The sequence below is a fragment of the Leptopilina boulardi genome, unplaced genomic scaffold (genome assembly GCF_019393585.1).
Source record: "Leptopilina boulardi isolate dan_hultmark-lab unplaced genomic scaffold, ZJU_Lbou_2.1 LbouV2_198, whole genome shotgun sequence".
Taxonomy (NCBI): Eukaryota; Metazoa; Arthropoda; class Insecta; order Hymenoptera; family Figitidae; genus Leptopilina; species Leptopilina boulardi.
The window spans coordinates 23,737-167,915 of record NW_026137749.1 but is presented as its reverse complement, the minus strand read 5'-3'; the positions used below and the strand labels follow the sequence as shown (position 1 = coordinate 167,915).

At 30.2% G+C, this 144,179-nt stretch overlaps 3 protein-coding genes across 4 annotated transcripts; 1 reads left to right on the top strand and 2 right to left on the bottom strand.

The window, feature by feature from the left end:
• Nucleotides 1–70,418: 70,418 nt before the first annotated feature.
• Nucleotides 70,419–97,734, bottom strand: LOC127278178 (uncharacterized). 2 transcript variants are annotated; one of them, XM_051299754.1, is made up of 5 exons: nt 97,474–97,734; nt 71,678–71,905; nt 71,347–71,501; nt 71,160–71,289; nt 70,419–70,810 (listed from the first exon to the last, which is right to left on the bottom strand). In XM_051299754.1, exons 1-5 carry the CDS (start codon nt 97,712–97,714, stop codon nt 70,584–70,586), a joined length of 981 nt encoding a protein of 326 aa, XP_051155711.1. In that variant the 5' UTR covers nt 97,715–97,734; the 3' UTR covers nt 70,419–70,583. The 2 variants fall into 2 exon arrangements, with proteins under 2 accessions (XP_051155711.1, XP_051155712.1); XM_051299755.1 differs by having other exon boundaries at nt 71,160–71,286.
• A 12,717-nt stretch (nt 97,735–110,451) lies between these two features.
• On the top strand, nt 110,452–124,056 carry LOC127278180 (uncharacterized). The gene is made up of 4 exons (XM_051299757.1): nt 110,452–110,797; nt 111,047–111,175; nt 119,820–121,603; nt 123,562–124,056. Exons 2-4 carry the CDS (start codon nt 111,055–111,057, stop codon nt 124,054–124,056), a joined length of 2,400 nt encoding a protein of 799 aa, XP_051155714.1. The 5' UTR covers nt 110,452–110,797; nt 111,047–111,054.
• A 5,501-nt stretch (nt 124,057–129,557) lies between these two features.
• LOC127278179 (uncharacterized) lies at nt 129,558–130,784 on the bottom strand. Its single transcript, XM_051299756.1, has one exon. It carries the CDS (start codon nt 130,782–130,784, stop codon nt 129,558–129,560), a length of 1,227 nt encoding a protein of 408 aa, XP_051155713.1.
• Nucleotides 130,785–144,179: the final 13,395 nt, after the last annotated feature.

Here is a 144,179-nt window from a genome sequence, read left to right as displayed (position 1 = left end):
GCAGACAAATTAAAAAAAATTATTATTTTTTCTTAAATATCAGTATCTAGGAGTTTTTGGGGTCGCTGATTACGAATCTGATGTCAGATTTTTTAAATTCAAAATGGCAAATGAAGTATGTCGGGCAAATTTTTAACTGAAACAGCTTTTAAGCTTTATTTTTGCTGATGATTCGACAAACTTTCAAAACGTCTGTATAAAATTGATGACTCCATTAATATCTTTTTAATAAACGAAAAAATCTTATTAAAAAAAGAAATTTCAGTAAGACTAGTCTTTATAAAAAAATTTTTCTTTACAATTTCTCTATCTTATATTATAAATTTATTTTGCATATTGCTTCGTACAAAATTTTTATGAATTTGATATTTTTATAATCGAGACTTTATTTTCAATTTATGAAAGAATTGAAAACTTATAGATAACAAAAATTTCTGAAAATCTAATAATTTTTTAAAAAATTTGTCCGACATATCGCATTCGCCATTTTGAATTTTAAAAATCTGACATTGGATTCGTAATCAGCGACCCCAAAAACCCCTAGAACCCAAGCCCTAAAAAATGTTGAATTTCTTGTGTGATTAGATGTCTTTTAAGGTTAGAAAAAAATCTTGACGTGATAGAGCAAATCGGACTTCTGATTCGTGTACAGCGCATCAAAATAAGTCAGAAAATCGTATTCCCGTTTGCCTTGGAAAAAGTTCAATTTTTTTTGGTCCCGTGTAACTTTTTAGGAAATTTTCAACTTAAAATTTGTATCAAGATCCGTAAAATTGCCGGGTTAAGTTTACGATAACAAAAAATAATGCATGCAGTACAGTTCACGCTCCCAATCTGTATGGCTCCCAATCTGGACGGTTTTTAGCTCGCCCACAAGCTCCCTAACTGTACGGTCGTTTCTCCCTACTCTTTGCGCGCGCAACAGAAAGCAGGGTCGTGTACCCAAAAATATGAGGAAAACTGGAAATTAATTATTTGGTTCAAAGAATCAAAAAAAAACAAATACTTATTATTCCAAATGATAATCAATTTTAATTTTTGTCGATGAAAACATTTACTGATAGAAATTTTAATCCACAATCTATAAATTTAATGAATCAAAATTGTAAACGATAAAAATTCAAATATTTAAAATTTTAAATAATTCAAAATACAATGTTTTCAACTTTGAATAAATAAAATTTTTTTTAAATAACTAAGTTTTAATAGAATTTTAACAAACATTACAATTTGCTGACAGTATAAAACTATTATAGCATTTTTAGGTTATGTTTCTTAAAAGTTTTCTACAGTCAGAAAATTTTATTTTTTGTTAAAATTCAACATTTAATGTCTCAAAATGTTGAAAACTAAATTATCTATGCTTCCACTGAAATAATTTTTATTATAAATGATTGTTTATTTCAAAACACGAAAACCTCAGGTTGGACTAACTTTTGATCAGATTGTTTGTTCTATTTCTCCTTAAGTGCTGAAGATTTTTTTCTTACATATTTCAAACAAAAATTGAATTTTAGAGAATTTGGAATTAGAAATTTCGTAAAGAACTGAATTTTCGAAGAACTTATCGTAATTATTGAAAGTAATTATTATTATTATGGCAACCATGAGACGCTGGGCCCTTTTTGAGCCCAAGACGTTACTGGAATTTCTCCCTCCACTAGCGATGGGCGGGCGAAAGCGTCCAGATTGGGAGCGCGCCGAAAATCGCACCGCACAGATTGGGAGCGTGGACTGTATATTTAATGCATGAGCATAACCTTATTAAATACAATATCAGATTTTGATACAAATATACAAAAAAAATTATTCTAAAAAAATTGCCAAAGTTAAAAAAAATTGTAACAAATTACAATTTAAAGTATGTTTTTGTTATTACTAAACTCATTTTATATTTTATAAAAACAGAAATATGTGCAAAATACAAAACCGCTGCCAAGTAAGTACAAAAGGTTTTTAGTAAGGCGTTGTCCGCAGTGGCGAGACAGCCGGTGTCGCGAGACATTAGGATATTTCAGACAGCTGAACTGACTGTGCTGGCACTTCTGGTCTGAAAGTCAAGTTTTATTGTGCTTTAACTTTTCAATATGATACATACGTTTTTGATGTACGAAATATCGCTATACTGTTAATAACAGTTTCAAGATATTTTAAAAGTTTTATTTCCCATCGGTATAAGTGATAATATATAAAAATTTCCGGAATTTTCTGAAGGGTTAAATGTTTTGAGTCTTTAGTATTTAAGTTTCCTTCAAAATTTCCAGAGCACTATGAATTATTGTTCGATGCATAGGATTGTACATCGTCATTACCGAAAAATGCTGTTTCCGCATTGGCGAGACACTTGTTGTCGGCAGTGGCTTTTTTAATCTAATAATATTGTACATGTCCTAATGAATTTGATATAATTTTTGTACGTTTTGTCGACAATATTTTTCATAACTATAGTTTAAATTGAAAAAGATGAACAGGAAGAAAAGCTTATATGTTTTTAATAACTGTGACATGGATTAGCGGCTCACAATGAGAAAAATATTTGCCTGTATTTTTATGATTGAATGAAACAATATTATGATTTAAAGGCATCAATTATTATACTCTTTCTCTTTGATTCCTTTGTTTTTGTGACGTTTGAACGATGAAGACTCTGATTTTAAGATAGTGTCTCGCCACTACGGACGATTTTTTATGTCGGTAGTCGCGAGACATTATCGTAAATCGGCAATAACTTTTTTTCCAATATCTGTTCTGTAACTGTATAACTTAAATTTGCAGTATAGAGTCACACCTATCCATGGATATATATACAGACTTGATGATCTTGAAAATGTGAGTGCTATAACAAAAAAACAAAACGTGTCTCGCCACTACCGACTCTCCCTTACGTATTGCTTCCTCATTGATATATATTTTTTTGTGCTCATTTTATGAATAAATGGAGGACACTACAAATTGTTTTCCACCATTAAAAAAAATCGAAAATTTGAAACAATTTTAGAAAATAGCGATTATCTCCTAAAATAAAACCGACAAAGTGGCATTTTCCCGGGTTTTTCCAGACCAAACTAAATCCCAGTTTTCCTGGATTTCCAAGGTCGCTAGACACCCTAATTAAATAAATCTTTTAATGCAATTAATTAAAGAGTTGGAGAAAAGATTAAAAATTTAAAAGGATAAATTAAAACTCTTAAAATAAAATTTTTATTATTTTATTTTTATAAATATAAAACATATTTTTAGTTTCTTTTAATTTTTGTTTTAAATTTATTTATTATGATTAGGTATTATTAAATTATCAATTATATACATTAAACTAGAAGGTATTATTTGATTTAAAATTACTTGTAGTAAGAAACACTGTAATATCGTTAAACGGGAATTTGAAGACCGAAAAATAGTAGACATCCTGATATATATTTTTTTATTCCAGAACTTTACAAAGATTATCTCAAAAAGAATGGAGTTACAGGACCAGATACACTTAAAGAAAAAGCGAAGGAAGTAAGAAGAAAATTATCACAAGCAATAAACGATTCGAATAAAAAATCAAAATCAACAGAATCGCAAGAAAAGAAGCCTTCATTGTCAGATTCTTCATCATCAGATTCGGAATAAAATTTCGTTTGAATTTCGTTTGTAATTTTTAATTTTAATGTAATCCGCACATAGTCGAAATATTGCTTGTATTTATTGCAATAAATATTCACAATTTGATTATTAGTTGGAATGTGGGCCAAAATTTGTTTGATTTATAGTGTTTTTTCTAATGTTTTTCTTAAAATAGTCTTCTGTCAATACTAAGATAATTAGTTTAAAATATTATATATTTGTTCATATTAGTTTGATATCTTCGACTGAAATCAGGTATTTGAATAAAGGTATTATCATCAGTATTAAGAAACAGAATAAAAGTAATATAAACTTCGCTTTGTGTACAAAGTACTTGTTTCCTTAAAAAGAAGTTAATTATTTTAAATATAAGATGTATGCTATTTGCCACTGAGAAATTATATTCTTAATGACTCGTTCTTTCATTTCTCAGATATTGATATAGAATTTTTTGAATAGTGTTACTCTTATGTACTTGAGTTTAGTTTCTCTTAAAGTAGTCGTTATGTCAGTGTCAACTGATTACTTTATATTATTAAATATTTGTTTTTAATAGTTTAATATCTTCGACTGAAAATCAGAAATTCGCATATTATTATAATCAGTATTAAAAAATGTAATAAAAATAATATAAACCTCGCTTCGTGTACAAAGTATTTGTTCAAAAAATATTTATGTAATAACAAAAATTTGTTTTCTTGAGATGGAGAAACCAACAAGAAATGTTTATTAAATTCTAAGAATTAACACCATTTTGGTTTTTAATAATTATTCATTAATAAATTATTAGTTCCTATTGCAAATCCTTATATGGGATCCCACATGGGATCCTACATTCAAGAATTTTTTATTCCATAAAGGATCCTGTATGAGATATCACATGGCGACACATGGGTTATGACTTACGTGTCGTTCAATTGAATCCCATGAAGGATCCTATATGAAATCCCGCATGGAAATTTGTAGCAGCCCTACTGTAAATTCTCATATGGGAGACATAATAAAAAAACCCATATTGGATCAAAATAGTTAAAACTTTTGAAGAATAAAACTTTTTGGACATATCAAAAAACGTAAAACATAAATAAATAAATAAATAAGATTTGTCTCATAAGACGTCTATACATATATTATCCTATGTAGGATATCGTATAGGAAATAATATGTAAATCTGTATAGGATCTCATATGGAAATTAAATTTTGATATTAAAACTTTTTTAATTATTCTTCCTGCAGAAAATAAAATTTAAAAATTAAAATTTAGTCAATAATTTTAAATAAAAATAAAAAAAACTTCTAATTACTAGAGAGATATTTTATGTGGAATTCCACATGAGACATCATATAGAAAAATTTCATTCGGAAACCCAAAGAAGATTATGAATATCAAATTTCAGGTAAGTAATATAGAATAAAAAATCCATAAATAATAAATTTTAAGAAACGAATTTTTATAACAAGAATTTAAATAGGGTTTCATGTAAGATTCGATGTAAGTTTTTACGTAGGATATTTTTTTCAATATAGTAGGATTTTAAGTAGGAATTTTTATAAGATTTCATGTAGAAAATGATAAAGGAAATTGGATGCAAGTTTTCATGTAGGAAAATTTTGAATTTGGTAGGTTTTCGTGTAGGAATTTTTGTAAGATTTCATATAGGAAATTACAAAGGAAATTGACATGGGGGATTGGATGTAAGTTTTTATGTAAGAAATTTTTTAATTAGGTAGGATTTCAACTAGGAATTTTTGTGAGATTTTATGTAGGGAATTATGAAGGAAATTGACATAAAAATTGGACAAAAACATGTAAGATATTACATAAAAATCCACGTGGATTCCTATGTACCAACACAAAAACAACTTCCTACATCAATTCCCAATCCAAATCTTGTCTCAATTTCATATATGGAATCTTAAGGAATTTCACGTGGATTCCTACAATCAACCTAGGTTTTAAGATGGGATTTTACGTAGGAATTTATGTGGGATCCCATGTAGGATCCCATAAGGACATTTTCAGTAGGGCCAAATTTAATTCTAAACAGTTTAAATATAGCAGTATAAAAACAAAACTTTTTATAGGTTAGGTTATTAATTTTGACATATTATAAACAAGTTGTACATTCAGATGTTCATTACATGAACATTTTGCTTCCTCTTTACGATCAGCAAAAAAATTTGCTTCCTCTTGGAGAAAGCAAAATTTTATTGCTAAAATGTGAATTTTTGATTTTCTAACTTCCACTAATTCTTTAAATTTACCTCAAATGTATACTTTATATATATCGATCGATTCGTCTTGACGTACAGAATACGATTTTATTATATATAACCTTAAATTTTTCTATTTAAAAATTTTTTCGATTAAAAAAAAATTTTTGGAAAAAAGACGATAAAATTTTTTTTTTTGGGGTATTTTTCAAAATCCTTTTGGTCAGATTTGAGATATTAATATGATAAATGAGCCTACCAAATTTTATCTAAATCCATTAAAACCTGTTAAAGTTATCTTCTAAACAAAAAAGGGATCCACACGCACACAAACACACGCACACACACATACATACATCCGGACAATTGATCAGGATCTCATATAACATGTTTCTATAAAGAAAAAAATTTGTTTCCGCCACTTTGAAATGTTTTATAAACGAAAGGACTACAAAGCTTCCTCCACGAGGAAGCAAAATTATCAATAGTATGTCGATTATTAATAAAATAATATTAATTAAAATAATAATAATTTGCATTTAAAGTATTTCATACTTTAATGTTTCTTCTTAAATTTTTAATTCTCGCAATTTGTAAATTCAATTTGAAAATATGATTGGACGTAATTAATGAAATTTGCAAATTAAATTTTTCAAAATAGTTAATGCCTAAAACTGGTGTAATAAATAATAAAAAAATCTAATACTTTTATTTTCATTATTTTTAATAAATAAGTAAGTTTTACCATTTATATTTCTCAAAAGACATAACCTTTAAATTACTTTATACTTTATATTCATATTTCAATCTCATCATTATTGGGTCTAACCACTGAATATCATCAGAGAGTGGTTGCTGGCTTTTTTTTTAAATGTAGTTTTAATATTATATGAAACTAGATAAATTTCTAAGTCTATTTGTCATAATATTATCGTGTAAATTTTATTTCCTTTGAAGTTATTAATAATTTTAAAAAAATTTAGTGCTTCTCACATACTTTAATATTGATATAATTTACCTGCTATGAAAATTTGGTGAGCGTATTTTGCTTCGTTTGGAAATTAATAAATTTTGAAAGTTTGTCAATTAAAAGAGTGAATTCTAGGACTTGAAGTTGACAAAAAATATTACATTTCTCTCTTTTTTATGAGAATAGAAAGAGATGTTATAATTTAAACTCATAGAATTAACGTTTTTAAGTAAAAATTGTTCAAATTTATTATTTCCGAAATGAAGTAAAATAGCCTAACCAAATTTTCTTATCCATATCAATATTAAAATATGTGCGAAGCCCCAAATTTTTTGAAACAACGAGAAAAAAGTTATAAGCTTTGAAAAATTGTGAAATTTTTTTACTCAATAAACTTTCAAATTCTAATTAATGTCTTAAAATAAAGTAAATAATAATTCCATCATTTTTTGATGTTGAATAATAATTTCAAAAGAAATAAAATTTACACGATAATATTATGACCAATAAACTCAGAAATTCATCTAGTTCCACATAATATTAAAACTGAATACTTTAAGAATAAGCGAGCAACCACTCTCAGATGATTTTCAGTGGTTTGACCATATTATAATTTGTCATAATTTTGCGAACATGTAATTTAATTGTAAATGTAACATGTAATATTAAAATGTCCGCCTCATGGTAATATTACTGTAATGTTACACGTTAAAAAATTTTTTTTTTAAATTTTAATGAAATTGATATCTAATGGTAAAGTAACAGAAATTAATAATTAATCAGTTAATTATTTTTTAGTGGGTATTGAAAATTTTTTATTTCATTTATTTTTTGACATTTTTTCTTATAAATAATTTACATTTTCAATCAAATATACTTTCGTTTAAAATACAAATAATATTATTAAAAAAAATTGAGGTATTAGGTTACAAAATTGAAAGAAATACACTACCTTCCAAAAGTATTAGGAGGATTACGCGCAACTCTATGAAAAAACATGCCACCACTTTTTCAATCGTATCTTGGCAATAAAAAGAGTTACAAAAAAAACTTAAAAACGGTTAAAATGCTTATTAAATTTTGCGTAAAATAAACCATATTTGAAGTCATTTCGTTAATTATTTTCCAACCTGTAGATTGAGAAAGAAGAAAAAAATATCAAATTTTCATATTTTTTTTTCTTGACTTCAACTTTTTCATAAATATAGAAACATTTAGGTAAAATTTAATAAGTTTTATAACCGTTTTTAATTTTTTCTGTATCTTTGTTAATGCCGAGATACGAATGAAAAAGTGATGGCATGTTTTTTCATGGAGTCGCGCGTAATCGTCCTGATACTTTTGGAAGGTAGTGTATGAACATTGTATAAAAAGACAATACAAATAATAATGAACATGAATAATAACGTAATTTGAATTAAAGCCGCTTTAATCCATAATAATCCTACTTGGATGGAACAGTATAAAAAGTTTGAAAATCCTGAAACATAAGAAAGTAAAAATAAATGAGTTTTTGTAAAAATTTTTAAAATTCAACACTGTTATTTTTAATTTGATAGAAGAATCAAAAAGAAGAGTAATTTACTGAATCTAAATTATTAGAAATATTATTTTTATTAATTATATATTACCTTAATAAAATTTTTCATATATTAACTATAATAATTTGCGTATTCATTCATTCATTCCGTCTGTGCACACTTGAAGTTAGTCGTATTTTGTTCCTTTTGTTTTTCTAAAATTTTGACAATTCTTGATTTCGTAATATTTCATGGTTAACGCGACGGATATTTTTATTCATCGTCATTAATTAAGTCATATACTAAGTGACAGTTTAAAGTAAAAAACAAATATTGTTCATTGTGTGCAGCACCAGTATATTTCATAAATTTATTATTATTAATTATTAAATTGTTATATTTTTTTATCAGTAAACAATATAAAAAAAGTTTGCTTTTTTAAAAAATTTTCAATTTGATTTTAATTTTTAATTTAAGATTAAAGTTTAAAACATTACAAAGTTTTATTTTTTAGGTTTTATTTTTTCAAAATTTCTAAATATTTTTTAATTGCTTAATACTTTTTAAAATATAATTAATAATTTTCAGTTAATTTAATTTTCTTTTTGATTACATAATTTTTTAATATTTATTAATTATCAATGAATTAAATTTTTTGAAAAAAACATAAATTAAAAATTTTCATTTGCTACGAAATATTTATAGAAAATACAAAAAAATATTTAGCAAAACTAATTTTTTGTAATTTTGAAGATTATAAAAAATCATCGAACATTGACTTTATTAAAAATATTTATTTCTAAAATTTTAATATTTATATTTTAAAATTGTTACTTAAAAATCTTATTTTTTTACTATCAATTCACAAAAAAATGATCTTACTCATTATATACATTCTGTCAATAAGAAAATCCATTTGTCAGTAATATCTTTTATCCCAAAAATCTCTGCCTTTTCATAAACAGTAGACATAAGTGACAAAGAATATTTTAATCATAATTGACCCAACATAATTAATTTTTCTCGGCATTTCAAGTGGCGGCGATTATGTTGGCGATACTAGAATTATTGATTTATCAACATTTACACCGCCAATTGTAACTATTGATTTTAATTTATGTTTTTCTTATCATCACTTTTTCGATAGGTTTTTTCTTGGGTTTTCATTGTTGTTAACGTCAACAATCGAACTAATAGTTTTACAAGTTAATTAAATTTAAAAATTAACTTATCTAAATTATTTTTGCTGTATTAACTAATTATGAGCTGGCTTAACTAAAAAATCACTATTTATATAACATCAAACTCATTTTTTTCTGTGTATAAATAAATGATAACGTGAAAATTAGAAATATACCTATTATTAATTTATTACTCCACTGATGCAGAATTATTATTAATATTATTATTATTTTAAAACAACCATTGCAGCTAAAGTTGGACGCGCGCTTGCGCGCGTGTAATTTTGCTAGTTACCTTAATAAAATTTTTCATATACTAGACTCGGTTATTCTGCGTCTTTATTTTTATCGTCGTCGTCTTTGTCGCCCATGTCCGCCAGTTTTTATTTGTTTTTTTCCTGTTGTAAAAAAAATAAATAATGCAAAGCATAAATTTCAGATTTATTAATAATAAATTTTTTTCGTAAATTGTGTAAAAAAAGATATATTAATTGTTGAGTTTTTTGATTTCATAATTACTGAAATAAATTCAACAAAACATATAATTTCATAATTACTGAAAGACAATTTTTTTAAATAAACTATAAATGTTATAAATAAATTGTGCTATATTCCTATAATGAATACAATTTGTAAAAATTAAATTATGGTAATAATTTTTAATAACTATGGAAATTACTTAAAATTAATTCTGCCGTACGAAGTAAAAACTTACAATTAGTTAACTCATACTTTAAGATAACTAAGTTTTTACATTGTACGGCAAAATTAAATGCATATAATTTTCAATATTTTTGTAAACTTTACAAATCATATAAATGTTAAGTAAAGTATTACAAATTACTATAATTATTATAATAATATTATAAATTAAAAGTACTTAATATTCATTTAAAAAATTTTAAAAATACTTATACTTTTTTCATGTAAATATTATTAAGATTTGTTAAATTTTATTTGTTACAGGTGAATTTAAGAATCAATTTTAACAAGAGATTCTAACCTTTTTAGACAGTAATTAATCATTAATATAAATTATCGTAATCTAACAATAAATGTCAATTGATCCGAAATTTTCCAGCTTTCAAAATAACTAATTATTTTCTCTTACAATCAATTATAAAATAAATACTTAAAGATAAATGTAGAATATTTTAAAAATAACTTGTTAAAAATGTATTGTATATAATATTAAATTACCGAAATAATCTATTAATAGGCTGCAACAACTTTGGTTAATATATAAGTAAAATATTTGAATGTACAGAAATACTAACTGTGCTTGACGTCCGAATCTCGTTTTACGATTGACTAACCAGGATACTACATTGCTTTCCACTAAAGCCACTGTCACTTGAGCACCGAAAAGTTTATCAGCAGCTTCTAAACAATAAAAATATTAAATGAATGACAATGTAAATAAATAATTTATGTTTATAAAGAAAACAATGCTTACGATACACTGCTGAATATAATTGAGTGTCCTTAAAAGATTTTTTCATAAGTGGACCTCGACCCTTAAACGAAAATTTTAATCCCAATTCAAATGTTATGACACTTTGCATCATCTGAGAAATTGTAATGCTAATGTTGCAAAATTTTCCATTCTTCATTAAATCATTTACCTAAAAGTTATAAAAAATTATTTTCAATAAACATACTTTCGCTCGGAAACAATATTGAATGCTATTGTGAATAGGTGGTGGAGATATGGTTTGTTTCATAGACATTTTTAATCTTGTTTACGTTTTATTCGAGTTGTTATAATTTTAACTTTAAAAAAGCATTTGTCGATTGCGAAATAACACTTTTTAAATTTAAAAACTAACTAACTAACAAAACTAACAGTTTTAACCGCTTATTCAAAACGGCTTATCTCTCATCGTAAAAGACGATAAAATTTAACAATTTTTTAAAATAAAAATGAACTTTTTAAATTTAGTTTTGTTTATTAATCGTATAAACAATATTATATATCATTGTAATTTAAAATTTTTTAAAATATAGTCACAACTTTGGCTTTGAAGCGTTCTTGAAGGAGTTTCTGTTCGTTCTGTTTAAAAACATTCATAGTTTGCATAGGAAAATGTTTCATTTCTGGATCTTTGCATAAGAAAGAAACATTCATTTCATAAGGAATATTTTCATTGCTTCTGCGCTGTGTCTCCATCATATGTTCCATCCTTTTGAAGCTTCTCATTATCTGATCCTTATCAGCTAAATGAAAAAAAGTGGAATTATTCATGCAAATAGTATAAGTACAATATTTAAAATCAATCAAATTAATAATACAAAAATTCCATTCTGTTAAAAAATTATTTTTAATTTTTGAATTCTGTTTACCTCTGACAAAAAGGGTGTAATTAACAAAAAAGTTGCATTTTTTATAACGGCGATTTCTTATACTTCATGGTTTAAAAAATAGGGTTCGACAAACTTCAAGAAAAAAAATTTTCTGTCAAAAATAAATGACTGTATAATTTTATAGAATTAATAAAATATAAAAAGAATTTTTTTGCAGCTTTGTAAAATTTTGATTATTTTAAAACTAGTTATTCTTTCCTAAGAAGACGAAATAATACAAATTTCGTTTTAATATTTAAGAAAGATTTTAACCTTCATATAAAGTTTTGGCGTTAGAAGCAAACCTTTTGTTTTTATAAAGTTATAAAAATTTATTTGTAAAATTAATAAATATTATTTAAATTAAAGTATCATAATTTAAGGAAAAGTGGCAACGACGTTAAGTGAAATAATAATTTACATACATACCTTTAGAGATCTGATCAGAAGTAGCGTCAGAAGTTGTTGAATTTCTGGATCCTGATGGCGTCGGGTTCCCTCCATTTGCGGAATCGTTTTAATATTTATTAATTAATTAAATTATTAATCGTTTTAATATTTTAGTAATAGATTTTATTTCACTTTATATAAAGTTTTGGCGTTAGAAGCAAACCTTTTATTTTTATAAAGTTATAAAAATTTATTTGTAAAATCTATATTAATAAGATCAGACTTTTGTCTGTACATTGCCTAGAACTGGAAAGTTCATGTTAATTTTTCGTTTTAAGTAGTAACAATTCGAAAAATGCTGCAAAAAAAAATTATGTATGTATGTCTGTGCGCAATATTTTGTCCGGGCATCACTTGAAAGCGGCTGAATGGATTGAAGTCAAATTTGGTAGTCTGTTAGGTATCAGTGTAACTTAAATTTCTAGCCTTACTGGGTTAAAAAATATAAATTTGAACAAAAGTTATAACAGTTTTACTAAAAAGTCGAAAAATTCAAAACTTTAAAATTTTTAATTTTTATGTAAATCACTATAAAACTTTTTTTATTTGGGGGTTTTAAGTCGAGAAATAATATTTCAATAATATTATAAAATTACAAATTAATAAAAAAATTTAATGTTGTCAAAAAATTTTAAAAATCAAAAATTTTCATTTTAAAAATTTTTTTTCCTACTTTGGTAATTTTTTTTAGCTTGATTTTCGAGGTCATCAAATCACATTTTAACATTACAATTTGAAGTATAATTAAAAAAATAAATAAAAATTTTTTTAAATTGGAAATATAAATTTTCTAATGTTTTATAGTTAAAATATTTGTAATAAGTTCAGCTAAAATTTAGTGTAGTGGTGTTTTTTGAGTCTGCGATTAAGATTTTTATATCTGAATAGCAGAACTGTGAATCAGTAATTTTAAATGGAGAATTAACCCTGTGGGCAAAAAACCATGTACGTTCTAAAAACGTTTAAAGAACGTTTTTAGAACGTTTCATATCCACCAAATAATGTTCTGGAACATTATTTGAACATCCATGTTCTTAAAATGTTCCAGAACATTATTTGGTGGACATGAAACGTTCTAAGAACGTCCTTTAAACGTTTTTAGAACGAACATGGTTTTTTGCCCACAGGGAAATTATTTGTACGTAAAAAAAATCTAAAAATATATATTTTTCATCTACATAATTTTAATTTAATGATTTTAACTCCTCTCGTGTTATTTAAGTTATTTTTTGTTGTTTATGATACTTTTTAACGTGCATGTAAATAAATTAAATGTAAATTTAAATGTAAATAGTTTTAGGCAATGTAAGGACAAAATTTTAAATTAATTTGTAGGTTTCAAAAACCCGTCGAAGACGGGTATCCACAGCTAGTTAATAAATATTATTTAAATTAAAGTAATATAATTTAAAGAAAAGAGGCAACGACGTTGAGTGAAATAATTTATACATACATACCTTTAGAGATCTGATCAGAAGTAGCACCAGGAATTGATGAATTTCTGGATCCTGATGGCGTCGGGTTCCCTCCATTTGCTGAATCGTGTTAATATTTATTAATTAATTAAATTATTAATCGTTTTAATATTTTAATAATATATTTTATTTTCTTTCATATAAATTTTTAGCGTTAAAAGCAAACCTTTTATTTTTATAAAGTTATAAAAATTTATTTGATAGAATTGAAATAATATAATTTAAGGAAAAGAGGCAACGACGTTGAGTGAAATATTAGTTTGCATACATACTTTTAGAGATTTGATCAGAATTAGGCCCAGGAGTTGTTGAGTCGTTGTTTTCTGATGGCATAGGGATGACAGATTTATCTACATTATTTTATTATGAAAATTTTTCAATTGTTAAAATAAACTTTTGTTTTTGATACTTATTTATTTCTATTAAAAATTTAAATTCCAAAGTAATTGTAAAAAATTGTATAAAAATATTAAAATATGTTTTGAAATTATATAAAAAATTACAAGTACAGTCGGAACTCTTCGCACTCATATGTTTCTATGGGAACATACAAGTGCGAGACGTTGCAACTGGGAAGGCATATTTGGAATCTTCAGTACAGATTAATAGATATTTGAAGACAGTGAACACGATTTTACTTAAATATTAATTTACATACATGCCTGCAGACATCTGTTCATGATGGTCACTTTTGCTCGAGTGCGTTTGTTCTCCTGAAACTATTTTACTATTTGATTTATCTCTATCCTCGTAATTGGTACTGATAGTATCTCTGTTTCTATCTAAAATTTTAAGATTTATGGCAGTGTTTTCTTTTTCCTGCTTGATATTAACTTTACTGTTTTGTAAAGGAGATGCGGTATTGTTACTTGCAAATAAATGATTATTATCAGCTGGTTTAAAAATCTTTTCAGGATTAAAAACTTCTCGATCCTCCTCTGTTTCGGATTCGGATTCTGTTAATCTTTTGTAGAATCTTCGATGCCTAGTTTTTTTCATTCTTTCCCGATTAACTGAATCGTTTGAGTCGGGATCCGTTAAATTTAGAACAAAGTCTAATTTTTCAAGTGAATCCTCATAAGTGTCTACAATTAATTAATCAAACATTATTCGATTTATTGTAAACTTCACATTTTTAGAACAAAAAAATGTATACCAAATGGATTTTAAAAAATAAAATGATTTATGAAAAAAGGGAAAATTATTAATTTTAAACTGTCGCAGATAAGTGAATTATTTAAAAAATTTGATAAAAATGATTGAAAAAAATTTGTCCACTGAGACATAAGAAAAAAGTTCCTTATTCTTTCCTGACACTTCGCTGAATTTTCTTTGACCTTTCATTTTCTATTTCTGACTTAGAACTTTGTCACCTTTTATTTAAACATCTATGTACATTTTAATGTTTAAAAAAATGAATAAAGTCCAGGCTATTAAGCAATTTGACAATTTACAAACATATTTAAATTTAATTTTTTAAAATTAAAAATATTTTTGACTTTTTTTCAAAATTGGCAATTTTTTTTTAAAAAATTTATTTTTAATAAAAAATAAAAGTAATTAAAATTTGAAAATAAATAAATCTGACGCTCTACGAGAAAAAGGACCTATTCCCGAAATAACATAAAATTTAGTTTCTCATGCGCAGTGCATGAAAACTGAGCCTAATGAAATTTCAAGAATAGGTCCTTTTTCTCGTAGAGCATCAAAAATATTTAAAAACAAGAAGGGGGTCCTTCTTTATAAAAGAAGTAAATTGCTTCCTCATGAAGGAAAAATTGTGTTCATACCATGAACACTTTGCTTCCTCATGGAAATGTTTAAAAGAATAATGCAAAAAGTCAAGTTTTTCAAAATTTCAAAATTTAAAAATGTCAATAATTTTGAATAAAATGAATGCAAAATGTTCGCCAATAGCTCAAAAGATGCGTCTTGAAAAAGTCAACAAAACAAAATTGAAGAACATTTTATAGGTGTCAATACATTTTTTGAAAGTAATGGGCAAGAAACAATTTTTCATGATATTTAAAATTTCAATAACTCTGGATAGAAAGCCTGTAGAATACTCGCCAAGGGCTTAAAAAACGCGTCTTAAAAAACTCTACTCTACTCAGTTATGTGCAAAAAACAATTTTTTGAAATTTTTAAAATGCAAAAAAAAAATTTAATCTTCATTAATTTGGGTCAAACTACTCTCATTATTTGTCTGCCAATGAGACCTGCATTAAAAAAAATTAGCCCTTTTAGCTGTTATTGTATTCGAGATAATGACGTAAATGTGATGTTTATACACACACACACACACGGAATGACATTTTTTAAAAATGTGATTTTTGGACTCCTAAGGTCGCAAAACATAAAAATACATCAAAAAATCAAAATCCAAAAATTTCACGAAAACAAAGCTTCCTCCAGGAGGAAGCAATAAACCAGGATTTATTTATTGGTTCATTTTCTGTTTTCAGATAACTTTGTAATTCTCGTCTTGAAAATTTAAAAATGACCAAGACGTCCTAATCATATCCACTCTTTTATCAGCGAATTGAACAATTGCATATGGGGCTATGCAATTGTCTTTGGCAATGATTTTAGCCATTTTTCTAGGAAGAATGGAATATACCATATTACTTTTAAATGGTCAGTGTTTTTCGGGTCGATATCATTTTCACACAAAACTATTGCCTTAGAGATTGCTGTATAATTTTCATTGTTCAACAAAAGATTTTATTTTTGTTCACCTTCGAAAACGACAAAAATTAATGTGTATTGTTGCTACTTTTTAATTTAAATAATGAAAAGACTTTTAATTAATAATTACAATTTAAAAAACAACAGGAAGGGAGAGTTCCTCATTTTGCTTCCTCATGGAGATGTGATAAAAAAATATATAGAATATTAAATTTCTCAATTTCATAAAAATGTAAAAAAGTGAAGTTTCTCAAAATTTTGATATTTAAAATATACCAATAACTCTGGATAGAGTTAATGTAGATTGTTCGTCAATAGCTAAAAAGGTGCGTCTTTGAAAACTCTACAAAAAAAAGTTAATTTCACATTTTAATTGTTTATATTGTTGTATAGTTATTCACAAAATTTGACTGTATCACGTGGAAGTTGTAACGTATTCCAATACCGATGAACACTAGCACTGTTTTGCGATTATACTGTACTAACTATACTATTATAATTATAAAAAAGGAAATATGATTTCAATTGATTTTCCATTGCACATAAACTGATAAAAAATATCTATTATCATGATAATTACAATTCTCCATTCGTACCGTCAGGACGATCAACAATGTGATCACATGGACAAAAATGAAGAGTGCATTCCCATGTGAACCGATAGCGACAGTAAAGTAAAGCCGTGTTAAAATAAAATCTGATGAGAGTACGAAGGATAGAGATAACGCTTGCTTTTTCCAATGTCATGAATTTTCAGTTGATGTTTTACTTATTTTTTCATCATGTGATTTCCTGGATTTCTTCCTCACTTGCTTTCAAACTCAGAGTTTTCTGTGATTTGCTGATCGAACAGAATGTCTTTTCTGATTGGTTAATCTTGAAAACGATGTATATATATTATATATAAAAACGTACATATTTGTAAGTGTAAGGTCTGTGAGAAGGCTGGTGTTTCTCAAAACATGTTATGAATCTAGCTCTTCCATTGTATTGTTGATCGTCTGGATAATGTGACTGATTAATTGAAAGTTTTAGAGATATTTTTAATCAGTTGATGTGTAATAGAAACACAGTGAAAATCATATTCGCTTTTTTATAAACATAGTAAAGTGTAGTAGTCGTAATTATTAATTAATAGCATTCACCGATATTGGAATACGTTAAAGCTTACACGTGATGCAGTACAACTTTATGAATAGCTATACAACAATATAAACAATAAAAGTAAAATGTGATATTTGTTTTCATAATACGGAGACAAAAAAAGTCCAAATTTTTATTTTCCTTCTGCAAACATGATATTGTGTCAGAAAATGGAACAGTACAGAAAAGTTAGAACAAAGTTAAGTAAACCTCGTAGAGAAATGGCAAGAATGGTTATTTTAATTTTTTGCAAGACACTTACACTAGTAATGATTTTGCAATTCGTTTGCAACATGCTTCTTCTAGAAAACAAAAATGCAAGTTCAGAAGAAAAATTACAAGTTATCTTGAGGTAAGATATAAGAAACTTATTTATATGAAAACAATTAATGGTTTAAACAATATTTAAAATATTAAAAATCGAGTAATATAATTGTTTTTATTAAAAATTCCCTACAAATAAAACGGCGAGGTGTCATTTTTTGAAATATCCAAAACTAAAATTCTCATGAATTCTTTATTTATTTATAAATTTAATTAATGAATAATTTATTTATTTGTAATAGTTTTTTATTTATTTTTAAGAAGTGTATTATTTTAAACTATGAGGACATTAAAAAACATAAAATTTAATCTATATACATGGTGGATTCAGTGGCGACTTCAAAATGTCATTTAACTTTGAAATATTATTGGGCTGTAAAATAATTTTTTAATAATAAAATAGTGAATGAAAATTTTAAAAGGAAACTAGATAATATATCAGTATAAAGTTTTTAAGTATTATTAAATTATTAAAAGCAAGAACGAATTTTTTTAGGATTTCTCGATGAGACAAATTATTTCAATCTACTTTATTACAGTTTTAATATATTTTATCTGTTAAATTATTTTTATACTATTATGTACTTTTGCAAGTTTTATTAAAATTTTTAAATTTTATGTTGCTGATAAAATTATTTTAAGATTTATTTTGTAAATAATCTGCAAATATATATATGTATACACATTTAAATATTTTGAATGTGTTTGATGGCAAAAAAAAACAAATGAAAAATATTTAACACATATATGGATTGCAAGCGTTTCGTTAATGATAGTCCAGAATTTTCTTCTTTAAAAGATAAATAAGTGTAAGTTTATTATAACTCTATAAGTAATCTGTAAATATACAAATGGCTTCCTTTTATAATTGCTAAATATTATGTTAAATAAAAAAAAAGTTAAAATAGTTGTCATAAATAAGTTTGAGGTGGAGAAAATAAATATAACGATTTTCAGAATGGAGCCTTTTTCGAAAATTATGTGATAAATTTAATATTTTTATTGATAAAAAATTAAAAAGGCGTAATTAAAATATTTCACTACGTGAAAATACATTGTCTATATTTTTCGTGCTGCTTCATCTCATTCTATAAAATTATTTTACAATCGTAGAATGTATAATAATTTTGTAGGTTAAAATTCAATATTAAAATAAAAAGACAATTACATGTCAATTATTCCTTATAGTTGAGCTTCACGAATTTCATTTCATATTTTCATAATTCTTTTCCGATAAATATACTAAAAAGGGAGATTTTCTTTTATTTATTAAATATTTATTCTTCGTATACCTCGAATTGGACGATTTTTTCCGACATTTTTATAAAACTTTGACAATATATATTTTTTTAAATTCAAGTAAATTAATCATTTCCAATATCTGTAATCAAATTTTTTAAATATTCAATTACTTACAGCATTTTACAATTATAAATTATCTATTGTTCAATTCTATATTTCTTGAAATTTGTAAGTAATTTTATGTCATTGAAGTCCACAATGTTTATTAACGAAAAAAATTTTTAAAACTAATGTATTATCGTTCAAAAAGCATTCCTAAATAATAAAATACATTCAGAAAATGTTAAATTACCTAATAAAAGTATACAGAAAATAAAATCATCCCTTAATAATACATTATTCTTAGAGAAGAAAAAATATTTTTCGTTGATAAACGTTTTGGGCTTCAGCGATATGTAATTTTCAATAAAAGAAATCAACTAAAATTTCAATTTAAAATCTTAGGAATATTACTTACATTGGAAACTATTACCATTTTAAATTGAAAATTTTAATATTTGAATTCATATAATTACAAAAATCTGTCTTGTCATTTTAAGAAAATAGAATATAATATTTTTTATAAATAATATGTAATTTTTTAAATCGATTTTGTTTTATATTATATTAGATTCTTGGAAAATATATCAAATAAGTCACTATTAACTATAATAATTTCCGTATTCATTCATTCATTCATTCCGTCTGTCCACACTTGAAGTTAGTCGTATTTTGTTCCTTTGGTTCTTCTAAAATTTGGACAATTCTTGATTTCGTAATATTTTATGGTTAACGCGGCGGATATTTTTATTCATCGTCATAAATTAAGTCATATACTAAGTGACAGTTTAAAGTAAAAAAAAATTGTTGATTGTGTGCAGCACCAGTATATTTCCTACTTGGTATTTATAGAAAAATTGAAAAAACAAAATTTCGAGAAATAGAAACTTAGAAAACCAACTTTTAGAAAAATCCCACTTCAGATTTGTTCGAGGATTTGTTAAAACTCTAATTGAGAAAAGTCAAAATTTAGCAAAATTAAGAACCTGACAAAAAAAATGTTGATAAATAAGAAAATAAAAGGAACAATTTTTCAAATAGCAGAGATTCAGAAAACTAAACTTTGAAAAATATAAACTTGGAAAATCAATTTTAAAAAAGTGTAGTTTAGATTTGCTACAATTCAAATTTAGAAGAGTAAAAAATTAAAAAAAATTTTTTTTAAATACCGGAAATTGAATAAAATTGAAATCCTCAAACAATTGAAATTTAAAGAATTAAATTTGGATAAATTATAAAATGGAGAAATAAATTTCAAAAAAATTTCACTTAAGATTCGGCAAAATATAAATTCAGAAAACTTGGAGTGTAAATGAAAATAAAAAGAATGGAGATTTAGAAAAATGGGAAACGGAAACTACCTAAAAAGATATTGTAAAAATCAACAAATTAAAAATAGAATTTTGTAAATACAAAAAACATAGAATAAAGTCAGTCTTCGATGCAAATTCGTTAAAACTTTGCTATTTTCCAGGTTTTAAAAATTAATTCCCTGACTTGCAGGTTTTCTCAAGTTTCAAAAAAATTCCCTGACAATTCCAGCTTCTCCAGGTAGCGTGGCGACGTTGAAGGAACATTGAGCAATAAAACTTGTTTTTTGTATAGTTAATAACCTCTTTTTTTGACTGAAAAAAATAAATAAAATAAAATATAATAATAATAATAATAATTGTAGAATAATAATCTTTGTATTCATTCCTTCATTCATTCACATTTTCTTAGTACTTGAATTTTCTCATTATTATTAGATTATAAATACATATATATCTTTACTTTGATAATTAGGGTTCTCGAAGGTTTCTACCTGAAATTTGTTTTGTCCAATCAGCTTTCGGTTGAGGGTTCGTAAGATGGTCGATGACCTTTATGACTGTCCTAAAAGGTGAAGTTGTGTCCCCCACTTTACCAGCCCGGTTCGAACAATCACCATGTGATTACATGTACTGGAGAATAAAAAGCAAGAAGAAAATTTTTGGTGCCATTTACAACACATCATGTTGGTTTATTGAATTGAACTAAAATTATAAAACTTTTGAATTTTAACATTTATTATTATTGGAGCAATATATGCTCGTAATCGTGAACTTCTGAGGTAAACGAATATGTCAAAATAAATTAAACAATGTTTATATTTAAAAATTTTATAATTTTTTTGAAAAACTCATTAAGCGGCATAAAATAATATTGTCATCAAGCCCGAGAACGCCACACAGGCCCACCGCTGTAATTGACTTACTCGAGCCTTGGGTTGAGGGAAAATTTTTTTATTATTGTATATGTGATATAGATGATAACCGTTTAATTCTCGTGAGTGAAAGTGGTGTATCCATACTTAACTTACTTACACGTATTCCCGAGGACGCCACTGAGGCCTACCGTAATATCTGCCTCACACGAGAACTTAACATAGGCCCGGGTTGGAAGAATGGGGGTATAACAGTTCTCCTCAATGGAGTGAAACGGCTACTGCTGATGTAAGATAAACATAGAGCAACCGTCTACCGTTGCAACAACATTGTAGTAGTGTCGCTAAACAAAAGCTTCTAATAGTCTTAGGTAACTTAACTTGATTATTATATAGTTTATATTTTTCTGCAATTTGTCGATCAATAACTTACTGCATGTGTTGAATCTTCTTATATTATATTTGTTTTTTTCATTTTTGTATTGGGCCCAAAAAATAAATTCCTATTTTTGTATAATATTAATAATTGTATATGTATTTTGAGGATAAAACATTGATTATTGAATAATTTTTTTATGCATAAAATATGAATATTGCATAATATTGGTATAGAAGATATTTGTTTCTTTTGGTAGTCTTAAATGTTTCATATAAAAAATACTTCAATCCATTTAGTTTTTTGGTATTGGATAACATTGGCATTAAAGATATTACGATTTTGAGAATAAGGAAAGATATTGGATAACATTGGTATTGAATATATTTCGATATTGAAAAAAATTGACTGTTTGATAATAGTGGATGCTGGCTTTTGGAAAAGTATTTAAATAGAAAGAAAGAGGGTTGAATATTGTTTTAAGGTTTGAAGTTGTTTTTATGGGTTAAATAATAGTTTGTGAGTTGAATATTGATTTGAATATTAATAAAAAGTGCAGAGGAAAATATGTTAAATAATAATCATTATCGAAAATGATGTAATGTGGAAAAAGATTAAACAACGCTAATTCACGTTCATAAAAGACTTTCATTGTTGCATTAGTTAGCTGAATTATAGTTAAGGAAATATTTTATAGGTGAAACACATGTAAGTAAATTTTTTTAAAGCAAGAAACTAAAATAAACGAATAGTTTTGAAAATAGGCTTTATCGGCAGTTTAAAAGTTGAAGAAGGATACCATGTCAACCATAAAAGAGTATTTTATTTTAAGTAATAAAGATTTTAAAAATATTGAAAATGTCAATGAAATGTTAAATGATATGCATATGTATAAATTTCAAGAATTATTAAAAAATGATTCAAATTCTGTTTTCATTATGCAAGGTACTTTGTATTTACAAATGCTTGATTTAATTGTTCCAATTGGAGAAAGATATAAACTTATTCAAATAGTTTTTAGCGGTAATAACAATACTGGTCATTGGATTTGTGTTTATTACGATGGAGTAAGACTTTATATTTTTAATAGCCTTAATGCAGGGTGTTTGAATATTCATCAAATAGAATATTTAATTAGATTTTTCCCTTTTAAACTAACAGAATCTTTTACAGGTGTTGATCAACAGCCGATTGGTACAGTTAAGTGTGAAGTATATGAAATAGCATTTGCAACATCTGTATTGGTTAACAGTGTAAATTAAAAGATTAATTTATGAAACTGATAATAATATAATGAGCAAGCATTTGATATCATTTTTTGAAAACAATTAATTAAATCATTTTCCTGCAGTTAGAATGTCTAATATTAGGACTTCGATTTGTAGAGAATCATTGCAATTGTCTTTTCATAAATCGAGCTAAAGAACTTCAAAATGATGAACTAAACCTTTCATATTTATTAAAGACTTTTCCCAGTAAAAATTACAACAGAGTTCAGTCTACTGAAACTGAGAATGAAAAGAAAATACCCAAAGAAAAAAATTTGTCATGAAAGATAAAGAAAGATTTTGTACCAGAAAGATACTTGTGCAAGAAAATGTACATGATCTTGTACAATTTCATGTATAAGTACTTGTACATGAACACGTTCATGTTTTTGCACATGTATAGTTGTAAAAATTTTTTAAAATAAAATTTGAGATTTTGATAATTTTTAACCACTAAGATTCGTAACTCATGCATGCTAAAAACTATTGCGCAGCTGTAAAAGTTAAAGTAAACTATTACGCAGCCTTTGAAGTTTTTAATTTTTAGTAAAGAAAAATAAAATTAACATGTGCAAGAACATGGACGTGTTCATGTCAAGTACTTATACATGAAATTGTACAAGATCATGTACATTTTCTTCTACAAGTATCTTTCTTGTACAAAATCTTGCACCAGATCTTGTACAAGATCTCACACATGAACTAGTTCCAAATTCGTATGCATTTTCCTGTACAGGAACCATGTGCGTTTAACTATATGTTTACGTACACAAATTTGCGATTCAGAAACTTTAAATAAAATGATATGTGCTGAAATCACAGACCAAATAAAGAATCCAGAACTTTTTAACATTGTAAAACGATTATAAGTTCATGGGCCTTATGGTAAACCAAATAGGAATTCACCCTGCATGGATCCTGAGATGGGTCAATTAAATGTATTGCTGACAATTCGATGATCGTAGCATATAATCTTTATTTGAGTACAAAATTTAAAGGTCATATTGACTGTGCAATAATAGGTATTATATTATTATAACACCATAATGTTGAAATAGTAATACAGTAACGATTACAAAAATAATATTATTATTATACACATCGCCGCTAGGTGGCTACTTTATGCACATGCTTGTGTTTAATTCCGCAATAAATAGTTCAGTTTAATCAATTTAGTTATCTTTTATTTATATATTAAGTGTTTTATCGTTTATGTGATTTTTTGGAATTGGTATAAACAATCATTCTTGTTGTTTATCATTTACGTACACTTGTTTTTTGAGTTTATCCATTTCTAACCTCACTTCCATTACAACGGTTTTGCCCTTCCTAGTGAGTGCAAAATTTGAAATTTTTTTGAGTTTTGATATTTTTTGGCATTTGTTTTGGAGTATTCCTCTTATTTGTGTGTGAGCAAAATGGACCAATCAGTGAAATGTGCAAAGTGCAACAAAGATATTGCACGTGCAACTCCCACCCTTTGTGTTGGATGCAACCTGCCTTACCATCCAAGTTGTGCAATGCAGTTGCCTACCATACCTGATGGTTCGTTCGCTAGATGTTGTCGACCTAGGTCAACGTCTCCATCAGCAAATTCTCAGAGTTCTCAATCTTCAACTAGTTTAGATACTATCATGAGTGCAGTCAATAAATTAACAAAAACAGTCTCAGATAATTTCAGCACTTTGACTAAAAATTTCGAAGACATCAATGTCAAACTTGACGATACGCTCTCAAGGCTGACAGGCATGGAAGGTAGGGTAACTGATCTATCTAATCGTATGTTGGATGTGAAGGGGAGACTGGTTAAGTGTGAGACTAACCTTCCCGAAAACATTGACCACAAAACTAACACCAATGTATGCATCAATGAAATCATTGATAGAAGTGAAAGAAAGAAAAACCTCGTGTTGTTTGGTCTTCCTGAGAATGACTTGATCAATAATGCTCCCTCAACCTCCAATGTACCTATTGATAATTTAAAATCACTAGTGATCAGTAAATTACAAGATTTTTCTAAAACTTCCGATCTTGAGGAATGTAGAGTATACAGAATAGGTTCTAATGCGCAGGTCTCACAGAAGCCTCGACCTGTGAAGTTAGTGTGTGTGTCGGAGGAGAAGGCACAGGTGATACTGAAGTCCTTCATAACAGCAAAAAGGGACCCGACCCTAAATTTGAAATTGAAAAACCTGTCCTTATCAACCGACAAGACGCCAATGCAGAGAGGGGAAATTCGAGATGTTCAGGAGCAGCTTATGATACGTCGACAGGAGGGAGAGACGAATATTACAATGGTTTATCGTCGTGGAGTCCCCACTATCATCAAGATCCCCCCCCGGAGACGTACGACCACTGTCACTTTGCAAGTGGGCGGGTCGACTTCCAATCCTATGTGACTCCTCCCAACTGTGTCATAAGTGCGTCCCCTTCTTTTAAGTCTCATTCATTCATGGAAATCTATTACCAGAACGTCAGGGGCGTACGAACTAAAACTCACCAACTCCGTGAATGTATCTCTCTTAATAGTTATAGTTTATATATTCTAACAGAAACTTGGTTAAATACAAATATAAATACTCAAGAATTAGGTTTTAAAAAATATGATGTTTATCGTTTTGACAGAAATAATAATTCTAGTTGAAAATCAAGAGGTGGTGGTGTACTTATAGCCGCTCGTAGAAGTTTGCGAAGTTCATTTGTTGAAACAAATATTTTTTCTATTGAACATGTGTTCATAAAACTCAGGAAAAATAATGTACTGTATATAATAGGATGTTTCTACATACCACCTAATTCCTCATTCAGTATTTTTTCTGAAGTGTGTAATATCATTGAAGATATACATGTTAGATATAATAGTGCAACTCTTTTAATTGTTGGTGACTTTAATTTGCCGTTTTTAACGCAGTTTTTTGTTGGATCAGTCTCACAATTAGAATTAAATGTATCTTTAACTAATCAACAAGAACAAATTGCTTCCCTACTGTTGGACACAACAAACTTTGCCGGTTTATCACAATTAAATAAAATAGTTAATACTCATGGTTCAATTTTGGATTTAATTTTTTGTAATAGTGTAAACTTTGCTGTTGAGGTACTTAATGACTCTATTTTACCGCTAGATAATTATCATCCATGTTTATTGATAAATGTTTTTTCTAATGTTCATGAAAATATTTTTTATAATAGTGCGCAAAACCTCAATGCAGCTTATGATTTCAAAAAAGCTAATATAGCTGGTATTGTTACCTTATTAAATTCAACTAATTGGAACCTGTTACTGAGTGATGAGAACGTTGATAACATTGTGACTATTTTTTATGAACATTTATATAACATTTTTGATATTCATACACCATTGAAACATATGGACTCTTCGAATTTCCCAGCTTGGTTTTCAATTGAATTAAAAAATTTGGTTTATGATAAGAAGACTGCTCATTTAAGTTATACTAGAAATAAAAGTGACATAAATTATTTGAAATTTTCCAAATTGAGGTCAGAATGTAAAAAACTTTCTAAAATTTGTTACAACAATTATATATCAAATGTTGAAAAATCTATTTTGGAAGATCCAAAACAATTCTGGAATTATGTTAAATCTAATCGTCAAGATCATAACATTCCTACACATATGTTTTATAAGGATGAATCTGGTGATACATATTTAGAAATTTCTAATCTTTTTGCGAAACACTTTAAGTCAGTGTACACATTACCTTCTGCTAATATCCCAGATTTAACCTTCAATCATAAATTTGATGTGAACCTAAATTCAATAACAATCATTAGAAATGATATTTTCAAGAAAATTAAAGACTTAGATGTCAGTAAAGGGCCAGGTCCCGATAGAATTACTCCATTCATTGTAAAATCATGTGGATACTCGTTAATTGAACCTTTGTTTATAATTTTTAATAAATCGTTAAAATATTGTGTTTTTCCATATGAATGGAAAAAGGGAATGATAACTCCAGTTTATAAGTCTGATAATAAAAATAACACCCAGAACTATAGGCCTATAACAATTTTAAGTGTTTTTGCAAAAATTTTTGAAAGTATAATTTATGATAATTTTTACACATCGGTCTCTGAAACTATAATCGAGGAACAGCATGGTTTCGTCAGGGGTAGATCCACTGTAACAAATTTGGGTATTTTTACAACCTTTTTAACAGAAAAGTTAGAAAAGGGATTGCAAGTCGATGCTGTTTATGCTGATATATCGAAGGCGTTTGATAAGGTGGACCATAATATACTTATAAATAAATTGAAATCACTAGGCATTTCTGACAACATTGTTCTTTTTTTCAAAAATTATCTTTCTGACAGGTATCAGGTGGTAAGGGTTGGTGGTGAATTCAGCGATCCTTTTTTAGCAACCTCTGGGGTATCACAGGGATCACGTCTAGGTCCCTTAATGTTCATTTTATATATGAATGATATTAAGCAGATATTCAAGCACTCCTCGTTTTTACTCTATGCTGATGACCTCAAATGTTATAAAGTGATTCATACGACTACCTTTCAAAAAGATATTTTGAAATTACAAAGTGATTTAAAAAGACCTCAAAATTGGTGTGTTAAAAATCATTTAAGTATAAACATTAAAAAGAGTTTTGTTGTAACCTTTTCGAAGGGTAGTGCAAATTTATATCTAAACAATTATACTATTGATGATCATATTTTGAAGAGAGTGGAGAGGGTGCGTGATTTGGGTGTTGTATTTAGTAGTAACTTAATATTTAATGATCATATTACTGAGACTGTTTCAAAAGCCTCTAAAGTCTTGGGTTTTATAATGAGATGTGCCTCTGTTTTTCATAACATGTTAACCATCAGGACTCTATACCTGACGCTTGTCAGAACAATTATAGAATATGCATGTATCATTTGGGCACCTTTCTACGTCTTCCATATAATCAGAATTGAACGTGTTCAGAACAAATTTCTTAGATTTGCCGCGAGATTACTTAATATCCCCTTTGACGTGCAAACACATGATTACAGGGAACTTAGATCGGTATTAAATATACCACTGTTAAATTCACGTTTCTACTTTGCTGATATGGCTTTTTTGTATAGACTTATGAATGGAGCTATCTTTTGTCCGTCACTTCTCTCTATGATAAATTTATCAGTGCCTAGAATGTTTTCTAGGCGATATACATTGTTTTCGGTGGCATTTCATAGAACTAATTATGGTAATAATTCATTGATTGCTAGACTTAGCAGAGAGGCAAATATGATTTCTGACAACATTAATTTTTTTGATAACAATGCCACACGGTTCACATCATCATTGCGTAATATTTTGCTAAACGAAAACTATAACAACTTTTCTTAAGTGGCTACCTAGATTTAGTAAAATTTATTATTGTAATTTTTAGATTTAGGAGTACTTTTGTACGAAAGGGCATGTCCCGTTATGTTTCAAATAAATAAATAAATAAATTATTTTTGTGAGATCAAAATTCCAATAACTGTCCGTCAAATAAAAATAATTCTTTAATTTTTTATAAAAAACTATAGATACCACGCGCGTTTCTTTTAGCTAGTAATAATAATAATAAATTAACTAAAAAAATAAATTACAAATTTAATTCGAAAAATTAAATTCATTAAATAAGTTAATAACAAATAGATTAAAAGTTTCCAATAATTTTTCGATTAAAAATAATAAATTCTACTCTTTATTTATTATTCAATGCACAAAAAAATAATTGGAGATTGTTTTCTACTATTTTTAATTTGAGGTTAGACAAAATGATTAAAAATACTGTTACAAATTTTCAAAATAACAATAACAATATTTACAATACAAATTATTAAAAGGGAAATTGTTTTTACTTACCTTAATTTCTTTATTCATTAAAACTGTCTCAAAGTCTTCCATTTAGCAATTTCTTTGTTTACATTCTGTCAAAAATTATTTGTTTTGACATTTCAATAACCACTAATAACACTAATTGCTCCATCTCTTGCTCAACCTCTTTCATCATTTACTATTATATTTACCGACATTTCCATTTTTCCGAGGGCGCATGGCGTTCTATATATTTTGTTTACGTTGCCATAAGTCGAGCACTCTGAAGTTTAATAACAGTGGACAAAACCAACTTTGGACAAAAAGAACTTGGGCAAAACGTCATACTATCAAAAGAAAACCCAATGAAAATGTGTTTTAATTTTTAAAAAATGAAGAAGAATTTTCTGAATTAAAATACATTTTAGGACCAATCGATAACGAAATCATAAAACCATGCAAAAAAGTATTCAAGTTAGATTATTCAGCATCATATTACCATTCAAGACAGGTGTGCAAAAGAAACAAAAAAATTTAACCTATTATTTCTTTCTTGAAGAACTTTTAGACACATGAAAATAGTAAAATAAGAAAGTGTCAGGATTCGGGGATCAGAGTATCCAATTCCTGTATATTTTGGATCAGTACTGAACATAAACCTGAATCAGATTTTACTTCATAACGTCAAGATTTTTTCTTAACTTAAAAAAATATATCACATTTGTAGGTGTATATGAAATTTTTTTTAAATTTAAAATAGCGGTTCTAATATGGATTGTTTTCTTTTTGAAGAATGTGTCAATTTTTAGACATTTTTTTAAAGATTTGATTAAAATTTGTTAATTGATCTTTTAGCTCACTAATTACGAATCTTCAGTACAATATTGAATTTTTTTAATGTAACACAAAAATTTTTAAGTAACGAATTTCATGCAACTCTATCAATTTGTACAAACATTTTCTAAAGTTGATCAATATTGAACACTTTGACCTGAACATTGGATTCGCAATTTTGAATTTTGAAAATCTAACTTTAAATTCGTCATAAGCGAGCCCAAATTACCTCAGATGCCAAGTTTTATTTAAATACACTAATATTTTAATAATTTTCTATATCTCCCCAGTGGGAAAAAAACCATGTTCGTTCTAAAAACGTTTTTAGAACGTTTCATCATGGGGATGGCACTCCAGGATTTGATATTAACACGAGAGCGCGCTGAGTGATAAGCGCATGCTCCGTTAAAAGTTTTTCGAAATTTGTTTTGAACTGTCAAACTGTATTATTATTGAGATTGTGACAATAATTAAATTATACATAATTTTATTTTGGATTTATGAGTTTAATTTATATTTAATAATATTTAATAATTTAAAAATTAATAACATCTTAATTCTTAAGCAATTCAATTTAATTTAACAATTTCTGAATTAACAGAAAAGAGGAGAATAATAGAATGTGAAATATAATTAATTGAAAAGCTTTTTACATATTTAATCATTTATTCAACATTTTCGTAACATTTGATCACTTAAACGATTTACAAATAAGAAATTTATAATAAAATTGAAACAATACATTCAGCACATTTAAAAAATGTTCTTTAAAATTAAAAATTATTTTTCTTATATGTTGATTTTGTGTTATTTTCATACGGGCCGAAATAAAATTTTCCATTTTTTCTGTTCTTATTACAGAATTCAATAACATATTAAACTGATAATTGAAGAGAACATCTAAAAATCCAATTGAAATTTTCTTCTATGTTTTTTAAATTTTGAAATGTCGTATGACAATAAACAGATGTAACCGGTAAATGCGAAATAGAATCATGCTACATATCCCTTTCTAAAAACATAATTTTTTAATTTTATTATTAATATTTTTTAAAAAATACAATTTTAATAATTATTTTTTTTCAACTCACTGTTTATCAACGCCTTGATTTTGTTTCCTTATCTTTAAGTACACCTGCCTAGCATTTTGCTCAACGATGCTTCCTCCATGAAGCATTATACTTCCACTTAGAATTTTATTCAAATGTGAGCACCATTGATTGATGGTAAATACAACAATTGACCGCAAAAACTTTTCTGATAGAAACCTTCTGTGTTCGGTACACGTCATCCACTCGAAATCTATTCTTCTCTTTACAAATTAGACAAGAGTTTCTCGAACGTTTCTTCTGAAACACATCAAAGGCAATTTTCGCATGATCACGTTTGTGGCTTGCATGAATCCGCGTTCAAAGTAATCCATTGCAGAAGTTTTCATGGAATTCAATGGATGTTCCAGGTCTGTTTTTTCTGGTAATGTAAAAAAGACAGATTGACAGTTTTTACATTTTTTCATGCAATCGTCAAGAAGCAAGTTTCTCGCAAAAATAGCCGCTGTACGTCGATTCGTCCGGAAACTTAAACTTGATTTTTTTAACTGAAATGTGGAAGGATGCTCAGGTTCATCGTCGACACAAACAGTTTTTGCTCTCGTAATTTCTTCAGATCCATTTTCATCATCAATTAACGACAGAAGTGAAAATAGTGATGATCCAGCATCTTTTTTACAATTTGACCCTATGGCATGTGAAGAAGTCTCATTGTTGATAAGAAATGTTTTAAAGATTCCGTCAACCTAGTTTAATTATTAAATAAATATAGGATATACAGGATTATATGATCAATAGAATTAAAAGGAAAGTTATGTATTAATATTTAAATCGAGATAATATAGAATTTATGAGGAAAATATCCTGACAGCAACGGATATTCCTGCGGACATCCAACGGGCTTCTTAGAGATATCAGGAAATTGGTATGTTCCTAGGATGTTTTCATGACATCCACAGATATCCAAATTTTTAAAATCTCTCAGATATCTGAAGGGTGTCCTTAGAATTCCTGAATATCCGGATACTGTGAAATTTATTATGTAGAACCACTGACTTGAGTACAATTGAGTTTCGTAAATCGGTGACTGTGACTACGGAAGCATCCAAACAAATTTTCCAAGGAGTCTTGATTTATAAGACCTAATTTCAAGAAAGGGAATTTGAGACTTTTGCATTGCTCCCAAACTATCTTAAAGCACTCAAACACGTCTGGCCAAGCTTTTAAACATGGAGGATCAGGAAGTGCAATTTTTGTTTTTTTATCCACAAATCTCATCGATTTGAAATTTAGGCGGGCTGTTTTCCAAAATTCGATGTGTGGACTCTTATCGTGAAGCACTCCACGCAATGGTTTGTCAGGATTAATACTCTGCCCATTCACAGAGTCAAATACCTGATCCATGAAGAGTGCATATCGGGCAGTATTTTTCGCTTCATGCGGCAAAGAAAGTTTTCCTGTCTCCGTTTGAATGGTTTCTATAATAAAATTTTTTTCACTTATATAAAAAAAAGTTTAAAGTGAATAACTATTTTTAGATTTAATATAATACCCCCAAGGTTTACAACATGATTAATAAACGTTGCCATTGTTTCACTGAGAGTTTGAGTGCAAACGGAAACTTTCATTTTTTTCAATTTGTTGGGACGAACATGTTCTTCCTTAATTTTAGGCATAAAATTGCTAGGTAGTTGGTTCTCATAAACGGTAATCTGAACAGTGTAGGGTTGCGTGGTTTTTTAATTGGTACTAAGAAATTTAATTGTGACAATAATTGTGAACAATTTATAATACCGTTGATGATTTTAAAAATGAAAAGAAGATCAGCGTAGATAAATCGTTGTGACAAAGCAGGAATATTTAACAAATTGCGCAATTCAGTATAATCATGACTGAGATAATCAAATGCAATACAAAAACGACGTGCAAGAAAACGTAGAAATTTGTTTTGGACACGTTCTATTTCCAGAATAAGGTAGTCTTGATGAGGTGACCAAACGATTGAGGCAAATTCAATGATCGGTCTAACCAAGGAGAAAAATAAAACCTTAATAGCATTTATATTTTTAAAACGTGAAACATTTCTCAAAGTGAAGCCCAAAACTTTAGTTGCCTTATCTATAGTAAGAATGATGTGATCAACAAACGTGAGCGATTGGTCCAACTGAACCCCCAGATCCCGCACCGAGGTCACTCTAGTAAGTTGTGAAACACCGATTTTATAATTGAAATTTAAGTTGACTTTCCGTCTTGAAAAAGTAATAACACTACACTTCCTCACGTTAAGCAGCAACCGATTCTCCACAGACCACTCATGCAATCTATCTAGGTCAGTTTGAAAATCCAACTGGTCCTGGATGCTACAAACTGTTTTATATAACTTTAAGTCGTCTGCGAAGAAAAGGAAACGGCTATGTCTGAATAGTTGTGTAGTGTCATTCAGGAATAAAGTAAAAAAAAGTGGACCCAAGTGCGAGCCCTGGGGGACTCCAGAAGTGGCCAAGAACACATCAGAATAATCACAATCAATTCTCACAGACAAATACCTGTCCAAGAGGTAACTTTTTATCCAATTAAGCATATCCTGAGCAAAACCAAAAGCTTCGAGCTTTGCAAGCAAAATCGCGTGGTCAACCTTATCAAACGCCTTAGAAAAGTCAGTATAAACAGCGTCTACTTGCTCTCCCCCCACTATTGTGTTAGTCACTGAATTCGTAAAAAGGGTCAAGTTTGTGAGAACCGATCTACGTCTCATAAAACCATGCTGCTCGTCAATTATCAAATTCTCAATTTGATTAAACAATGTATCATGAACTATGCTTTCAAAAATCTTTGGTATAGCGCTGAGAATAGTTATTGGGCGATAGTTTTTTACGTCGTTTTTATTACCATCTTTGTAAATAGGTACAATAATACCTCTCTTCCATTGAAGTGGAAAATGACCAGTAGATAAAGACCAATTAAAAAGAATTTTAAGCGGTTCTACAAAAGCCGAGCAGCAAGACTTCAAAAGGGTAGGTGGTATTCCATCAGGTCCCGCTCCCTTTTTGATATCTAGTTTTTTTAGTTTAGAAAAAATGGAATCTCTGGTAATACTAAAAGTGTTTACATGACAAGTATTCAAAAATTCAAAATCAGAAGCTGAGGCACCTGTGGAAGGAGAGCAATAAACAGAACTAAAAAAAGATCGAAAACAATTTGCAATATCGGTGTTATTATTTGCAGTAACATTGTCAAATTTCATCTCCTTGGGGATGCGTGAGTAACCACGAAGCGAGTTAACATAGTTCCAAAAGTATTTTGTATTGCTAAATATTGAATTCTCTACTTTTTTTATATAATATATAATATAATATTGTTCTTAATAGACTTCTCTTTATACTGGTCCTTCAACTCATTGATGGTAACTTTCCAAATGCGCCACTGGACAAATGAGCCACCGGCCAATTGAACCACTTTTGCTATAGTTTGTGGTGAATGAAATTTCTGTTGTTAAAAATTCCGCAAGATGGAGCTACAGTTACTTTAGTGGATCTATTTGTAGCTTTGAAAATATAATACTGTCCTGTTTGAAATTAGTAAATAATGTGATCTGATAATTGTCTAACTATAAATTAATTAATAAATGACAATAATTAATAATAATAAATTGATTTTAATCAATAATAATAAATTAATTTTAATTAATAATAATAAATTAGTTAAAATTAATTAATAATAATAAATTAGTTAAAATTAATTAATAATAATAAATTAATTATAAATAATTAATGAAGTGATGTGTAAATTAATCAATAAATAATATAGTGATTAACGTGGTGTTATAATTGTTTAAATGATTCGTTAATTATTTTATTATTCATAAGTCATTAAAATGTACTTGTTTAAGCCGGTACTTGGAATATATTTAAAGTTTTATTAAAGTTGAAAATTAGTTCTATAAAAAACTAAAATATAAAGTAATTAAATAATTAATTAGTGAAACAAAATAAATCTAACCTATAAAGTGTCTTGAAATATTTAAAAATAAAAAAACTATCAATTGGTACAAAAGTTTGAGGTTATGACTATCAAAACAAAGTATGTGTTTATTTCTCGGTAGAGTTTTAAATTAAAAATTAATTTAATTAATTTAATTAATTAATTAAAATTTTTAAATTAACAGTGTCAATTGTTTATATAGTGTTTCCGTCTTATTCTTGTGTGTGTAAAATGTCAAAGTTAATTTTTATTCGGTGTTCTTTAAATTGAAAAATTGTACAAATTTATATTTTGGCAAACAATTTTAGTGTTAAAAATATTTGTGATGTATTGACAGCGTATTCCTGTGTGTAAAGTTAATTTTTATTCTGTTTTTTAGAATGAACTGTTTTGTTCGATAGTTAGCAATTTCATTTAAAATGTTTTACTTTATTTTTGTTGAAAATTTTTAAATTTATTGTTTAAAATGTTTACGTTTTGGTTTTTAAGTTTTCAGTTTGTTTAAAAAGGAGTCATTGGTAAAATGCAAATAAAACAACTGAAAAAAATGGTTCATTTATGAAAAAAATTATTCACAGCATAATTATTATTACTATAATAGGTTCATCGACCAGCAGCTCAGAACTATAAGGGTATTTTTTCAAAGGTAAGTAGTAATAGTATTATTAATTGAGAATACAACAGTCAATTGTTTTTGCAGATAATTTTTAAAAGATCTTTTGTACCATGATGGATCAATGGGGTATTGGGATAAGTGCAACGATGGAGAAAATTGGGACTGATAATATACTTCTGAAGTTAGACAAATCCATAAAGGAGCAAGTATAATCCATGGATTAAACTGCAGAAATTTCTCAATTCTATCAAGGTATCAATTAATTAGATAAAAACCAGTATAAAAATAATAAATTTTAAATGCTTGTGAAAAAAGTAAATTTATCTATTAACCAATTAATTCTTTATAAATTGTAGGTAACCTGTCACATAAAAAAAATGATACGAAAAAAAAGCAACTCGTAAGGAGAACCACAAAATAATTGAAATAGCCACAGCTCGCAAAGAAAGGAAATGGAGTGCAAAGGACAAGATGCAGAGAAAATTTTCAGGATATGAAATACAAGAAAGAAAAATAGTGAAAAGTGATTTTCTCAAATTTGTTTGATAAGATGTTTTTAAACTGGAAACAATCTTAAATTTATCATTTCACATAAAGAATAATTTTTCGATCATGTATTTCTAATTTTAGCCTCAATTTTACCTTTTCGTTTTGAAAAATAATACAAATCGTTCAAATTCTGTTCGGTTTTTAGGTTTCATAAGAAGCGTATGAATCGGAGACAATATAAAATTAATAATTTTAAATAAGTAGTAATTTTTCGGTCTTATGTTTCGATTTTTAAACTCGATTTTCTGTTTCCGCTTCGAAATATTTTTCAATTCGAGAAAATTCTGTTCGTTTTTCTTTTAAAACGTTAGATAGGAAGTGTGTGAAATGGAGAACAACTAAAATTGATTATTTGATGGAATGAATAATTTTACTATGCTGTATTTCATATTTTAATCTCGATTTTTCTTTTTCCTTACAAAAAATATTACATTTTGTGAGAATTCTGTTTGGTTTGTGGATTCCTGCTTAGATAGTAAAGGCATAAATTGGAGAACATTTGAAATTGAATATTTTATAAAAAAAAGAATTCTGAGATTAATTATTTATTGTAAGGAATAATTTTTTGATCTTATATTTTGAATAATGAGTAATATAATGTTGTTTTTTTTTAAATTCGTGCAAAAATTAACTTTTAGATATTCTTATAAAATATGTATAAAATATAGAGAAATATAATAACTGATAACTTACACAAAGTAAAATATGAAAATATTTTTTTGTAATAATAGTCTGCTTTTCTAAGAATGTATAACCTTATTTAATGCATTCTTTGAAACCTTGTTTGTATTATTATTATTATCTTCTTTTTGCTTTTGCACAATTACAACTGGAAAGAGAAAGTAAGTTATTTCAGTCTCTTTAATGAATTAAATATTCAATTAATTTTACAGGCACACTCAAAAATAAGTTGTCTGTTTCTTAAACTACGCTACTAAAATCCTTGTACAGGAAAATGCATACGAATTTGAAACAAGTACGTGTGTGAGATCTTGTACAAGAAAGATACTTGTACAAGAAAATGTACATGATCTTGTTCATGTTCTTGCACATGTTAATTTATGTTTTTCTTTACTAAAAAATAAAAACTTCAAAGGCTGCGCAATAGTTTACTTTAACCTTTACAGCTGCGGAATAGTTTTTAGCATGCATAAGTTACGAATCGTAGTGGTAAAAGATTATCAAAATCTCAAATTTTATTTAATATAAAAAAATACAAAAAATATACAAAAAATACATACAAAAAATTGTAAAAAAATGTACAAGTATATGTACAAGATCATGTACATTTTCTTGTACAAGTATCTTTCTTGGACAGGAAATTGTACAAGATCTTGTACAGGGATTTTTAGTAGGGTAGACATACCTGTCCTATAGTATTTTGTCCCAATGAAAACGAATATGAAGTCAGAATTGCTTCGTCATCCTACAAAAAATTGTAAAAAAATGTACAAGTATATGTACAAGATCATGTACATTTTCTTGTACAAGTATCTTTCTTGGACAGGAAATTGTACAAGATCTTGTACAGGGATTTTTAGTAGGGTAGACATACCTGTCCTATAGTATTTTGTCCCAATGAAAACGAATATGAAGTCAGAATTGCTTCGTCATCCTCTTTTTTTTAATCGAAAAAACCATCCTTAATCGGACAAATTTAAACTTAAGAGGTAAAAAGTTAAATAACAGTTTTTTAAAAAAAAGAACTTTACACCTAATCTTTTTGCTCTAGTAACTAAAAAATAAAGAGTGAAACTATCCTACAAACTATTTTTTCCTAATGAATGACCTTTTATTATTACAATTGCTTTCTCAAAAGTTTGATTCTGTTCGATTAAGGATAGTTTTTTAAATTTCAAAAAAATTCAGAATGTGCTGGATCAGTTCTGGGTTTGTTTTTGAGTTAGTGGAGCAAAAATACATAGATGTGAGTTTCTGTTTTTCAAAAAATCTGTTGTCTAATATTTTTACCTCCTATGTTTGAATTTGTCCGATTAATGGAGATTTTTTTTGATTTAAAAGAAACGAGGGAAATGGAGTAGTTCTGACCTCATTTGTTTTTCTCCATTTTTCTATCCGTTTCGCGGCTTTTTTGGCTAAAGCGGTAGGTGCTTTCTTCATTACCTCTAAAAAATAATTGACAAATAGTATTTTTATTTTAGGGCACGTTCTTCAATAGTCACGTGCCCCATAACTTTTACTTTGGACATACGTCACACTGAATAACATGACTTTAAGTGACATGAAAATAATATATAGAATTTCTTCTTACTTGTTCTTCCTACTGCAGGATACTTGTTCATGAGTGCTGTTGAGTTATCGGGAATGAAAACATGTAATTATTTATATTTAATAATACGCCTGTTGCATTTATTTATAAAAATCAGATTAGTATTAGGAAATTAATATTGATTAAAACAGATCAAAGCTATCGAGGGATGTTTCAAATATAAATTATTATAATTGTGTATTTTTACCTTTTCGATCATTTTTACTTGTTTTTGAATGCGATGCCAAATCTGATGTCACATTCACAAATCTTGGTTGATTCAAATCTTCACTAGGTATCCTTAATGTAGCCACTAAAAATGTTTGAAAATTGTTAATTTAATTATGTAAGTTTCCTGACAGCAACCAAATATTCAGGATATCCTTTGGACGTACTAAGAGTCTCCGAAAATTATGATATGTGCAGGATGTCCCAGGGACATCTTGAAATATCTTTAGAACATCTAAGAGATATCTTAATTTTCGGATATGATTAAGACTTTCTAAGGATATCCTATAATATCCATTGCTGTTAAGGTTATTTTTAATTCATATTTTTCATCTATGTCCATCTATATCTTTTGGAAATTCTGAAAAAGAGTTAAGACTACTTTCGAACAAACAATGAGATTTTAATAATGTCGTGAAGGTATTCTCCTCACATATAAGGATATTCAAGATATCCTTGGGACGTCCTGGGGGTTTCGATTTTTTCGGCGGTTTGGTTATCCTTAGGATGTCTTAGAGATATCTGAACCGCCGAAAGCAAATGGATATCCCTAGAACGTACCAAGGATATCCTGAATATTCTTGCGTTTTGTGGATCTATTATATCTAATGAATATACTTACGACATTCAGTATGTTGCCGCTTTTCATTAAATAGATCCCCACATTCATCACATTTTTTTAATGCGTGCTCTGTCTGCACATGTGAAAAATAATTCTCTTTGTTATTAAAAATAACGAAACAAAATGGGCATTTAAATCTCCCGCATTCGTCTGTTTCCTCCCATGGCATGCCTTGGATGACAGAATAAGTGTCCTTTATGGAAACAGGTTCTAGTTCGTCTTCTACAAATAATAATTTTATTAAAATATTTAAATTAATTATATTAAAAATACATTTTTCTCTGACGAGGCAGGATGTAATATCACGTCGCACTTCGGTAAGAACAGCGGATTTTTCAAGTTAACTACATTTCCACGAAATAGTACTTGTCTCAATAAAATCCTTGGGATATTCCGAATATCCGTAAACTGCATGTTATAATTTCCTACATTGATATTTAGAATATATAATTCCTAAAATAAAAAAGGGTACAAACGATTTATAATCAAGACGTTTTTATTAGATTAATTATTAATTGAAGTACGACAGAAAACAAAAAACAAATTTAAAATATATTATCTACGTCTTAAGGATATCTGAAAATCAGACCTTCCTAGAATATCATAGTGTTATCCAGGATCATCTTAAGAACATCCTAGAAATATCCGAATTTGCACAAGCGACTAGGAAGTCAGGTAAAACCACTCAGCACACTGCAAAAACAAGTGAGTTACAGAAATACACTTAAAGTGCATACATGTGTCCCTCTTCTGAATGCACTTTGATGTAAATTACTCTCATGCACTTTAACGTTGAAGTGTTTAATTCCGAAGAAGATTAGAAGTGCATGATATTAGAATTGCATTACAATAACGCACTTCAATTTTAAAGTGCATTAGACTAATTTATTTTAAAGTGCATTAAAATCAGGCACACTATTTTAACGCACTTCTTTTTGTAGTGCAGCGCCACTTTTAAAATATTTCATAATCCATTTTACAATATTTTTTGGCTATCCAATGAGATATGATCGATTTTCAAAATGCAGCCTTTCAACAAAAATCAACCTTTAAAAAAATTTTTTTTATAAAAATTGATTTTTATATACACTACCGTCCGAAATTGTGCGAACTCTGCTTTTTCAACAACTATAAAATTGTTCAAATCTTCAAAAATATTAAAATTAAAATTTTTTTCTCTTTATTTTATTAAAGTTAATAAAATTCTGAAAGAAATGACACCTTGACAAAGAGAATATGTTAATTTTTCAATTAGATATCTAAGAAAAACCCAATTTTCAATGTTTTTACTATTTTTTTTATTTCTCTGGCAAAAATTAATATTTTTAAACGTTCTTAGGCTCATTGAAATCGTATTTTGTTATGCAATTGAAATTATATAAAACAATTCATGTACACATTCTTCCCTAGCATATGCAAACCGTGAAAGTTGGCTCATAAAATGTCAAAAAATTGTGATTAATATTTATATGACAAAAAATGATCAGTAAAATGTATAAATCTTAAATTTACTTACATAAATCAGAGAAGTTTAGAATGATATATTTACTTGATTTTTAAACATTATATTTTATTGTAGAATTAAATTTAAATTTTTTGACATTTTATGAGTTAACTTTCACGGTTTGCATACGCTAGGGGAGAATGTGTACATGAATTGTTTTATATAATTTGAATTGCATAACAAAATACGATTTCAATGAGCCTAAGAACGTTTAAAAATATTAATTTTTGCCAGAGAAATAAAAAAAATAGTAAAAACATTGAAAATTGGGTTTTTCTTAGATATCTAATTGAAAAATTAACATATTCTCTTTGTCAAGGTGTCATTTCTTTCAGAATTTTATTAACTTTAATAAAATAAAGAGAAAAAAATTTTAGTTTTAATATTTTTGAAGATTTGAACAGTTTTATAGTTGTTGAAAAAGCAGAGTTCGCACAATTTCGGACGGTAGTGTAACAAAAAATAAATACTATATTTTTTTATTCTTTTCCCTATGACAAGTTAGGGTATTCAAAAAAAATCCTTTAGCAGAAATTAATAATTGAAAATTTTCAAAATATTAAAATTATTACACATTTCGTAACAGGACATATATTGTCATCCTATACAGTTTTGATTTTTTGCTCATCGAATTATTGTTTAACAATACATATATACTATCATCCTATGAAGTTTGGATTGCTTTGCTTATCAAATTATTGTTTAACAAGACATTTTCTGTGAACCTATGAAGTTTTGATTTTTTTGATCACCGAATTATTGTTTAACAAGACATACATTCTCAACCAATGAGGTATAGATTTTTTTGCTTATTGAGTTATGTTAGCTACAACAAAATTATTAACCCAACGCTGATAATGAACACAATATAATGAAAGGGCCCTAGTAAAAAAATACACTATAATAATACGTATAAAAATCCATATAATTATATGTATAATCATACGAATAATAATACATATTATACGTACAATAATACATATAATTATTATACGTATATTCATGTACGAATTTGAAACAAAAATTATACGTATAATTATACGTATTATCATACGATTTTGCTTAAATTTATGAAAGAAAGTATTCATAAACCTTCAAAAAAGTAAGTAACAACTTATGTTTATTAGTACAATACTTTTGAAACATATGTATATCGACATGTTGTTAAGACATTTAAACTATTTAAATTAAATATAAAAACTTTTTGCTTTTTTTTGCAAAATCAAAATGTCTCGTTAAATAATAATTTTATGAACAAAAAAATGGAAACTTCAATGGGTGAGAGTATTTGTCTTGTTAAACAATAATTCGGAGAGCGAAACTTCAGAGGGTAATAGCATATGTATTGTTAAACAATAATTCGATGAGTAAAAAAATACATGGTTCATAGGGTGACTAAAAATGTCTTGTTAAAGAGTAATTCGATGTGCAAAAAAATCTAGGCTCTGTTGGGTGGCAGTATATGTCTTGTTAAACAGTAATTTGAAAAGCAAAAAATTCATACTTCATAGTGTGACTAAAAATGCCTTGTTAAACAGTAGATCGGTGAACAAAAAAATCCAAACTTTATAGGGTGACTGAAAATGTTTTTTTAAGCAGTATTTCGAAGAGCAATAAATCTAAACTTCATGAAGTGACTAAAAGTTTCTTGTTAAATAATATTTCAATGAGCAAAAAAATTCAATTTCCATAAGATGATAATATATGTCTTGTTAACCAATAATTCAATAAGCAAAAAATCCAAACTTCATAGGATGACATTTTTTTTTTGTTACAAAATGCATAATAATTTTAATATTTTGAAAATTTTCAATTATTAAGTTCTACTAAACTGTTGTTCTTGAGATTACCCTCATTTGTTATTTGAAAGCAAATACGAAGAAAATAATTATGGTACAATTATTTTTGTTGAAAACTAATTAAAAACAATTTTAAGTTCTTGTTATCCAGTGGTCACATGCCCCATATACTTTACTATGGAAATACGTCACACTGAATAACATGACCTTAAGTGTTGTTTTTCCTGAAAGGGTTGCGTTTGGAAAATCGATTCATATCACATCTGATAGCAAAAAAAGAGCAAAAAAATATGGCAATATAAATTTTCGAATTTGCGAAAGTTGAGCCCTGAGTGATCTTACCTTAGGATTTAAAGAATATCCCGGGAAAATCCATTGTTATTGGGTTAAATTTTAAAAATGTGTGTAATACCTCCATTAATTAGTGATTTGTGTACTTCCGCTCTTAAATACACAATATTGCGGCAACTTTCTAAGAACTCCATTAATAGAGCCTGGTACTCTCGGGGGGTGCAGAATTCGACATTTTTAATTCGACGCCAATAATTTCGAATGATATTCTCCCTCAACATCTCTTCTTCGGAAAGTTTTCTTTCAGAGTGGCTATTTATCCGTCTGTCGTCGTAGTCGTGATGTGTGATTTAAATGTAAACTTTTATTTTGTCTAAAAAGAGGAAACTATTAAATATATCTGTTCTTCCAAGTGTTCGATATTGATAAACAATGTTTGGGTATCTTAAGAGCAACGGATATTCTAAGATATTCTGTGAACTTCTTAGCTTATCTGGAACGTAGAAAATTTTTTAAATGATCATAGATTATCAATGTTTATGTTCCTATCAATCTATCTATTTAATCTATGTTCAATAAATCCTATGGATATTTTAACATAGAATCTATTTAGAACGTCTACAGACCCTCATAGCACACGGATATTCAGGATATCCTAGCGGCGTTCAGAGGATATGGATTTGTTCGCGGCGGTTTGGATATCTATACAATATCCTAGGGATGTCCATGGACATTTGGAGGGTACCCTAAGGATATCCGAACCGCCGAAAATCAATGGGATATCCTGATGTTATGAGGGGAAAATCTACAAATATTCTTGTAAAATCTTATAGATATTTTAATTTACGTTACCGCCCGGATGTCCCTTCAATATCTTTAATATTTGGATGCTATAATATTTATAACTTACGATTCACCAAATTGACTACAACTGTATGAATTGATATTTATTTACCTATGAAGCTGACAATTGTTGGATGATTGCCAATAACTTCGCTCCAAGCTCGGTTATTTCGCTCAGTGTCGTTATTTGTTCTTTTTGCTTCTGAGAACACTGAAAATTGTGAAGGTGTGACTTGCTTTAGCCAGTACCGTCTAAACTAACCAATGAACTCTCCTAACAAATTAATTGGCAAAAAAGTTTTTCTACTACCGTCGATTAAAGGCAACTCCTCCAAATTAGATAGATTTTCGACAAGCAGATCGAACGTTTTAACAATATCATTCTCTGGTAGTAATGCTAGGTGCTTCACTTTTTCCACAAATGCATGTAAATACTCATAAGCGCTTAAATACATGCGCAACCCATGTTTATTAATGTATTTGTCGATGTTCTGTAAAAAATAACAAATGTAATTTTTCAATGATATACCCTAACAACATCAGAAAATTTGGGGGGTATCAAATAGATATAAATAGATATAAATAGTCAAATAGATATCTTTTTCATTCAACGGTTCGAATATTCCTTCGGATACACTGTCCAACAAAAATGATTTTCTTTTCTGCCCTTCAGATAATTCTGCTTCCTCTCGATAGATTTTTTTCAAACTGATTACGAATTTGTAAAGAAAAATACCCTAGAGTGTCAAGATTTTGAGAAAAATAGTGTTAAAAAGTCGAAAAAACATGTTTTTGACTATCTTTCATTTGGAACAAAAAAAAACAAGTGGTGCTAGGATTTTGTTTTTGGTTTCAAATGAAAGCTTACATCTCAGCCAACAATTTCCTCGAAAAAAAAATTGAGCAGACATTAGAATAAGGCAATTTTATTCAGTATTCTATTTCGTTAACTTTTCCCTATTTTTCATCAAAAATACTGTGACAGGAAGTATTTTTCATATCTTATTTTAAATTTTTGTTGTCTCTGGTTAATTGATTTGGGTGCACGGCCCTGGGTTGAAATGACGTAGTACGACGTCACGTGACAATGTTCACGAGACGCCGGTGGAATCCGGCATGGTCAATCACGTTCCGTGCTCTCAAATGTAAAGTCGTATGTCGACAAATATAAAAATATTATAATTATTGGATATTATTGAGTGTGTCCTGTACAGGAAGAGTGTGTGGCGTCTAAAAGATATTTTAGTCTCAATGGAAAATATGTAAGTAGATTACAATAAATAGCCGCCACAATTATATATATAATTTTATTGTATTTTAATTGGGTTCGCCCAACATCACCCCCCCTGAAATATTTATTGAATATAGAGTCTCGTTTAAATAATTATTATATTAAATTAACGGGATTTTACTGTCGACCTTCAGTTGACTGGCGCCCGCGGTATTGTTAATAAAGTAGATTATTTGGACCCCTGACGGTACATGAACCCGACCGCGTCAGGTGAACACAATTTTCCTGTAAAAGTTTATTAGCAAGAAAATTGTTTGTCTCATTTGGCGCCCAACGTGGGGCCCGTTGGGAATTTTTTTTTATATTTTTTGTATATTAATATTCTGGAATTTTAAAATTTTTAATAAATGCTAAATTTTATTTCAAGTTATTGAAACCTTGTCGTCGTATCATTGTTTATGTTTTGTTTTGGTTATGTGACCTCGAGCGACGACATATTCCTTAAGTAGAATTTAGAGTTAAAATTTCCAGACTTATTCTGAATGTGTTGAAATGAAAATATTATAAAGTGTAAAAATTTTAAATTGAATGATTTTATTATTGAAAAATTAATTAAATGATTTTAAAATTTCTTTTTATTGTTTTGATTTAATTAAAAGTAAAAAAAAGAGCATTAAGGAAAGTGTGACACATTTTATTGTCGACGAAAAATTTTATTTTTTATTGTTTAATAAATTAACATTCAACCTTGTATCTTGTTGCAAGTGTGTGTTTAATTATATTATTTAGTGAAATTTTGCCGTTGACGAACTTGTATAAATTTTGTGTATATGGGGCGGAAAATTTTTATCCGTTCTCATTGATTCTTATTGAATATCGGTTGACAGATCTTGCTCTGACCACCCGGTAAAATTATTGTCGACTTGTTGCGCATTGCGGCCGACAACGAAGGAAATGAAAATATTGTCCTATTTGAAGGAAAAGTAATGACTCGATGATGCGGATCTTGTTCTAAGTCGTCAAGTATATAGTGAAATATTAAAGTGAAATAACGAATTGAAGGTTCGGATTGTTATGATCTTGTTCCAACAACCGAATTTTTATTTTGTTTTATTGAAAAATAATTATTGAAACTTTTATTGAAAATATGATTTTCTGGTTGGTGTTGATCTTGATCTGCCTTCCTGTGTAAATTATATTAATAATTATTGGAAAAATATTTTATTGAATTGATTGTTGCAGTAATAATTGAAATTTTATATTATTTGGTTATTGAAGTTGTTGTGACAATTTATTATTGTGTTATATGTTATTTTATGTGTATTTATATTATTGTGACATTATTTATTGATATATTATTATAAAATTATTATTTAAATTGACTATAATTAATTTGACGTATAATTTTGTCTGACAATTTTAATGATTGAAAATTTTATCATTGATGTTGACACATGTTGGTATCCGGTAAGACAGTTTGCTATAGTGGTCAATTGTTTGGCAGTTATTCGGGTTGCTTAAGAATTGTCGACTAGTTCAGTGATTCATTATTGAATTGAATGATAGAGAATTAAAGAAATATAATTGAGTAATTAAATGAATTAAAATCTTACTTTTCTCTTTTTATATTATTTAAGCAATTATTTTATTATTTAATTAATTTATTTATTATTATTATTATTTATTATTCATTCATTTTATTTATTATTTATTTTATTTTTTTTTATTATTTATTTATTTATTTAATTTTAATTATTATTTATTACGTATGAAAATTTTTTTTTGTTATTAACTGATTTTAATTAAATTAATATTTTTTTTGATTATTTATTTTTACTAATTAATAAATTGATTTTTTTTTCTTTTTTTTTTCTTCTCAATTAAGGATAACAATAGTTGAGTCGAGATTCAATAAAATTTTTGCAACCTGGATTGGGTAATAAACCTCAAGAGAAAGTTATTGTCCTGTGTCGTCTGGTAAAAGAAAAAAAAAAAAAAAAAATTTTATTTTTGACGTATGAAAATTTGACGTCATAAGAAGGGACTATTATCAATACTGGTCGACGCTGGTCAATTTAAGAATTATAGCATTGTGTTTTAATTAAATATTAATAAAATTTAGATTTCGAATTATATTGAATATTAATCTACCTAATTCTGTCGTTGGCAGGACGTTTGATCGCGAGGAATTAACGTTTTCTGAGGGAGTTTTTCTCTTTTCCTTTATTTCTTTTCGGGTGTTTAGATATTTTATAATTTTCTCTTATTTAAAAGAAATTAGAGATGTTTTTTTCGCCCCCAAGGAGAAATTTGAATCGTCTGCAACTCTCGAAGGAAAATCAGGGTGTTAACTCGAATACAGTTGAGAATCCTTCGACTGTTGACGGGGAAGGCGAGAGCGCGAATCAAACAATGGTCCTTACGGGAGAAAACGAACCACAGTGGGGCAAAATAAAAAAACGGGGCTCAAAATAGTCTACAGCCTACAAATCTCAATGGATTTTAGAATTTTTTTTTTTGAAACACTCAGCAATCAATTTTGAAGAGATCTCTCGAGGCCGATTTTAAAATTTTTGTAAATTGTTTAAACTATATTATTTTAAACAATGATAAATAGCTTTATTTTTTAGTTTTTAAAGTATAAAATTTTTTAAATAATCTAAAAATGCTATTAATCGCTTTTAATTAAGAGCACAAAACATTTACAGTAAATATGTAATGTTTAAAGGGAGTTATTCAATTGTTATAAACAAATTATTTAAACAAATGAAAGAAAATTTAATTATTGAATCCAATTAGCTTGAAAATTGTTACTCGGGGGTTTTCGGGGTCGCTGATTACGAATCCGGTGTTAGTTTTTAAAAATTCAAAATGGCGGATCCAATATGGCGGACGACTTATTTAAAAATCGATTCAATTTGCTTGAAAATTGTTACTCGGGGGTTTTCGGGGTCGCTGATTACGAATCCGGTGTTGGTTTTCAAAAATTCAAAATGGCGGATCCAATATGGCGGACAACTTATTTAAAAATCGATTCAATTTGCTTGAAAATTGTTACTCGAGGGTTTTCAGGGTCGCTGATTACGAATCCGGTGTTGGTTTTCAAAAATTCAAAATGGCGGATCCAATATGGCGGACAACTTATTTAAAAATCGATTCAATTTGCTTGAAACTCGTCACTCAGGGGTTTTCGGGGTCGCTGATTACGAATCCGGTGTTGGTTTTCAAAAATTCAAAATGGCGGATCATTTTACAATATATTATATTTATCTAACTATATATTATATATGTATATATGACGTTTCATGAGAACAGGTACCTAACGCGACATTTATTCTTAGGTTATGTTTGTGATTTCTTTAGTGAAAATACACAAAGAGGATCAACTCTTAATATAAGCCATTTATGTTTAAGTCTTCATTGCATCCAAAATATTTAATAACAGTGAACATTGATTTGATTTAATTAAAAAAAACTTTTTTAAAAGAAAAAACTGTCACTAAAAATAACCTAAAAGTGAATGTCGCATTAAGTATTTTTTTTCATGAAGAATCACACACACATATATATTATTAACTACTTTTGGAAGTAATTTAAGTAAACAAATAAAAAAAGTTCTTATCAAAACTTATGCGTGTATTTTTCCTAAAATTATTTTATTTCATCTTATTAAGAAAATGTATAAATTGAATATGACTTTTAAACATTAAATTCTATTTTTATTAACAATTTATGCATAAGTTAAATTATGTACATTCGATTTCTAGATGTTACTTCGAAACAGAAAAATATAATTTCGTTTTATTTACAAACGTTATAAATAAATTATGTAAACAAATGCAGAATTAGTCAAAAACTGGATGTTAAATATGTTAAATATTTGGTCAAGAAAGTCTTTTGTTTTGTCCTTTGTCTTTGTATTTTGTCGTTTGTCGAATATCGTTTGTTCTTTGTCGCTTGTCTTTTGTTTTTTGTCGGGTTTCTTTTGTTCTATATCGTTTGTCTTTTGTTTCTTGGCGATTGTTTTTTGTTTTTTATCTTATGTCTTTTGTTTTTGTGTCGATTATCTTTTGTTTTTTGTCGCTTGTCTTTTATTCTTTGTCGATTGTCTTTTGTTTCTTGTCGTTTGTCTTTTGTTTTTTGACGCTTGTCTTTTGTTTTCTTGTCGTTTGTCTTTTGTCGCTTGTCTTTTGTTTTCTGTCGTTTGGCCACGAAACCCTAATTATGTGCAGTCACGAAAATCTTTAGATTGTTCGTTAATTAATAAATAAAAATAATTAATCATTAATGTTAATAATTATTAAAATTTAATATAATACGATATATATGGCTGTACTGAATTAAACTTTCTTATTAGATTGACTACGATCTGTCTATCTGCTTTTTGAAATTTGAATTTTTCGCGCTTTTTATTAGTTGTAGTACTTCCGACAGATGGCTAGCTTTCTCACAAACGAGAGTAAAGCCAAATGATATATATATACATAGCGGAGAAGTTACTCTTTCTTTTCTGAATACTGATTTCGTATATTTTCGTGATATACTTGCAGGTAAGTGCGTATTATTTATAATTCGATTTTCTTTTCTTTCCTTCTTTTTTTTAGTGATATCTCTCATTTTTTTATTTGATTCTAAAAATATTTTTTTTTGCAAGTTGTGAGTATAAAGCTTTTAAAGTTTTTAGGTTATAAGTAATTTTTCTTATAAAAAGGTAAGTTGTTTTAAGAAAATGAATTCTCTTCGAATTCCAAACAGAGATTTATGTATAATCTTAATTACAAATGACAAAAGCGAATCTAATTTACAGCTTCTGTCAACTTACATTAGTAAAACTTTCAATCTCGATCATGACAAATTTCATCAAGTTGAAGCAAAAATATCTCACTACTTTCTTCCCACTTTTGAGAAGAAGTGGAAGGAATCTTTTTACAGAAAAGACATTTTTGAAATCAAAAATAAAAAATGGCTAGATTCACAAGTTTCTATTGATTTCACTGAAATAAGATCAGGTAGAAAATCTATAGAAAATTATAGTGAATGCTCTAAATCGACGAAAAAGAGGAGAGTACAAAGTATTCAAGAAAAATATTCTGCCATTGAAATTCAAGATGCTTTTCTGACTAATTTGAGAATTAGTGGAAAAATAAAATTAGCGAACGCAATAAGTCAACTTTTATTAGTTGATTTTGAAGAAATGTCAGAAAGTTCACAAACCAAGGAAGTAATTCCATTTACAGATGACGAAACTCTTGCCCTGATTGAAGATGCTAAATTGTCGAAACATCAATACCAACTGATTCGTTCACAGCTCAATGTTAGAAATGCAAAATTGCTTCCTCACTACAAAGATTTATCCGATGCCAAAAAAAGATGTTATCCGCCTAACGTTGAAATCACTGAAAGTCGCGTAACTCTTGTATTACAAGATACATTAAATCATGCACTTCAACGTTTAATACAAATATCTGAGGTAAGAGAAAAAATAGTGCAAGAGAACGCTTCTGTTATGAAGTTAATACTAAAATATGGATGTGATGGTGCATCTGGTTTTAGTGCACATAAACAAGTGCTTCCTCAAGACACAAAATCTGACGAAAGCATTTTCTCAGTGTCAATGGTACCCTTGATTTTAGAGTCGGAATCGTCTGTAATTTGGAAGAATCCTCACCCAGCTTCGGTAAAATTTTGTATTCCATTAACATTCTGCTTTGAAAAAGAGTCTTCAGAAAGAACTCGTTTCGAAATAAACCGAATTGAAGAAGAAATAAATAATTTATTACCGACAATTCTGCATATTGATACATTGCAATGCAAAGTGAACCATGTGATGACTTTAACGATGGTAGATGGAAAAGTGTGTCAAGCCCTTACAGAAACACCATCTGCAGCGACTTGTTATGTCTGTAAGGCAAACCCATCAGAAATGAATAATTTAGAAAAAGTCAATCAAAAAGTAGTTAATAGTGAAAACTTTCAGTTTGGTTTGTCTACTCTTCACGCATGGATGTGCTTCATGAATTGTATTCTACACATAGCGTATCGGTTAGAATTTTGCCAATGGAGAATACCTCTAAACAAAAAGGATACTGCTAAAGAGGCAAAAACGAGAATCCAAAATGAATTTAGAAGAAGAACGGGATTATTAATCGATATCCCTCAGTCTGGAGCAGGAAATTCTAACAGTGGAAATACTGCACGAAGATTTTTTAGAGATCCTCAACTTACATCAGAGATCACGGAAGTAAATGTGGAATTAATAAAACGATTTGGCATTATTTTACAAGTTATGTCTTCGAGTAGAAAAATCAATACAATGCAATTCAAAATTTATACCGAACAAACTGCAAAATTGTACGTTGAACTTTATTCCTGGTTTTATATGCCATCATCTGTGCACAAAATCCTGGTCCATGGTGCTGAAATTATCGAAAGGGCTATCCTTCTAATCGGTCAATTATCAGAAGAGGCCCAAGAAGCCCGCAATAAAGACTATAAGAGATTCAGAGAATATAATACTAGGAAATGTAATCGATTAGCTACAAATCAAGACTTAATTCACAAACTCCTCATCTCATCTGATATGCTTTTAGGGCACTTAAGACATCAGTGGAAGAAAAATGAAATTCCTATCCTTGATTCTGAAGCTTTAAATCTCCTTGATTTGGACTAAAAAGCGCTTGTTTATCCCTTGCCTTAAGTGGCCTGAAAATTATATGCTCCTTTTCAACCTTGCCTTAAATGGCCGGACAGTAGTATATATTGTTTTAACCCTTGCCTTAAATGGCTGGAGAACTTTGTCTATTGTTTTAAACCTTGCTTAAAATGGCCGGACAATACTGTATTTTGTTTCAACCCTTGTCTTAAATGGCCGGACAGTAATATATATTGTTTTAACCCTTGCCTTAAATGGCTGGAGAACTTTTTCTATTGTTTTAAACCTTAAATGTATCTATACTAATGTATTTAAATGTATTTATGCCTTAAATGTATCATATTTAAAACCTTGCTTTAAATGGCCGGTTAATTGTGTATTTTATTTCAACCTTTGCCTTAAATGGCCGGATAAGTGCATGCTTGATTTAACTCTTGCCTTAAATGGATGGAGAACTTTGTGTATTGTTTTAAACCTTGCCTTTAATGGCCGGACAAATGCGTACCTTATCAATAAGATTTTGTTTTTGTATTTTATTTTTACCCTTGCTTTAAATGGCCAGACAATAGTGTATTTTGTTTTAAACCTTCCTTAAATGACCGGAAAATTGCATGCTCGTTTTAAATCTTGCCTTAAATCACAGAGAATTGACTGTCACTTCCTAAACCTTACCGAACATGGACTGACATATATTTATCTTATTATAAAGCTTACCTTTAATGGTACGTCTGACTATTATGTGCATAGTTCTAAATCTTGCCTCAAACGGCTGGACATGTATCTTGCCTTAAGTGGCCGGAAATTAAAAAATTTTTAAAAACCAACACCGGATTCGTAATCAGCGACCCCGAAAACCCCTGAGTGACGAGTTTCAAGCAAATTGAATCGATTTTTAAATAAGTTGTCCGCCATATTGGATCCGCCATTTTGAATTTTTGAAAACCAACACCGGATTCGTAATCAGCGACCCTGAAAACCCTCGAGTAACAATTTTCAAGCAAATTGAATCGATTTTTAAATAAGTTGTCCGCCATATTGGATCCGCCATTTTGAATTTTTGAAAACCAACACCGGATTCGTAATCAGCGACCCCGAAAACCCCCGAGTAACAATTTTCAAGCAAATTGAATCGATTTTTAAATAAGTCGTCCGCCATATTGGATCCGCCATTTTGAATTTTTAAAAACTAACACCGGATTCGTAATCAGCGACCCCGAAAACCCCCGAGTAACAATTTTCAAGCTAATTGGATTCAATAATTAAATTTTCTTTCATTTGTTTAAATAATTTGTTTATAACAATTAAATAACTCCCTTTAAACATTACATATTTACTGTAAATGTTTTGTGCTCTTAATTAAAAGCGATTAATAGCATTTTTAGATTATTTAAAAAATTTTATACTTTAAAAACTAAAAAATAAAGCTATTTATCATTGTTTAAAATAATATAGTTTAAACAATTTACAAAAATTTTAAAATCGGCCTCGAGAGATCTCTTCAAAATTGATTGCTGAGTGTTTCAAAAAAAAAAATTCTAAAATCCATTGAGATTTGTAGGCTGTAGACTATTTTGAGCCCCGTTTTTTTATTTTGCCCCACTGTGCGAACGAACCAGTAATGGGAGGTCAAGAGCAATCCCATTTAACAAATCAAGCCGATAGTTTACTTGGGGATTTAGACGGTAATTCGCAAGATAGGGATAGGTCGTCTTTAGACAACTTAAATGCATTTTTGGAAAAAGAGGGGAGGACCCGGGATATCCCTACCCCTACAATGCTTTATGGCCCTTACGCGGACGTCTCACAGAAAGTAGACGCGTTAAATTCAAATTTTAACAAAATGGCGAAAAAAGTTAATCAGGTCGACACGTTAACTAGTAAGTTGGGTAATGTCGAGGATCTGATTGCGAAGGTAGATATTATTGATGAGTTGACTGAAAAAATTCAGAATTTTGACGCCTTTACCGAACAAATATACGATGTCCTGGAAAATCAGGAAGCCCTGATACAACACTTAAAAGCTAGAAATCTGTCATACGAAAGGGGAGAGATTCGCGAAGTCCCTTTGCAGGAGATGGGGGGAAACAAAAGCGAAGAGCCCTTAAGATCGACTAGTTCAACTAACCTATTGCCGTTTAAAAGAGGATCGAACACAACGCTTTTAGGTAATACAGCGGGGGTGTTCGGGCGGACCGGGGCAGGTCGAAAAGTTCCCCACCACGACTTGCCTGGGCCTAGTGTGACACTGGCTAAAGACTTAGGTGCGAGTGGATCTCGACAACGGTCGACGGGAAATGAAAAGCGACAGGTGAATTTTACAGGCATAGAAGGGGATTCAAATCGCAAGGAAAACGCAACAATCCCTAAATTAGTTCGCATATTGGTATCGAATCCGTTACCGGACGGACAATTGGTGGACGAAGAAATTTTCGTCACAGAAGAATGATACCGCGAGATGACGTCATGTTTTTCGGAAACAGGCCGACGTCAGAATAACCCGTTGAGAAGTAATAATCAGGGCAGACCGGTGGCTTCTCACAGCTTTAATAACTATGAGTTGCCTCCGAGACAACAAACTGGATCGCTGTTTTCTTGACGTGAAAACGAATTTGGAAATTGCGATCAAGGGTCGACTAGAGAATGGGGACAATCTTTTATACCGAATACGGACAGAAACGAAAGATACGAAGGAATCCCTAATGCAATGCAAATAGGAAGAATTTTGTCGTCATGGAAAATTGCGTTTCCTAAAACGACAAAAGATCCAGAACAGTTTCTGTTGCTATTGGAGGACCATCTTTCGTCTAGTGGTATTCAAAAAGATTATTTTGTACCTCATTTATCTCAACTATTCGATGGTCCATATAAATCTTGGTTTTTCGTAAACAAGGAGTTATGGCGAACTTGGCGCGAATTTTCACAGGCCTTCCGATACGAATGGGGGGTAAAGAAAGACGACGCCGATTTGCTCCTTGAAATACGGGACCTCGAATTAGAAAAGAAAGAGTCTCTGTCGGAGTTTGCTTGTCGTGCCCGATTGATTTTCGAGCGCATGCAGTACCCGCCAGAATTTAGAGAACAACTTAAACAGATATTGACAAAGTTCAACCCTAGGTTGACTTTCGAAATCCTGAACTTGTCTCTAAATAATTATCGTGATTTTCTTCACTATGTGAACGAAAGAAATTATTTGTATCACCGTGCACGCGACTCGCAACCGGTTCGGGCAAAATCGTCTAAGGTTAGGTTAAACGCCATACAACCAATATGATTCCCCGGATGAAGAAATAGACGATGAGTCGCAAGTTAGTTTACAAGCCATCGGTGATTTAAGTAAAAAATCGAAAACTCAATCGTTGAATCGCGACAGGTTGGAGAAGAATCTACGGCGTTTCGAAGAGTTAGGGACAAATAAAAACCAAAACCCGAAATCGACTAAATCACAGAACTTTAAAGGCAAGACGTCAAACTCGGAAGGATTTAAACAACCCTTCAATCGCGAAAATATGATTTGCCTTAATTGCGGGCAAACGGGTCATGGAGTGCGATTTTGTAAGAATGAATCTCAAATAGTTTGTTGTATTTGCCGGAAAATAGGACATTACAATAAGGACTGTGACAGCCGACAGGGAAACGGGGAGTGCCCGGACTTAGCGTTTTACAAGCGTTATCGTGCGACGAAACGGAAAGACTGAAAGAATTTTTAGATAAAGAATTCGATAAAATCGAAAGAGATTCGACAGGCGAAAATGATTTAATAAAACACGTAATAGAATAGTAGCTCCTAAAGCTAACGGAGGCCTTAGATTCTGTATAAATTATCAGCCGTTGAATAAAAAGACGCGAAAGTTAGCTTATCCGTTACATAACATGCGTTCGATTCTCTCGAAACTACATCAAGCCAAAATTATTTCGACATTAGATATGAGTGAGGCATTTCATCAAATACCGATGGATGAAGCAAACAGAAAATATACCGCTTTCGCCGTTGAGGGCAAAGGACTTTTTGAATGGCTTAGAATGCCATATGGTCTAACAGGTGCACCGTCGACGTTTCAGCGTCTGATGGACTTGTTAAAAAGACGTTTACAAGGTCTAATTGCGGAAAGAAACTTGCCGAGTCGTTGGCGTGATAATGTTTTCACTTATTTAGACGACTGGATCGTCGTTAGTCAGGATTTTGAAGAACATCTTCAAATTTTGGCACTAGTATTTGAGGTTTTTCGGGAGGCAAAACTGGTCGTCAATCGAGAAAAAAGTAGCTTCGCGTGTAGGGAAGTAAAGTATCTCGGTTATATAGTCAATGAATTTGGTATGAGGCCAAATCCAGAAAAAATCCAACAGATTATAGATTTTCCTGTTCCAAAGGACAGGACGCAGCTTAGACAGTTTAATGGATTAGTGAACTGGTATCATAGGCACCTTAAGAACATAGCACGCATTCAGGGCCCATTAAATAAATTAACAAGCGTGAAAGTTCCGTGGAGGTGGACAGAGGTCGAGCAAAAGTCCTTTGATGACGTCAGAAAGGCTTTGGTCGAAGCACCTCGGTTGTATGTACCTATACCAGCTCAACCTTTTATACTGTATACAGATGCTAGTGACTTCGGTTTGGGTGGGATTCTCGTACAAAAAGATCCGGAAACGGGAAAGGAAATTCTTATCGAAGTACTTAGTCGTCCATTACGAGGTGCTGAATTGCATTATACAACGACAGAGAAAGAATGCTTAGCGGTAGTTTGGGCCGTCGAAAAATTGAGATGCTATCTAGAGGGTGTGCCCTTTAAAGTGGTAACGGACCACCAAGCTCTTCAGTGGCTTCACGGATTAAAAAATCCAGTAGGTCGACTTGCAAGATGGGCAATTTACCTTTACCAGCATAATATGACGGTCGAACATCGACGCGGCACTCTAAATGAGGCGCCTGATGCTCTTTCTCGAATGCATAACGTCGATGTTGATCCCAACGGGTGGGAGAAGGTCACTGACGAAGCGATTCAGAGTAAAATCCAATTGAACACGATTTGTGACAAGGATTGGTACACGACAAAGTTCGATTTAGTGAAGACACAACCTGACCGTTTTACGGGTTGGAAGATCGAAAATAATGAGTTATTCTATTATCGTCCCGATTATGAGAAAGCACTAATAGACGACGAAAATCCGTGGAAAAAAGTAGTTAAACCTGCGGAGGTTTCGATAGTTTTGCGTGATAATCATGATATACCACAAGCCGGACATCTCGGTAAAGATAAAACGTTAGACAGAATTCGCCAAAATTTCTATTGGCCGGGAATGACGTTAGACGTGAAAAATTATGTCGACGATTGCGATACGTGCGTTAAAGTAAAATATAATCAAAACCCAATGAAAGGAAAATTAACTACGCGTGTATTGCATTCGCCTTGGGCGCAATTATCTATTGATACTGTCGTCACGCAAACCCGAACAAAAAAGGGTAATACGTGTGTTTTGGTCATCTTAGATTTATATACGAAGTACCTCGAATTGTTTCCAGTTCGAACGAGAAATGGGAAAACGGTCGTTCGAATTTTGGACGCGGTATTTGATCGTTGGGGAACTCCAAGGGTCGTTGTGACCGACAATGGTAAAGAATTTGTGAATTCGGAGGTAGCATCATACTTGATAGCCAGGGGGGTAAAACAAACTACTACGCCGATAAAACACCCTCAAGCTAATCCAGTTGAAAGGTTTAACCGAACCATTTAACCAATGATAGCCGCCTTTCTTAAACACGATCATAAGGAGTGGGACGAAAATTTGGCAAAATTACAATTAGCCTACAATACCGTGCCACATTCAGGGACGAGAGTTTCTCCCTTCTTTTTAAATCATGGGAGGGAGGTAATTGTAAAACATATAACGGAAACATCACGGGATAATTTGAGCGAAACAAATGATGATTCAATTTCCTTTTGGGCAGGTCGAATGGGGCTGATTGACGAGTTAAGACATAAAGTCGAAATTCGCCTACAAAGGTATAATGAAAAGCGTCTTGCTGTCGCCAATTTGGGTAGGTCTTCGGTTTTTGAACTAAAGGAAGGTACTGAGGTTTATTATCCAAATAAAAAATTGAGTAATAAGGCCGAGAGCTATTCTGCCAAATTGGCTTACCGTTACTTAGGACCAGCTGTAATAAAAAAAGTTTTAGGTTCGTCAACGGTAGAATTGTCTGATAAGTCTGGAAAAGCGTTAGGGAAGTATTGTGTAACCGACTTGAAAATACCGCGACGTAGTTTGCGTAACAAGTAGTGTTATGTTCCAGAAATACAGGCGACATGAGTTCATCAGAAGATGCAACGAAGGACGACAATGTGGCTCGGATGATGGAAGAGCTTAGCATCGCCAAGAAAAAGATGGAGAGCCTGATTGCCGAGTTGCAGGGAAAAATGTCGCTCGAATCACTGCCTCCGATAAGTTCGACTTCAGCCGTCCAGGATGATGGAATTTTTGATGAGGCTTGTGCCTTGCCTTTATTGTCGCCGGAGGAAAAGGTTAGCGACTATCTAGACGACGACAATAACTCTCTATTCACGAGTAACGATGTAGAGGTGTTGTCCAACGGTAGCGACTTCGTCATGACAAGGAAGGAAATAGACGAATTCCGTAAGGAGCTGTGGACCAGGGTTCCTTCTCCAATTAAGACGTCAATAGTGAGAAGGGTGACTGATACCGAGATCCACGAGGAAAATTTGAAGAGAAAACGGGTCAGGAATTTTGATCACTCAGTTCAAGTTTCGGAGGCTACGGGTAAGCCGTTTTCAATGGGAGAAAGCCGAAGTGCACAGGTGGCTCCTTCCGTTCGAGTTGATCCCGTTCCGATAAAAAAGATGCCGTCTTTTAGGGAGGTTCTTGCTGAGTTGGGCGTTCACGATTTTCTGAAGCCTAGGGGTGAAGAACAACCACTCTTCTTTGTCGATTGCCGAATTGTTAATTTGAAACTTCTCATCGACCTTATTAAAAAACGAGCGGAGACCCTTGTTGCTAAAAAGGATTCGACGATGGTGGATAGGTCGACTCAAACATACGTGACGACCATAGGAAAACAGTTTCCGCAAGGATGCGTGAATTGCCGCTCCATGAAACATTATTTCGCAGAGTGTCCTTTACCATATCGTCCGGGGTTCTGCAGAATTTGCGGCACAGATGGATACGATACGGCCGATTGCATTTTTCCTCATGGGATAGAGCATGAACGCATGCTGGGTCGTTGCGAGGGCTGTTCCAGGAGTCTGGATCTGTATTGTCCGGAGTGTCCAGATTGCAACATCCGCCACGAGGGAATAGTCGACTGGCTTCGACTCAATTATGCCACTTTTCCGGCGTGGGCTATTCCGGAAGATCATCGCTATCTGTTCGAGGGTGAGGAAAATCTTAGACGTCGAGTAAAAGCAAAGTTCGACAATCCTAAAGATTACCCGAACCGGGTTCGGAATTTTCTCATTCGAGAAAATGCACTAGCTGAGGTATCCGAACTCGCCAATCCTGAGGCGAAGACGGCTCTGCGATTGTCTGAGGAGAAGCGAGCCAGGGCAGTTCAGGCTCTCCTAACTACAATGACCAAAGACGACGTCGAGAAGGTGATGAATGAGAGACCGGAACTGCAAGACGGCGAGGAGTTCAAAGTCATTGTACCTACCAAGTATAAGAAAAATTTGAAGAAGAATTAGTTGAATCGTTTTTTTTGTCTACTAATATATTGTTAAAATTACTTCGTTTAAGTTGGGATGTAGGTTGTCGTCAAACAAAGTTGCGACAGTTTTTTTTTCTTTCTCTTTTTGATTTCGTCGACTAAATTCTGATTACCATTATTTTATATACAATCTACGATATTGTTCTTTCAACTGGAGGATTTATAAATTGGAATAAAATAATTTTCAAATTCCAGAATAACGTGAATAGTGGTGGTTGTTTTTTGTGTCTACCCCATTGTTTGAAATTAAATTTAATTATTAATTCTGTTTCAGAGACTCGACAAAATATGTGTTGTTTGTTTTTTATTCTTGTTACAGCTTCACAAAAATTTCTTAATAACGACATGTTCGAAAGGGGAGGGTGTGACAGGAAGTATTTTTCATATCTTATTTTAAATTTTTGTTGTCTCTGGTTAATTGATTTGGGTGCACGGCCCTGGGTTGAAATGACGTAGTTCGACGTCACGTGACAAATATAAAAATATTATAATTATTGGATATTATTGAGTGTGTCCTGTACAGAAAGAGTGTGTGGCGTCTAAAAGATATTTTAGTCTCAATGGAAAATATGTAAGTAGATTACAATAAATAGCCGCCACAATTATATATATAATTTTATTGTATTTTAATTGGGTTCGCCCAACATCACCCCCCCTGAAATATTTATTGAATATAGAGTCTCGTTTAAATAATTATTATATTAAATTAACGGGATTTTACTGTCGACCTTCAGTTGACTGGCGCCCGCGGTATTGTTAATAAAGTAGATTATTTGGACCCCTGACGGTACATGAACCCGACCGCGTCAGGTGAACACAATTTTCCTGTAAAAGTTTATTAGCAAGAAAATTGTTTGTCTCAATACTTATTTTTTTCTTATCCTGCTAATAATTTTAATTCTTAATATTTTTTCACAATTCAATTATTTCTTCATTCTAATTTCAAATCCTTCAAAAATACAATTCTATATTTAAAAATAATTTTAAAAAATAAACAAATAATATATTTATATTAGAATATTTCTTCAAAATATAAAATTCATTACTATTCCAATTTGACAAAATTTCGAAATAATTGGAAATTTAACTCAATCTTTTATAATTATTTACGAGAATGTAACTATCTTCAAGAAATTTTAATTAAAAATTATCAAATTTTTCAAAAAATTTATAAATCAAATTGAAATTCAAACTTTGTTAATTTTAGTTCAATAAATATTTGAATATTTATTTTTCCACGGGAATTAAAATATTTTAAATGATTTCAATGTGAAACATTTTTGAAATTTAATTAATTTTAAATATTTGAACTATAATTCTTCCAAAATAAATCATTTCTTTGTTGAAATTTTCAAATAAAATCATTCAATACCTAAGTCATTTTATATTAAAATAGTAAATGAATAATTTATCAAAATAAAAATATTATTTTTGCAGCAAATAAAATTTTACTGATTTCAATATTTAAAAATTTTTTCTAATTTCATTATTTCTAAAAATAAAGCTTCAAACATTAAATTATTCTGTAAAATTATTGAAAGTTAATTGATACAAAAAATTTGGTCCACGTTATTTAAAAATAAATAATTCATTGAATTTATTATTTTTGTAAATAATTGAATTCCTATCAAAATTTTATTATTTCAAAAAATAATTGAAACTTGCACAAAAAATTTGTCAAAGAAAAAAATCGTAATTTTGAAATTTTGCAAAAGAAAATTACATTTCCTGGAAAAAGGGGAAAGGGGGAGAAAAATTTTATTTAAGGGGGGAAAAGAGGTGAATAATGGGATACATTATTATATCAAATTTTTTTTCGTTAATCGTTAAAATTAATTAATTAAAATAAATCGTTCAAAAAAATGCGTTAATTTTTGGTTAATTTTAAATTAAAAAAAAAAATAAAATTATTGTCTGAAATAAAGTTTCAACTACCACATTTTTAGAAATACGTTGTACTTTAAATTCATTTAAAAATCTCAAAATTTATTTTATTATTATTTCTTGTATTCAATATCATAAAATATTGTTCAATTTAAAAACCAAAAAAAAATTAAATTTTTTATCACTTGTTTCACAATGCTGGGGTTATATATAGTGTAAAAAATATGACAATTGACAAAATTGAACGCAAATGAAAAAATGATTTTTAATTGATTTATCGTAATGTCCTCTCAATTTTTCTTAAGGAAATTGTTGACTGAGATTCTAGCTTTCATTAGAAACCAAAAACAAAATTCTATCATCTCTTGTTTTTATAAATTCGAAATTAAATATAGCCAAGAACATGCTTTTTTGACTTTTTAACTGTAGTTTTCATAAAAAATTGACGTGCTAGAACAATTTTCTTTGCAGATTCTTAATCAGCGTAAAGAAATATATCGAAAGTTATCGTAATTATTCGAGGGGCAAAACCAGTGTCAAACAGTGATATCTTAAGAATATCCTAAAGATATTCAAATTGACGAATGCAAAAAATATTCATAGAAAATGTTAGTAATATTTAAAATTTTCAGATGTTATTAGAGTGCTACTTTCAAAAGTACTTGAAAAATAACACTTACATAGCAATGGTAAAAAAGCACCCAATCACCTTTTCAATTTCCGGGAAATTGAACAAAAAAGCTTTCTTCAGTGCTACCTCGAAATCGCTTATGATCTTCTCGAGCCTTATTCCAGGTGCTAATCGTCTAATTTTTCTTGCTACACTATTGTAAGCGGTGAAAGTTTTAGAGCTCATCAAAACATAGAACAGAGGTGTTATCTATAAAAAAAGTTTCATTAATGAAAGTTTTAAAAATATACTCGCACAATTCTTATATCCAAAAAAATACCTTTCCAAATGCAGAAACTGAGAATATCAACATTTGGTATGAACCTTTTAACCAAGGAACCGTTTTAAAAGTTCCGTCTACGGTCGCCGTTGAAACATCGAATTCCAAAACAGCCTTTAAAAAGTTTTCCGAATGGAAAATTATGTGACAAAACTCCGCTTCGTCAAGAACATTTGTAATAATAATTTCATTCTCGATTTCACCTTTAACAATGTAAGTAAGTCTTTTTTTCCACTCATCGCATGATAAAACTTCTTGTAAATCAACAATGTGTTTTGGCATTGGTGGAAATTGCTTTCGAAACCACCTACGAAGGGATCTTGCCAAGTTTGAATATGGTAAAGCTTTTTTCAAATCTGTTTCCTTAAAAATTTTTATTCATACATCAATAAAAAAGATCTTTGTGATGTCAAGGGGCATTTTTTTACGGTGGTTTGAATATTTATAGGATATTCCCAGGGCAGACTTGAACGTCTTTTGATAAAGATATCCTAAGAATGTCCGTACCACCGAATTAAAAAAGATACACTTATCTTACTAAATTGTGAATTTTTTATAACTATAATAAATACGCATGCACTTACTCGTTTCTTGTCTTCTGAAACACTGTTAAAGGATTCTCGGGGTTATTAATCACTTTTTTGGCTAAAGCACTTCTCTGCTTTGCAGAATCTTCATTGAAGAAACAAGTAGGAATATGCTTCTTTAGAACTAGAACTTTAGTAGCTCCGTCAGTCAATATTCCTCTTCCTGTACAGTGACTTTTCCTTTGCTTAGCACACCTCATATAGCTGTAATTTTAAAACATCGTGTAATAATTATATATAGATGCTTAGAATTGATAGAAAAAGGGGTTTGGACATAATTGACTTCTTAAAAACACAATTGAAAAAATTAAATATTAGTAAAAATGAGCAAAATTACATTTGTCATAAATTTTCCAATGACTTCAATGGTCATAAAACAAAATTGGACAATATTTCACCATAAAAATATATGTTTCTCAAAAAAAAATTGATTTCTTTAAAACCATTCATGAAGTTATTTAAAAAATGTGTTTTTATGTTTAAAAGAATTATTGACTCAACATTTTTATATTTACTATTTTTGAAGTATTTTTTTTTATAAAAAAATATCATTTCATCTCTTAAAGATGCAGTTGTGGTTACCCATTTTATTTTTCTTAAAAATTGGTAAATTTAGAAATCCATCCGTAATTTTGTTGAAAATATTTTTTTATATTCACAAAACGAATGCTGAATAAAAAACTAATTATATAGATTTTTTTGCATTTATTTAAAAAAATTATTTTTATCGGTTAAAAATGCTGAAAAATACAATATTTAATTTTTTTATTTGGAAATTCATTATTGTTTATTTGTTTAACTGATTTCACATAACTTTATCCTAGTTCATTAATATCTAAATTATTTTCTATATGTAGTTAAAAATATCGATGCACCCTTCCCCTTAAAAAATGAAAATAAAATCATCATTTTTCAAAAATAATATTTAAAGATACAAATAATAGAAAACTTGTACGTGAACTCTAGAAATTGTAGATATTTAATATTTACACGGAGAAACTTTTGTTAGCATAAATAGTATAAATTTTCTGGCAAAGATTACAAAAATTCTTTTTTACTGAGAATATAAAATTAACACGGAATATTCTACTATTGAAAATAGGAAAAATTTCAATAGTTATAGCAAGACATTCAACAGTTATTTTATGTTTTGCTAAAACTTTTAGAATTTTTCCTATTTTCAAGAGTAGAATATTTCGGTTTTCATTATATCCTCAATTGAAAAGGTCTCATGTAATTTTTATTAACTAAAGTTTCTCCGTGTATGGTCACAATATAAGAAACAAAAAAAATATTTTTCTAAAAGAAATATTATAATAATTATTATATATTATTTTTATTACTATATCAATTATAAGTAAACTTTAACAATGAGAGAAGAATTTTTTTGAAAAAAATTTTTTTCACACTATTTTTTCATATTGAAATTTTTATTTTTTTCACGACTACACGCGGGATGTTAAGAACATCGATGGTTCGAATTTTTCTAAGAAGTCCGAGAGATATTCTCTATATCCCGATGCTATGAAGAATATTTTTTAAATATTAACCTGTACGCATGTTCCTTATCCTTTTTTCTCGGCCTTCCAGCTTTATGCCAGCGATACGGGGATTCATAAAATCTTTCGTGTTGTTTATAAATTAATATATCCTTTTCAGATTTTATTCGTGTACCAATTGTCGAACCTATAATGATAGTTCAAGACATCACATTAAATTTTTTGAATCTAGTAACTGTTTTCTGTAACTTTAGGCCTCGGATTCAGTAACTCAATTTTTTGGTGTAAAATTACACTTATTTTGGTTTTTGGAATCACACATATATATATATATATATATATATATTAGAGTGGGTCAAATTTTTTTCTAATAAAGAGTATCCCAGTTAAAAAAAACTAATTCAGATGAATTTACTTTTTTTGGCAAGGTCCAATTCGTATTTGTCGCTAAGCAAGATTCAGTGAAGCCCTTTGTGTATTCATTTCAATTCGGCTGAATTAGCTTTCATTTGCTGGAATATCAATAGAGTAATCTAGGGATAATTCTGAATAAAACTGCTCAAAGAACCATAGCTGTCAATTGAATTTCGATCCTACGAAATTTTAAAAATAGATATTTTTTAATACAAATGAATTTTTGAATTTAGATCATTAAAAATAAGTTTGTTGGAAAGATATATTTGCCATATTTCAGAATTGCTGTAAATTATGAGTTTTTTTAACGTTTTAAGGAATATAGTAGTTATTAATACTAAAACTAGTCTGGAATTTACTTTTAACTAAAAAATCATCATTTTCTTGTTACTTCTTCTAATGTAAACATATTTCTTCTCCATAGAGCGTGACAAAAGTACTATAAAAACTCTACCTTCTCCTTTTGTATCTTATTTGGAATTTAATATCAAAATTAGAAAGAGGACAAACAATAATTTACATTTAATCTAATTGTTATTTTTCAAATCAGGAATAGAAATTATTCAAAAACTCAACTCTCACACAAAAGTTATCCATAGGATATCCTTACGATATCAGACATGGATACAGGATATCTTGAAAGGATATTGAAGGATATTGATTCAAAAATTGTATACAAATACAAAAAATTTATGATGAGAAAAAAGATGCGCCAGAAAATTTCGTACAAGATAGTAATTTGAAAAAAATTTATTTTTAAGGTACCAGGGGCCGACGAATACCTATTAAATATTAATAATAAAAACACAGGCCTCGAATCAACTTAAAGACACAAAAAAGTCGTTTTAGTCCATTTATATTTAAAAAAAAGTGGATTTGTTTTTTATTTTAACAAAAATATTTCACAGATTTTTAAATAAAAAAATTTTTTTTAATAATAATCCTTTTCGAAGGGTTAAAGTTGAAATTTTTAGAAATAATTAAATTTCAAAAGATATTGTTAATTTTCAAACAATTATTAAATTTTACAGAACTAAAAATAATTTATCAAACAATTTTTGGAAAACATTTTTTAAATTTAATTGAATTTTCAAAGATTTAAAATTGAGATTTTTGAAATTAATTGAAACTTTAAGTGTTTTGTAATTAAAATTTTAAATGATTTCACTAAAAATTTATTAGAAAATGCGGACAAAATACAATAATTTAAAAATCATTTTTAATTGAAAAAAAATAGGACAAGTGCGAGTTACACTCGCACTGAAATCGAGGGTTCCGTACTCGAAGCGAACTTATTTGGTATAAAAACAAATGTTTAAAAAATATGTGTTGTATGTTAAATAATATATGTGATACAAAAAGGAACAATTTTTAAAAAAAATTTAAGAAAATTGTTCCTCCTTTGGTATAAAAACAAAAAAATTTTTAAATATGTGTTGTATTTCAAATAATATAAGTGATACGAAGAGGAACAATTTTCTTAAATTTTTTTTAAAAATTGTTCCTCTTCGTATCACTTATATTATTTGAAATACAACACATATTTAAAAATTTTTTTGTTTTTATACCAAAGGAGGAACAATTTTCTTAAATTTTTTTTAAAAATTGTTCCTTTTTGTATCACATATATTATTTAACATACAACACATATTTTTTAAACATTTGTTTTTATACCAAATAAGTTCGCTTCGAGTACGGAACCCTCGATTTCAGTGCGAGTGTAACTCGCACTTGACCGATTTTATTTTATAAATAATATTTTACTAAAAAAATGTAAGAAACATAATTTTATTTTAACTCGCAATATTTTTATTGTATTTACATTTTAAAAATACATTTAATATTAAATTTTATCTTTCTAAGTCAAAAAGAGATAAACCTTAAGATATTGATATAAGAGCTGCTTGTCAAGGAAAAATCGAAAGTTATCTAAAAAATAAAATTTGTTAATTAATTCTTATAATTAATTAATTTATAATTTAATCATATCATGTTTATTAAATTATTTCTATAATCTACACATAAAAATACGTAAAAATAGTAAATTTGAACCCCTTTAGATAAAATTTTTTTTGTTATTGGGAAAAAATTCATGATTTTTTCTGAAATTATCAGTTTTTTCTTGACAGCCCCAGAAAAATAGACTCCAATCATCCTCGCTATATTTTTTTGTAATCTACACGTAAAAATACGTAAAAATATATAAATTTGAATCACTTTAGAAAAACTTTTTTCGTTTTTTGCGGAAAAATACATTTTTTTCTTAAATTTATCATTTTTCTTCAAAAATTTGATAAAAATTGATCATCAACTCCAATCGCGCTTACATTTTTTCCCTGTATTTTTCACGCAAAAATTGAGTTTTACAGCAAGTATGAACAGTCTGGATTGAATATTGTGTGCGCTAGGGAGAATAAATCATTTTTTTCGAAATTTTTGATTTTTCCTTGACAACGCTATGTAAATTAATCCGAATCAAGTTCGCTATAATTTTCCTGTAATTTTCACGTAAAAATACGTAAGTGTGTCAAATTTGAGCTCTTTATGTCAAAAGATGTGGCCGCTAGGGGGGGGGGGGGGTACATACTCATTTTTAGGTATTTTTCGTAAAAATTCATGGTTTTTCCTTGACAACGCTATGATAATCAACTCCAATCATGCTCGCTATATTTTTTTTGTAATCTACACAAAAAAATACGTTAAAATATATAAATTTAATTTCCTTTAAATAAAATTTTGTTCGTTTTTGGTGGAAAAATACATTTTTTTCCTAAAATTGTCATTTTTTCTTGAAAAACTTGATAAAAAGTTAATCATCAACTCTAATCGTGACCGCTTTTTTTCCCTGTATTTTTCCCGTAAAAATACATTTGTATATTAAATATGAACTGTCTGGGTTGAATATTGTGTGCGCTAGAAAGAATAAATCATTTTTTTCGAAATATTTGATTTTTCCTTGACAACGCTATGTAAATTGATCCGAATCAAGTTCGCTATAATTTTCCTGTAATTTTCACGTAAAAATACGTAAGTGTGTCAAATTTGAGCTCTTTATGTCAAAACATGTGGCAGCTAGGGGGGGGGGGGGGTACATAGTCATTTTTAGGCATTTTTCGTAAAAATTCATGGTTTTTCCTTGACAACGCTATGTTAATCAATTCCAATCAAGTTCGCTATAATTTTCCTGTAATCTACACGCGAAAATACATATGTGTACTAATTTTCAGCCCTCCAGATAAATTTATGTGGCCGCTAGGGGGGGGGGGGTACACGATTTCAAAAAAACCGATATTAATAGGGTTCCGAACCGAGTACGGAACCCTAAAAATGGTTTCAGATAGTTGAATTTTCAAAGAATATTATTAAAATATAGTTAAAAATAATTGAATTTCCTTAGAGTATTATTGAAATTATTAAATTTCAAAAAAAAAATTTCGATGGAAAATTTTAGAAATAATTAAATTTTAGATGATTTTAAATTCAAATTATTGAAAATTCAATTAATTTTGAATTCAAATTTTTGAGAATAATGACATTTTATTTGATTTTACATTTGGAAAATAATTGAATTTCAGTTCATTTTGAATTGAAAATTTTGTGAAATAATTGAATTTTAATTGAAATTTTGGATAATAATTGAATTTAAGTTCATTTTTGATTGAAAATTTGGATAATTAATTTTGAATAGGAATTTTAGAAAATAACACAGCCACACAAAAAAAAAAAGTACCCGGGCCGGGGAATGAGACCACCATTTCTTGATGTATTTTGATGCGCTGAACACGAATCTGAAGTCCGTTTAGCTCCATCACGTCAGGATTTTGACATAACCTCAAAAAACATAGCTGATTTTAAATGACAGGAGAAATTTTTTAAATAATGGCAGATTTGTTTGAATCTTGTTACTCGGGGGTTTTTGGGGTCGCTGATTACGAATTTAACGTCAGATTTATAAAATTCAAAATGGCGGATTCAATATGGCGGACGAATTTTTAAAAAGTAGTTGGATTTTTACGAAAATTGGTATCTAGGGGTTTTGGGAGTCGCTGATTACAAATTTATCGTCAGATTATTCAAATTCAAAATGGCGGATCCAATATGGCGGACGAGTTTTTAAAAAATAGTTGAATTTTTATGTAACTTGGCCGATACTGGGGTTCCGAGTCCCTGCATCGTAATACGTTTCCTACGTATGTCTGCCATGACGGCATCAAAGCCATTATCCAGGGACTTAGCCGGATAGCGGACAAACTCCGTTGTCCACCGTCACCGCGTGGAGGTACCCTGGATGCAGACACATGTAGAAACATAAAGATATTTGACCACCGTACTATATCTGCCATTTTACATTTGAATAATCTGACGTTAAATTCGTAATCAGCGACTCCAAAAAACCCCATGATACCAATTTTTGTAAAAATCCAACTACTTTTTAAAAATTTGTCCGCCATATTGGATCCGCCATTTTGAATTTGAATAATCTGACGATAAATTTGTAATCAGCGACTCCCAAAACCCCTAGATACCAATTTTCGTAAAAATCCAACTACTTTTTAAAAATTCGTCCGCCATATTGGATCCGCCATTTTGAATTTATTAAATCTGACGTTAAATTCGTAATCAGTGACCCCAAAAACCCCCGAGTAACAAGATTCAAGCAAATCTGCCATTATTTAAAAAATTTCTCCTGTCATATAAAATCAGCTATGTTTTTTGAGGTTATGTCAAAATCCTGACGTGATGGAGCTAAACGGACTTCAGATTCGTGTTCAGCGCATCAAAATACATCAAGAAATGATGGTCTAATTTCCCGGCCCGGGTACTTTTTTTTTTTGTGTGACTGTGTAATTGAATTTTATTACATTTTAAATTGAAAACTTGGTAAGTAATTAAATTTTAAATTTCCTTAAAATCAGAAAAAAATTCATAATTTATAGTAATACTGAAAGATGGCAAATAAATACTATAAATTCTATCTTCCCAACAAACTTATTTCAAATAATTAATTGTAAATCTATCGGATTTTATGACGATTTTATTTTCAAAATTCATTTTTATTAAAAAATATCTATTTTTAAAATTTCGGAGGCTCGAAATTCAATTTAGAGATATGGTTCTTTGAGCAGTTTTACTCAGAATTATCCCTAGATAACTCTATTGCTACACGTTCTGTTGAAAAAAATTTGATCATGCAAATTGACCCACTCTAATATATATATATATATATTAATATTTCTTATAGTTTAATTATTTGATTTATTATTTATCAACATGTAAAAAAGTATTTTTATGTTATATTCAACGTTTTTAAATGATTTATATTATTTATTAATGTAAAAATAACATATGATAAATATATTTACCAATTATTTGTATTTGTTTTATTATTATATTAAATTAAGTTGAGAACCATCTATAAAAGAGTTTGGATGATAAGAACATTTTAAAAGAATACAAAATGTACAAAATAACTTCCTCCTTCTTTTACGTTGTACAAAGTAACAGCCTTACTACTTTACATTGTACAATATAACTTCTGAAACATTTTGTACAAAATAACAACTCACAAACTATTTTTGTATACCAGTGATACTGACTCTTAGCATTACAAAAATATTCCTATTAATTTAAATTTATATAAATTCATTTCAAGTTTTATTTTAAAATATTTTCAAAATTCGAAATATGCAAAGTTTTGAGTTATAACAAATTTATGTAAAATTTTAAAAACCTTCAATATTTGGAAAATTGTTGACTCTAATGAGATAAATAGTTTTAAAGTAGAGAAACAAATTCAAATCTAAAAAAAAATGTTTAAAACTAAATTTGTTTCACCTTTCATATAAATGGATTACTTTTTTTGAGTAACTGTATTTTTGAAAAGCTTAATTAAAATTATTATTGACAATAATTAATTTCGCCAAAAATTTTAGTTCCAGCGTAATTTATAAAAAATGAATTTTTAAAGAACACTATTAAAATTATTTTAAATAATTATAACTTAATAATTATTAATTATAGTTTATTTAATTTTACATAGTTTTTGAAAAAATCAACTAAAAATGACTAATTTAGCATTATTTAGCATTCTTTCATCCAATCGATTTTGATCAGACTTTGGTCAACAGAATTTGCCAGGGAAGGTGCAAATAGTAGTATTTAATTTAATTTTAAAGCATACTTACGACTTTTTTCGAAAATCTTTTGTCGTTTAATTTATTATTCAGTAATTTGGCTTCGTCTTCAGTATTGGCTGGAAAATCAGCCATCTCTTCATCTTCTTCCTCATCGTCCTCGGGTTTACCTACATTGGTCGCACTAAGCTGGTGACACAAATATTCTACCATCATTCCGATTGTATTTAATTTTTTGAATATTCTGATCTCTTTCTCGGAGCCTAAACATTTAAAATAACAATTTTTTAAATACATAAAAAAGATAAGTTAAAATGTTCATTTCTTTATTATAATAACCTTAATCATTGTGTACTAATATGTTGTAAGTTTTGGAACGGGATTTAAGTCTATTTTTTGAAATTTTACAGAATTTTACAGTGGCTTTTGAAAAATAAAATCTTCATTAAAATAGGCCAGCTTTACTCAATTACTGTCAGATTACATGAAAAAATGTTGAATTATGTAATTGTCTTAAATGAAAGTCTGTTGAAGAAAATTGATATTGCAGTTTTCGGAGTTGAGCTTCTTTCGAAATTAACGATTTAATTTGATAATAAGTGTATTTCTTACAGTTCCATTGTTCTATTTCTTCAGGCTTGTCTTCAAATTTTGATTTTTTCCTTCCTTTACGTCCTCGGCCTCCTCTACAATGACATTCTTCTTCTTCATTCTCCTCCGGAATTTTGTTTTCTACATCCTGCTAAAGGAAAGTTTTTTTGTATATCACTATAAATATTAAATTATTACAAGAGCTTACCTCTTTTTCAAGAGTTTCATTTTGCGATGAAACGAAATCCGACATGTTTGCAGGCTCATTTAAATTGTTTTCAACTACGAGTAATTCATCAGCTTTATCAGTTTGTGATTCTGTGTCCAAACTTTCATATGGAATTAGTTTTCGTTCGCCTATTACTTTAAAAATGTATATTTACAATAAACAATAAAATTATGAATTAGAAAATTATGTTTAATATAATATTTAGGTATTTGAGTCTAATCTATTTAAAAAGTCTTATTAAATTCTTGTAAACAATTGAAAATTAAAGACAAATTTTTTTAATGAATAATTAGTAACTAATTATTTTTACCATTTTCGATTTTTCTCTTTTTTGCCTTCCTAGGATCAGGAATAGATGGATTAAATCCACCATTATTGGAATCATCAAAGTTGTCGGATTTTGTATCTGAACTTAAAATTTTTTTATGCCTCTCGTGTCGCGTTTGTTTTAATTTTAAATTATTGACATTGTCATCTGTTTCTACTTTTGACATTTCTAAAGCCATTTTCAACTTATTTAAAGCGTCTTCGTAATTTTCTGCGGAAAAGGCAAATTTAAAAAATTTTGTAAGTGACACATTTCAAGGTAGATAAAAAACAATAAGAATTTTAAGGATAGGTCTAAGTCGTTCCAATTTTTACGTAGAGCTTTAAGGGGTTTCCTAAATTTTTTTGGTCAAAAAAATCGAATTTTTTTTTCTTCATTTTTTGATAGGAAAGTATGTTAAGAATGTGTGGTTAAATCATTAGATCGTAATTCGCTCATAATCTTAAGTTATTTAACAAAATACATATATATATATATATATATATATATATGCGTCTACAGATCGTATAATTAACCCTTTCGTGTCCACGATAAACCGAGCGAATGGATTTGCTTGAAATTCGTTACTCGGGGGTTTATTGGGGTCTCTGATTACGAATTTAATGTCAGATTTTAAAAATTCAAAATGGCGGATCCAATATGTCTGACAAGTTTTTTAAAAAGTGTTTAGATTGGCTCGAAATGTCCTACTCGGGGGTTTATGGGGTCGCTGATTACGAATCCGGTGTCCATTTTTCAAATTTCAAAATGACGGATCCAATATTCTGACATCATATTCGTAATCAGCGACCCCAAAAACCCCCGAGTACCAAGTTTCGAGTAAATGCAATTGATTTTTAACTTTCATGTCCGCCATATTGGATCCGCCATTTTGAATTTTTAAAATCTGACATCATATTCGTAATCAGCGACCCCAAAAACCCCTGAGTAAGAATTTTCAAGCTGATTTAGTTACTTCTGCTTGACTAATTATAACCTTTTGATATAAAAACTTTAAACGCTTTTTTCTCAAAACACTATATTTAAAAATGGTAACCAGTAGAACTCAAAAACCGTTTGACCGATTTTAAAAATTCAAGTTGCATTCGATTCAGTGGAAGTTTTTGCAGGTCCTAAACCTCTAATATATTTAAAATATTCAATAATCATGTTTCTGTGAGTGATTGATTGTCAAAAAATGGTATTTTTTCAGTTTTTTGGGTTCCAAAGCTTGCCATTTTTTTATTTTTTGATTTTTTTTAATATCTCGAGGTTTAGGACCTGTATTAGGTCTTAAACTTTAAAATCACGTTTGATTTTTTTATTTTAGATGATTCTGCGATGAGCTACAGTGGTTACCGTAAAGGGCTTTGATTTTGACCAGTGTACATAGCGACCTCTGTAGAAGGAGCATAATAATATTTTTTAAGATCGCAATTTTTTTTTAAATAGTTCTTGACGTATATAGTAACATGTAAAAACTTTTGATCAATTATATTTTAAAACTTATGAGTACACGATCTTTTAAAAACCTTCTATTTTAGGGCAAAAAAATTTAGGAAACCCCTTAATCGAAAAGTTGTAACGACTTGGATTTGCCCTTAAGAAAATGAGATATAATTTTAAAAATATTGACCCAGTTTAATATTGTTAATAAATCATTAAATAAAATGACATGTGTATAATTAATTTCCTTTTAAATGATTATTTAGTTTTATACTATTACAGGAAAGACTATCGAAATTTTAAGCTTTAAAATTCATCATTAAAAATTTACGTTATCAGCCTGCGCCAATTTCTTTGTGGCATTATTTAGGATATGAAATTAACGTTATAAAAATTTTAAACGAATTCAAATTTAAGTTTAAGCAAAACAGGAATTTTGTTCATTTGAACGTTCAAAAATTGTGAAATATAAATTGAGGCTTGTTTAAAAAAACATAAGTCTATTTCTTTTATGAAAATAACTTTTCTTATTAAAACGTTTTCTTTAAATGAAGCCCCAAAATATCGTATTATATTTAGCGATGCATTTGAACGTGAATACAAATAAATGAGAGACTTTAACATTATTAGTCATCTTTTCTGACAAATGCACATTTCATCTCATTTTATTAAAACGAACTGTCCGTTTTATTGTCTTATTTCGATCAACCTATGGATTTTATTAAACATGATGTCAACAAAACTTTAATTACCAAACTAATCAAACTAACAGTTTGGTGCTTAGAATTGGTTACAAATATAAGGTCTTATAAACTATAATTATTTATTTATATAAATTAATTAATAAAAATACAAATCAGTCTTATGTAGTTTGTCAAGTTGCAGGTTAACAGAATGTAATTCAAAAAAAAATTTCAAATATTCAGAAGAAAAACAGGTTTTACTGATTCCTGAGTAATTTTGATTTATGAATTCGTCTTATTTCTGATCTTTACTGCGTATAATTGAATGAAAAATATATTTCAACATTTTAGAACTAATATTTAAAAAAAATTAAATTCTTTAAAAATCTATATGATAAACTGTTTCAAACGATAAAAAAAGATATAACAAATTTCAATTTCAAAAGTATCACTGGTATAAAAATTGAAATAATCAACATTTACTTTTTCTTTGAGTGTTGAATTTGTTTTCGACATTTCGTAAGAAACAAATACCATAACCCTTAAAAAATAGAAAAAAGTGAAAGTATATATAATCACTTTACAATGTTTTTTATCCTTACAGAATGTTACGGACGGATTTCCGTAATTTTTAATTTTTTTTTTAGGCGATAAATATTATTTATTCAAAATAATATTTATATTATCAGCGTTACAACTATTTGTCAATTAAATACCTACGTCTATACAACACACAACACACACACATACTAAGTTTTAGACACTAGAATAGTTAAATAATATTTCTAATTATTCAATAAATATTTATAAATTCATTTTTTTGTTATTTAAATTTCTAAATCAAAGTTTATTTCGCAAATGAGTTCAGTTTATTGAACTTCATATTGCGAAATAATTCAAACTAAATTCACAGTCGATTTCGCAAGTTGTGGGACTTACACTCTAAGAGTTGCCACATTATTTTAGGAAAATGAGGAAACACATAAAGTATACCGTTAATAAAGGTGGTTGAACCGATCACGCCACGATTAAAATGCAAGTTTTGCTAAAACTTGCATGGAAACAACGAGGTGTTGATTGCAAAATCAACCCTCCCACCACCTAAAATTATATACCAAATGGGTGTGATCGTGGCCACAAAATTATTATTCGAGGAGTCTTAATTTGGTTTTCCCGCAGAGCGGATGTATTTCCCGCCAAGGAGCGGATGAGTATTAAAGTTTAACTCCCACTAAGAGTGGTAGAGAGGATCATTTACTCCCCATAGTAAGGGTTGAAGTTCATCGAGTTTTATTTATTAAAAATATAAGTGTTTATTCCACAATCTGTGAAGTCGACGAGTACATAAAAGTTCATTGAAATCAAGAAGATAATCTGAAAAGTATAAAGTGTTCTAATTGTTAAAGTGAAGAATCCATTTCTTGTCTAAAAGTATTTATTATATATTCGCAATTGTTTATATTTCAAGTTTACTGTTCAGAAAATTCAGATTTTGTGACCCAATACTCTGAATTTTTAATAAACAGAAATTGAAATATTGAAATAATTGTTCGAAGACAATTAACAAAACAAGTTTGATAAAAGAAAATATATAAAATAAACGAAGGTAGAAAGAATAATTTCCGCATACTGCAGAATCATATGACAGATAACAATTTAACTTCTGAGAGTGAGAAAGTAATTTGATACTTTTCGGTATCATTTTAATTATTATTATTTGGGTGAGTTGTCTTGAATTTATATTCATAATTTGAAAATTACAGAATCTCATAAAACCAACACTATTACACTTGTTTCAATTACACGAATTAATTTTTTGTTGTTGTTATTAAAATCCTACACTCATTATTGATCTCTTGTTTGTGTTCATAATATATGATTTTTGTGAGACTTGAATTATCAATTCAAGTAGCTTAACGTAGCAGTATTTTCCATTGTAAACATTTTTATTAAAGATCAATTGGGGTTTTGAATGTATTTTCTTTTGGGGGTTGTATGAATAAATGTTACCTTATTTTATGTCAATTCAATTCTCAATTTATTTAATCACCTTTATTTGTGTTATCTCATTTCTTTCTTTGTGAATATTTTCGACAAAATACCGTCTACCCGGGGGTGTTGAATAGATAACACTCTAAGCGACTGTCCACTACCTTTTTCTATCTTGTGTAGCGAAGAGCAATTACGCTTACCGAATAAGCGGGTTGTTAATAATAAAGATTAGTGTAGTTTCTAACTTATTATTTTTCTTCAAAATTTATTTTACTTTATTTATTTTTTTGTTAATCAACATCCGTCTTTAACAAAATGGTGGCAGCGGTGGGATTTGTCGCTCATATTTTTGAGAAAATAATTTAAAAGAGAGAAAAATGAGAGATCAGTAAAGAGTGAAAAAAATAAATTTTCTTTCTAAAAATGTACATGTTTTAAAAACACAATTACAAACACACATTAAACACTGAAGATTTAAATGATGGAAAATGATGCAATTGAATTTATACACCATGAACAATTATTGAATTGAAAAATTTATTTATTGTATCGATGTTATGATGTTTTAATTTTCAGACAAAATTTTTTTTTTTGGGATTTTTGTCAAGTGCGCGAGTAGAATTTTTGTTTATTTTTGTTTGGTTCGCTAACGTCGAACCGAGACACAGTAGCTACCCTTGCATTCGGCAAGCTCTGGTTTCTCTAAAAATTCGGGAAAAATTCCTCGACTTAACCTTGCCGGAAGTGTGTAGCCACTTGGGCAAGTGAGAGGATTAAAGTACGAAAAAGTACAAAACGCGACTTTAAATTTTTGTTGTTGAATTAAAAATTCTAAATGTTTGATTTTTCGAAATACGAGCACGAGAGTAAATCCGAAAAACAGAGTAAAATTCGAGAACAAATCTTATCGAGAAGAAATATTAGTCCGGAAAAATTCGATGCGGTAAAAAGACAATTATTCGTGGAAAAAGAAAAAATCAAAGATACGCGTTCAGAAAATAGTTATAGTACATTAGCGCAATCGTTGCGAAAGTTGAACATGTCGGATTAATTAAATCGAGTTATTTATTTGTTGCGAATTCAATGACCTACAGTAGCTAGGTAGTTTACGGGGTTAGTGTGTTCGTCATATTACGAAACACTAAGAGAAACGAGTCGCGGCCAGAGTGCTGAATCGGCGGAATATATATAGGTGAAAGAATTAAAATAATAATAAAGGAAAAAGATACAAGTTACAATGAGTCTATAAAAGAATTTTATTTGCGTTAATAGAAGCGAATTATTAAACTTTATTGAGCGATTAGATTTGAGAATTAGAAGAGATGACATATAATTGCTGTATTAATCGAACAGCAGTAGATGTGTGAAGGCGTGTTTTCTTAATTGCGGTAAAGAGTATAAAGAATACGAAATACGAAACCGTGTCGTGTTACATAGTCATATGAGTATTTAGAGAAAAAAAATATATATTACATTTTTTTTTGATGTAACTATGAGGAGTTTTTTTTGTTGTTTTTTGTTTATAAATTCAACTAGTAAAGTTTTTTTTTAATGGCGTTCTTATTGTTCAATGAATTGGTACCGTCTTACGTGCATGAATCGCATAGCAGAGTATTACACAGCGAAGACATAGTTAGTGGATCAGCAGAATTCATTATTACTTCAGAGACAAAAGAAAATTTTATTTCCGCGGAACTTTTATCCACTGAATATTGGCCGACGGACGTCACTGTTGTAAATTTATTTGGGGAACAATTTAGAGTGTTAGGTGGAATTATCGTAGAGGTAGAAGGTTACGAAACATACTTCGAGGTCATTGAGCCAATCTACCCTACTACAGAAAACATTGAAGTAGCAGTGATAGGTTGGAAACAAGCGGGCAGTGTAGGTTGGTTGTCTCACCCGTTAATTAGGGCCTATTACGAAAGCTTCGGAATATCGTCTGAATAATTTTTTAAAAAAAAAAAAAAAGTAACGAATTTATTTTATTTGTTTTTGATCCCTGCGTCCTAACAAAAAAAAAAAACCATGACGGACCAGGAACGAAACGGGGAACGCCGTCAATCCGGTAATGGTGGCAACAACCATGGACACGCTGACAACCCTTTCGCGGACAATAGACGCGAAAATTTAAATGCATCAAGTGTAGCAGAACTGTATAGAGATAGGACAGATTTAGGTTTGCATTCCGGGTTACCTCTTCAGCGACCATTTATCGCAAACAGCGAAGAAGATGCTGGCTTTGCCGCTGCCCGATCTATTGCGGATACTTTAAATATACAAACAGCCCTACAACAGATAAGGGTTTTCGATGGAAGGAACATGTCGGTTAAAGATTTTATACAGGATATAGTAATGGCAGCTTTAACTTTCCCTCCTGAATATGAAGGAACTTTAATAGCCTCGGTGCTAGGAAAATTGTCAGGAGCAGCAAGGGACTGCACCGACAATAAACAATTTGCAAGACTCACAGATATAATAGATTTATTGAAAGAAAGATTCGCGCCCGGGCAACCGTTTGAAGTATATTATGGGGAAATCATGAATTTAAAAATGTATAGGAACGAGAACCTAGCCGACCTATATGACAGGTTGTTAAGACTGCTTAGCGGGGCAAGTGCAGCCCTACGCGCTACGTTCGACGCTAATACAGAGACAGTAACCATGAATGTAGTAAAGCAAACAGCGTTAAAAACATTTGTGGGGGCCTTGCCTGATGAAATCATCAATGCGGTTGACGCACGCGCCCCTAGGAATTTAGAAGAAGCTTATAGATGTGCGAAGTCTGCGCAGGATAGAAAAATGAAACCTATTAACGGGGGTTATGCGTCATATATCACTAATTATAACAACGAAAATCAGGGGGGAGGGCCCCAGCCTAGGGGAATGCAAAATGGTGCGAGAGATAATCGAGATTACGAAGATAGGAGGGATAGAAATAGATATCAGGTTACAAATCGGTCTAGAAGAGGGAGGTATCAAGATCTAGCTAACTACCAGCCCAGTTACGAGGCAAGAAACGATAGAAGTTACGATAGGAACTATGGGAAAAATATTTATGGAGAATCCCATGTAGACAATACGGGGCGCAGCAATGACTATGACGACCCTAGACTTTATAACCCTAACGCGAATAGCAATAATTGGGGAAATAGGCAACCAAGTCCTAGCAGGTATTCGCAAGACCACCGTTATAGCAACATCAGAAATAGGGAAAGCTGGGAAAATAGATACCTAACCGATTATAGAAAGGGAGAGAGAAACATGTATCAAAACAGTAGAGCAAATTCAGTAGAAAGGGATAACACTAACCGTCCTTTAAACTGGGAGCTAGCTCGTCGGGAAGACGCAACGACGAGCTCGAACAACGCAATGCGTCCAATAGCGGTACGTTTCCAGGAAAACCCGTCATTTTCAAAATAAGCGAAACGGTAACAGAATCGCCCGCAGTAAAATTACCGGGAAATTATTTGGTAGGAGGAAAAGCTAGTTTCTTTGTAGATTCGGGGGCGGACATAAATATTATAAAATCAGATGCTTTAAGCCCGGATGCACCGGTCAAAACCTCCGAAGCGTCATACATGACAGGAGTGTCAAAAACAAGGGTTTATACGTTAGGTACGGTTGATATTACCATATTTGACAAACAATACACTTTTCATGTAGTAAAACCAAATTTTGGGGTCAGAACAGACGGCATTATAGGAAGGCCATATTTAAGAGAAGAAAGGGCCAACATTAATTTTTTTTATAATTCACTAATAACTGCATCGAGACCGGTACAACCCATTCCATTCATAGATCAGGAATCACATGAAGCTAGACATAGTTTGAGGAAAGAGGTCAAACCAGTACCGCGTCTGTTTAGAATCAAGGCAAGAACTAGGCAAATAATAGACATCCCAGTAACCAACCAAGATCTTAAAGAGGGATATTTACCGAGAATAGAAGCCCCAGCCGGGTTAATGTTAGGCGAAGCTTTGGTAAAACAAAAAAAAGGAAAATGCAAAATTATGGCAATTAATACTACGGAAAAAGAAATTGAAGTAGCTATCCTCCCTCAACAGCTTTATCCGTTTGATTATGTAGATGAAAAAGAAATTTTTAGCAATCAACAAGAGGACCAACAAGAAGTTAAGGAACAAAGGGTTAAGGCAATTCTTGACAAAATGAATTTGGAGGGTTTGAATGAAGAAGAATTGAGTTACGTAAAAAAATGGATAGATTTAGGACAAGATAGGTTTCTAGTACCTGGCGACAAATTGCCAGTCACGCCTTTAGTGAAACATTACATTCCACTGTCAGACGATAAACCAATAAAATGTAGGCAGTATAGACAACCCCCCGAATATGAGGAGGCCGGAGCCAAACTTCTAGCAAAAATGTACGGGGATGATTTGATCGTAAACTCAAATTCAAGTTACAATTCACCTGTCTTAATAGTACCAAAAAGGCAGACAAAGAGGGAAATAAAAAATATCGATTAGTTATCGATTTTCGCGCGCTAAACGATAAAATGGAGGGAGACAGCTATCCAATGCCCCTGATTAGTACAATCTTGGAGAGGCTAGGGGGCGCTAAATACTTCTCCGTTTTCGACTTAGCGATGGGGTATCATCAAATAGGTACGGCAGAAGAAGATCAACACAAGACAGCGTTTTCATCGGGCAGGGGACACTACCAATATAAAAGAATGCCCATGGGTATCAAAAATGCGGCTCCCACTTTTCAAAGACTAATGGATAACGTCTTGACGGGTTTACAAGGACCTGAATTGTTTGTTTACTTAGATGACATTATAGTATTCTCGGCCACGTTAGAGGAGCATGATAAAACCATTATACGTTTATTAGAGAGATTAAGAAATGCTAAATTAGCCCTACAACCAGAGAAATGTGAGTTTCTGCGCAAAGAAGTAGCTTACTTAGGGCATTTAGTAGGGAAGGACGGGATAAAAGCTGACCCAAAGAAAATAGAAGCCATAAAGGATTTTCCAGCACCAAAAACCCAAAAAATGATACGTGAGTTTTTAGGTATCACCGGTTACTATCGGAAATTTATAGCTAACTACGCTAAAATCGCGAAACCTCTGTATGAATTATTAAAAAAGGACAAAATTTTTAAATGGGACTCAGAAGAAAGGAAAAGTCTACGCGCGTTAAAAAAGGAGTTATGTAGAAATCCAATTTTGCAACACCCGGACTTCTCAAAAATTTTTAAAGTTACCACGGACGCATGTGAACATGCTATTAGTGCAGTAATCACACAGGAAAAAGATGGCATGGATTTGCCAATTGCATTTTTTTCTAGGACTTTAGTGGGGGCGGAAAAAAATTATGATCCAACGGAAAAAGAATGTTTAGCTGTAATTTACGCGTTGGAAAATTTTAGGCCCTATTTATATGGAAGGAAATTCATACTAGCGTGTGATCACGAGCCGTTAAAAATCATAAACGAGGCTAGGAAACCGACATCGCGCATGTCAAAATGGTTATTGCGATTGCAGGATTACCATTATGATTTCGAATGTAAACCGGGAAAAATAAACCGCTGGTTAAGAGGATTATCGGAAAATCCAAAAGAAGAAAAGTCCGATTCACAAGAAGAAGAATCTACGACTAGTGTTCAGGAAATTAGCGATAGCGTGGTGTCTAGCGATAATTCAAGTGACGAAATAGAAGAAAATTCGGAAACTATTCATGTGTTACCAATTAGTAGTGCAGCTAATTGTAATAAAAAGCGAGCTAGTGAAGTTTTAAACAATTTGCTAGAGAAAAATAAAGCGGGTCCTTCGACGGGAAAAACGAGTAAGGGACAGACAAAAAAAGGAGCGCCTAATTATTTTAGAAATAGGGCTAAATCTGACACAAATGTAGATATTGAGCAAGGCACGGTAATAGAGAATAAACCTAAAAGGGGTAGACCACCGGGGAAAACCAAAACTAAAGAAGCAATACAGCCGGTGAATTTTACACCCATCGCGTCAAGGTTAAGGCCGAGAACTAAAACCGAGCCGGTAGTCGTTACGGAAAAAAACTCAAAAACTATTTATGACACACTCGTCTCAGAATGTAATGAGTCAGATACGGAGTCAGAAACTAGAGTAGAGGCAGAAGATGTACCGATTTTGCGAAAAAGCCATAGTATGTTACCGTCTTTAAATGACACGAATGCAGAGGATACTGATGACGAATCAAGCGAAAGCGATAGCACTAATAGAGTTATACAACCTATCAGGAGCGACGAAATCGAGGTGTATTTAAGTCCACCCGTAGATACATCAGAAGAAGAAAATGAGGAGGATGTAACGATGTGCGAAACCGTGGATAATACGCAAAGGCCCAACCAAGAAATGGCAGATAGTATTAGAGAATCAATCAAGCGCTTCGATTTAACAATGGCCGGTCATCAATCATATTTTTGGGATGATGAATTCGTTGAGGAACAGGCGAATGAAATAGAAAATGAAGAAGAAATAGATCAGGACGAAGTTAGATCAATAGATGAGATTATAGCGGACTTACAGGAAATCTCAGAACAAATAAATCAACCGGACAAAAGCACTTCGGAGAATAGCAATTTAGAAAAAGAAACTAGAGATTCGGTAAAAGACGCTATAAGTAGTAAGAAAACAGTCACTTTCGACACCCCCATCTCAAGGGCGAGACCTAATGCTCAATCAACCCCCTATGTACCTAACCCGATTCAGGAAGAATCAGAGTTAGACGAGTTAGAAATAGAGCCTAGGCAAAAGGGAGTGGTTCCACGTAAAATAATAACGAACGAAGTGAAAAGGGTGCCTGATAAAAATAAGATAAGGTTCAAACCTGGGATAAACATAGCGATGCCCCACATTGACGTTCGAGAACCTCCTTTTCAAAATACGAAACAAGATGAAAAGGAAATTAAACTAGATAGGCTGAATGTTCTAACCTATGATAGAGGACCATTAACGAATAATAGGGACAATTATGTTCATTTTATGTCAGCAGATGCAGAGCCATCTACACCAACGATTAAGTTGTTGATAGCGACAGGAAGAATAGATTTGCAGGAAATAAAAGTAGCAAACCGAGGGTAGGGCAGGTTCTAATTACGCCAAAAGGGAAATATAGGACATTCTCCGTAATTATAACAGAAAAATGCGATCAAAAAATAAACGAAGAGGATTTAGATTTCGCTTTGCACAATCTTAAAGGTGTTTTAATCAAAGAGGGAATAAAACGATTCAGGGTGTCGCGCTATGGTGACTTATTGGATGAATGGGGTGAAAAAGGTATAGAAAAGTTAGTAACAACATTTCTCAGCAGTGGAATCGAAATTAAGTTATGCTACGGGAAAATAAACATTCCCACAAAGGAATATCGCGAGAAAATAATATCAGAATACCATGACAGTTTAATAGCAGGTCATAAAGGGGTAAACAAAACGTACCAGCGAATCAGGGAAAAATTTACATGGCCAGGATTAAAACAAGATATTACTGAATATATCCGAAAATGTAGAAGTTGCGCGCAAAGAAAGATAGTACGAACAAAAAATAGAGAACCAATGCTCATAACCGATACACCCCTAGAAGCGTTCGACAAAGTGTGCCTAGATACGGTAGGAAAATTACCCACTACGGCGGATGGAAATTGTCACGTATTGACTATGCAAGACCAGTTAAGCAAATATTGCATATTTATACCCGTCCCAGACATAAGTGCGACGACAATAGCTCACGCTCTAGCAACGCACTTATTTTCAATTTATGGAGCACCTAAAACCATCCTAACAGCTAGGGGTAGAATGTTCACTAGCAATTTAATGAGAAGATTAGCCAAACTTTTTAAAGTGTCACAAATAACCACTACTGCTTATCCTCCACAAACGAATGGTGCCCTAGAGAGAAGCCATGCCGTATTGGCAGAATACATTAGACATTACGCAAATTCAAACGACGATTGGGATCGCTTATTACCCTTTGCGATGTTAGCATACAATACCTCAGTACATAATGCGACTAAATTCACACCTTATGAGGTAGTATTTGGGAAGAAGGCAAGGATTCCCACATCTTTTCCCACAGAAGAGAAGTTAGCAACGTACGAATCCTATTTGCAAGAATTGGTTACGCGGCTTATCGAAATCAGGAGGCTAGCGGCAAAAAATATAATAGACGCTAAAATTAAATCAAAAGAGGTTTATGACCAACAAGCTAGACCGTTGGATATAAAAGTAGGTGATGTAGTAGATGTAAAAGAAGAGGTCAGAGCAGGAAAGTTTGAACCTTATTATCATGGACCCTACGAAGTTATTTCCATCACTGAGAATAGCAACTTAATTCTATGCGACGCTGAAGGAAAAAGGTTTAGGAAACACAAGGACCAAGTCAAAAAGGCGTACTTATGACTAGAAAACGAAGCAGGATTTCTAGAAGATAGGGACGGCTTCATACATGTTTTTACCGACGGGGCTTGTAAAGCTAACGGCAAAGAATCAGCGAGAGCAGGTATAGGAATATGGTTCAATAAACAACATCCTCTCAATGTCAGTGAAAAAGCGAAGATAAAACAAACCAATAATGGAGCAGAAATAGAAGCTATCGTGAAAACAATTAGCATATTAAAGAAAAAAGGGGTACGCAAAGTCAGGATACACACCGACTCCAAGTTTGCGATAGATGGTTACCTGAGCTGGTTACCAAAATGGCAGAAAAATGGGTGGAAAACTAATAGAAGGAAAACTGTAGTTAGTAAAGAAATATTTAGCAAACTAAACGACAATATAACAGGGATTAAAGTAGAACTAATTTATGAACCAGGGCATAGTGGAATTAAAGGCAACGAAGAAGCCGATAGTTTAGCTAAACTAGCTATAGAATAGAAAGACGGTTGCTGCCCAAACCCAATAGATTAGCAAATTTAACTAAACGTTAGTTTAAAATTTTGGTTGCAGAATCACAGCCGAAAATGAAGGGGATAGCGCTATTTCTAACCGGGCTCTTATTAGCAGTCAGAGGACAAAATTCAGGCATCACTATAATATCGATGAACAAAATTTCAGGCATTTATTATGAAAGAATATCCACAGTACTAAGAACCACCGGGTTTTGGAGAACAGCCATTGTTTTAGACATGGAAGATTTTTTAAACCAACTACCAATTTTCGAAAAACACGTAATAGGATCTAACGAGCCATGTAGGAAAATATTGGGCAGTAATTGTCATCACTTCGCGGACACGGAAGGCTTGAAAAATAGGTTAGAGATAGCTAGATTGCACTGGAAAGAAGTACAAAGGATTATCAAAGCCCTAAAACATTCGGAGTCAACAAAACGAGAATTCCTAAATAACAGAATTAACAAAAGAAGTGCACCATTAATCGGGATACTAGGAAAACTGATAGGCCCCACGATCGGAGTTTTAACCTACGAAGAAGGAGAAAACTATAAGGCGGTTATGTTAGAACTCAATGAAGCTCAAAGGAATATTTCTCATTTAATGGGCGAACAAACACATGTAGTCCGAGCGGAATTACACAAAATGTATGACATAGCCGAAAAACAACACAATCAATCGCAAGAGTTCAGGGAAAATTTAAGAGCGTTTGAGGATGAAATTTTACGTTTTCGAAAGGAATTGGATCACGAAGCTTATTTGAACAATATTAGGAATACCATTGAAAATTGGAACCGCGAAATAGGGATTTACGAACACGGTCTAAGTGAAACACTTGATATAATGTATAAGGCGAAAGAAGGAAAATTGTCACCTAAATTGTTAACAGACGAACAACTAGTAAACATAGCAACAGAGGCGAAGAAGTATTTGAAGGGTGTGGACTTTCCGGTACCTATAGACGATATAACACTTTCAGACGTGGATAGAATCTCACAAACAGACATACACACTAGCGAGAATAATTTGATTATAACCTTAGATATTCCTCTGGTGGAAGAGAGAATTTACACATTATATAAGATGCATGAAGTGCCGGTGTTACAAGAGTCAGGAGAGAACGGAACTAGAGCTTATATATCAGCATATGCAAAATATCTAGCAATTACAAACGATGAAAGGTATTATTTTTATCTAAATGAGGAACAACTTAAAAGCTGCAAGCAGATAGAAGATAAATACATATGTTATCACATGCATGGAGTCTACGATATTCTGTCAGTACCGGGTTGTGAGGCCGAGCTTCGAAGAAATCCAAACGACGAAACCCTAAAAATTTGTGACATCCGGTTCACTAAAAATCAACAACCACTTTGGGAACCACTGATCACAACAGGTAGTTGGTTATACTCTCTTATCCATTCGGAAATAGTGTATTTGAATTGCCCACAGAGAGAAGCCGAAGCTTATACTTTGGCAGGTATAGGAATTGTACATGTGGCGAGAGAATGTGTTCTTAAGTTAGATACTATAGAATTGCCGAGTCTTCAAATTAAAGAGAATCCGTATAGATATCTTTATAAACCCAAACTCGAATTAAAGTTAGAAAATGTATCATTGATACTGAAAGATGTAGGTCGGAAGGTTGTAGTAGTAGAAAACGACAACAAATTCTTTTCATGGAAAAAGTCGGATTCAGACGAAAAACTGAAATTATTAGAGAGAGAATTCGAAGAACAAAGCCAACGTGTGTTGAACCAAAAACTCAATGAGACGTATTCCCCAATAATGATAGGAATTTGGGGCACGGTCACCACAATAGCAATTTTAGCAACAGTGATAATTATTATGATTACTTGTAAGAAAAGATCCACAACCATAAACAATATCCTGAATGGAAAAGACAAAACAAATGAAGTACCGCTAAGAGATTTATCCCAAGACATTCCAACCGAAATAAATCAAACAAAGGTTACGACATCCACAAAAGAAGAAGCTACAGCCAGCTTCTCAGAATCTATTCAAGTATTAACTTCAGGGACACCTACACCAAAACCAAAAAGAAGAACCGTAATGTGCCCAGTTGTAAAAGTCCATTAAAAAGAAGAAAAAAAAAAAAAAATAATCATTTTTTTTTTTTAAACCAATAATAACATAGATCGGGTTGATCCAATATATATATTTTTTTTCTGGGTATATAGTTGTATATAGTAGCATTTTTTTTTTAAAAAAAAAAAAGGGGGAAAGAACTAACAATATAGATTTAAGGTAAAAAAAAAAAAAAAGGGGGGAAATATATATTTTTTTTATATATATAAGATTTTTGTTTTTTTATATACAATTTTTTTTTATACAACTATGTATAAACAACCACAATTAAGATGTTTGTCGCTGAGTAGGGAAAAGCATCTTATTAGCCCAGTTGCAGGTCAACAAGTAATGTAAAAATGGGTTCTGAAAGAAAAAGGGGTATTCAAAAAAAAAAAACATACAGATATACATATATATACAATAATAGAATCAGCACATAATTAGAATTACATAAAAAAAAATTTACGGTTGTAATATATACTTACTTTAAAGTTGACGCCGCAAAAAAAAAAAAAAAAAAAAAAAGAACAGGGCGATTTAGAAATAGACAAGGGTAAACTTACTTAATAAAAATTAGGACCAGCCCACCGATATTCCGTTCGGATGGAACCATCAGCTAAGACTCTACGCCGAGCGATCAGCTGCAAGACCACTTGCTCGTCAGCCGCAGGGGGTTCTAAAAAAAAAAAAAAAAAAAAAATAAAAAAAAAAAAAATAATAAATAAAAAAAAAAAAAAGGGGAATTTTTTTTGTTAAAATTATTATTATATATATTATTTGAAATAAATACTCAACATAGGGACGAAGAGGGAGATCACTGTTCAGCAAATGTTCAGCTGAACTGTGCGCCGGAATACTATAAAGATGGCCTAAAAAAAATAAAAAAATAAAAAAAAGGAGGGGGTAGTGAAAAAGTTATAATTTTTATTTACATACATTAACTGAATTATTAGAAGTAATAAAAATAAGCTAATACCTTCCAAAGGTAAACCCTCCGGAAAATAGGGGTTGGTCTGGGTGGAGCTGGCTCGTGTCAAGCGAGATCCAACGGATTCAACACCAGTAGAAAGGGGGGCTAAAAAAAAAAAAAAAAAGAGGAAAAATTTAATAAAATAAAAATTTTTTTTTACAATAAAAATTGAGGACGGGGTAAAATATAGGGGTATAAAAAGATATTTTTTTTTTGGGAGGCTACTAACCTAGACTATAAGGTCGTGCATGGGCGTCAAAATACGCCTCAAATACAGGATCAGGGGAAGCAGGAGTGTCCGGTATTTCACTTTGGGCGGCTAGAAAGAAAATTTTTTTTAAATATTTAAAAAAAAAAAAAAAATAAAAAAAAAAAAAAAAACAAACTAAATAAAAATAAATAAAAAAAAAAGAAAAAAAAAAAAAAAAAATTTTTTTTTTATGCAAAACATTATTTTTTTTTAAAAAGTTAGGGGTAGTTATAGACACTTACGGGTACTAGTGAGTAAGGGTAGAGTAGAGGCGTCACTGATTGCACTACAAGTGGAATCAATCTCTACCTCGGGCCAAACAATGTCCTCACGGCGGGTAAGGGTAACAAACTCCAAATCACTGGAGCCGGAGGCAGGGGAACTCATAATACTAAAAAAAAAGGGAGAAAAATTAAGAAACTATAAGTTTAAAATATAATTAGTATGTTTTGTTTGGGGAGGGAACAATTAATTATTAACTAATAATCAACATTTGATTATTATTGATTTAAGTAGTTATTAATTTGAGTTGGTTAAGTAATTAATTGATTAATTGATTAAGTGACATTTAAAAAAAAAAAAAAGGAGAAAAAATATATATTATATTAATCAAGGGATAGAACTAACAAGGGTAATGCATCTTTCTTTGGGGAGTTAATTTGTTTAAATAAAAAAAAAATATATATATATATAAGAATAAAAAGATATAAAATAAATGCCGCTAAACGACGTTAAAAAACTAAGAGAGAAATAATATAAAGCCACACATGCATTAGGCATAAGAGTAACAGAGAAAGACAATGAGAAAACAGAGAGGACCGAAGGTTGTGAGCAAAGTGCATTGGAGAGAGAGAGAGTGAACGGGGAGTTGCAGCACGCAGTTTCTTTCTCTCTCGCACAATGTCGAGGGACGCGAGGGGAGCTTACACTCAACGCGTTCAGCGCGGAACCCCACTAACACTATAGAAATAATGATTTGTATACAAGGCCAATATTATTTGACTAATTTTTTTTTTACGATTTTTTTTAACCACAAAAAAATACTGATATTTAAAAAAAAAAAAAAAAATTTTTTTTCCCTACTAATAATTATAATAACGAAAGTTTTTCATTTTTTTTTAATTATTTTAAAACAAAATTCAATTCAAAGATTTATCCAAGAATCAATTAAAATTTTGAAAGATATCAATAAGTTTGAATAAAATAATTTCACGACGATTCAAAAAATTAATTTAAATTCATATTTTAATAAATTCACATTCAAAATTATTTATATAAAAAAACAAAAAGGAAAAGAGAAAATAATTAAATGACGTATCTGAAAAATCAAAAAAAAAAGGAAAATAAAATAAATAAATAAAGTATAAAATAATTAGATATTATAAAAGATTAGTCCAATTATATGGGGGACGGAATGTTGTATAAAATAATAGATATAATATTAGATATTGCGATGGGGTAATATCACATTAAATATAAAAAAAAAAATAGAAATAAAAAGAATTTTTTTTTTGGGGAGAGTTAAATTCAAAATATATTAAAAAGAAAAAGTTTAAACATGGCAACCTCGCAAAGACCGCGGGAAATTTGACACGCGAGAGAGACGGCTTATCAAAAAAAAACAAAACTCAGCAAAAGCTGAAAGAATAAGTTGTAAAGAAAATAAAAATATAAAAGAATAAAAAAGGAAAAAATGAAAATATTTTAAATTATACTTATACTTTAAATATAAATTAAAATTGGTAATTACTCAATATAAAAAAAAATATATGAAGGAGATATATGAAAAGGATTAGTTGTTGAGACTTACCGATGTTGTAATTCTGGAACTAATCCATGAAACACAAGTTAAACAAATAATCCAACGTAATCCAAAAAAAAAAAAAAATTTTTTTTGCAGCAAACACTTCGAAACGAACACAGTAAGAAAACAGAGTAAAAAGGGGGGAGGGGCGGACTTAGAGTAAATACACTACACATACACTTTGTTTTAACCACTTTACACTGTCAAAAAAAAAAGGAGAGAACAAACACCAAAAAAAAAACACAAATCACTAAAATTAAAAAAAAAAAAAAAAAAAAACGAAAAGAAAAAAAATGAAGCGCGATATAATTATTGCGTGCCGCTAGGACCGCGCGGAAGCGAAACAATGGAAAAAGAAACAGGGATTAGAAGGAGGTAGAAACGAAGGGGGAAGGAAACCGCGACGGGCTGCAAGATGCTGCCACCGCGAGGATTAATTGCTGAACAATGTAAAGCCTGATGGCTTACCATAAGTACGCAAGTACTATAGGTAGCACAGAAAACAAAAGAGAGCGGCAAAGATATTTCAATTATCAGACAACAAGTTTTTTTTTGCGTATTTTTTATTTATTTATTTATAAGGATATTATTTAAAAAAAAAAATTATTGAAAAACCTATCGTTTTTTTTAATATATATTAATAAATTTTACTAAAAGAAAAGATATATAGTAAAAAAACCACAACCTTTAACAGCACACTAACCATGAAAACAAACGAACTTTCGTTCTTTTATCTATTTAAAAAAATTTTTTTTTTGTTGTTTAATTTAAAAAAAAAAAAAAAAGGAAAAAAAAAGAAAGGGGGTATAGAACACAAAAAAAAAGACGAACATTGCAATTATTAATTTTTATTAAAATCAACAATAAAAACTCAATATTGTTTATTAAGTAATGTTATATTTAATTCTGAAAACGTGAAAGATTTTTTTTTATCAAGGAAAAGCGGAATTTCTTTTTAAAATACAATACATAATAATAATAAATAAATAACTAAAATTAACACTCATGCCAGATGACCGGCATGCGTAAAGCCCATCTCTGAAAAAAAAAAAAAACAAAAGAGAAAAACATTTTATTTTTTTATTTTTTTTAACAAAATTTTGTAAAGCAAAAAAAAAGGGGGGGGAACTTACCGTCTCCCACCTACTGCCCACTAAAACAAGACCTTCCCACTCTTCTCGGTATCTTTGACAAAAGATTAATTCTAATGCCGGATCAGTAGGACGTGGCCCATAAGTCCTCGGAAAAGCAGGTAAATGAGAATAAGGACTGCAAAAAAAAAAAAAGGGAAGACATTTACGTTAAGAATTAAAATTTTATTTTTTTTATGTATATTAACTCACGCAAAATTACAAATGTATAAATTCAGAATACTCACTAATTGGAGATATTAACACCCAAACAGCCCTGAATCTCCTCAATTTCCAAGGTATCAGGAACTGTACACAAGGTGGGGTGTTGAAAGGATGCTGGCGCCCAGTAACCACGGTATCGATATTTTTTTGCATCCCAACTCCAACGGTACTCCTGGTGCCAAATAACCTCCCCCACATCGCTTTTAACTGCTTTCCGCATACCCACCAAATCCAAGGGCCATTTAGAGAAAGAGGGGTTTCTAACTGGAGCATCTACCCACTCAGGTATAAAAATTTGAACCCTAAAACAAATTTTTCTTGTTTTAAGTAAAATCACAATTAAATAAACGTAAAACATTTTATAAAAAAAAAAAGGAAAGGAAGTAATTGAACAAAATACATACCCACGACAGCCACTCAATACTTTATCTGACTGCAATTTCTCCAGCTCGAACCTCTTCCAAACTAAAAAACCCGCCACATCCACCACGCCACTCCTAGCCAATTCAAGGGCCATCTTATAAGAGTCGAAAGAAAGAGATTGGGAAAACATAAGTTGTTTAAAAAAAAAAAAATTGCACAAAGAAACTTCAAACAAATAACAAATGAAACAAAATTTTGTAATATAGCTTAGAACTCGAGAAAGACTATAGAAAGACTGATCACGTAATATAAACGAACACTTAAAGGAAACACTTTCTGCAAACTAACAAAAATAAAAGAGGATCAGCAATTTTTACATAAAATATAATACAAAAATGCGACACATTTTTTTAATATGAATAATATATAACATGAATCAAATTCATTTCTACTAACCTTTTTCTCACCTTCATTTAAAAAAAAATAAAAGAGAGCTGTCAAGGGACGACAGCAAGAGAAGAGAAAGGGTTAGGGGTTGGAGAACATTTTTTTGCATATATTCTGTTGTACTCTTTGAGGTTTAAAACTTGGATATATTTAATCCTTTATGCGCAGATTCTGACTAGTCATTTTTGTTTAGTCCTTTTCGCCGTCGATCTTCTATTAATTTTGTTTACTCTTTTCTGTCTTCTACCCCATAGTACCTGACTAAATAAAATTTTTACCCATATAGATTTATTTTTTGTTTTATCATTGTCCTTTATTTTTTTCTTTGCATTTTTCTGTGTTTTCTTCTCGTTAACTTTCAATTCGTTTTCTGTTTCTTCTTCTATTTCTTCATTACTTGGAAAAATTTGATTGTCCTTAAACTCTTTTTGTTTTACTTCTTCTTTTTCATCTTCTTCATTTTTAAGAATTGGATAATCCTGAATAAGGTATGAATCTTCTTCAGTGACCGACCGATTGCGATTATTTTCAATAGAATCTTCATTTTTATCTATTGATATGCATTCTTCTTGTTTTACTTCTTTTCCTTTTTTTGACATGTTCATAGTATGAATTTGTAACGTTTCGGATTCTAGTTTAATGGTATTACATGCTGGAAAATGACTTCTATTGTCATCTACATTTCTAGGTTCATAAGATGTTTTATTATCCGCCTTTGATATGTTATTTGAAAATTCTTGATCATCGTAATTTTCTTTATTTTCCCATCTAATAAAATCTGCATTATGTGCTTCGTATGGTTCCTGGAAAGTGTCGTGGTTTACTACCCTTCGTTGAGAGAATAGGGGTTGGAGAACATTTTTTTTTAAATACTTTATCTCCAACATTTTTTTTGTATTATTATTTTATATATATATTTATATATAGCTATAAATTTTTTTTTTATTTAATTTCTTTATCTATAATTTGAAACAAAACAGCTATCAATTATTTTCATTTTTTTTGGGGGCATTCATCAACAAAATATATATATGTATGGATACGTATTGAAATATATGACACATTTTTTTTTTGGAAAAGAAATCAAGAGTCAATATTTCATTTTTCTTTTTAATTATTTTAAAATACATTCCATACACTTGAATTTATGTGTTATTTTTTTTTAACTTGAGCAAAATTAGTAAACTATTAAAATTGATAATTATATAATAATTTTAAATTAACCAAACTTAACAAAAAAATTTCTAATATTTTTTTTCAGAAATACCAATTTATAACGTAATCAAAATAATGAAATTTAATAATTTGCTGGTTTTGATTTTATTCTTTATTTTTCATTTTTTTTTTATATAAAAAAAAATAATATCAGTTTTTTTTCTATCATTTTTTTTTCTCGTACAAACAACATTTTTTTTTTAAGCACGAGAACTTATTTGACCTTTCCCTAAAAATCTTCCTACAACAAAAAAAAGAGGAAACGACTATTTATATTTATAAAAGGAAGATCAGTTCTCGTTAGATTCTTTTTTTTCAGCTATTCTACAACATACAACATTTTGCGTTCTTGGACAATTTGTAAACATTTTAAAAAAAAAAAATGTAAAACCACTAAAGGACTCTTTGTAAAAAAAAAAAAAAAAAAATTTAAAAATAGATGACATCACACCTACACAGGCTGCCAAGGGACGTCAGCCAGAATAAAGGGGGGTATTTGTTACGGACGGATTTCCGTAATTTTTAATTTTTTTTTTAGGCGATAAATATTATTTATTCAAAATAATATTTATATTATCAGCGTTACAACTATTTGTCAATTAAATACCTACGTCTATACAACACACAACACACACACATACTAAGTTTTAGACACTAGAATAGTTAAATAATATTTCTAATTATTCAATAAATATTTATAAATTCATTTTTTTGTTATTTAAATTTCTAAATCAAAGTTTATTTCGCAAATGAGTTCAGTTTATTGAACTTCATATTGCGAAATAATTCAAACTAAATTCACAGTCGATTTCGCAAGTTGTGGGACTTACACTCTAAGAGTTGCCACATTATTTTAGGAAAATGAGGAAACACATAAAGTATACCATTAATAAAGGTGGTTGAACCGATCACGCCACGATTAAAATGCAAGTTTTGCTAAAACTTGCATGGAAACAACGAGGTGTTGATTGCAAAATCAACCCTCCCACCACCTAAAATTATATACCAAATGGGTGTGATCGTGGCCACAAAATTATTATTCGAGGAGTCTTAATTTGGTTTTCCCGCAGAGCGGATGTATTTCCCGCCAAGGAGCGGATGAGTATTAAAGTTTAACTCCCACTAAGAGTGGTAGAGAGGATCATTTACTCCCCATAGTAAGGGTTGAAGTTCATCGAGTTTTATTTATTAAAAATATAAGTGTTTATTCCACAATCTGTGAAGTCGACGAGTACATAAAAGTTCTTTGAAATCAAGAAGATAATCTGAAAAGTATAAAGTGTTCTAATTGTTAAAGTGAAGAATCCATTTCTTGTCTAAAAGTATTTATTATATATTCGCAATTGTTTATATTTCAAGTTTACTGTTCAGAAAATTCAGATTTTGTGACCCAATACTCTGAATTTTTAATAAACAGAAATTGAAATATTGAAATAATTGTTCGAAGACAATTAACAAAACAAGTTTGATAAAAGAAAATATATAAAATAAACGAAGGTAGAAAGAATAATTTCCGCATACTGCAGAATCATATGACAGATAACAATTTAACTTCTGAGAGTGAGAAAGTAATTTGATACTTTTCGGTATCATTTTAATTATTATTATTTGGGTGAGTTGTCTTGAATTTATATTCATAATTTGAAAATTACAGAATCTCATAAAACCAACACTATTACACTTGTTTCAATTACACGAATTAATTTTTTGTTGTTGTTATTAAAATCCTACACTCATTATTGATCTCTTGTTTGTGTTCATAATATATGATTTTTGTGAGACTTGAATTATCAATTCAAGTAGCTTAACGTAGCAGTATTTTCCATTGTAAACATTTTTATTAAAGATCAATTGGGGTTTTGAATGTATTTTCTTTTGGGGGTTGTATGAATAAATGTTACCTTATTTTATGTCAATTCAATTCTCAATTTATTTAATCACCTTTATTTGTGTTATCTCATTTCTTTCTTTGTGAATATTTTCGACAAAATACCGTCTACCCGGGGGTGTTGAATAGATAACACTCTAAGCGACTGTCCACTACCTTTTTCTATCTTGTGTAGCGAAGAGCAATTACGCTTACCGAATAAGCGGGTTGTTAATAATAAAGATTAGTGTAGTTTCTAACTTATTATTTTTCTTCAAAATTTATTTTACTTTATTTATTTTTTTGTTAATCAACATCCGTCTTTAACACAGAATTTGATTGCTCAAAGAATTTAAATCTTTAAAATCCATAAGATTAATTTTAAAAAATCATGAAAAAACTGTTAAAAATTGGCATTGAAAAACCATAAAATAGTTATTAGTTTGAAAAGAGCGCGAAAGTAAGAGAATCGAGGCTAATGCGAGTTTGACGCACGAGGGTCATCATTTTTACACATAACACAGCCCCACAAAAAAAAGTGTCGTGCGCGGCAGACCAGACTAGTCATTTCCTATGTATTTTGACGCGCTGAACACGAATCCGAAGTCCGTTTTGCTGCATCACGTCAGGATTTTATTCTAACCTCCAAAAACCTGTCGGATTTTGAGAGGTAGGCTATTTTTTTAAAATTGATGGATTTACTTCAAACTTGGTATCTAGGGGTTTTTTGGGTCGCTGATGACGAATTTGAAGTTAGATTTTCAAAATTCAAAATGGCGTCTCCAATATGGCGGACGAATTTTGTAAAAATTGATGGATTTACTTCAAACTTTGTATCTAGGGGTTTTTTGGGTCGCTGATTACGAATCTAAAGTTTGATTTTCAAAATTTAAAATGGCGGCTCCAATATGGCGGACGAATTTTGTAAAAATTGATGGATTTACTTCAAACTTGGTATCTAGGGGTTTTTTGGGTCGCTGATTACGAATCTAAAGTTTGATTTTCAAAATTTAAAATGGCGGCTCCAATATGGCGGACGAATTTTGTAAAAATTGATGGATTTACTTCAAACTTGGTATCTAGGGGTTTTTTGGGTCGCTGATTACGAATCTGAAGTTAGATTTTCAAAACTATGGAAATTCTTATATACATAAGTAAGGTATTCACGTCTTTTTATGGTAGCGCACTCTTTTGTCCTCAAAGGATCTGTGTAATGGTTTTCTTTTTAAATTGGTGCCTCCAGGTACAATATCCCTTTTCAGCATCCAACAGTAGTCGGCCATCATATTTACATCCCATCTTCCTTGATAACGACGCTCAAATTCTTTCAGATCTTGATGGAATCGTTCTCCTTGTTCTTCACTGTAATCTCCCAAATTTTCAGGGAATTGATCCCGATGCGAGTCTAAGTAATGCAACTTTATGCTCATTAAGCATCCTAACTTACCAAAGTTTTTAATCATATCACTAACTATTTGCTCCCAATTTTCACTCTTGTGATTACCCAGAATATTTTCGACAACTGCTTTAAAACTAAGCCATGCGGCTTTCTCCTTTTTATTCATCTTGGTGATAAACTGCTCATCTTTTAACAATTTGCGAATACGTGCACCGTCGAAAACCCCTTCTTTTAGTTTCGCATCAGAGATTTCTGGAAACTTTTGTTCCAGGTATTTGAAACAGTTTCCTTTTTTATCTAAGGCTTTGACAAACTGTTTAATTGCTCCTAGTTTCGTGTGTAAGGGCGGAATTATCACCTTTGAAGGGTCGATATCGTCCGCCATATTGGAGCCGCTATTTTAAATTTTGAAAATCTAACTTTAGATTCGTAATCAGCGACCCAAAAAACCCCTAGATACAAAGTTTGAAGTAAATCCATCAATTTTTACAAAATTCGTCCGCCATATTGGAGCTGCCATTTTGAATTTTGAAAATCTAACTTCAAATTCGTCATCAGCGACCCAAAAAACCCCTAGATACCAAGTTAGAAGTAAATCCATCAATTTTAAAAAAAATAGCCTATCTCTCAAAATCCGACAGGTTTTTGGAGGTTAGAAAAAAATCCTGACGTGATGGAGCAAAACGGACTTCGGATTCGTGTTCAGCGCGTCAAAATACATAGGAAATGACTAGTCTGGTCTGCCGCGCACGACACTTTTTTTTTTGTGGGGCTGTGTAATTTATAATAACATTTTATGTAAAAAACTCGACTAAAGTGCTGTTGGGGAGGGAACAACTCTGCGGAAGAGTACGATTTCCCCTCCATTTAAGGATTCGTGGGTAAAAAAACTGCGCTTTAATCAAGTTGTAAAAAGTATTTAAAAAGTTTAAATTTTCATTTTTAACTGCATACATAAAATATTCGGCAATTAATTTAAATGTAATTTAATTTTTTTTATAATCTGTCTCTTATTGAAAATTAAAGTTTACTTACTTGCATTGCAAATGTGTCTCTTAACCTTATACGGTTTTTTTTCGTCGTTGCACCAGTCTTCGGTTGGAGTAAACTCATCTTCATTGCGCAGAAGCTTTTTCAAATCATTTGACAATTTAGGAGGAGGATAATAACTTGAGTCAATTTTCCCTTTTACGTTAAAAGAAGCCCAACTTCTTCTTATCATGGAAACTCCATCGTCGAATTCTATTATTGCAAAGGCTGGTTGAATTTCATGCATCGCGTAACCTCTGTTAAAACATTAAATACATAATAATTGAAACATTACTGTTATATTGACATACACGTATGTAATAGAAGCAAGTACTATCGATTCAAGTTAATCAAGTAAATGTCCTTATTGGATTTTATAATTTTTTTGATTCAAGACAATTTTATTATTTCGAAATAAATTGTTTTGGATGATGAAAAAATTTTTTAATCTGATTTATTTATTTATTTCAAGTTAATTTCTAATTTTCAATAAAATTTTATACTTGAAATCGTTATAAACTTCTGAAATTCGTTTTATTAAAACTTATCAAAAGTTAATTTCCGGAAAGTTTTGGGGAGTATAATTTAAATCAATTTTTGAAATAGAAAAATTGTAAACATTTATTTGAAAATTTTTTGTATTTCCTGCTTTATCATTTAAAATGTAAGTCAATCACTATAATGGTATACTATAAAGCAGAATTAAATTTAATTTTACATTTATTAAAGTAGTTCTAAAAAACTTGAAAAAATTTTACAATCCAAGGCCTGCAGAGAATTTTTTCCTTCAGTTGTAATTACTTAACGAACATAAATTCACGGTTGCTTCTATCTTATCCTAAACCAAGGGCATATAAAAAATCGTGTTCTTCAAATCACAAAGCTTCTGCAGGGTAAATTAAATTTTATTCACTACTTATTATTTCACTACTTTCCTCTTAAAAAATAAAATTTTTTTAAAAATCGTTTATGATAGACGTTGCTGACTTCAACTTCTAAATATTGAAATATTAGATTAACTGTGAAAATTCTGAAGATATTTCAAAAAATAAAATTTATTTTGTAAATAGTTTGAGCTTTACTACAAAACAAAAAAATAAATAATGTAGAGTGGGGTAAAAATGCCATGGGGAAAAAAGCCATTTGGGTTCTATACTAAAAATATTCCACCGTTTCATTAGCCATTTAGAATATAAAATCTATTAGATAAAACGCAACTTTTAATCCTAATTTGACTGTTTTATCTTCAAAATTATAGTTTGTATTGTAAAATTTAGTTTTGAACTACTTTGCACACGAAATTTCGGTCAACTTATCGAATATATTATTATTATTATTAGTCCTTATGGAGAGAAAATAAAACTAAATGTTTGTACAGTGAGAGAAAAGTGTATTGAACACGTATGTGTTATTTATTTTTTTAATTTGTCTTGGTTTGGAGATTATTATAGTTTTTTGTAAAAATAGTCGCGGAGGGTTAAAAGCCATGCATCTGATACACATAAAAAAGCAAAAGATGTTTATTTGTCTCGTATTCATTTTAACCTTTTTTTATTCAAAAAAAATTGTATTTATTTAAACAGAAATAAAAAACTACAAAATAAAATTTAGTGCGGAGAAGATTTTTTATTAAAAAAAAGTTTACTTTTACCCCCAAAAAAATATGAAATTCGTCGCGGAATTTCGTTTGGACGAGGAAAAAGCGTTGTAAATTTGTACTGGACAAAGTGACCAGGTAAATAATTTTTTGTATTGCTCCAAGTGTATAAAAAGAGCTAATTAATTATAAAAGATGCAAATAATAATACTATTTTTTATTAAAAAAAAAGAAAAAAACATAAAAAAATTAAAATGAGTAACATTTTTTGCCTAAGTTGCAAACTGGTTTGTTCACTCTACTAGGTGGTATAAAAAAGCCACTTGTAGTGCTTTTTTAAAATACGTAGAGCTCAGTTTTCTCATTAGCTACAAACAATTTTCAACAACGATTTTGTAGCTAAAAAGCTACACTTTCAAAGCTATTTTATAGTTTGAAAAAATATTAAAAATTACGGATTTTATGAAGCAACAAACTCAAAAGTGGCTTTTTCACCCCACCCTACTCTAACTAATTAATTAGGACTATTTAAAGCGGAAATAATTATTTCCACGTGGGGAGTGAATATATTTTTCATATATCTCAATGATTTTTAAAATTAAAAACTGTTAAAGTTGTTAATTTATAATATATTAATAATATATTATTCTAAATTTTAATTAAAAAATGAATTAAAAGATTAAATGGACAACTATTTCGTTAGTGTAATGACTTGAATCATATTATGAATATGATTTAGTAAACAGGACAGAACACGATCATGGCCATGTGGCGAATTGATGGTTATAAATTTTATGTTGTTCTTTTAGTTAAACGGACCCTGGCGGATTCGATTTGCGTAATGTCTACTTAACTAAGTGGACTTTAGGTAGACATTAGGTAAACATGTAAAAAACGTATAGAAAAGCTATTAATCGACTTATTATGATAAAAAAAAGTTGATAAAAGGGTAAATGAATGTTTATAGAGTAAATTCGTACAAAATTTGTAATTAATAAAGAATTAAATAATTAATAATGAATGGAAATGTGCGCGAGGTACCTGATCAGTTCAGCTGTACAATTATTTTCGTGCTATTTTCATGAAAAGAATATAAATTAACGGCAAAAACAACTGATATTTATAAAAAAGTGTAAAATTGATTTAATTTGAGTGTTTGCAATACGAATTATTAAATAATAATTAAGTTTTTATCAAATGTGAATAGTGTTGTGAAAACCTGTGAAAACTAATGAGTTACTACATTACCGATCGCATATGATAATAAAAAGTTCTCGATGAGTGTAACAAAAAATCTGCAATCATGTCCGTAATTTTGGACGAGAAACAATTATGAAATCAATAATTATTTGTATAACTTTATTCTGCATTTTAAAATTCACTTTTTATTTTCTTTCAAAGCAAAAGCTTGGAAGAAAACATGCTCGCACTGTATTGTTGTGGGAAATATTTAATACAATAAATAATTATTTATCATTCCCATTATTGTGTTCGGGATAATATTAAATAATCATTATTTAATAATATAACAAGATAATTTATTATCACTCCACTAAATTCTATCTTCTATATAATAATATAATTGTAATACATTTGTCGTGTCAGTCTCGAGACTCTATATGAACTAACTATCATTCGTCCTATCCCACTCTACGCATGGAGGGAGATCAGCGGAAGAGGGGAAGCAACAAGCCTGCTATTCCCCACATACTCTCCCCCGAGTGTTTAACGATACGTTTTTTTTTTATTTAAAGAAAATACATTATATATAAAATATATAGTAAAAAAAAAATAATTTGATTTATCTAATATCACGTGATTTTCTTAATTCCAACTAACGTATACTAGAATAATTATGATCTAATTTATGAGTAAAATTAAATGTGACCTTCTTTTTCTTATTGCTGTATGTTTTAATTTTAGGAATTGCAATATTGTTAGTTTTTCCAATTGGGTTAGAATTGTCGTTCGAAGATACAATATTATTAGTTTTTCCAATTGGTTTAGAATTATCGTTCGAAGGTACAATATTATTTGTTTTTCCAATTGGTTTAGAATTGTCGTTCGAAGGTATAATATTATTTGTTGGAAGAATTACAATATCGTTCGAAGGAACATCAGACGCAATACTCTTACTACAGTCATTCGATAAATTCAAATCCTCCCGGGCAAAGAATGCCGGTTTGATGTTTTCTACGGAAACCGATTTTTTAATACCGTTAACGTCAATGTCAAAAATCCTATCATTTACTCTTTTAATTACCTTATGTGGTCCCGAGTATGGTGATTCTAAAGATTTCCTAACACCGTTGCGTTTGAGAAAAACGTGTGAACATGAATTTAAATTTTTATAAACGAAAATCTTCCTTTTATGTCTGTGCTCTACAGGAATTGGTTTAATGAGTTTAATGTGTTCACGAAATTCTTCAAGGAATATCTGCGGGTCAGGATTAAATTCCTCGGGGAGAACGAACTCTCCTGGAATCTTCAAAGTAGTTCCATACAGGTATTCGGCGGGTGATGCCCCCGAATCAAGAACGTTTGTTCTCAATCCAAGTAATACAGTCGACAATACGTGAGTCCATTTTTCGTTACCATGGCACATTATGGCAGCCTTTAGGGTGCGATGACATCGTTCAATTAAACCGTTTGCCGCGGGGTGATAGGCTGTAGTTCGAATACGCTTACATCCAGAAAGATGAAGTAATGATTTGAAAATGGTTGACTCGAATTGGCTACCCTGATCTGTGGTAAGGGTTTCAGGAGTTCCAAAACGAGTAATCCATCCATCCACAAACGCGCGATACACGGTTAGTGCCTCTATATTCCTCAACGGAATCGCCTCGATCCAACGCGAGAAACGATCAATTATTGTGAGGCAATATCTAAAACCATCACAGGAAGCCATTGGTCCAACGATGTCGATGTGGACATGGCGGAATCTATCTTCAGGGGCCACGAATTGTGACGGCAACAGGATATTGTGTCGAGATATTTTCGATTTCTGACAAGGAAGACACTCCCTACACCACTCTCGAATGTTCTTGTTCATTCCTGGCCAAATATAACTCTTTCCTATATTTTTCCCTGATACTTTGGCGCTCGGATGCGCTGGACCATGGAAAATGTCAAATATACGTCTTCGAAATACCTTGGGAATATAAGGGCGCAGAACTTCTCCTGATAAGTCGCAAACTATTGGGGTGTGATCAGGACCCCACAGAATACGTCTTAAGTTGAGACAGGTGAAATTGTCCTCTAAAAGAATTTTAAGTTCTGAATCATCATTCTGCGCTTCTGACAATTCCAATAGGCTTACATCCGATGCCAGACGTATAAGGTCAACGCGGGAAAGACAATCCGCAACCACATTTTCGTTTCCAGGTAAGTATTCTAAGGAAGTTGTAAACTGAGATATATAAGACAATTGTCTTAATTGTCAAGGCTCCCTGATAATCGGCTGCTCGAGGTAAACACTTCCGGTAAAAGTTTATTAGGCCCAAAAATCGTCTCATTTCGATAACGTTACGAGGTTTGGGAAAATCGAGAATCGCCCTAACTCTATCAGGAAGAGGTTTGATACCTTTCTCATCAATTGAATATCCCAAAAATTCCACTTCAGATTGACCAAAAATACATTTATCTAAATTTAAACGAAGGAAAGCCTTGCTCAAACGATCAAAAACAATTCTCAAGTGCCGTTCATGCTCTTCGACGGTCATGGAGGCAACCAAAATATCATCTATATAGGAAAATACGAAGTCAAGATCCCCTAATGCCTGATGAATATAGCGCTGGAATGTAGCGCCGGCATTTCTCAAACCAAATGTCATGACTGTTGACTCAAATAAGCCAAACGGTGTTATAATGGCTGTTTTTGGAATATCGTCAGGAGCTATGGGTATCTGATTGTATGCAGCGTGAAGATCCAACTTCGAAAAAACCTTTCTACCAAACAAAATTGTCGATGCATCTTGTACAAAGGGTACGGGATATTTATCCGGAATTGTACGTTCATTAAGACGACGGTAGTCACCGCAAATTCTCCATCCACCTCCCTTTTTGGGAGGATTGGCCATATGGAGTGGTGATGCCCACGATGCGCTTGAAAGGCGATATTCGCCGGATTTCAATTTTTCGTGAAAATGGTTTTTCGCGATAGTTAATTTTTCAGGAGGCAATCTGCGAGCTCTCTCTGCTATCGGAGGTCCGTTAGTAAGGATATGATGCATAATACCGCGCGACAAAATTTTTCCTGGTTGAGTCAAACCTGTTAAGGAAGGAAATTCGGATAATATTTTCATGTAAAAATTAGATTTGTTCACCACACTTACTTCAATACAAGATGCAATTCCAATGTCGCAAACTGTATTGATGCCGGAATGAGAATCAATCAATCTACGTCCACGAAGATCCACGCTTAGACCGTATGCCGATAACAGATCTGCCCCCAAAATAGGATAGGGTACAGATGCTATTCTAAAATTCCATACGATCAAACGATCAAAACCAAAATTCAAGGACATGCGACGCTCGCCGTATGCATTTATCAGCGAATCGTTTGCTGCATAAAGTACAGACTCGGCGGGTCTCCTTTTTGTTTTGTGACTAGCCGGAATCAAGGATATATCAGAACCGGAATCGACTAAAAATGTCAATCCGGATTCTCGATCCTTGACGAAAAGGCGTTTTGAAATGGAAGTGGAACTGATCTTGATTGAGTGAGGTGGTGATTTCAGTTTTCCGACGATGAATTTTCGAACATGCAGGGTGGTCTGCATTTAATTGCTTTTTTGTTAAATTTTTTATGGTAAAAACAAATTTTCTCTCTATTTTCACGACTTTGGGATCGATTATTTCTGTTATTGTATGATTTATTCGAATTATGTCTATGTTGAGATCGAGATCGGGATCTATTATGATTTCGGTTAAAACTTTTATTGCTTTTAAAATTTCGAGTCGATAAAGAATCAAGGCGTTGAGACAGTTCATCAATTTTACTTTTAAAATCATTATTGTCCTCAATAGAGGATACTGATCCACCATAGATTGGTCCTGCGTCAACAATTTTGTCCGCGATTGTAGCAAGTTTTGTTAAATCGTTCGTTTCCGATAAGGCGAGGATGGCTCGACAATTCGCTGGAATTTGTTCTAAAAATATAATACGGATGACTTCGTCGCTGCATCGATTGCGACTAAGATGACGAATCCTATTTAATATAACGGAAGGCTTTCCATCGCCAAAAATTTCTCCCTTTAAAAGACCGCGCAATTCACTCTCGGGTGAAGACGAAAAGTTCTCAATAAGTCTATTTTTAATCTGCGTATAAATGTCTCGAATGGGTTCGGTTGATGTTATGAGATCTCCGATGGTTTGAATGACATCACAATCCATGGCAGCCATAATGGCACCGGCACGAGCTCTCTCCGAAGTAAGACGGGAATAATCAAACATAAGTTCTGCCTGAGCGAACCATAATGCGGGTTCATTTCGGAAAAAATTGCAAAGTTTAGGTATACGATAAGAAGCATCTACATGTTCCCGACTCGGGTCCATCACCCCCCGAACAAGGCCAGCATTCCCGTTATCCCCGGGAACAGAATCGCCCGACTTATTCTCGTCATCCATTGTAACGAACCGCAGATAAAGAAAAAGAAAAAAAAATAATAATTCCTATATACGAGTAATGTTCCTTCGCCGACAATAAAAAACGAAACGAAAATATTCAATATTCAATAAAAGAAACAAAAAGACAAAATATCTATTAAGAGTGGGATCATTCGCAACACAAACACATCAAATACAATGCTCAATAAATGTTAAAATCGAATGTAAAACTATTTGTTTTTTTTATATGAAAAAATGAAAAAATAGTCCTAAATTTATATGTTATGTGAATTGTTTCATAAAATCTGTGACAAATTTCATATTAAAGATTATTGATTTAAAAATAAAAAATATTAAACATAACCAGCTGAAATTGTCAACATAATTCGGTGTATTTAAAGTGATTCGCATTTTATATGAAATTTAGATAAATGGCAAGTAAATTTTTAAGTAAAATTCGTTAAACCAAGTTAATAAATTCATTCACGTAAATGCAAAAAATACAATTTTTTATCTCGATTCCTAATTAAATAAGAATTTTTAAATAATCTTTTTTTTTTTAGAAAGAAAATTCACTTGAAAATATTAAGCAATCAATATTAATTTTGTGCAAAGATTATAATCACTTAAATTCGTCAATGTAAATAAAAATAATCGCGATCGAAAACATTCATACTACTTACAAGCAATAAATAAGACAAAACGATAACTCCAAATATGATGGTTCCGTAGGCTGCGTACTCCCTCTCGAAGAAAAAATGGCCGGAAACCAGGATTAAAAAATCCATGTGTAGATTGTGAATTAGGCAATAAAATCAAAATTTCCTTCCTGTCGTGAGTCGTTGATTAAGTTCCTCAAGAAATCCTCAGTAGTCATTGGTTACAAACATCGCTCGAACACTTCTCATGAAAAGGAGAAAAAAAGGTATAAGGGAAAGAAAAATCTGAAAGTTATTAGTTTGCAAAAAACAGGTTATGTTTGCTTTACGCACCTGTTTGCATGGGCTCAGAATAGTGATGCCCATGCGCTACTTTCAGAAAGCGTGAAAATAATTTTAATTTTCCTTAATTAAGGGGAGGTTCCCATTGCGGGAGTAAAAAAAAATATATTTTTTTTATTGCATTTTTTGAAAGCTATATATGTGTGGAATGTGTCTGTAAAGCGATTTTTTGATCCGAAGAATATTTTCGTTTCTATAGCGTCTTGAACTCACCGACGTTCCGAGGCTGAAAACCGCTGAGGTCGTAAGTCTTCCGCCATATTGGTTCCGCTGTTTTGAATTTTGAAAATCTGATATCATATTCGTAATCAGCGACCCCAAAAACTCCCGAGTAAGGAATTTCAGGCATTTGAATCGCTTTTTAAGAGTAGACAGATATTACACATAAAAATGCTTCAAAATTTTCCCAAAACTTTAAACGCGTTTTTCTCGAAACAAGATTTTTCAAACTGGTGGGCACTGTAGCGTCTAAACTATTCAACCAATTGACTTCCGGTTTCCGGCAAATGAAAGATAACTAAATTCTGCTGGGGTTATACCAATAATATGGTATAATTGTTAACAATAACCCTTTTTTACAAGGGGTTAAACATGAAAAAATAGTGCAAAAATCGCATATTTTAAAAAAAGTGTCCGCCATTTTGTCATTTATATAACTTTTTGGCCATTTTACAGGTATAACCTATTCTTTAGGATGTCAGCTTTCTAAAAAATTTTGGTTTTTTGTTCTAGGTTAAAAATTGGCGAGTGCAGAGTGCCCACCGTTTCACTTATTAAAAAAAACATTGGTTTTTCAAATCGCCATATTGGCCGCCATTTTAAAAATTTTTGAAAACAAAAAATATTTTTTAAAAGCTTAAGGATGTATCTTTATTTATAAAAAAAACCTAGATCGATATGTCATAACAGTTTCTTGCAAAAAAATGTTACATCTTGGACTTCTTTTCGTCGCCGCAATGAGAACCTCCCCTTAAACAGCTTGTCTCACCAACATCAGGAATTCCAAATTCGGCTCTCCAATCGTTACTCCAAATTTGGTTATACGTCAATTTCCGAGGTTAACTCACATCAGTCAAAAGGTATATTGGTGTTGATTCAAAATTAATGTTTTCAAATAAAACATTGCTGTGTCTTCTCTGGTCAAATATTAAAATCAATATACCTCGAGAGTGGAGAATATCCAAGTAAAATTGTTATCACAAACAATATGGTGGCACCATGACATGAACATGTGCTCGAATGAGAAAGTTCCAAAATTTGCCAAAATACATGTGAGAATTTCACGATTTTATTTGGAGAAATTCAGAAAAAATTTCTTTAATTTAATTAATTTAAAATAATATTTCGATTGACCATTTCTTTTGTGATATTGATAGATTCACAACACGACGCTATCCCGATCACGTCGGGGTCACCAATTGTGGGAAATATTTAATACAATAAATAATTATTTATCATTCCCATTATTGTGTTCGGGATAATATTAAATAATCATTATTTAATAATATAACAAGATAATTTATTATCACTCCACTAAATTCTATCTTCTATATAATAATATAATTGTAATACATTTGTCGTGTCAGTCTCGAGACTCTATATGAACTAACTATCATTCGTCCTATCCCACTCTACGCATGGAGGGAGATCAGCGGAAGAGGGGAAGCAACAAGCCTGCTATTCCCCACATTGTAAAAACTGGTGGCGCCATCTCTGGCAATCTCGGAAATTATGTACTTGGTTAAATTGCAGCTTTTTTGTTACACTCATCGAGAACTTTTTATTATCATATGCGATCGGTAATGTAGTAACTCATTAGTTTTCACAGGTTTTCACAACACTATTCACATTTGATTAAAACTTAATTATTATTTAATAATTCGTATTGCAAACACTCAAATTAAATCAATTTTACACTTTTTAGGGTTCCGTACTCGGTTCGGAACCCTATTAATATCGGTTTTTTTGAAATCCTGTACTCCCCCCTTAGCGGCCACACGAATTTATCTAGAGGGCTGAAATTTGGTACACATATGTATTTTCGCGTGTAGATTACAGGAAAAATATAGCGAACCTGATAGGAATTGATTATCATACCGTTGTCAAGGAAAAACCATGAATTTTTACAAAAAATGCCTAAAAATGACTATGTACCCCCCCTCTAGCAGCCACATCTTTTGACATAAAGAGCTCAAATTTGGCACACTTACGTATTTTAACGTGAAAATTACAGGAAAAATATAGCGAACTTGATTCAAATCAATTTACATAGCGTTGTCAAGGAAAAATCAAAAATTTCGAAAAAAACTAATTTTTTCTCCCTAGCGCAAAGAATATTCAACCCAGACAGTTCACATTTAGTATACAAATGTATTTTTACGGGAAAAATACAGGGAAAAAAAAGCGATCACAATTAGAGTTGATGATTAACTTTTTATTAAGTTTTTCAAGAAAAAATGACAATTTTAGGGAAAAAATGTATTTTTCCACCAAAAACGAACAAAATTTTATTTAAAGGGATTTAAATTTATATATTTTAACGTATTTTTACGTGTAGATTACAAAAAAAATATAGCGAGCATGATTGGAGTTGATTATCATAGCGTTGTCAAGGAAAAACCATGAATTTTTACGAAAAATACCTAAAAATGACTATGTACCCCCCCCTAGCAGCCACATCTTTTGACATAAAGAGCTCAAATATGGTACACTTACGTATTTTTACGTGAAAATTACAGGAAAAATATAGCGAACTTGATTCGGATCAATTTACATAGCGTTGTCCAGGAAAAATCAAATATTTCGAAAAAAATGATTTATTCTCCATAGCGCACATAATATTCAACCCAAACTGTTCATATTTGCTGTAAAACAGTTTTTTGCGTGAAAAATACAGGGAAAAAATTTAAGCGCGATTGGAGTTGATCAATTTTTATCAAATTTTTGAAGAAAAATGATAAATTTAATAAAAAAATGTATTTTTTTGCAAAAAACGAAAAAAATCGGACAAGTGCGAGTTACACTCGCACTGAAATCGAGGGTTCCGTACTCGAAGGGAACTTATTCGGTATAAAAACAAATGTTTAAAAAATATGTGTCGTATGTTAAATAATATATGTGATACAAAAAGGAACAATTTTAAAAAAAAAATTTAAGAAAATTGTTCCTCCTTTGGTATAAAAACAAAAAAAAATTTTAAATATGTTTTGTATTTCAAATAATATAAGTGATACAAAAAGGAACAATTTTGTAAAATTTAAGAAAATTGTTCCTCTTCGTATCACTTATATTATTTGAAATACAACACATATTAAATTTTTTTTTTGTTTTTATACCAAAGGAGGAACAATTTTCTTAAATTTTTTTTTAAAATTGTTCCTTTTTGTATCACATATATTATTTAACATACGACACATATTTTTTAAACATTTGTTTTTATACCGAATAAGTTCGCTTCGAGTACGGAACCCTCGATTTCAGTGCGAGTGTAACTCGCACTTGTCCGATTTTTTTATAAATATCAATTGTTTTTGCCGTTAATTTATATTCTTTTCATGAAAATAGCACGAAAATAATTGTACAGCTGAACTGATCAGGTACCTCGCGCACATTTCCATTCATTATTAATTATTTAATGCTTTATTAATTACAAATTTTGTACGAATTTACTCTATAAACATTCATTTACCCTTTTATCAACTTTTTTTTATCATAATAAGTCGATTAATAGCTTTTCTATACGTTTTTTTACATGTTTACCTAATGTCTACCTAAAGTCCACTTAGTTAAGGGGGGAACACCAGTTGTAACTTTCGAAAAATCGATTTTTTTTGTGCATTTTCTTAAAGTATACATATTTAGAAATGTGTCTGTAAATTTCAAAGTTGATCCGGTGAAAAATAAATGAGATATACAGAACACTGCAGCGGCGTGTCCCGTGGCTTCATACAAGGTGGCCAGCCATACCTGACCCTAACGACAGATGGCCTTTTCCTATGATTTAGAAACGGCAACCACTGCGGAAGAGTTATTATATGGTCCAGGAATCGATGACTCTTTGTAACTTGGAAACAAAATTTCTTCTGAACAAAAAAAAGTAAGTTGAAACTTTGAATGCGTTTTTCTCAAAATGACATTTTCCAAGTCGGTGACCACGATTACTCGAATACCATTAAACCGATTTATTTAAAATTTAGTGTGCTTCATTTACACATATAAGTCTAGTTCGTGATCGAAGGATTTTTTTTTATGCAAAACTTTTTTTTATATAGCTGAAAATCGACCGTATTTTTTTAACGAAAATCATACTTTTGACTTTGACAGGTCGCCATTTTGTCAAATTTTTTTTTTTAAATCCTTCGATCACGAACTACATAATCTTATAATAAATGTAAATCAATTTCATTTTTGTATTTCAGACGAAGTATACTTGCAGAATGCTGGTCACCGCAATTCGCCTTTTTTCTTAAGACGCCACTTCAATGGCTCATATCTCCAAAAGTTTTTGTTAAAAAAATTTTTTTTTTCTTTTAAATTACAGCTTTTTACATGTACTTTTAACTAATAAATAGTATTCTTTAAAAAGATTTATTGTTCTTTTGGAAAATATTCTTGAAAAAAGCATTATTTTTTGAGTTACAACTGGTGTTCCCCCCTTAAGTAGACATTACGCAAATCGAATCCGCCAGGGGAATTACAACAATGACCTTGCTTATATATCACATTAAAAAATTAACAATTTGAAAAGTAATAGACATGAGGAACTTACCTTTTAAAGAAATTTTAATTGAAAAATCTTGAATTTCTCGATCCAAAAACGTGCCAAGAACAAACACAGCGTAACACAATACATGCACACGAACTAATGCACACCTATTTCCCAAGTAGACGCCGGTTTCCCGCGATATTATTTTACGGTCTATCCAGTGGATATTCGCAGAGATTTCAGTTAGATTAGAGAACCATATTGGTCCGAGTTGGACAAAAATTGATGTTCCACCAATGAACGAACGACTATACGCAAGGGCAACGTATATTTGTAACTCGAGTTACGTATCTACTTTCGGGGTGACGTTAATTCACACTGTTATACGCACGAACTTGATGCACCACGTTTTTAGAAAAGTAAGTGCTTAAAATTTTCATTTTATTTCTTAAAATTAAAAACTTTTATCACACACTAGTAAATTCATACAGAAACAATTTTATGTATTGTTATATGTTCGAAGGTCTTATTAAATTTTTTAATTTTCAAGTATAAATGTAACAAATAAATTCCTAACCCTACTTTTCCACGTTGTATAAAAGTGAGTTTTATTTTTATTATGATAATATTACCCCTTTAATAAATATTTTTCTCAATGTACTTTAAAGCGAAAATTATGGACAACATGTCAAAAACAAATTCGGGCTTAAGTAATGAAAATTTATCAGCCCCATCATCTTCAACATTCATACAAGGACATAAGAAGAAATCAGTTCCTCAGCAAAAGAAAGAGAAAGGTAATTAATTAACTATATTGCTCTTAGGGTTTTTTGGGTAAATCTTTACAACTTTTAACTTTTAAATTCGAAAAGAAAATTTAGCAGTAAAATTTTTTAAGTTGAGAGTGAACTTATCGAAATATCAAAATCCTAAATAATTGCGATTAAACAATTTTTTCGTTACAATTCTAACCGTTACACAGTCCTCACATTTTCGCAAGTACATCGTTGTAGTAAAAAATTTATTTTTTTTAGTGTGCTTTTACACACGGGTTAAGAAAATAATTATGTTAATGTATCTACAAATCTGATGATGATTATTTAAATTTAAATCAAACAAGTAACTTTTTTAAGATTTAAATTTTTAAAAAGGTATAAGCAAGCATAATTTTCTATTTCTAAAATGTGGTGAAAATTAGAATTTCTAGAAAGTTAAAGTTTTACATAATTGTCGGTATCATTTAGCACAACTTTTTACTTTTTTTAAAATTTGCATTTTTTCAAAATAAAAACAGCAAAATTTTTTTTAAGCCATTAAGTATAATTTTTTCTGAAAAAAACTAATTTTTTTAAATTTACATTTAAAAAGAAGCAACAATATTTTTCAAGATAAAGTTTGATTTAACAAAAAAATATTTTTATGAAATAGTCGATTGATACTTTATAATTGAGCTTGCCTACTATAATTCAGCACATCGTTTGATTTTTTGGAATTCGCATTTTTGAGAAAAAATTTGACTAAGAATATTTTTTAAGACGAATTTTTGTCAAAAATACGAATTTCAAAAAAATAAAAATTATATTTAATTGTGCTAGGCAAGCATAATTTATTTATAAAAAATTTTACTCCTTTTAAATTTAATTTCTTTAAATTTCAAATTATTTAAGTAACTTGTATTGCAATTTATTTTTATGTTTTCACTACACTGATAAACTGATTAAAAATAACAATTGAAGAGGTCAATCAAATAACTCGATCTTCACTCGGAAAACGCTAAAAACATAGTCAATCGAGTCCAAAAATGAGAAGAATAAAAATTCAAAATTTTCTTTCTTAAAAAACGCTATCTGGTAAAAAATAAAAAAACAAAACTTTTTTTTAAGATTTTTTTTATGAAACGGATATTATGTGCAATAAATATTAAGACCTTTGTAATTTTTTCCTTAAATTTAATAAAGTTTTAAAACATTAATTGTCTTTTTGAATAAAATATCCAGGAAAATTATGATTTGAACAAACTTTCTAAGAGAAAATTGTTCATCAGTGTTTAATAAATTTTTTTTATAAGTTTTAAATAAATTTATTTAAAAATAACAAAATTATGCAATTTTTTAAAAGTACATTCCGCCCGCTTTATTCATCAAAACACACAACACAGTTAATTTTATTTCGTTTTAAGTTATTTTAACAATTTCTTTTATGCATATAATTATGTCAACTTTTTCCACAATAGTACAATTGTTAATAATAAAGTATATAAATCAATAACATTCTTTTCGTTCATGCTTTTCTTATTTTACTAATTTTTTCTTTCCAATTTTCCAATTCCACGCAATTAATACTGATAACAACTTATACTCAACCTAAAAATACATATTATTATTCTTACAGTTCTATATACCTAATTATAACAATGAAATGGATAAAAAATTTTACATATAAAATTAAAAAAAAAATATTCCATCCATTTCTGTTCATTCTAAGAACACTTTGCTTTCTTATGGAAAGTTTTTGTGGTTAATTTATTAGTCTCATTTATTAAAATGTCAGGTTTTTCAAAATTTTTCAGTTTTAAAATGTTAATAACTTTTGACAGAATTAACGTAGAATATTCGCTAATAGCTCAAAAAATTTGTTTTGAAAAACTCTACAAGAAGAAAAATATATTTCCAGGTATCTAAACATTTTTAAAAATTATGGGCAAAATCGATTTTCTCGAATTCTTCAAATGTTAATAATTTTTAACAGTATTGCAGTAGAATGTTCGCTAATAGCTCACAAAATTTGTCTTGAAAAACTCTATAAGAAGAAAGAAGAATGTTTTCAGGTATCGAAATATATTTAAAAGTTATGAGTAAAAAACGATTTTTTCGAATTCCTAAAATTTTAATAACTTTGAACAAAATTGCAGTAAAATGTTTGCTAATATATCAAAAATTTGCCTTGAAAAGCTTTACAAATTTAAAGAATAATATCCATAGGTGTCAGTACATTTTTTTAAAGTTATGGGCAAAAAACTATTTTTCAAAAATTTTAAAATGCAAAAAAAAATTAGTTAATCTTGATTTTGGGTTAAAGTATTCTGATTATTTGTCCGCCGTTGAGATCTACAATTTAAAACAAGATTTAGCCCTTTAGCTCGCTTATAGTATTCGAGATATTTATGAAAATGTGATGATTATAAAAACACACATACACAGGCACACGGAACGATACTTTTTAAAAATGTCATTTTTAGATTCCTCAGGTCGAAAAACTTAAAGATTCATCAAAGAATCGAAGTGAAAAAATTTTGGAAAAACAATGCCTCCCATGAGGAAGCAAAATGAAAAAAAATGTCAGTGGACATGTTTGAAAATAGCCTTCTTAACTGTGTTGTGTGTTTTTATGAATTTGACGCGCAGCACGTTCTTTTAAACAATTGCATGACTTTGTTATTTTTGAATAAATTTAATTAAAACTTTTCGATAAACTTTATGAAACACTGATGCACAACATTCTCACTGGAAGTTTGTTCAAATTATTATTTTCCTGGTTATTTCTATTAATCAAAAGTAAGAAAACTTCATTTTTGGCAGGTCATTTGTAATAACAAAAAATGAAACAAAACATAATTTTGAAACTTTTTATGGTTTCTTTGTTTTCAGCAGACCCAACTGAGTAAGTATATAAAATTCTAAGCGAATTCATGAACATTTAGTCTACAAAAAGACAATTTATATTTTAAAATTTAATTAAATTTAAGGAAAAAAATAAACTGTCTTTAATATTTATTGTATATAATATTCGTTTTATAAAAAAACCTTGACAAAAAAGTTGTATCTTTTTATTTTTTATAAGATAGCGTTTTTTAAAATAGGAAATTTTGAATTTTAATTTTGCTCACTTTTCGACTCGACTGACTATCTTTTCAGCGTTTTCCCGAGCGAAGATCGAGTTATTTGATTGACCTTAACAATTTTTGTCAATCTTTACTGTATAAAAATTAAGTCTCATTTTGATAGGTTTTAATACGATGTAAATACTTATGACAGATGGAAACATTTTAATCTTAACAGCATGTGACTGTTAGGTCACATGATTAATTTGTTAGTGAATCCAAACACTCTAACTTTACTTTCTCTAACTATTTTCAATTGTTTTATTAAAAGTTTAATTTAAAAGTATATAAACTTTTCCACGTCACTGCTCTTTATCATCATATTTTAGACTTATATACAAAATATCTCAATTTACTCAGAAGTTTAAGATTAACGTTGCTGTCAAATAAACATTACTGCGATCTCGTGACCTACCAGTCATCATGGTATTAAATGAGTACTTTCATTTTATATGAAAATTGCATTTGAGTTGTAATTTTTTTTAAAAATGATTGAAATTCATAACTTTTGATGGTTTTTTAATATTTAACATTATTAAATTCATTAAATTACTCAATGAATTTAATAATATCAAGATCTGGAAATATTATTTTTAAAATTGTTATGTATATTTATTCAAAAAATTAGAAATTACATGCGAAACTCCTATTCAATTAGGTATAAACGTATAAATATATACATATCTTACATGCTTAGATCTAAAAAATTCCCAGATTCTTTTGTATAGATGGTCCAACCTTGAACATAACATTAAATAAAAACTTGGTATTATTAAAAATAATTAATTAATTTTACTGCATTAAGAAAGCAGTATTGTCACAAGTCAGGAGAGTTATGGAAATGTCAGGGAAATCGGGGAAATGTCAAGGAAAAAAGTTTTTTGTTAAGGAAATTGAATGAAATCAAAGATTAAAAAATCTTTAAAATTTTTTGAAATTTTAAGACGTTTTTGAATTACAATTTCAATAAAATGAATTTGGAAATGTTTTTCTAATTTTGTAACACTAAATTTTCGTTAAAATTTGTTATCTGTTGTAACAACAACTAATACAAATTGTCTGTCAGGAAAAAATTTTTACTGTCAAGCAAATGTAAGGAAAATTGAACAATTAATTCTTGTGACAACCCTGAGAAAAATTTAGTTCTACAAATATGTTTAATAATTATTAAATTTATTTTTTTTAATTTTATTTTATTTATTAAATTTAAGCAAGAATAAAATAAATGAAATGAAGAAAATATTACATTAAGAAACATCGGTAAACAGAATTGTAGGGAATTTTCTAAAAAGAAAGACGAGCTATCGTTTGTGAAAATTGGATGAACATTAAATTTTTAATATGTTTAGACAAGAAAGAAAATAGTTTCCCAAATAATTATTGAACAAATTAGGTTTGAAAATAATTTTTTTTTAATTTTACAAAAAATTTTTATTATACTTTTGCTTGTTATAAAACATCTTTTTTCAAATTGTCTTTTAGAAGCAGACTTTAAAATTTTTACTCAATATAATCGAAAAAATTGAAATATTTATTTATATTGAAAATCGTCTGTCAAAATATATAAGGCATGTACAATTCAAAGAACGGTGCTGAAAAATGACCAAAATTTGCCCATGCGGGAATTATGAAAAACGAGTAGTTTCCCATAGTTTAAACCCTGCTGAATCCGAAAATGATAATTAGAATCTTGCAAACCTGAGGGAAAGGGATGAAAAACTACCCCTAAATAAGCAATTCCAATAATTCACGACAATTAAAATGCAGTCAAGTAACATCTAAAAAATAAACCAAAATCACTTAAAACTTGTTAGTCGGGGGTTTTCGGGGTCGCTGATTACGAATATGATGTTAGTTTTTGAAAATTCAAAATGGCGGATCCAGTATGGAGGACGACTTTTTTAAAAAATCTTGAGAATCGCCTGAAACTTGTTACTCGGGGGTTTTCGAGGTCGCTGATTACGAAAATGATGTTAGTTTTTGAAAATTCAAAATGGCGGATCCAATATGGCGGATAAAAATTTTTAAAATCCACACAATTTGCTTAAAACTTGTTACTCGGGGGTTTTCGGGGTCGCTAATTACGAATATGATGTTAGTTTTTGAAAATTCAAAATGGCTGATACATTATGGCGGACGAAAATTTTAAAAATCCACATAATTTGCTTAATACTTGTTACTCGGGGGTTTTCGGGGTCGCTGATTACGAATATGATGTTAGTTTTAGAAAATTTAAATTGGCGGATCCAGTATGGCAGACGACTTTTTTAAAAAATCATGAGAATTGCCTGAAACTTGTTACTCGGGGGTTTTCGGGGTCGCTGATTACGAATATGATGTTACTTTTTCAAAAATTGGAAATGGCGGTTCCTATACGGTTGGACAGTTTTCTATGAACCGTCGTATTCGCTTGAAACCACTAATATTTACTATTTGAATTGTTCTAGACATCACTTACTGTTTATTTATACGTATACCCAAGAAGCACGTAATATAACCTCAATATCAAGGTAATATTACACGTAAGATTCGTAATATAACGCTGTAATATTACAGTAATCTTACAGTGATCTTAAAATGTCCGCCTCAAGGTAATATTACCGGGAATATTACAATAATATTATAGACCACAGGTGTTTGGAAAGAAAAAAAAGTTTGCCTACGATGCCAAGAAAAATCATTGTTACCTGGTGGTTCCTTAGCCCCTCCTGAAACGAGAAAACTTAACCCGAAAATCGTAGCTGTTTATTTAGAGAAGTTTCGAAATTTTTTCAAAAAATTTGTTTTCTAAGGGTCAGAGATAAGTTTTAAATTATGTTAATGATTTTTATTTATGTGGGTGTGTTTGAAGGATCTCATTTTCTAGGTACAAGTGATTAAAAAATTTTTTAATAGAAAAGAACTCGAATTCGTAACTTTTCTTTTATGTAGGTGACGATTTTGGATGATTTAATTAGTAAATAAATAAATCGTGTTAATGAATTTATATCTATAGGGCGAAATTACACCACGAAGTGTTGTTAGGTTTTCTCAAAAACTGCCTGTAGGAGACGGAAGGAGTTGGATTTTTTGAAAAATTTAATCAGTGAATTTTGATTTTTTTGAGAAGTTAAAAATGTGTATTTTTACTACAAAAAATATTGAGATATCCTTGTTTGTTATTTTCGAGATATTAATTATTTAATTATTTAACGTTAACAAAAGATAAAATATTTTATATACAAATAAAGTCATCGTAATTCTGACGTTACCAATTGAAAGCTACCGTAATTCCGCATCCAACGAGCCCTATATGAAGAATTTTGGGTTAGTGGATTGTTAATAAATAATCGCATAACAACATTGCAATTGTTGATAAAAATCCCTCTAATTCAAAATAGTTCATATTAGTCTCGTTGGATGCGGAATTACGTTAGCTTTCAATTGGTAACGCTAAATTACGATAACATTATTTGTTTATAAAATATTGCATTTTTTATTAACATTAAATAATTCATTAATTAATATCTCGAAAATAACAAAAAAGGACATTTCAATATTTTTTGTATTGAAAATACACATTTTTAACTTTCCAAAAAATTAAAATTCACTGTTAATTAAATTATTAAAAATCGTCACCTATATAAAATAAAAGTTACGAATTCTAGGTTTTTTAATAAAAAAAATATTAATGGCTTGTATCTAGAAAATGAGGTCCTACAAACACATTGACATAAATAAAAATCATTAACATAATTTAAAATTTATTTCTGACCCTTAAAAAACAATTTTTTTGGAAATATTTTAAAATCACCCCTTGAAAGAGGTGAAACTTCTCTAAATGAACAGCTATGATTTTTGGGTTAAGTTTTCTCGTTTCAGGGGGTGCTAAGGAACCACCAGGTAACAATGATTTTTCTTGGCATCATAGGCAAACTTTTTTACTTTCCAGACACCTGTGAGACTAATTTGAGTTATTCATAAAGCATAAAAAACGTAAATATATTATAAGTCAATTTAGCTTGTTGGTAAAACTCTGGACTCGTGTGCTTTGAGTTCGGGGTTCGATTCCCTGGATGGGTAGATTTTTTTCGTAAAGAAATATTCCCATAATATTACTGTAATATTCTCTTACCTTAATATTACGGTATAATATTACTGCAATATTACTGTAATATTACGGTATAATATTACTGCAATATTACTGTAATATTACCTTAATATTAGCGCGTAATATTACAGTAACATTACCGGTAATATTACCTTGAGGCGGACATTTTAAGATCACTGTAATATTACAGCGTTATATTACGAATCTCACGTGTAATATTACCTTGATATTGAGGTTATATTACGTGATTCTTGGGTATACGTATAAATAAACAGTAAGTGATGTCTAGAACAATTCAAATAGTAAATATTAGTGGTTTCAAGCGAATACGACGGTTCATAGAAAACTGTCCAACCGTATCGGAACCGCCATTTCCAATTTTTGAAAAAGTAACATCATATTCGTAATCAGCGACCCCGAAAACCCCCGAGTAACAAGTTTCAGGCGATTCTCATGATTTTTTAAAAAAGTCGTCTGCCATACTGGATCCGCCAATTTGAATTTTCAAAAACTAACATCATATTCGTAATCAGCGACCCCGAAAACCCCCGAGTAACAAGTATTAAGCAAATTTTGTGGATTTTTAAAATTTTCGTCCGCCATATTGTATCCGCCATTTTGAATTTTCAAAAACTAACATCATATTCGTAATCAGCGACCCCGAAAACCCCCGAGTAACAAGTTTTAAGCAAATTGTGTGGATTTTTAAAATTTTTATCCGCCATATTGGATCCGCCATTTTGAATTTTCAAAAACTAACATCATTTTCGTAATCAGCGATCTCGAAAACCCCCGAGTAACAAGTTTCAGGTGATTCTCAAGATTTTTTAAAAAAGTCGTCCGCCATACTGGATCCGCCATTTTGAATTTTCAAAAACTAACATCATATTCGTAATCAGCGACCCAGAAAACCCCCGAGTAACAAGTTTTAAGTGATTTTGGTTTATTTTTTAGATGTTACTTGACTGCATTTTAATTGTCGTGAATTATTGGAATTGCTTATTTAGGAGTAGTTTTTCATCCCTTTCCCTCAGGTTTGCAAGATTCTAATTATCATTTTCGGATTCAGCAGGGTTTAAACTATGGGAAACTACTCTTTTTTCATAATTCCCGCAAGGGCAAATTTTGGTCATTTTTCAGCACCGTTCTTTTTCAAGTTTTTATAAAGTAAAGTTGTTTAATTTAAAAAAATTACTTTTCAGCTTAAAAAGTGATTAAAATTTTTTTTAATTGTAGTATAGAGCGAGCTAGTCAATTCAAAAAAAGAATGTTAGACTTTCTGCTGCAACCTTGATGCGGGAAATACGTACTTTCGACCGAAGTATAAAGAAAAAATACTTGTGCAATATTACACAGAAAAAAGATTTTTATTGTCTACCCTGAAATTGTTTAATACACAGAAGAGTTTTTTCTTTATCTTTTATAGTTTTTATTGTACTATGGAAAAATTTGATTAAAAATTTTTTTTCAGTTAATCGTATTCAGATAAAAAAGAATCGTACATCAAAATTTGTGGGTTATTCAAGAAGACAATTCAACCGCATAATCAATAATGAAGTTAAGAATGATTGCCAGTCTCTTCAAAATATTGGGGAAAAAATTAATACTTCGAAAGAAGCAGCCAGTTCTATAAATTTAATTTCATCAAATTTAGGAAATTGTAGCAAGCAAACAATAGCTGCACCATTATTGTCTAGTAGATTAAAGAAATATGTAGCAGATGATTTTAGCACTTCAGAATCTGATGACGAGGAGAAATCTTTTATGAAATTGCATCAGATAAATTCCGTAGACGACAAAGAAGTTTTTATCACTGACGAAAATTTTAGCAAGAAAACAGAAAATCCATCACTAATTTCTAATACAATAAATACATTTGCAACGGACGCTTTCAGTACTTCTGAATCTGATATAGATGATCTTCCACCATCTTCTTCTTTTAAATTCAACTCGATAAATTCTTTAGACAAGGAATTCTTTCATTTCGATAAAAGCACTGACTCAGATTCTTCATTAGATCTAAGCGAATTTGAAAATCAAAATTTATCAGACGAAGCCAATAGCAATATACTTGATTCTGAATCAGATGAAGAAGAAAATGATGAAATCGATGAGCAAAATGACAAAAAACAAAATTTTTTTATTAATATTTTACGTGATTGGGCATTAGTATACAAAGTCACCTTAGCGGCACTAACGGCATTACTGATAATTTTAAGGAATCACACTGAACACTCTTATTTACCACTGGACGCGAGAACATTATTAAAAACAGAGCAACGCACCGAAACATCTCAAATTAGTAATGGTGAATATCTACATTTTGGACTCGAAAGAGCCGTTAGATCCATTCTTCGTGACTATGAAAGAAAAGGCATAAGAATGAAACAAATAAAGTTAGGTATAAATGTGGACGGTTTAGAGATTTTTAAGTCCAGTAGAGAAGGATTGTGGCTTATTTCTTGCTCGGAAATTAATTCAAAAGAAGTGTATCCTGTGGGGGCCTTTTTTGGCAAAGGAAAGCCTGACAATGCTAACGAATTTTTAAAACAATTTGTGGACGAAGCTACAAAGCTGATAAATTATGGATTACAAGAAGAAGATGTTAGTGTATCAATTGAATTTTTATGTTGCGACACTCCGGCAAAAGCTTTTGTTTTATATTTAAAAGGTCATACAGGATATGACAGTTGCTCCAAGTGTAATATAGGTGGAGTTTATGTTAAAAGTAATCCATCCAAAAAAAATGCCAAAAAGAATGGTCAAATTTGTTTCCCTGGTACTGGTCCCTTTACATTGAAATCTGATAGTGACGAATTGGAATTAAATGTTCGTCCGATTATAGCAGACCTTCCACGATTTGGTTTTATATCTTCCGTTCCCTTGGATTATATGCACCTAATTCTGTTAGGTGTCGTAAAATGGTTAATAACACTTTGGGTGAAAGGACCACTCACTGTCAGACTGCCGATGAACAAAATAAATAAAATTTCCAAAATGTTATTAATCTTACGTCATAGTACTCCTGTCGAATTTGCAAGACGTCCAAGGGGACTTTTCGACTACGCTCACTGGAAGGCTACGGAATTTAGAACATTTCATCTTTATACAGGTCCTATTGTTTTAAAAAATGTCTTATCACCTGATGTATATGCACATTTTTTACTTTTGCACGTTGCAATAACAATTTTAGTAAATGATAATCACATTAGTAGTATAGTAAGGGGGCTACGACCCCAGTTACCGACCGAGCAGGTAATGTAGAACTCTACTTTACCGACGGAGGTAGTTCGGAGCGCCACCGCTAGATGGCGCCACTAGTTAGTTCCAAAGGTCGCCGCTAGATGGCGCCACTTTATTTTGTCGGTAAAGTTAAAGTCGCTTGGAAATTTAAAAATCTACTTTATCGACCGAGTTAGTTCGGGCTGCCACCAATAGATGGCGCCACTTAATTTTTAAATTTCCCACCGAATTCTCCTAGCATGTTAGTTCGGGCTGCCACCAATAGATGGCGCCACTTAATTTTTAAATTTCCCTCTGAATTCCCCTACCGAGTTAGTACCGGCTGCCACCAATAGATGGCGCCACTTTATTTTAAATTTCCTACCGAGTTAGTACCAGCTGCCACCACTAGATGACGCAACATAATTTTTTAGTTTAAATTTCCCACCGAATTCTCTGAGCGATTTTCAGTTTGTACCACAAGAAAGCGCCAGACAATGACAGCAGTAAATAGTTTATTTACATAATTATAATTTAAATTTCACGCCAATGTTAATAATATATTACTCATTGAGAGTTTACCTCTTCCTGATGGCTTTAAAAGTGCTGCCTGTCTTCAACTTGCTTCTGATTTTGAGCACCCAGAGCTGATTTAATACTAGAAGCCATATGTGCAAGAGAGATAGTAGTCATGTAAATATCACCTTAGTGTCAGTGTACAATAATTTTGCAAACAATATGTATGAGAGTAAGAAGATAAACCAAATATGTCTGTCTCTTTCTAACTCATGCTTGCGAGTATAGTTATTGTACAATAGTTCTTAAAGATGATTTAATTTTTCTTTTTGCGTAATGATCAAATATTTAATTGTCTAGAGTACTGCATTGTATATTTTCTAAAACATGATTTAGTTACAAAATCTATGTTTTAAGACGCTTGCACACCTCCGGCTAACTGTGCAGGCAGCCTGCAAGAGCCAATCAGAGAGTGAGTAGATGTAAATTTGAATTTCTGTCTCTCTTACTCTTGTACGTTTCCAGCGTGGTGGGAGGCTGCCTGTGCAGTCAGCTGGAGTTGTGCGAGCGCCTTTAGGTCTCTATGTGATTGAACCCTTACAAGTTCCTAATTTCATTGTGCGTTAACCCATAGTTCCCAATGTGCAAAGTGAGTATATCCAGTGAATTAACACTGATTGGCTAGCTTTAATAGTTCTGCTGGTAGTGGCCAATCAGATGTTAGTATTGAAATACACAGCTATGAACCAACTATTTCTATATTAACTTTGGAGAAAGTTTAATACGAAATATTCGTTGCTTAAACCGGCATTTCTTACCACGAGGAAAAAAAAGAAAAGTTTTATGTAAAAAATCAAAAATGGAAGGTGATAAATCATTTAATCACGAGCAAAGCTGCGCTTCAAGAAATGTCAAGGTAAATATATAATATTTCTTTTTCCTATTTTAACTTTTGATTATTGGTACATTTCTGAAATTTCAAGAATTTATGTGAACAAAACTTTTTCCATTTTACTTTCAAATGTACAGAAATTAATATCTAAAATAAATCATCTTTTCTATTGTTAGTATTGAATTGACCTATGTTTACATAATTAGTAGTGTTTCATTTGTTCTAAAATGTTAAACATTTTGAACAACATACCGTGTAATATATTCTATTTAAACTCTCCATCACTCACATGTAAAGTAAATTCTCACTTTATTATTATTTAGTATGGAAAGTATTATAGTTTATTATAGTATGAAACTTTTTTTGTAAATGATAAGATGAGGTTATAAACTTTCAACTGAATGTCATCTCAACCTTTGTTATTGCTTATTGTAAAAATAAAATGAGTCTTAAGCGGTAAGTCTTATTATACATTAAGTTTGTTTGTTTGTCAGAAAAGAAAAGAGTTAAAATAATGAATTTTTAAAAATCCTAAATATATTTTATATTGTTTTTAATTATTCATTTTATGTAACTGTTTCAGCGTCAAAACTCTTCAAATAATGAAGAGGAACATGTTTCTTACAAAATAAAACGGACAAGATGGGATGTACCACGGTACATTCTAGTCCCATCAAAATCGGAAGCTGCGTGCACCGTGAAAAAATGTGCAGATGAAAATTGTGAAGAGGATTATGTTCCTGTAAAAGTACGCTACACAAGGTGGGATGTACCTAGATATATTCAGATGCCAATGACATCAACATCGGAAGCTACGTGCGAACTGTATTATCACCCAACACCAAAAGAATTGTTAACCGTAGATAACAAAAATCATGAAGTTCAGCCTCAAGAACAACTTCTATTCGAAAGAGAAATTGAAATTGACAATCTTCTGCCTGAATTAGATTATTCTTTGGAAGAACTACTTATAGTTGAAAAATTATGTAATGAAGAAGTTGATAACACCAGTAAAGAAGAATTTGATTTCGAAGAATTGTTTGCATTTGTAGACGAAATTGCACAAGGTTTTGTGTGACTAGTGGCTTGGTAAATTTTCTTTTTTATTTTTATATAATAAATAATTTTGTTTTAGATGTTTTGAGAAGAAGAAAAAGGTATTTAGTATAAATAATAGTGTATATAATTTATCTTATACCAAAAATTATTTTTGTAATATTTATCTTTAACCAAAAAATTATTTTTGTATTATTTAAATGATTGCGTTTTTTAAAAAAAGTAGAAAGTGATATTTTGTTAATTTATGAAAGCTGGACAGTGTAGTGTATTATTAAGAAAGAAAAATATTTATTTTTTAGAAGAAGAGTGTTCTGTATGAAAAGGTTTTTAAAACCTAATAGATAAAAAAAAAATAATGTGAACATGAAAAAAAAAGGTGAAAAAGTGAAGATGTTTTTTTAATTTATGAAAGCTTGTCAGTGTAATATTAAAAAGAAAAATGTTTGTTTTTTAGGTTAGGTTGTCAATTTACAGGGTTTTTATATTATAAATAATTAAAATTAAAAAAATATTTTTTTGTTTTAGATGTTTTGAGAAGAAGAAAAAGGTATTTAGTATAAATAATAGTGTATATAATTTATCTTATACCAAAAATTATTTTTGTAATATTTATCTTTAACCAAAAAAATATTTTTGTATTATTTTTGTATTATTTAAATGATTGCGTTTTTTTAAAAAAGTAGAAAGTGATATTTTGTTAATTTATGAAAGCTGGACAGTGTAGTGTATTATTAAGAAAGAAAAATATTTATTTTTTAGAAGAAGAGTGTTCTGTATGAAAAGGTTTTTAAAACCTAATAGATAAAAAAAAAAATAATGTGAACATGAAAAAAAAGGTGAAAAAGTGAAGATGTTTTTTTAATTTATGAAAGCTTGTCAGTGTAATATTAAAAAGAAAAATGTTTGTTTTTTAGGTTAGGTTGTCAATTTACAGGGTTTTTATATTATAAATAATTAAAATTAAAAAAATATTTTTATTTAATTTTGTTATTATTTCTATCCATGTTTGAAATTATATTGATCCTTTATTGTTAATTAGTTTCAGTTGTAATATTAGATTTTCTTTATTTGTTATTATTTTTGTTAAAATCACATTTTTTATTTTACCATTGATTAACAGTCTGTGACTTGAAAATATATCATGTTAATCAATGGTGAAATAAATAAAAAAAAGGGATTTTTTACATTTTATAAGAAAACCCTGTTTTATTTCCCCTTTTAAAATTGGCATATTACACGCGTAGAGAGGGTAGCCGAAATAGAGAAAGAGGGAAGATAGACGAGAGAGAGAGAGAGAGAGAGAAGATAGATGAGAGTGGGGCAGTTGGGCCTGGTGGGAGGTGCTGTTGAGAGTCAAGAACCGAGATCACCATCACTTTCTTTCAGGCTTCGAGAGTAGAACCATTAAAAGGTATCTTCTACATTTTTATCTTTTTTAATTATTTTTAGCTATATTTAAGATAACGATATATATATATATATATTTTTTTAATTTTGTAGGAAAAAATGGATAATCAAATGAACAGGACTATTGCTAGATTTTCTATCTCGATTTTTGACGAATCCTATGATAGTCACGGATCAACAGAAATATCAAGTACCGATAATGAATCTTATAACAGCCAAGCTTCAACCGTTATCCTGGACATTTCTGACAATGATGACTATCTTAATGATAGTCATTACAGTGAGAATATATTGAACATCAATATCAACGATGAAGAAGTAATTTAATCTATTTATTATATTTATTATATTTACTTATTTTATTAACTCAATTACTTATTTTTAGGTTTCTGAAACATCTGAGTTCATGGCACTGCAACCTGTCGAATTTCAGTTGATTGATGACGTTCCGGTTATCGAAGATGATGACATTCAGGTTATCGAAGATGATGATGACATTCAGGTTATCGAAAATGATAATGACGTTCAGGTTATCGAAGATGATGATGACGTTCAGGTTATCGAAGATGATGAGGATGTACTGATCATTAACATCAGCGACGATGAGGTAATTTTATTTAATCTAATAGTTATATTTTCTTCTAATAATAATTTTAATTATTGATTTCTTCCATTAAACCCATACTTTTCAGGTTTTCGAACTTTTTAACATGTCACCGGAGCCACCTAGAACCCCATCGCCAACTGTATCATCATCATCATCATCATCTAATTCATCACCAGATCAGAACAAAAATAAAAGATATAGGGGCATTTTGCACTCTTCTTGATTGTCCAGCTTAATTTTTTTAACAAAATAATAAAAAAATCATTTTTGCATAAAATTTTGTTATTTACAGAATCTTATTTTATGGACAAGAAAGTTAAGCAAAGTTCTATATACAAGTGTTGTAACGACAAATGTGAGTTGCGACTGATACATATAAAGACGTGCCTTTTTACGTTTTTTAGATTTTAAAAGCAAATTTGTTTTTCAATTTTGCTTTTAGTTGTTTTTTAGCTTTTCTTTTTTTTCGCTTTTCTTTCAGCTTTTATTTTAGATTTCATTTGCTTTTCGTTCAGATTTTTTTAGCATTTTTTTCAGGATTTTTAGCTCTTCTTTCAGATTTTTTTTTTCCTTTTTTTCAGATTTTTTTTTAGCTGTTCTTCCCTTTTTTTCTTTCAAATTTTTTTTTTATTTTTAGATTTTTTCTTTTCTTTCAGGTTTTTTAGTTATTCTTTCAGATTCTTTTTGCTTTTTTCGAATTTCTTTTGCTTTTCTTTTAGATTCTTTTAGCTCTTCTTTCAGATTTTTTTAGCTCTTCTTTCTTTCAGGTTTTTTTTACCATTTCTTTCAATTTTTTTTCTTATAGGTTTTCACTTAGGTTTTTTAGCTATTCTTTCAAGTTTTATTTTTTTATTAGAATTTTAGATTTTGTTTCATTCTTTTTTATCTTTGGATTTTATTTTTTTTGTTTTTTATCTTTGGATTTTATTTTTTGTTTTCAAGCTTTTTTCAGGAAATTTAATTATGATTTTTTAAAAAAATTTAAAGTTTATGGGGAGGGGTGAGACCAATGATGTCACCTCCAATAACATTCCTTGTTTAAATATTCTTTTACATTGCTTGCCCATAAGATTAAAATTTTGTAGATCTGGACAAATAATTTTTTTAAAAATTAATTTCTTTTTTTCAGTCAAGAAAAGGAATGGAAGAAGCTTATTCATATTTTGATGATGATGATGACAGTAACGAAGGTGCAGAACGATTAATCGTTTTCATTATGGATAGTGAAAATGAGGAGGAGTTGGAGAGCGAAAGTTCCATATATTCGGATAGTGATGATTATGATGATGACGAATATTATGAATTTTTTGAAAATAGTGATGATGATGATGATGATGATGATGATGATGATGATGATGATGTCATTCTCATTATCAGTCCAATTATTGTCATTTCAGAGGTAATATTAGTATTTTAATAATAATAATAATGATAATAATAATAATAATAATAATAATAATAATAATAATAATAATAATAATAATAATATTAATTTTTTCAGATGGAATTATTAGAACCTCCAGAACCATTTTTAACCGAAGAAAAATTTAAAAAATAATTTTAAAAAATGTATAAATAAATAAATAATTATTTTCTAGTTGAATTACTTTCTTTAATAGTGTGTGAGTGTATGTGTGTTAATTGGGGTGGATGATAGTAACATACGATAGGAATTGCGCACGCATTCTAGTGGTGGTGGGGTTGTAGTGAAAAGTGGGGGGGATACTGATGATATAAAGCGATTCCCATGCCACAAGAGTCATTGTCTCTCCGTCAGCTTTTCCAAGTAACAGTAAGTATTAGTTTTCTCTTTACAGCAGCTTTGTTTCCAGCATTTTTTCTTTTCATTTTTTTTCATATTTTATTGCAGCATTTGTTTCAGCATTTTACTTTCAGCATTTTTTTCAAATTTTATTATTGCATTTCTTTCAGCATATTTTCAAATTTTATTATGATATTTCTTTCAGCATTTATTTTCAGCAATTTATTTCAAATTTTATTATAATATTTCTTTCAGCATTTATTTTCAGCAATTTATTTCAAATTTTATTATAGTATTTCTTTTAGCATTTATTTTCAGCAATTTATTTCAAATTTTATTATAGCATTTCTTTCAGCATTTTTTTTCGAATTTTATTCTAGTATTTCTTTCAGCATTTATTTTCAGATATGTACCTTTTCTATTTTAAGAGCATTTTAAATTTCAGAGCTTTTTAATATATTATATATTTATTTTGATTTTCATCTTTCTGTTCAAGGTTTGTTTTTGACAAGTATAAAAAAAATGGATTTAGAAAAAGTAAATGCTGTTGGACGCATGGAGGCTACCTTACCAACGAAGCCACTTTCCGAATTGGTTCCCAAGGGTCGCTACATGGTTAATAAATTAACCAAAGTACAAACAAGATTCGGAGGAAGGATTATGACAGAAATAGATAATGAATTTATCACTTTTCTACCAGCCAGATTTGTGAAACTCTTCGAGGATGAGCCGAATACCTTGGAGATGATGCAAGAAGCTGCAAGTTTAAACAAGTTATACATGAAGTACTTGGGAGGACCATACAACGCCATGGAATTCAAATTTAAATAAATGATAGTGAATTTTTTAATTATTGATGTTTATAAAATATGAATTTTCACATCAATAAAAAAAATATATTTATCTATAAATTGGATTTAAAATTATTATTTTCCTTGTTAATTTTATTTTCAGGAATTAATTTTAAGTTTTATTTTCAGAAATACTCAAATTAAATAATATTTAAGGGATAGGTTTTTAAAATTACGAGAGAGAGATATTATTTCAAATTATTCATGTTTATTTTTTAAAACATTTAAAAATTTTTTTTTTTTACAAAAAAGATTCACAATTCTCGTAGAAAGATTTCAGTGCAGAATCAACTTCATCAATTCCTTTAGCAACAACACTTATATATTGGTTTGGAGGTTCCAAAAACCAATCACGTAGAATTCTTACATTTCTTACAGCACAATTTTCAGTATAAAGCGTATGATGAGTACACGTAGTTGACAATTCAGACTTAATTTTTTTCAGGGATGGACAATCAAAATCTTCTAAATTTTGCACATTTAGTAAATATTTTTCTAACCACGTCTTCTTCTCTAATCCTTTGACGTAGATGACTTTAGCACCTCGTAGTACATCTTGTAGAATTGGACGAAGTTCATCGTAAGAGACGTCTCCAGCTGACCAATGAATTCCATGGTAATTATGTGTAAGCCAAAGATTTTCACTTTTATAGCGTCCTGGCAATGAATTCCAATTACACGGAGGTTCAAATAGGTAGACGATTGGTTGAGCATCAGCCTGAAGTGGAAGTATTGCCAATTCTTTAAAGACAAAGTCATTGTAGGGTCTTTTAAAACCTTGAACGTCTACGATGAACTCCATCCTGAAACAGAAAATGAATTTCTCGCCGAAAGTACTGCATTTATAGCCCAATTATACCCCCACCAACACTTTTTAGATTACCCCCTCTCCTCTATAGCAACTTTTTAACGACGCCGCTGATTGGTTTATATTGTACAACGCGATCATGGATGATTAGGCAATATGCAGTAGTCTCAGCCGGCATGTTATATCCTGATTCAAATTCTAATCGTACATCTACTGATGCCTGTTTCAAAAACTCATTTTGTTTTGAACAATCGATAACAATTAAAGGAAATAATTGTTTAAAAATATTCTTTGTTAATATAGGTTTTGAATCATTTCCATAGTAAGAAGTTTGAAAATTAGCATACATTTCATAAAGTAAAGCATACTGATTTTGATCAAAGTTTAGATTCAAATTACCATAAGGATAATACTGAGAGTTTAAAAAGAGTTTTACGTTTGTAATATTACAATGATCAAAATGACAAGCATATTTTTTTCGTTTATCTTTTCTCGCTGTTTGAAATCCAACAATTACATATCGTGGTTTTTCCAATTGGGTGGAAGTTTTGATTTGCCATAGGACTTTTGAACTTGTAGGAACTAAAGGATATTCATACATTTCCCATGATCGAAAACTTATTGAAATTAAGGGGTCTTTTTCGATGAATTTCAATAATTTTATTTTATTATTATCAGCAGGTAAAATGTATGGAATCATCCATTCTAGTTTATTGATGAAAATTTTAAATTCTTCATCAGCTCCTTGTCCTGTTTGAATTATAGCATTAGTGTCATTACGCGCTCTTGTTAAAATAAGTTCATGTTTGGCGTTCATAAGAATTTTCTTATAATCCTCGGCAAAGCCAAAAATCATGCTAAGTGGAATTGTAACATCAAAATATCCATTTTCTAAAGTTATTCTTGCATCAGCTTCAATTTTTGAAAACCCTGCATTTTCTATAAGATTCAGCTGCGGTGGAGTTAGAGATACTAAACTTTTCATAATAGTTGTATGTCCAACGTATTTGCATCGATCAATCTCGATGCCATTTAATTCATAGCGAACTTCATCAAATAAAAAACATATTGCATTGCTAGTCAAGTGTACGTTTTCCGTAACAGCAATGCCATCATTTTTAGTCAATTTTCCAAATATGTGCAATGAACTTTTACTCGGTAAAATACATAAATCTTGATGTTGAACTGCAATCCGAATTTCATCACTATTGTTAAAAGATGATGAAGCATATGGTTGATGAGCATGAATTTCATAATGAGCTATGGACTCATCAAAATTCACTGCTGCTGGAATGTTGAGAATTTCGTCCATTTTTATTGCAACAACACCCAAAAAATATATAGATTATTTGTCTTGGCGTTTTCCTTGTGGTATGACTTTTAGGCCTACCTTTATCAAGAATAGGCGATTCTGAGGTGTTAACTCCTTGTGAGACAAGTTTAGACTGATTTTTCTTTGGCATGTTGGCTGACTTTTATAGCTTCCACCACCAACTTTTTGATTATAAACGATTCCCATTATATTGATTTTATATGCAATCGAATTGTTATAGTTTCTCCTCGAAAATTAATCAAATCACCATCCTGATCAACAATGCGGAGTTGAATATTATGTATTGTTTTGACCACAATCGGAAGGTAAATGACGTGTGCCGGCACTTCCACAATCTTATATCCTGGTGGAACGCTTGGAAAGAACTCATGGATGGTGTGAACTTTTTGATTATTTATATAAGCTCCAGATGTAATGTTACACTCAATTCTAACTGAATTTACCTTGAGAATAGCTACAGGTAAATCAGATGTATGTGTTTCATTAGGTGATAATTTTCGGGGTGTAAATCCCAATAATTTACCAATTGAATCTTCATGTTTAAAATTAATGGGTAAATTTGATTCAACTATACTACGTAATGTATTGTTATTAGGCTTTATACTAATAACAGTTCCAAGTTTCACAGAATCTTTTATGCATGTTTCAATATCTTTAATTTCATAACTCCCAGTTGGTATATCAATTACATGATTACCAATATAAAATTTATTGTTACCTTTATCAATATTGGGAATAGAATTAAAAGTCAGTAATTCAACAAGACCAAGAACATAATGTTTATTTGGATTAAGTTCTATTGGTGGGAAATATTCAGCTTCAAGAACTGAATAATTTCCCGTCAACGTTAATGTAAACGAATCACTCATGATGAGGTCAGTTTATATACTAAAATAATACAAAAGTTACATGTTCTTATATAGACTAAAGCTGCTCTTAATATTAAGTTGTTTACATAAAAATTTTAAACACAAATGTCCACATACAAATGTATCATAATTTTGATATCTCTTATGATTATATTTTATTAAGCTACCATCACCCAAGTACGTGATTAGATCTGTTGGTGGAGGAAGGTTCCCAAAACTATCAAAATACATTGTTTTATTATTACATTTTTTATATGCTACCCAGTGAGTCCCAGGGCCTTCTTTATTATCTAAATTAATTATTCCTGACTCATGTTGATAAGGCCCTCTAAATGGTAGTTCATTTCGCATGAAAACTCCACGAAAATGTGGTATTTTTACAGTTTTGGCATACTTTATCAGATCAAAATCAGTTAGTGGACGGCGAGGTAGCTTCAATGCAAGTTTTTTTTCTTCTTTGATGTTCGTTTCTTTTTCTTCACCACTCCTTTCCCTTGAATAAAGGGTGTAATATGCAGACCAAGTCCTTGTCGATATGGTTTCAAATGTAATCCTTTTCCAAGTGATATTTCCTCCATTGCTTTATTGTGACGGTGAGCTTCAGCCAATTGTTCCTTAGCTGTTTTAGATTTATTTACAGCTTTTATTATTCCCGAAGCTCCACCAGCAAGAGCTCCCAATGCACTTAGTCCAGCAAAAATTGGAACTAGTGGTAAAATACCACCAACTTTAGTAGGTACGGGAAGAATGCGTGGTGATAGGATTTTTGATCTTCCTCCAGCATTCTTTATTGCTTTTCTTGCACCTATCAAAGCAGCTCTAATGGATTCTCCAGCAGTATGACTAGGCATCATATTTTTTCTGGCAGCATTAACAACTCTTCTTAGTGCAACTTTCTTTTTCTTACACATGGTTTTTCTTTTCTTCTTAATTGAAGTCTTCTTCTTCCTCTTCATTCCCATACCTAATTTTGATTTAGCTTTCATTGTTCCAGATATTGCTAAAGCTGCTGCCTTTTCACTTATAGTAGAATCTCTAGCCGTAACACGTTCCCACGCCTTTTCAGCTAATACTTTATCTGCTTTGTTCCTTTCTTTAATATTTTCTCGATTTTGTGAATAAGCAATGTCATGTGATTTGCATGCAGCGTCTAATGGATTAATTCCTTGATCACCTCGAGATAATCGCTTTGCCAACTTTGTACCAGGTCCACAAAATTGGTAACCAGGTAAATGTAACTCAAATGGTAAATTATTGATAATACGGTTGACTAAGCCCTTACCTCGACGGTGACCTTTTTTTTCTACGTTCTGATGCAAAATCATATCACGATGGTTGATGTGAGACTGACTAACAGACTATAAATGTCTGGTATTTATAGTTTTTAGGGCAGTTACTATCAAGATGCAGTTTACTAAACAACCTGTGACACTCCCAGTCACAAGTATTGACGTTGAAACTAATGAAAAAAAGAATAAACGTCATGGCACTTTATTTTCAGACAGTATTCGAGCTGTATTTTGTGGTCCCTCGAATTGTGGTAAAACAAACGCACTTCTCTCTTTAATCATACATCCGAATGGTTTAAGTTTTGAAAATATTTACCTATACTCTAAATCTCTTCAACAACCAAAGTATAAATTTTTAGAAAATGTAATCAATAACGTTAATGGAATTGAATACTTTCCATTTAGTGAACATGAAGAAGTAGTATCACCAAAAGATGCTAAACCAAATTCAATTTTTATTTTTGATGATATTGCTTGTGAAAAGCAAGACAATGTTAGAGCTTTCTTTTGCATGGGTAGGCATGTAAACGTCGACAGTTTCTACTTGTGTCAAACGTATGCCCGTATTCCAAAACATCTAGTGCGAGATAATGTAAACTTACTGGTGCTTTTTAGACAAGATGAAAAAAATTTAAAACATGTCTATGAAGATCATGTGAATACAGACATGTCCTATACTCAATTTCGAGATTTATGTTCAGAATGTTGGAAATCTAGTAAATATGGATTTGTTGTTATTGATAAAGATAGTAATTTTAATGAGGGGAGATATAGAAAAGGATTTGATTGCTTCATTACACTATAAATACGAATTCTCTATTTATTATTAAATTAGTATTGTTTGTGTTCGCAAGATGAAAACATGTATCGAAAAGAGCAAGAAACACTCCGTCAAATAGCAAAAGCAAGTGATGCTATTAGACGAAAACATCGTTTACTGAAAATGGGTAAAGAAGCTGCAGAGACAATGTTAAAGGAAACTCTGCAACCAATAGTTACACCTCTTCAAAAATTGGTAAATGTAACTGATACACCTTTCAAAAATATAAAAATTGAAAAAAAAAAGATAGAGGATAATGATTTCTCTTTTTCAACTGCAATTGATGATGATGATGAACAGGAGTTTGATACAACTCTACTAGATGAAACTTTACTTGATAAGAGCAATAACGTTGAAAAAGAAGATGAAGAAGAAAGTTACGAAAAGCTTACAAATAAATTTATTTTATTGTTAAATAAGAATCGAAAACTATTTCTAGATATGGTTTATGGAATACGTAAACTTCCTGACGGTTCTTTCATAATTGGTGATACACCGATTGAATTTGAAGGCTCAAATATTAAGCTTGTTGGAAAGAAGAATTATTTGAAAACTGCTGGATTACTTGAACTTTTATTTAAAAAGAAACCTAATGAAGCTACAATAAGTTCAGGTGATTTGGAAAATTATAAAGAAATTCTCAATGCTACAAATGCATATCGAAAAAATTACATGCCAACTGCACCTGTAAACATAACTAGAAATTCTAAATACACTAATATTATTTCAAAGCTTATCAAAAGTACACCAAAAAGAGGTGGTGGTGTTTTAAAGAAGAAGAAGAAAAAAAAACATAAAAATATATTACCTCAATTTATGTTTGCAAAGAAACAATTTAATCCAGACTACATCTATTGGGATGATCCAAACGAACTTGTCGACCGTTTACGACTACTCATAGCATCACAGCAAGCTGGTAATCCAAGTCATAATAATGAGATTATGTCAATCATAGAAGAACTTCGTGAAGCGAGAATAATATATTAAGAGAGAGCAGAAAGAAGAAGTGCTTAGTATTACAATGAGTATTGACGTGTTTGGACATTCGTTAACACGACTTGTTGCCTCTACAAGTCGTGGACGTCCTGGGCCTTCTGGAGTTGGATTTAAGGTTACTGCAAGTGGAGACTACGATATTGTTAATAAAAGACTTTGTAACGTTCAAGACGCTGAAGATTTGCATGATGCAGTAAATTTGCGACTTGTACAACAAATTGTTAAAAACGAGATAAAAACTATATTTCAAATTACATCTTCTTTAAGATCAGCCATTGATGATTTGAATATTTTAATACAAGTTGTTGAAGATAGAGTTAACGAAAAACTTAAACGATTTGAATCCAAACAGAATATTATAATTAAGGAAACTACATTTACTCAAAATGATGATGAATGATAAAAAGTTAACAGTTGTAACTGAACTGCATAAACAAGCGAGAAGGAATTATCCTCGTCGTAAAGTTCTAATGCGTGGTATAGATGAAACCTGGCAAGCAGATTTGGTAGAAATGATTCCTTACTCCTATTCCAATAAAGGATTCAAGTACATGCTAACAATTATAGACATATTTTCAAAATATGCCTGGGCTATGCCTGTTAAAAGTAAAAGTGGAAAAGATATTTCTTTAGCCATGAAATTAATTTTAAAAGGAGGACGTATTCCAAAAAATTTGCATACTGATAGAGGTAAAGAATTTTACAACTCTGAATTTCAGAGTTTAATGCAAGAATTCAATATTAATCTCTATTCAACTTATAGTAATTTGAAAGCATCTATTGTTGAAAGATTTAACCGCACTCTTAAGAATATGATGTGGCCTCAATTCAATTTGCAAGGTAATTATAAATGGATAAATCTTTTACCAACTCTTATATCACAGTACAATAATAAAAAACATCGTACTATTGGTATGAAACCTAAAGATGTCACCGTAGAAGATACAAGAGAGCTTCTTAGACGAATCCGTAAACTGAGAAGAATTCCTTTACGAAGACCAAAATTCAAAGTTGGAGATAGAGTTCGAGTCAGCAAAAATAAAAGTATTTTTGAAAAAGGATATACTCCGAACTGGTCAACGGAAATATTCACTGTGAATCAAGTTAAACGTACAAAACCAGTAACATACAAACTTACGGATTACCAAAATCAATCTATCGAAGGTGGTTTCTATGAGGAAGAACTTTTAAAAGTCAAATATTCAGATGTTTACCTTGTAGAAAAAGTTCTCAAGACTCATGGTAATAAAGTCTATGTGAAATGGCTTGGATTCGATAACTCTCACAATACTTGGATAAAAAAATCTGACATGTAATTTAAAGTTAATCTAAAGTTAAAATAAGTTAAAGTAACGTTAAAGAAAGTTAAAAAAGATTTTAAAAAGTTAAAAAAAGTTAAAATAATGTTAAAAAAAAGTTAAAATAAGTTAAAAAAAGTTAAAATAATGTTAAAAAAAGTTAAAATAAGTTAAAAAAAAGTTAAAATAATGTTTAAAAAAAGTTAAAATAAGTTAAAAAAAGTTAAAATAATGTTAAAAAAAGTTAAAATAAGTTAAAAAAAGTTAAAACAATGTTAAAACAATGTTAAAATAGGTTAAAATAAGTTAAAATAAGTTAAAATAATGTTAAAAAATTAAAATTAGTAATGTAATTAGGTTAAGGTGTTTTGAATAAAAAAAACATAAAATATAATGTACATCTTTTATTAAAAAGAACCCTTTCTTTTTCTGACAAATTTTTTTTTTATATTTACATTGGCATATCATCATTATCAATTTTTACAACTTTATAATGTCCCCATGCAAGGGTGTCTGTACTGTTGGTCAATAGATACCTCTTATCGTCATAAGGACTCAATGCAATTTTTGTTTGTTTTAATGTTTGAACATTGTGCAGTTTTGATCTAATAGAATACTGGATTCTAGATTGAATTTCAATATTTTGCAGGCAATATACATAGTCATCAAAAACAATATTTTTCTTAACAACTCCAGCTTTTACACCTTTGGCCTTCTTTATGAAATCTTTCTCTTCAACCCGGACGCTGTACATTTTGCTCCGCAAACCAACAAATTCAGTGACAATTTTGCCACAGCACTCATCTTTCATAAGTCCTAAAATTTTTTTGTTGGCTTGCGGAATACCGTAAACGTTATTAATCGGATAATCTGAAGTATCAAACATGTGAATATCTGCTTTCATATCTTCATAAATGTTTGAGCATTTAATTTCATAAATAAGGCTGTCGGTGTCGGTGTACAATAATTTCAATTTTTTTCCGTCATACTTTTTTAACATATAATTATAATGAAAATCGTAGATTAATGTTTTGGAAACATCCAAGACTGCTAAGCCGACATAGAGAGGCTTGTTCATTAAAACCTCCATTTTTCTAAGTTCTACAGCAACTAAATTATCATTAAAAATTGATCTGCTGTAAAAGTTAGGCTTTGCGATTAAAGCTTCAGCTCCATATCTACCCTCCCACTTTGTAACGAGTTTAATATCAACGTGTTTTCGCACGTTCTCCATTGTTTTACCGAATACTGCGTTGTTCATCAACTTAAATAAATTTTTTTCGAATTCATTGTTTGCATTTGTCCTCTGCATGGTATTAAAATCAATATAACTTTTTAACCACATTGATTGTTTGAATTTTAAAACGCGATGAATTTTAACTAATACTAGACCGCTGGCAATAGCTTGTTTTAAAGCACGGTAATGGAGAACGTGCTTTCGTTTAGGTAGGAGGGTAGTTAGAAGTTTTTGTTCTTTTGATCCTGGTGGCTTCGAGCGTTCAGGGCAAAACGGAAAATCACTATGTTTTTCATGGAGTTCATCGGGATAATCTAAGTCAACTTCCAAAATGTATCCAATTGGTGCATCATCAAGAACGTTAAAATCAAAATTATTATCGACATTTTCTACCCACTCGAAACCACCATATGGAAGTGACTGAATCATAGCCCAACCATACAAGTTGTTTGCGTCAAAGTATACGATATAAGATGTTTCCTCATTCTCATTGTAATGTTCCATGTAAGGATTATTCGCTTTAGCGTAACGATTACAACACTGACTCACCCCACCCCTTATTCCACGTTCAATGAACATTACCATATCAATGTCTGTGAGGAGTTCTAATTTTATATTCGTATACCTTAACATAGCATCCCATGTGAGTCCAGGCGTTGTATAATAATGCGCTGGATCAAGACCGTATGCTAATAAACACTGATTTCGGAAATTTTCGAAAATATCCGCGAGTAACAATATATCAGTTTGCATGTATAAATAAACATAATCACCGAGATTTTTACAATCAAACTCACTCCACACTTTTTGCGCATGTACATAATCTTCATCGGAAATATTTGAATCGTTTAAAGTGCTATAAAAATTTTCTTTACGTGGTAATTGAGTCTCATCGAGTTTTCCCCTCGAGTCAATGTACTCGTAAGGAAAAACTCCTTTTCGCGTTAACAATTGAATTTTGTCGTCGCTGTAATTAGAAAAAACAGAATTAACAATTTTATATTCGTTGAGATAAGATGCTAATTTGTCCAATGATGATGCCATAAATTTAAATGAATCTATGAATCGAAACTTGACAAAACTATTTTTAATATTTTTAGTAAAGCTGATATACTTTTCTTTGTTTATTGGAAGTAAGTCAACTTTACCTTCAAACTCGGTAGCTATAGCTTTAATAATAAAATGCGCGTCGTAACCACTAAGGTTATGAAAAACAACAGGTATGACCTGAGATTCATGATAATTAATGTTACAATCACGATGAGCTGCTCCACGATACTTCCCTGTTAGATGACAATGGTCTCTTACTTTTACATCCCCATGCGCGATTTTCTTTTTACAAATATGACATGTTTTGTCATTTTTAAAATTTACCAACTGCTGTGCACTTAGTACTTCCATGGGCACTGGATTTTTAAACCGCGCATCAACATTGTCAGCCAAATCCTTTAATTCCTTTGAAAACCATTTAGCCGGATCATCTTCATCTTTTGGAGAAGCTTTATATACAGAGAGTGAATCGTTAAAACCACATTTTAAGTAATAGCCAATACTAAGTGTTTTGTGATTTTGAAAAACTTCAGTATTGCTTGCTTCTTGTGGTCTTTCTGCTGGAATCAAAAGGCTCTCACTATCTGCGTAAATAATAAATGGCACACGCTCCTTGTTTTGAAAGTTTTTAAATTCAACAAAATTTTTTCCTTGTACTGGTAGTCTAATTCTGGTATCATTCATCTTCCTGCAATTTTCTTCATGTTCAGTTAGCTTCAATTCTTCTCCAAAATAATGTAAGCAACGGTCACAAATGTATTTCTTGGTTTTATGCTTTGATAATTGTGTGCTTACCAGCTTAGACAAGTCCTTAATCCATACATAGTGCCAGTTAAATGCGATAATAAGTATATTTTCGTTTTCTTCTTCCTCAACTATATTTTCATCGATGTAATGGTCTTCAATTCGTAATAGATTAACGTGATTTAATCTTTTTTGTGATGTAAGATGTAAAGGTGAAACTGTAAATTTGTTACTTCTTTTAATTAGACCATATACGTTAACTGAAATGTTGTTCAACATTTCAAATTTTGAAATGTTATTAAGCGCAACAGGAAATTCAATTCCGGTAAAGTTAAGTGTATCCTGAAACTGTCTGTATTTTGCAACTCGATCCGAATGTTTTTCAATTGGATGTAAGGCTGACAAGATTGACCATTTAAAACATTGGTTATCTGTATTGTGAATATTAATGCATGCTTGCTTGCTTTTAATAGCAGGTGGTAAATCAATGTAAGAACTTGCATGCATAGGGTTGTACATGTTAATGTTAACTTCTAATCTTTGAATAGATTGAAGTTTCCAATTAGAATCTTTCTCTTGAAAATCTTCCATTCTTTTCAAAGTCACTTGTTTAACATTAACGTTATACCACTCATCTAACTGGGTTGTTAACAAAATTTCATCCGTTTTCGCGATAAATGTCTTTAAATCAGACATTTCTTCTTTACCATCAATCGATAATTTTACAAATTTCGCGCCTAACACTGTATACACTTTCAATGGACCATATTTGCTTAAAGCTTTTTCAATATTTAATTTAAACAAAACATAGGCATCATCAAGGAACTCGTTAATATCCTTGTAATCTAGATTTATAATAGCACTAGTTTGTAACCGACCATCAAATGCTTCGTCAAAATCAACCCATTTCATTCTATCATTAGATATTTGCACACCCGCACCGCGTTTCATTAATGCATCAAAATGGTAACGCAAGTATTCAAGCTTTTGATTTAAATTTAAACATCTTGATTTTTGAGACGTTGACAAATCAGATCGTCGCAAAAATTTTCTGAATAAATTTCTATAGCGCTGACACTTGTTTTGCCACTCGAATGCACTAATAAGTTTCTCGTCTTCAATCATTGCCATCGTAGAGATGAGTTGACGTTCGGCGATTTTAATAAAGTTATCAGATTCCTGACATACTTCATTGTAATCACCAATTTCAATTCGTTGTCGCGATTTTTTCGGTAATTTGCACTTTGGCATTTTTAAAACCTATCCTAAAGAAACCTACGAAATAAATAAAAAAAGCTGAAAAATTAAAAAAAAATTGAAATAAAAGAAACAAATGCTGAGATAAAAGAATTAAAAAAAAAGCTGAAAAAAGACAAACACCTAAACTATACACAAACACACGATACCTAAATTTAAAAAAAGCTGAAAAAAGATAAATAAAAAAAATTAAATAAATACCTGAAATAAAAGAAACAAATGCTGAAAATAAAAGAATAAAAAAAAACCTGAAAAAGCTAAAAAAAGACAAACACTAAAACTATACAAACACACGGTACCTAAATTTTAAAAAAAACTGAAAAAATAAAAATAAAAAAATTTCTGTAAAATAAGAGCTGAAAATAAAACTAAAAAAAATCTGAAAAATAAGCTCAAAACGATAAACCTAAAATAAAATAAATAAATCTAGAAAAATAGAGCTGAAAATAAAAAAAATAAAAAAATATCCTGAAACAAGAACTCTCCTTCGTAGAACTACTCTGCTACACCTGTGAAAAGAAGTGGCTTGAGAAGTTCCTCGGCCCGCGACTTATACCCAATACCCCCACCTTTCACTGCACCCCACTACGTCAACGTCCCTTACTACTTCTCCTCAGTCGCGCGCAACTCATCTCTCCTACCTCTGAGCGCTTTGTCAAAGGCAGGGGAATCACCGGTTGAACTCGTAGAGAGTGAAGGGGAATTCCCAGACAAACTTCGCAAAACAAAGTTGTTGAAAAACCAAGGTGCGATCACTCAGCAGCAAATTAAAACATGTGTAAAATTTTTAGTGGTGGTAGCCGGTACTAAATCGGTAGGGGGATTCGGTAGGAAATTTGAAAAATTAAGTGGCGCCATCTATCGGTGGCAGCCGGTACTTACTCAGTAGGGGAATTCGGTGGGAAATTTAAAAATTAAGTGGCGCCATCTATTGGTAGCAGCCCGAACTAACATGCTAGGAGAATTCGGAGGGAAATTTAAAAATTAAGTGGCGCCATCTATTGGTGGCAGCCCGAACTAACATGCTAGGAGAATTCGGTGGGAAATTTAAAAATTAAGTGGCGCCATCTATTGGTGGCAGCCCGAACTAACTCGGTCGATAAAGTAGATTTTTAAATTTCCAAGCGACTTTAACTTTACCGACAAAATAAAGTGGAGCCATCTAGCGGCGACCTTTGGAACTAACTAGTGGCGCCATCTAGCGGTGGCGCTCCGAACTACCTCCGTCGGTAAAGTAGAGTTCTACATTACCTGCTCGGTCGGTAACTGGGGTCGTAGCCCCCTTACTATACTACTCACATTCACGACCCTAGTAATATTAATTACGCAGATAAGCTCTTAAATCAATTTGTTCAAGAATTTCCAAATGTTTATGGCAAAAAATATGTATCTCAAAATGTACATAATTTATTACATATTTGTGAATGTGTCAAAGCCTTTGGTTCCTTGGATAAATTCAGTGCATTTAAATTTGAAAATTATATGATGCCAATAAAAAGTATGATCCGAAAGGGAGAAAAACCTCTCCAACAGTTGGCACGAAGAATCAGCGAAAAAGAAAAGGCCAACGAGGAAAGAGAGGTAATGTCAGATGTAAAAGCAAATATAAATTTAAAACAACAACATTTTAATGGGCCACTCCTAAAGAAGACGCAGGCCAATGTAGAGCAGTTTAAAATATTTAAAAACGAAGCGTTCACAATTAATTGTAATAATTCTAAAGATGCTTGCGTTTTGTTAAAAGATGGTAATTTTGCCGTGATAGAAAATATTATCAAATTAAAAAATGGAAATATTTCTTTTATTGGAAAAAGCTATTCCCCTATTGACAGTTTATATGAGAATCAAAATTCCAGTCTCTTTAATATTAATTTTGCAAGTTATGACAATTCAGAGAGGCAAATGTTTAACATTGAAAATATTCACACAAAAGTATGGAAAGTGCCATGCAAACGAGGTATAATGGTAATTCCATTAACCCATAATCCTTAAAAAAAATGCACAAAAGATCGAGATTCTTAAAGATATTTCCAATTCCTGTTACTATTTTTAAAGAAGTAAGTAAATTTCTTTGTTTTCTGTTTTATATATACTAATCTAGAATAACAATACTTCATATAACATCTTTACTAAATTACAGGAATAACAGTTATACTTTATTAACCAATCAAAGTTAATTAATTTCACTTATTACACTTCACACATTATTGATAATTTAAAATTATTATTAAAAAGACTAGAAAGAATTTCAATACAAAATAAGAGAAATTATAAAGAAATGTTGAAATAAGATTGAAAAAATTGTTTTTCTCCTATCAAGTTTTATTACCAAACATTATTAGCCACAAATTTTTTTTCTGATTTGCTGTGATGAAGCATAATATTGTGAACCATTAATAATGCCGGATATTAAGTTTTATACTTAAAAACCTTAAATTTTGATAAATTTTCATTTCAGCTATACCGTCAACAGAGATTATTATACCCACAAAAACGTTACTTTTCTACTAAACAATTTATTAAAATTCAGAATTAAAGAAATTTAACTATTGATTGTTGTGAACACTCTTCTGAAGGTTTCGTGTAACTTAGGCGCCAAAAAGAATTGTTCGTTTAAATTATAGACAATTAAAGTTGTGGGTGCTTTACCCATCAAAGTTTGTTTATTCATAAAATTAAAAAATAATTTTTTTAACAGTTTGCCTGTATAGGAAACTTTTCTGTAGGTACTCTAGATTAAATTAGAAAAATAAAAAGGCAAAATATATTTTGTTTTGTAGTAATTGTTTAACAAATTCGAAAGTAAAACACTGAAAAGTAAAGTAATTTAAAATTTAATAGTTATTAAAAAAGTAAATTTTCTTTTAAATATACTCAATCTAATTTGTAATAAGTTTTTTATGTTGTTTTAAAAGAAAAATTTTAAAATTGAGTACAGAAAAAAATATAAATATTAATAAAAGTTAATATTTTTGGATGCACCTTTTGTAAGTTTATAATTGACTTATTTCTAGTTTTTTGGCACAAAATTATGTAAAAAAGGTGCATTAAACACTTATTTACTGACAGCGAAACAAATTTTTGAAAATAAATTGAATTTAAAAAATGATTATAATTAACTATCGACACTAAAACTGCAGTTTTTCACACTCTTCTCTTAAAATACCCAATAAAAAAGTTAGCGCATAATTACAACTAAATTGACAACATTTACCTGCAATCTTTCACAAAACAGTAAAAAGTACAAAGTTCGCAAACTTAAGAAATTTTCGATCAGGCTTTCACAACTTTACGAATCTGTTTTTTCTTTACTGTAATGTTCTTAAGTAATTACAATTAGTGCACCTTACAGCTTTAACACTAAATATATTTAGGCCAATCGGCTAATTTAAGAATTTCAAAACACACGTATATTTCATAAATTAAAAACTTGCGCGGGGTATAATAACCCTGGTTGATGGTATCTTTTCTGTATATTATATGAATTTTATAATGGATTATTCATTTTTAGTTTGACTTGTACTCTCCAATTACATGAACACTGGTTCTATCAATCTGCATTTAATTAGAAGTCGATTATCAATAGTCTATTCTTTTGCTGATCGTTTTAGAAGAGATCACATTATTTCTTGAGAAAGAATTTTCTAATTTCTTTGCTTTAGAAATGAGTAGGACAAGTTCTAGAGAATGAAATTAACAAAAGCAAGATTCAAATAAACCTTAACATCTGAACTCAACTGTAGCTGTTGCAATAGCAATGTAGGTATCACAACATAAGTATTACTTATTTATTTTCACAATTTTTTTTGTTATT

Excerpts from the sequence above, each read along its gene's own strand:
- LOC127278180 (XM_051299757.1), top strand. The coding sequence starts at position 111,055 with ATGGACAACATGTCAAAAACAAATTCGGGCTTAAGTAATGAAAATTTA. Across the intron at positions 111,176-119,819 it reads TCAGCAAAAGAAAGAGAAAG|TTAATCGTATTCAGATAAAA; the intron begins GTAATTAATTAA and ends ATTTTTTTTCAG. Across the intron at positions 121,604-123,561 it reads CCCAGTTACCGACCGAGCAG|CGTCAAAACTCTTCAAATAA; the intron begins GTAATGTAGAAC and ends TAACTGTTTCAG.
- LOC127278179 (XM_051299756.1), bottom strand. The coding sequence starts at position 130,784 with ATGGACGAAATTCTCAACATTCCAGCAGCAGTGAATTTTGATGAGTCC.
- LOC127278178 (XM_051299754.1), bottom strand. The coding sequence starts at position 97,714 with ATGCATGAAATTCAACCAGCCTTTGCAATAATAGAATTCGACGATGGA. Across the intron at positions 71,502-71,677 it reads AAAGAGAAAAATCGAAAATG|TAATAGGCGAACGAAAACTA; the intron begins GTAAAAATAATT and ends ACATTTTTAAAG. Across the intron at positions 71,290-71,346 it reads ATGAAACTCTTGAAAAAGAG|CAGGATGTAGAAAACAAAAT; the intron begins GTAAGCTCTTGT and ends ACTTTCCTTTAG.